The sequence below is a fragment of the Podarcis bocagei genome (genome assembly GCF_964188305.1).
Source record: "Podarcis bocagei genome assembly, chromosome: 13".
NCBI classification, from domain to species: domain Eukaryota; kingdom Metazoa; phylum Chordata; class Lepidosauria; order Squamata; family Lacertidae; genus Podarcis; species Podarcis bocagei.
The window spans coordinates 41,367,636-41,479,623 of NC_138138.1; the positions used below are offsets into that span (position 1 = coordinate 41,367,636).

Below are 111,988 nucleotides of genomic sequence, written 5' to 3' on the forward strand. Positions count from 1 at the left end.
CTGATGCAGCTTAGCATTTGCATGAAACTGCTGGAAGAGTTTTATTTAGAAATTTCTCGTATGGTTTCATGGAGCCAATACCTGGGGTGGGGAGCTCCCTCACTGGAGGTCATAGGAGCCAACTCCTAGTGGCCAAGGACCCTTTGCCCCCCCCCTATAAAATATGTTATTCCCCCCCCAAAGTTGACAGTCATTGACATTCAAAAGGTTTGTGTGTACCACATATTGTGATCGATTATGTGGGGTGGGGTTCAACTGGGCCACCCAATATATATATATATATATATATATATATATATATATATATATATAGTGTGTGTGTGTGTGTGTTTGTAATTTATATTTCTAAATATTCATTTAGGTAAAGGTAAAGGTACCCCTGCCCGTACGGGCCAGTCTTGACAGACTCTAGGGTTGTGCACCCATCTCACTCAAGAGGCTGGGGGCCAGCGCTGTCCGCAGACACTTCCGGGTCACATGGCCAGCGTGACAAAGCCACATCTGGCGAGCCAACGCAGCACACGGAAACGCCGTTTACCTTCCCACCAGTAAGCGATCCCTATTCATCTACTTGCACCCGGGGGTGCTTTTGAACTGCTAGGTTGGCAGGCGCTGGGACCGAGCAACGGGAGCGCACCCCGCCGCAGGGATTCGAACTGCTGACCTTTCGATCGGCAAGCCCTAGGCGCTGAGGCTTTTACCCACAGCGCCACCCGCGTCCGCAAAAATATTCATTTAGACGACCTTAAATCACTGTTGAATTTATCTTAATGTTACCAGCGTTTTTAAATGAACACAACTTTCACCCATATATTCAGTGAACATTTTCCAGTCTTCTTTTAATGTATATACTTCTTGTTCTCTTATTCTATATGTTAAATCTGCAAGCTGTTCATATTTTTTCAAGTTGGCACCTCTGCTGGAGGTCTTCAGGCAGACTCTTGACAGCCACCTGTTGAAAATGTTGTAGGGCTGGATTTTCTGCATCAGGCCAGATGACCTAGAAAATTTCCTCCAGCCATAGAAGATGCTGATGATACTCCTCTCTCCCCTCCTCACATTATTTCAGGGAGAAGGTGGAGTCCTGCATTCAGGTCTGAGACTTGTCTGCAGACAAGTTGTGGGTGCAGAATCTGGATATTAATTACTGGGATAAGTGGGCTGGTTACCTGTTGCAACCCTTTTGTAAGCAAAATCTGCAGCGTTGGGCTGATGAATCTGGTTAGAATCATAGAATCTTAGACTTGGAAGAGACATCACGGGTAATCTAGTCCAACCTCCTGCAATGTAGGGATCTCACCTGAAGTATCTCCTGACTAAAGATATTAGTTTAGTCACAGGAAACTGAGGTGATGCTCCAGAAACCTGCTAAAGGGCAAGAAACTGCAGGAAGGAAGCAGCTGCAGGGAACAACTCATGGTTTCAGTTGTCTCTCCATAATGCACAGAGCATGGGAAACAAACAAGATGAACTGGAGCTTTTTATCCAGGATGGCAAATACGAAGACCTGGTAGGCATTACTGAAACCAGGTGGGATGAGACTTATGACTGGACTGTAGGAATTGACCAATCAGGAAGGGAGGAGGGGTAGCAATATATATGAAGGATGTGTACATTTTTGAAAAAAAATCCATGACTTGGAGCATGAAAAGCAGATTGAGGGTTATGGGTAAAAATTGTAGGAGAAAGAAACAGCAGTGACCTTACCAGACTGAAGACTTGGGTGATGTCTTACTAGAGCAGATAACCAAACATTCAAAAAGGAGAGAAATAGTAATCATGGTGACTTCTGCTTGTTTCTTTCACACAGAGAAGCTTCAAGAACCCTCTTGAATTAAGTAGACTAGGAAAGATCTCTACACATCATATCAATACACTCTGCACTAAGAAATGCAGACTGATAGTGTGTGCATCGCCTCATGTGATCGATAATGCAGGGCTGGGCTTGCCCGCCCCCACCCCCCCAAAAAAATTGTTTTTCAAGTTGGCACTCCTGACCCCCACCCACCAGGTTTAATATCTTGGCTGCCAAGCTGCAAGTAAATGAAAGTTTCTGTGGCAGGATTATGCCTCATGCAGTTAAAAATAAAAGCACTCACTGCCTAAGTTGGTTCTATTCCAGTGCGCTCGATTGCCACGCTGTGTGTCTCTGTGTGTGTTTGTGTGGAAAATGTTCCGGTGGGCTCTTTGGTTTTTTGTGCCAGTCTCCTCAGCTGAAGCCCTTACAAGGTGGGGCATGACATGGTGGCTGACATGCGGGGTGGGTATTCTGCATTTCTTGGAGGGGAGCGCTGTGTCCTCCTCAAAAGAAACTAGCATCCGAGAGCGCAGCACAAGTGCCAGAAGGCACGCATTTCAAGCCCACGCCCAGGAAGAATCCTGGGAACCACAGTTTACCTCTGAGAGATCTACAAGTCCCAGCACCCTGAACAAAATCACAGGTTCCTTTTCTTTGGGTGGGGTGCGTTAGATTTCCAAAGGACGAGCAGGTTTTTCTCGCGCGCTCCCACATTTTCCTGCTCTGCCTCCTCGCCGCTCCTCCCGGCTTCAGATCCTGCGCAAAGGGAGACCAAGAGCGGATTCTCTCCCCCCCCCCCCCGTCTTGCAGCCAAAGCGCCCCTGTAAATCTTGCGAGGGCTGCCTTCGGAGGTCTTCCCCCAAGAACCGCTCAGCCAAGTTCTTCCAACGCAGGGCTGAAGTTCTGCTGGAAAGACGCCCCTTCCGCCCTCCCCGCCCTCCAGTCTCCTGCTGCTGCCGGAGGAAAAGATCTCCATGAGTTTTCTCGCCAAAGGGAAAAGAAGGCGACGCGCAAGGCAAGAGACGGGGCTCTCGGAGCGGGTTTCCTGCTGCTCACCGGCCAGGCCTCTCTCTTTCCCGGCGAGTTGGCCCGGGTATCGCGCCCACCTGCCTCTCTGTCTCGGCACAGTCTCCAGATCTTCTGAGTTTTTCTCTGGCCGAGGCTTTGGCTGGGCTGTGGCTGGCGGAGAATGAGCGCAATGGGGACTAAGTTCTTCTTTTCCACAAATCTGTCGCGTGGCCTCATTTTCTTACATCCTGAGAACCCGAATCTGCAATCCGCCAGTTCCCTCCTTCTAGACATCTTTTTGGAGTTGAAGGAGAGTGAGGCAGAGTGGGAGAAATTCAAGCGCGAACTGCTCAGATTCCCGGTCAAGGAGGGCGTCAGAAGAATCTCCGAGGAGTTGCTCAAGGAAGCCATGCCTTTGCAGCTCGTAGACCTGCTGTTCAGCTACTACGGTGAGGCTTATGCTGTGGAGGTGACGGCCCTGGTGCTGCATGCAATGGACTACAATCCGCCGGTGGACGATCCCTCGGGTATCACTTGGCTAAGTAAGGGACTTGGAGCGGGGCGGGGGCTCGATCCGACTGATGGTGCTGACGCCTCGCGGGTTCTGTCAGTACCGAGAGCTCAGCTCCTTCCCATGGTTGCCTTCGTCCTTGGGTGGGGAAACCTTTCAAGCAGGAGAGTCGCATATCCTCCTGGGCAACATTCCAAAGAATCACAGGATCTAAGAGTTGGAAGGGACCCCAAGGGACATCTGCAATTTAGGGATTTCAGCTAAAGCATCCATTACAGATGGCCAACCTCTTCTTAAAAACCTCCAAGCAGTGGCGTAGCGTGGGTTGTCAGCACCCAGGGCAAGGCAAGTAATTTGCGCCCCCTAACCCGTGGATTTTAGCACTCGAGTGCGAGCGTCCCCCCCAAATGTTGCGCCCAGTGCGGCCAGCCCCCCTGCACCCCCCACGCTACACCGCTGCCTCCAAGGAAGGAGAGTCTACCACCTCTTGTGGGAGTCTGTTCCACTGCTGAACAGCTCTTACTGTCAGAAGCTTTTTCCAAATGTTTAGCTGGAATCTCCTTTCTTGGAACTTGAATCCATTGCCTGGAGTCCTACCCTCCAGAGCAGGAGAAAAGACCCAAATTCCAGGAGTGGGGGGAGGTGGAGGTCCAGGGTGAAAGTGAGTGGAATGATGGATGTAAATCTTCCCTGTGTAAAGTGAGGTGGCGTCTTCCCACACCCCTCTGCCCTCCATCTAAACCAGGGCTGGCCCAGGACATGTTAGCACCTGAGGCAAAACACTACACGGCATCCGCTCCCCACCAGGGAAGAAGGAACATCAGAAACAGGGTGGGAAATAATTGTAGAAGCCGCTAAAGTGTTAAGAAGAGGCCTGTAAGTTAAGGGAGTCTTCAAACCCTCCTGGATCAGTTTCTCTCTTCCGGGCCAGGCTGAGCTCCTTCAATCACCTGATAGGCTAGAAGGATGGGAAGCTGCCTTAGGGCACATTCGGCCACTGGGACCATCTAGTTCGTTCCAGGGATTTAGGCAGGAATCTTTCCAAGCCCTTTCAAGATCCTCCAGCGATTAAACCTGGGATCCTTTGCATGCATGTGATCTACTACAAATCCACAGCCCTTCCCTGCTTAGTCCAGTCTGAAAGTGCTCCAATAGGAAGAGAAGGATGTAGGAATGCTGGATTTTTCTGTTCAATACTTCTACTAACATCAATAATCACCACAGTGCAGTTTACACAATTATGCCTGCTGGCCACACTGAATACATTGAAGGAGTCAGATCTGAAGAAGTTCAAGAAGGATCTCAGCATGTTCCCCGTCAAGGAAGGCTATGTCAGTATCCCCAGGGAGCTGTTGGTTGAAGCAAATGTTTGGGAGCTCACAGAACTGCTTCTTGCATACTGTGATGAGGATTATGCTGTGGAAGTGGCCTCAGAGGTGCTGAAAGCCTTTGACTGTGAGCCGGTGCCAGAATGTCGCTCTTGTTTCACCAGGAAAGGTAAGGAACTTGGAAGGGAGAACCTTGGCTGAGTCTGATGGGACTGGGTGGAGAGGAGGCTTCTTGAGCAGGGGTGTGTGTGTGTGTGTGTGTGTGTGTGTGTGTGTGTGTGTGTGTAACCTATGTGCCAATCTGTGTATGTCTTCTTGACATTGTGGGAATGTTAAGGAAGGTTGGAGATGATATATTGTTTCGATATTATCCCCCCTCACTCACGCTAGTGATAAATAGCAGAGCACATTCCCTTTGCAACTTATTGGAAGCAAGTTGATGATTCATTAGAACCTCTGGTGATAAACCTTCAAGGAAGGAGAGTCTATAACGTCCCAAGTGAGTCAGTTGCACTGCTAAACAGCTCTTACTGTCAGAAAGTTCTTCCTGGTATTTAGTCAGAATCTCCTTTCTTGTAACTTGAAGCCATTGGTTCGTGTCCTACCCTCAAGAGCAGGAGAAAACAAGCATGCTCCCTCCTCCATGTGACAGCCCATAAGATATTTGAAGATGGCTGTCATATCTCCTCTCAGTCTCCTCTTTTCCAGGCTAAACATACACATGTCCTTCAAGCATTCCTCATAAAGCTTTGTTTCCAGACCTTTGATCATCTTGGTTGCCCCCCTCTGCACACGTTACACCTTGTCAACATCCTTCTTATGTTGTGGTGCCCAGAACAGGACACAGTATTCCAGACATAGTTTGACCAAGGCAAAATAAAGTCATACTATTATTTCCCTTGTTCTGGACAATATAGTTCTGTTGATTCAGCCTAGAATAGCATTAGCTTTTTTAGGCTGCTGTATCATACTGTTGAGTCATGTCAAGCTTGTAGTCCACTAAGACCCCTAGATCCTTTTCAAATATGCTACGGGTTGTCAGGTCGATAGGCTCTCCCACACAAGACAAGCTCTCTGATTATTTTCTCCCCCCCCTCCCATTTTTTTATTGTTTTTCCACATTTATGACAAAAAAGACATTACAAAACACACAACAAAGAAAAACACTGTACAATACAGTAAGCTAAACACACACAAAAAATATTTCTTCAGATATTTAATTCTCATAACATTATAACTGACTTCCTCGCATCCCCTCTAACTGAATTTCATTATATCACCTGTATGACAGTTCTCCAAATTCATATTTCTAATAATATTGACTCCTAACATTTACTAACCTCTTCTCCTTTATTAACTTTCTAATCCTTAATATTTACTAACACATATTCTTATTCTACCCCAAGCCTATTTGTTGCTTCCAAGAATTTTCTAGTTATCTTATATTACAATATTTAGCTAAATATTCTTTAAATTTCTTCCAATCCTCTTGTGTCTCCTCTTCTTTCTGGTCGCAGATTCTTCCAGTCAATAAATCCAACATCTTCATCTGCCAATCTTCTATTATTGGTATTTTTTGCAATTTCCAATTTTTGGCTAATAAAAGTCTTGCCACTGCAGTGGCATAAACAAAGTCTAACATCTTTTTTTGGCAATTCCAGTCCTATTATACCAAGTAGAAAGGCTTCTGGTTTCTTAATAAATGTATTTTTCAACATTTTTTCCAACTCATTATAAATCTTTCCCCAGAAGTCTTTCACCTTAGGACACGTCCACCACATATGGTAAAAAGTACCTTCTTTTTCTTTACATTTCCAACAAAGACTATCATTTGTATGGTAGATCTTTGCTAATTTTACTGGGGTTAAGTACCATCTATACATCATTTTCATAATGTTTTATTTTAATACAGTACATGCAGTAAACCTAACCCCTTTCTTCCATAGCTTTTCCTAATCATCCAACATTATATTGTGTCCAACATCTCTTGCCCAATCAATCATCACAGATTTAACTTGTTCATCCTTTGTATGCCATTCCAACAGTAAATTATACATTTTAGAGAGATTTTTAACATTGGTATCTAACAATTCCGTTTCCAGTTTGGATTTTTCTGTCGCAAAACCATTTTTCTTATCAAGTTTATACAATTCATTGATAACCATCCATCCAATTTATCTTTAATTTGGTCAAATGGTCTCCATTTAAATCCTTCATTATCTTCCAACAATAAATCTGTGTATTTCAACCATTTACTCTCCATATTTTACTTTTTGTGTGCCTTTGCTTCCATTGGTGAAATCTACCTGGGTGTTCTCCTTTCTAAGAGATCTTTATACCTTATCCAAACATGATATAATGATTTTCTAATTACATGATTTTTTTAAACCTTTATGAGCCGATATCTTATCATACCATAAATATGCATGCCATCCAAATACATTGTCAAATCCTTCCAAATCTAATACATCAGCATTGTCTAACTGAATCCAATCCTTGATCCAGCAGAAAGTCGCAGCTTCAAAGTATATCTTCAAATCTAGCAGGGAAAATCCCCCTCTCGCTTTTGAATCTGTTAGTATTTTATATTTAATTCTGGGTTTTTTTCCCTTGCCAGGGAAAAAACTTACTGACTCCTTCCCAGTCAAGGAGGAGTCAGTACATTCTGGAAAAAATTTTGTTATTATTATTTAACAGTTCTTTTTCTAATTTTGAGGGCTCGTTATTAAATCCATTTTTAAAACCTTGTTTAAATGTCTCAAAGAGCTGGTGGTATTCCAGCCATCCCGATAATTGATCTTTTATTTCTTCGTACTTTTTCCATTCACGAGGTCATTCTAGACACAGCCAAATTTTTACATTAGAACCTTGTCTTTCTAAATAATCATTCAAGCACTTCCATTCCTTCTTGACTGTATTCATTGGCTTTAGTCTTATTATATCCAACCATTTGGCCAGTTCCAAATATTCACATAATTTACATAACCATTCCTCTTTGGTCAGTACCTGGTTACCCTTCCAGTACTTAGCCACCAGGATTCTCACCACAGATGTCGCATACAGGAAGAATTTAGTATTTTCTCTAGAAATATTACTATTTAATACAGTGGTACCTCGGGTTACATACGCTTCAGGTTACAGACGCTTCAGGTTACAGACTCCGCTAACCCAGAAATAGTACCTCAGGTTAAGAACTTTGCTTCAGGATGAGAACAGAAGTCGTGCTCCGGCAGCGCAGCGGCAGCAGGAGGCCCCATTAGCTAAAGTGTTGCTTCAGGTTAAGAACAGTTTCAGGTTAAGAACGGACCCCCGGAACGAATTAAGTACTTAACCTGAGGTACCATTGTATACCCAAAAGTTACGTTTCTGGTCTTTTGCCATGTGAAGTTCTTAGTAACTTTTTTATTTCTTCATGGATCATGTCCCAGAACTTTCTGATCTCTGGTAATATTCTAGCCAATTTAGCCCTAGTTGCTTGAGTTCTCCAAACCTTTTCAGTTTGGGGCAATAATTTATCTCATCCACCAAGTCTCTGTAAGTTGGCCAGTTATTCTTATGAATGTCAGTTGACTCTATAGGTGATATCCACCAAGGGGTTTTTGTTATAACTTTGGATTTATTCCTCTCCCAAACCTCGAATAAGGCCTTCCTCATTAGGTGGTTCGTGAAGCCTTTATGTGCTTTTATGCCACCCAAAAACCTTGTCCCAGCCCTCTAAATCCAAGACTTCGGTATTCCTAAGCAACATCCAGTCTTTCAACCAAGTCCAGCATGCGGCCTCAAAGTACATTCTGAGGTCCAGGACCGCGAACCCTCCTCTTTCTCTGGGTTCCGTCAACAATTTAAATTTCATTCTTGCTTTTTTGCCCTGCCAAATGAAATTGGCCAGGTCCCTCTGCCAATCTTTAAAACATTTTGTCCCAATAATTATTGGAATTGTCTGAAAGAGAAAGAGGATTTTGGGAAGTATTGTCATTTTAATCACTGATATTCTGCCCCATAATGACAGCTTCAATTTACTCCAATTTTCTAAATTTCCTTTAATTTCCTTCCAATTTTTTATGTAATTGTCTTTAAATAAATTAGTGTTCTTATTTGTAATCCAGACCCCCAGATAGTTTACTGTATTTGTGGTCTTTAGACCCGTTATTCTTTCTAGGTCCTCTTGTTCCATCTCTTCCATATTTTTTGTTAATAATCTAGATTTATTTTTATTCAGTTTAAATCCCGAGACCTCGCCAAATTCATTCATTTTCACTAGTGCTTTTTGTATGCCTTCAATTGGGTTTTCAGAACAGTGGTACCTCTGGTTGCGAACGGGATGTCATTTTGCACTTGTGTGCATGCACGAGTGGCAAAACCCGGAAGTAACCCTTTACGGTACTTCTGGGTCACTGTGGGATGTAACCTGAAAGAATGTAACATGAAGCGGATGTAACATGAGGTATGACTATAGTAATAATCACATTATCAGCAAATGCCTTCACCTTGTAATATCGGCTACCTAAATTGATGTCCCTTATTTCCTGGTCTTTCCTTATTGCTATTAAGAGAGTCTCCAACATTGTGATAAATAAGAGTGGGGACAAGGGAGAACTTTGTCTAGTCCCTCTTTCTATATTAAATTCTTCAGTGATTTCATTATAATTATTTTGGCTTTCTGGTTGTCATAAATTGCCTTAATTCCATTCATGATGTTGTTTCCTATTCTCAAGCTCTCAAAAGTTTTAATTAAGAAGTTCCACGATATGCTGTCGAAAGCCTTCTTCCAGTAGCATTGCTACCTTTTTGCTTGGTTTCATTTATGTATATTCCAGTAAGTCATTAATTATCCTTGTATTATTTCTTATTTGCCTCCCCAGTAAAAAGCTGGCTTGATCATTTCCTATTACCCTGTTGAAGGAATTTTTTAGCCTGTTAGCCAGGATACCTGTAAATATTTTATAATCCATGTTTAGTAGTGAAATTGGTCTATAATTCTTAATAAGTTTTCTTAGATGCCTCCCACTTTTCTTTCTTGTTGGTATTGTCTGCCTTTATGTCTTCACTATGTCACCCATGACATTAACAACCAAAATAGTGTTGGAAAGAAGTATGCATTCCACATTAAGCTTTAGACCACCCAAAATGATACCTCCACATCACTGGCAGACTGACCTGTATGAGACGGAAGTGAATCCTTTCTATACCAATCCTGTCTTTCGTGCAATACAATGCCAAATCTGTGTGTCAATGCCAAATAATGTTTAAAAATATGTAGAAAGGGGAAAGGACTCAGTAAAGCTCTTGACATGCACTCACTTTCTCAATATCTAGCAGCAGAGCGACTTTGCAAAATGCATGTTTCAAGGCACCGGCCAGCTGAATTCTTGTCGTCAAAAATTAATCAAGCTCTGGAGGAACTGGTTCCATCAGAAAAAGCCACCAAAGGGTAATTTCTGTACTTATATAATTGACGGAAGCCACCATTTTAGCTACAATTATACCAATGTTTCCCCCTCTCAGCTAACCCTTCCAATCCAAAACAAACGTAAAATCCATTAATCTTAAAACAGTACAAGCTTTCCTGCTTAAAACAAAAATGCTTTAGCACTAATTTAATAATTGTGTGTGTGCCCCTGCTTTGGAAAAAATACTTTGAAAATTGCTATTTTGGACCTTTCCCACTTTCTGTGTCAACCATTGGGCAGGAAAACCAAAGTGCATATTTTCCACTGATGCTGGCAGGTTGCCAGATGCTTTAAAGGCTTAGCAGCTGGGGAGTGGAGGCAGGGCTCCACAGGCCTTGGAAGGCCCCAGGGAGTGCATCCGAGGGCTACCTGTGGTCCACTGGCTGCAGGTATCCTGCCTGTGTCATAGAATACTAGACCTGGAGGGAACTCGGTGGGCCATCTATTCTAGTCCAACTGCTGCTTGAAGCAGGAAAGCAAGAGCTACAGCCTCGCCAGCAAATGACTCTTGGTATCTGAAAGACCTTTTAAACCCTCCAGCCCTGTATGCCACATTAAGTTGGTCTGAGGGCAGGGAACTTTCCAGTTGCTTGGGGGACAAAGTGGTCCTCAGTGAATGGCTCACAGTCAGGATAGCTTGGCTGGGATTATCATCTCACTCCCGGCCCGTGGAGGGACGAGTTGGGAGGGCATGGTAAGGATTGGAATTTGTTTTGGGGAAAAGAACCCCTAGGGGGCAGGGAACCCAAAGATTGGGGGAAGGTTGAAGGAAAGGACCACAGCAAGGAGTGGTATGGTTCACATAAACTTGAGGCAACCCTGAGGTGGGAGGCTAGAGGGCAACCCATAAGCCAATTTCAAACACTACAAAAGCAACTTCATCATAATATGACAAATTAGCATAGTTTCATCATAACATGTTGATAATATGAATTTAGGTGGGCCAACAGTTTGATTCCGTGTGAGAGACAGTGGCGCCAACTTAAACAAAATATGGGTGGGGGGAGGCCTGCCTACTTCCCCTGCCCCCGCCCCCTTGCTGCACTAAGTCTGGTGTCAGGCCAGTGTGCACCCAGGCAGCTGCATTGAGTGTAGGCAGTCGGTGTTGGTGTTTGCAGCACGGCCAGGGTGCTTGCTCTGCCTCCCTCTGTCCCTACGTCAGCTGCCTCCTCTCAGCCAGGCATCCGCCTTGCCCAGGCCTGTCATCACCCACTGGCCAGGCATGCTCATCTTTGCTCAGGCTGCCACCATGGTAGGTTGGGTGGGGGCTGTCCCCACTGCAGGAGGATGCCACACAGAGGGAGGGAGTGAGCAATGGATGGAGGGATGGGAAGCCAGGTAGGAGACAGACACACACAAACCACACACTCACATCCACCCCACCCCCCCGCCACTGCTGTGTCCCACTTTGCTCCTCCTGGAAGAAAGCCAGAAAGAGAGAGTGATGCCTGGCTGGGGGTAGACAGCAAACCAAGGGAGGGAGATGGGAAGGCAGGTGGGTGGGCAGTGGTGGGGAGAAAATATTGAGGGGTTGTGTCCCCAGAAGAAAATTATTAGGGGGTTGGCCTAAGGACCCTGGTTGGCATTTATGGTAAGGGAGCAGTCTGCATCCTAACTACGTTCTAATTCTCCTCTCCCCGCCTTCTGTCACCGAAATAAAATAAATGTTTCTTCCACAGGTCATTGGAAATATCCACAATCTCTAGTAATGAGATGATCTGCAAGGGAAGAAAACAATTAATGGAAATTCTTGAACCCGATATTGAACATTTTGTAGATGTGCTATACTATTTCTATGTCATCACTCTGAAAGAATACAGAGACATTTGCGAAATGTTGAAAATTTTAAAAAGTGAAAAATTGCTGAGTATAATCCAGGAAAGGGGGGAGCAAGCTTGTTGCAGGTTCCTGGAATGTGTAGAAATGGCACATCCAGGTACCGTTCTGATTCTGCTATCTGCAATGCATGGTGAGTTTGATTTCGAGTTCTTAAACTTCAAGGGCAGTTCAACTAACTTCCTCCTTGCAACAGTCATCAGGCAAATAATTGTCTTCCTTTTACAGATTTGGATCAAACTCCACTCAAGGCAGCTGGCCCAATAGAGCCAGAGGTGCTTTGGGACTCAGAAAGGGGCAATGAAGCATACAGGTGAGTGATCTCTCCATCAGACATTTAAAAACCTTTTCCATTCAGGGAACGGTTTTTACATTTAATTGTTCCACAGAGCACATCTGGTTTCTGTGGGTCTCACAGTCATCAGATATGGTGGTGCTCCCTAAAACATACACAGAGTACATCTACAGCAGGGGTGTCAAACTCAAATTCATCGGGGGCCGCATCAGCAGTTTGGTCACCCTCAAAGGGCCGGTTGTATCTGTAGGACTATGTGTCCACTCTTTATTATCATAAATTATTGTCACTGCATTCAATTATTACTGTTTTTTGTCATGTAAGTAATAACTAGCTCTGAAAGCAGAAACATAGTCAGAATAATGGCAAGTAGATATTCAAATGTACAGGCTGGCTATTGCGGATATTGCGAATTCCCACAGGTTCCTCTCCTTCTCCCTGGGAGCAAAACTCCAGAAACAATAAGTGAACTAGGCAAGAATTTGCTTCCTCTTCTTGCCCCCCACCCCCACCCCCCAAACCAGTCGCCTCAAGATCTCTCCTCCTCACTCTGCCTAACAGTAGGGCCGGCCCCAAACGCATCCTCGCCAGGCCCCTTTCTGCTCTTGTTTTTATTGCCAGGCTTCTGCACCTCGGGGCTTCCGAGGGAAGCAGCAGACACACAGCCTGCCCTTCTCCCTGCCTGCTGCGGAACAGCTCGGCCTCTCGGACCAAAGCAGGAACACGGAAGCCGCCTAAGCCGCGAGCAGCATCTGCTGCAATCCCTGGCAGGCGCTCCGAAGCCAATGCGCTGGCTGCTGCAGCTGCCCGCTGTTTCCTTGGAGGGAGATGGAGCGCGCGCCCAGCGACCCCTTTCCTCCTCCTCCTCCTCGCCACCTGCCAGCTAGGCTGGCGGCTGGGAGGGAGCGGGGGAGGGGCCGGGGCGGGTGTGGGGAGGGGAGGGGGCAGGGCTGCCTGCTGCAGTCACTCTGCTGCCACATGCCCCAGTCCCAGGAGGGAGAGGGGAAAAGAAGGCGCTGCTCCGGCAGAGGGATACAGCACGCCGTATAAAAAGCGCGCCGCGCAGCCTCACACCTACAGCATTTTTGGCGAAGCCTAACCAGAGCCCAGCTTCTTCTCACCCTGCCGCTCCCGTGCATTTGCTAGCTTCGGCGGCTGCACCAGGGACTCGGTCAGGCCCGCATCCCGGAGCTCAGCTGGCGAGCTTGTGTGGCTGATCTTTGCGTTGGAGGAGGGGGGCGGGCGGGCTGCGGCGCAGCTGGATCACCGACCCTCTTTGGGCACAGCTGGCCCGGATTGGTGGTCTCTCTCGCCTGCCTTCCCCCACCCCATTCACGGCTGCCTGCGCTGCGGGGTCTGCTTGGATGTCCTAAGAGGGGGGTGGGGGTGGCGAGGGAGCCCTGACTTGCACTTTCGCTCCCGCCCCTTGATCCTTCTTGCCCAACCCAAATCTTCACCCTCCAACTCAGCCACCCACGTGCCCTCTTCCCAGCTCCGGGGCTCGTTGCAGTTCTTGCTTCCTCTCCGCAGCAAAAGGAAGGGAGGGGAATAAAAACCCGGGGCTGCGGCCGGTTCCAGGCTTTCAGAGAAGCCGCTTGCCCGGAACTGGAATATAAGTAGATATTCAAATGTACAAGGGCCACATGACGAGGTCTGGCGGGCCGGATTTGGCCCGCGGGCCTTGTGTTTGACACCCGTGATCTACAGTATGTTCTGCACGTTGCAATGAACAGTTGGCCATGGTGGGCAAATTCTCTCTGAAGGAAGCTTACCCACCAATCCTGATCTCTTCACTGAGGAACTCCTGGGTCCCTCAAATACAGCTGGAAAATCATTACCTTGGAGCATTGCTGTTGCTTATTATTTCCAGGAGAGTGAAAAATATGGAACTCTGCATTTTTTCTTAAAAATATTTGATTGATATGATTTAAGTTATACCCCATATTTCTTCCAAGGAGTTCAAGGTGGCATGCATGGTTTCCCTCCCAATCACTTTAAAGCAGTGTCCTTTTTGGTCTGGTGTTTAGAGCTAAATGGGTACATGGGTTACAGAACTCTTGCCGTGGTTACCGAGTATGAGAAATTTCCCTGATGATCTCATATCATCAACACAAGGGTAAACAGAAGATGAGTAGTTACTTTCACCAGCTTGCTTTGCTCTGCATGAAGGCACCATTTTAAAAACACCTTCTCTGTATAAGAAAAACCACCTTTTTTTACTTTTTGGGTGGCCTCATAGCAGTTGCGCTTCAGTTGAGTGATGCTTGACCAGGAGATGTCGTTCTGTCAATATTTTACCTCCATAACTCAGTGTGCGAAGCATCTCCTGCAAAAATATCAATTAGACCAGGTGTGGAAGTTCTGCCAATTCATGTTTGACGTGCAGCGTAAATTAATAATGCAGAATCTTCTTCAGTAAAAGAATAAAAGTTTTACTGATTTAAAATAAATATCCTGCCATTCACTCCCTTTAAGGAGTCTCAAAGCGGCTAACATTCTCCTTTCCCTTCCTTCCCCACAACAAACACTCTGTGAGGTGAGTGAGACTGAGAGATTTCAAAGTGTGACTAGCCCAAGGTCAGCCAGAGAAGCGGGGACACGAACCCGGTTCACCAGATTACGAGTCCATCGCTCTTACCACAACACCACACTGGCTCTCACAGCATAGTGAACAGAAGATTAAGTTAGCTTTAGAGCATACACAGAGTTAGAGTCACACAGAGTCTTCAGTGTGCACATGCTTCACAAAGCTCAGACAGTTACTGCAGACAGAGACACCAGCGACACTGGGTCTGCCTGCACACAGATACAATATTTATACAGAGAATGACTCATCCTCAGGATTCAGTGATTCAGCATGCTAAATGATTCTGCAGCTTTTCAGCATTTCACAACATTTCTAGACTCCTTTACTGCTTCTGCTCTCAAATACAATGTTCAACCTGATTCCACTTTCATCTTTCCCTTTGTGCCATTCAGAGTGCACTCCACTGAGGCTGGCTCCTTCCTTTGTGGTAATACGGATCTCATATGTGAAGTGAAAGAAGCTGTGACCATAACATACCACTTTGATTCATGGCCTAAGCACCTGGAAGAACAGTCCACTGAGGAGTTGCATGTCGCTGGCCCTCTGCTCAGCATTAAAGTAAATGTAGTAGAAGCTGTGGCAGCAATTCATGTCCCTCACTTCTTGTGTCTTGAAGGTATGGCAGGGGGAAAGTTCCCAGCATTATAACCATAATAGGAGGGATCCTAAACAAGAATAACTTCCATTGACGTTTCCAGAATGCTATGGGGCCTGCGGTGTGGATTCTAGAAGTCAGTAGTATTGGCTTACTGGTCTTTTGTAATTTTTCAAAATGTTCCAACTGTGCTGTTTTATTATTTTCTTTGATTTGCATTCTGTTGTAAGCTGCCATGTCAGCATATTGTCCTGTGGCACAACATTATAAGCCTCTTAAAAGACAATAGGAAAATAAATGTTTGCGTGAAATTATAAGGTAAAGGACCCTTGACAATTAAGTCCAGTCGCAGACAACTCTGAGGTTGCAGCGCTCATCTCACTTTACTGGCTGAGGGAGCCGGCATTTGTCCACAGACAGTTTTTCTGGGTCATGTGGCCAGCATGACTAAGCCGCTTCAGGCGAACCAGAGCAGCGCACAGAAACGCTGTTTACCGTCCTGCCGGAGCAGTACCTATTTATCTACTTGCACTTGACGTGTTTCGAACTGCTAGGTTGGCAGGAGCTGAAATGGGGGGGGGTTAAGTTTCACTTTCCCACTGCTAACATGCTTATCTTTTCAGGTGACGACAGTTCCCATGTCTACATTGCACATTTTGTTGAAGGGGAGATGAGGCTGGAGAAACCAGACAGAGTGGAGCCTCACCATGCTGTGTTGGAGAACCCCAAGTTTTCTTCCCTTGGAGTCGTTTTCAAAAAGTGGTTTAAGCAAAAGATCAACACTGTTGTACTGCTCTATCAGAGACTTCGACTGGAAACACCAACATTTCACCTGTACCTTCTGCCCAATGACCCTTCTATAGTAAAGGTAACTTGGAATCTCCAAATTTGATTGGTGTTGCAGATTACCTGGATCTTTTGCTAGATCACTCTAACCATGAGAGAATACCTATGCAAAATTATTCATTAGGGTGCATGAACTGTAACTGAAAAACATTCTTCCTGATTTGCAGTGTTGGCACATGGGAGATAAAGCACATTATCTTATTCTCAATCTGAACTTTTCTTAAAATTGCCTTCTTGTGCTTCATTCAGATATTGAGGTTTTATGGCTTCTGTGGTTTCCTGCATGGTCTCATCAAGAGAAGATGCAGGTGGACGCAGGATTGCTGGTACCTCTCTGCCAACTAGCTCAGGCTTAGTTCAGGCTGCCCAGTTCAAGAGCTCTGGCTTGAGTTCCCCATGTGTAATTTCTGGTGCCATAGTGGTTTAATCTTCTTCATACTGCAGATGTGGAATCTGAGTATCTGCCGGTGCTCTTGGACTACAGCATCCATCATCCCTGACCCAAGCTGGTTAGGGTTGATTTGAGTCCAACAACATCTGGAGGGCATCAGGTTCCCCATTCCTGCCTTAGCTGGTGTTACGGTGCCAAGAAGGTCGTAGGGATCCAGTCTTCAAGAAGTTTGGTTCCCTCTTTGCATATCTAAAAAGTGAATTTATTTGCCATTCCCAGGCGGTCGAAAAGCGTGAAGTAAATTCAAAGAGAATAGAGAAACCCCCTGTGACCCTGAAACCGCTGATGATTGGTTCTCAGGTATCTTTGAAGGCTTCAGAGGATGTCACAGTTTATCCTAAGGTGAGACAAATATGACGAAAGGTTTTACAGGGGGAGAGTCAAACTGTGAAGTCTGAGAATGGGAGAAATTCAACCAGAATCCCTCTTCACCCTTTAATTTGACTCCCTCGGAATGGTGGGCTGGGCTAAGCCAGATTCACACTTACAGAGGTTTCATTCTTTCCCACAGGAACTGAAGTTTCAATACCTGGATGCAGAGAAACTGCAGCAGTACGTAGAACTGTCTGCTGAGCAAATGCAAGACAAGTTCAACTTCTACCTGATGAAGAAGGGCACCACTGAAATTGTTTGGGAGGCGCATTTAAAAAAAAGTGAGTTTTGATCAAGGGATCATAGCAGGATCAAGGAGGCAGGATAGAAAAGGACCACTGGTGGCATTCCCTCTTTGACTGCCTCTTATTCTTTTTCAGAAGAGTTAATTTCAGAGGAGCTGGATTCTCCTATTCCACACCCAGCACAAGGTCAGCAGGTTGTAATTTCCCTTGTATTTGTATCCCACTTTCCTCCCAATAGGAGCAGAGAGGGCTGAGGATACAGTAGCAGATGAACTACAGGAAGATAAAAAGTAACATTTGTGACTTTATTCAACAACAGCCCTCCTGGATAAGGTGGTCTGGGCTAATCATTTGGTTTGGTGCCAGATGAAAATCTTTCAAGTCAGCTAGGTTTTTTTACAGACGTTTTCCACCCAGATTCAACTAATTCAGCATGGCAGCACAAGGCACCACCAGGGCAATGGGACTTTGTCCTCTCCTCGCTCTGTGAGCCTCAATCTTCCCTGGAGGGTCATAAAACTCTGCAGAACAGAGTTCAGAGGGAGGAGTCGGGAAATTGTCCCATCTGGCAAGCAGAACTGCCTTTGCTGGCGTTGAATTCCTCCCTTGAAGTTTTACAGTGTGAGCTTCTCCATTTTGAACTGAGTATCATTTCTTAACATATCCAAGAGAAACTTGGATGTGATTTGGAAGTCTTGGGCTCATCTCCCACCATGCTCATTTTATTCGTTGTCCCTGCTTGCTTTGTATGTATTCCCTCCCTCTTCACCTTCCCAGGTGCTTGTGGCTGCACACCAAGCAATGCATCATTCAGCAGAACTAACCCTGGACATAATGTGGAAGGCAGGTAAGGCTTAACCCTTTCTCCCCCACTCCATTTCACCAAAAAAAGACCCATCCTGCCATTAGGCACAATGAAGCAGCTGCCTCAGGTGGGCAACAGGTATTGGAGGATGGGAAGCAATGGAGAGGCTCTGAAAGTCGTTACTCAGAATTCAGATAAATTATTGGGGAAATTGCATGTATGATGAACACTTCTGAAGACAGATCTGTGTGTTCCTGTAAAGAGAGAGAGAGAGAGATTCCACCAAATGTGGGGAAATGCCCCAATTTCTTTATGGCTGGAGCTTTTATCTACCGCTGCAGATTCACCTAACCCCTAAACCTGTACTCTGCTCTTTACCAATGCCTTGAACTGCATCCCACTAGCTATGGTAATTTTGATGTGGTACAAAGCCAGCCAGACACTGTTTTAATGGAATAAATGTAACATTATATTCTTGATTTATTCTAATCTATAAAGGTATGATGGGATGAATACTCTGCTTCAGTTTGTTACTGTTTTTAAAGGCATACTTACATTTGCTTTAATAAATGTAGCTTACCATCCTTTATCACAGTATTTAAAGCAGGAGTCGCCAACCTTTTTAGACGGGTGGTCCATTTTGAATCTTGAGAGCGTGTCTGTTTTTTCCTGCCTCTGGGGGGTGACAATGCAGAGGGATGGAGAAGACCATCACAGACAGCCTGGTGTCCACCCTGGAGAACTTGCGAGAGAACGAACTCAAGAAGTTCAAGCTCAAGCTCCATGAGTTTCCTGTTAAGAAGGGCTATGACAACATCCCCCGAGGGACACTGGAGGAGGCAGATGTGGTGGACCTGAGCCTGCTTCTGCTGAATTTCTATACAAGGGATTATGCCGCGCAGGTGACAGCTGAGGTGCTCAGAACCATCAACTGCAGGGATGAGGCAGAGAGGCTCCTCAGGCATTGCAGGAAGTGGTAAGAAAAGAGGAATGTTGGCAGCCCACCCCCAACATAGACAGCAATTTAGATCATGCCTACTTGGGGGCTAAGGAGCCGGAAGGAGGAAAGTGATACATCAGGGATAGCCAAACTATGGGAGATGGATGGAGGATTAAATCTGTAGATTTCGATCTAAACCTCCTCTTCTAAGTGTGTGGGAGAAATGCAAATGAAATCTAGCTGTGAAGCCTTTTTTGCAAGCACCTATGAGTTTTGCAGTTTACTAAAGCTTAGGAATTAAGCAAACCCACTATTCTATCCCTTTCAATTGCAGTCTGCTTACCTTCCTCCTCTTCACCTCCATTGCAGAGAATGAACCACACATTTTAGTAAGATAATTGGAAAAGGCTTTCCTTACATTTCCATGCAAGCAGCATATACAGAAAAAGTAGTAAAGCATGCAGAAAAATACTTCTAAGTTACAAAAAATTGCAGTAGTCTTAGCAAACATGGCTGAAAGTAGGAGCCTCAACCACACAGGTCTGCTCAGCTTGAAGGCATGGTGGAAAGAGAGAGTCTTGTCACAGGCAGAAGGAAATATAAAGAATTGTCTACTTTTTTACAGAGTTCCTGCCCACAGGAGCCAAAGGAAGTGACCACACACAGAGAGTCCTCTCTAGGAAGTTCAAGAACTCCGTGTATACTAGCCCTGCAATGTCTAGCAGAACATGTGTTCTTATGGCTGCAACCCCCACACAAATTAGTGCTCTTCAGCTGTCAATTTTTTAAAAATTGAATGTGTATACCACTTAGTTGTAAAAAATCCCTTCACAGTTTCTTAAGAATACCAAATAAACATTAAAATTTCTGATAAAAGTTGGAAATTAAAAATGATTTTAAAAAATCAAAATATGAATAATATCAGTAGTTAAAAATATAACTTTATAAAAGTAAAGTGCATATTAAAACACTTGTCACCTTAGGCTCTCTGAGCAGGCCTGTCTCAACAAAGAAGTTGTTTCACGTTCTGAGGATATTTTTCCAGAGGCCAGAGGGATCCTGGTAGTGGATGCTTCAATGACTGGCAACATGGACAGCTGTGAGCTGGGCACACAGACTGCTGGGTGAATTGCTTTCCTGGCTTCCTCACATTCAGAGTGTGCTCCACAAAGGCTCACTGCTTCCTTTGCAGCGATACTGATCTCCTATGTGAGATGAGAGGATCAGTGACCATAACATACCACTTTGATTCATGGCCTAAGCACCTGCACAAATGGAAGACAATTCCTTGTTGCTGGTCCAAGCAGTTCCATACACTATCCTCACTTCCTGTGTCGCTCATCGCCCAGTGGTTTTCAACCCTTTTGAGTCCACAGCTTCCTTGACCAACCACACATTCTTCCTTGACCAACCACACTTACACTGGGGATCTGCTACAAGGCACATGTACTGGGGAATCTCTCCATTCCGTCCCACCCCTATTTTTGGCACACATGTAAGTGGGAGTGCATGTGTTGACGGGAAGCCAAGAAACGCCACTGCTCTGCAGGGCTGAGCTGATGGACTCCACATGGCAGCCCAGCTTCCCTTTGGTTGGGCATGGAGAGGGCAAAACAAGATTACAATCAGAAGCAGATTTTTTTTTGTTACCATAGAGAAGGTTGCAAGTTAATGAAAGGACGGCTCCCCTGAATGTTCCTCAAGTCACCCCAGGGTGCCATGACACACCATCTGAAAATACCCACAACAGCAGGAATTCTAAGTTGAATTGAATATAATGTGGTGGAACACAGAAAGAGAAATAGGGGTGCTTGGTTTCTAAACCCAGGCTTGTATTTCCCCCTTTGTAGCATGTCTGTCCCTCTGAAATCACCCTGACTGATTATAGCATGGTGATTCCTCAGCATCAATAGATCTTGAGTATGAACCTCCAAAGTGTTTCTGCAAACATCTTCCCAGGGCACAAGGACTCTATATTTCTATGATTCACACCTGCTGCTTTCTCATACCTGGCCCTGCCCTACATTGTAGGAAGATGTGAAGCTGTATTTTTGAACTTTAGTTTTATGCCAACCAACCCAGTTAATAACGTTTGCTGGTAGCATGAAGAATTCAGGCAGGTTATTATAAACAAAGGCTCGGTCTCAGCAAGAGTAAACACTGAAGCATTGCATGTTATGGAGGCATAATCTGCACTGTAGCAAAGTGATCTCTTCTTTGTAGGCAGCAAGGATGAGAAACATTGGCCATGGATGAATCCGTATATAAGCATTGGGCTTGTGGGCTCCTGCAGAGATCCATCTGGTCTCTGATGCAGCTTAGCATTTGCATGAAACTGCTGGAACAGTTTTATTTGGAAATTTCTCATATGGTTTCATGGAGCCAAATCCTGGGGTGGGGAGCTCCCTCAGTGGAGGTCATTGGAGCCAAGTCCTAGTGGCCAAGGACCCTTTGCCCCCCCCCATAAAATAGTTGAGGACCCCCCCCCAAAGTTGACAGACAATGTCATTCAAATGGTGTGTGTATACCACATACTGTGATCGATTATGTGGGGTGGGGTTTATCTGCCCCCCCATATTTTTTTCAAGTTGGCACCCCTGCTGGTGGTCTTCAGGAAAACTCTTGACAACGACCTGCTGAACATGCTGTAGGGCTGGATTTTCTGCATCAGGCCAGATGGCCTAGAAAATTCCCTCCAGCTCTATAGGATGCTGATGATACTCCTCTCTTCCCTCCTCACATTATTTCAGGGAGGGTGTGGAGGTCCTATATTCTTGTCTGAGACTTTTCTGCAGACAAGTTGTAGGTGAAGAATCTGGATATTAATTACTGGGATAAGTGGGCTGGTTACCTGCTGCAACCCTTGTGTAAGCAAAATCTGCAGTGTTAGGCTGGTGAATCTCATTAGAATCATAGAATCATAGAATCTTAGACTTGGAAGAGACATCAAGGGTAATCTAGTCCAACCTCCTGCAATGCAGGAATCTCAGCTGAAGTATCTCCTGACTAAAGATATTAGTTTAGTCACAGGAAACGAAGGTGATGCTCCAGAAACCTGCTAAAGGGCAAGAAACTGCAGGAAGGAAGCAGCAGCAGGGAACAACTCATGGTTTCAGTTGTCTCTCCATAATGCACAGAGCATGGGAAACAAACAAGATGAACCGGAGCCTTTTATCCAGGATGGCAAATACGACTTGATAGGCATTACTGAATTCTGGTGGGCTGAGACACATGACTGGACTGTAGGAACTGAGGCGTATAAGCTGTTCAAAAGGAATAGACCAATCAGGAAGGGAGGCGAAGTAGCATTATATAAAAAGGATGTGTACACTTCAGAAAAATCCATGACCTGGAGCATGAAAAGCAGATTGAGAGTTCATGGGTAAAAATTGTAGGAGAGAGAGACAACAGTGATCTTACTGTGGATGTCTGCTATAGACCGCCAAGCCAGACTTGAAGACTTGGATGATGCCTTATTAGAGCAGATTACCAAACATTCCAAAAGGAGAGAAATAGTTATCATGGGGGACTTCAGCTTCCCCGATATCCATGCAGACTCAAACTCTGCCAAGAGTGTAAGGTCTGACAAATTCCTCCATTGCATCACTGACAAATTCATTTCCCAGAAGGTGGAAGAACCAACAAGGGGATCATCTGTCTTGGAGCAGGTCCTTACCAATAGGGAGGAACTGACTGATGAAGTCAAAGTGCTCAGAAACTTGAGGGGAAGTGATCATGTTCTCCTAGGTTTCAGGATACAGAGTCAGACATGCACTCCGGACCAATTTTGAAAAGCTGAAGGATCTAATGGGTTTCATCCCGTGGTCAGAAATATTCAATGAGAAGGAAGTCCAAGAAGGATGGGAGTTTCTAAAGGGAGAAATATTTAAGGCCCAAATGCAGACAATACCAACAAGAAAGAAAAGTGGGAGGCATCTAAGGAAATCGGTATGGCTGCATAAGGGGCTTACAGGTGAGCTGAGAGTTAAGAAGGGCATGTATAAGAAAGGCGAAATCTCAAAGAAAGAATATACACGAGTAGCCAACAGTTGCAGGTGGAAAGTCAGGCTGGCTAAAGCTCAGAATGAGCTCGGACTTGCAAGATGTTAAAAATAATTTTAAAAAAGTTTTCTTTGGCTATGTCCGAAGTAGAGATGGGAAGACCTGGGGGGAAAACAGGAAAAATGGGGGGAAACTAAGTTGTTTTCCGTTTTTTCCAAACGGCTTTGGGGGGGGGGGGACAGAAAAAGACTGTGTGTTTTTTCAATTTTTCCAGGTTTTTTCCAGGCCTTCCCATTTCTAGTCTGAAGTAAGAGGAAGAACAAGCAAGTGGTAGATCTTCTGCATGGGGAACATGGAAAAATACTATTGGATGACAGAGAAAAGACAAAACTACTCAACACCTACTTTGCCTATGTCTTCATCCAGAAGTAAAGGTATGTCCAACCTGGTGATAACAGGTTTTTTAAGAAGCAGTCTCACCCTTTGGAGTGCTTTTGGACCTAACAGAGCTCCTAGGTAGCCAGGGCTGCTCTTGCCTCATTTAAGCTGCTGCAATAGCTCTGATTCTGGAGGAAGCTGATCTTGTCATGGTTATACATTAGAAGTGAGGAGAAGCAGTGGCAGCATTCAGAGCTCCCTTGAACCCCCAGCATAGGAGCCAACTCCTAGGGGCTATGAGGTCTTCGGCTGCCCAATAAAATATTTTAGGGAGCTTTCCCCACCCCACCACCTACCCTAGTTGATGGGCATGAACCTTCTGCTTGTTTCTTTCACACAGAGAAGCTTCCAGAACCCTCTTGAATTAAGTAGAATAGGGAAGATCTCTACACATCGTATCAATACTTTCCGCATTAAGAAATGCAAACTGACAGCATGTGCATTGCGTCATGTGATTGATTATGCAGGGCTGGGCTTGACTGCCCCCCTAATGTGTTTTTCAAATTGGCACCCCTGGACCGCCACCACCCCCGATTTAATATTTGACTGTCACGCAGTAAGTAAATGAAAGTTTCTGTGGCAGGATTATGCCTCATGCAATTAAAAAATAAAAGCGCTCACTGTCTGACTTTGTTCTACTGTATTCCATTGCGCTCGATTGCCATGCTGTGTGCGTGTCTGGAAAATGGTCATGATTACAGCGGGGGTGTTATTCTGTATTTCTTGGAGGGCAGTGCTATGACCTCCTCAAAACAAGAGCAGATTCTCTTCACCCCTGCAAATCTTGCGAGGGCTGCCTTCGGAGATCTTCCGCCGAGCACCTCTCAGTTCTTCCAACGCAGGGCGGGGCTGGGGAGCCCGAAAGGTGAGCTGCTGGAAAGACGTCCCTGTCGCCCTCCCCGCCCTCGAGTCTCCTGTTCCTGCCAGAGGGAAGAATCTCCAAGAGTTTCCTTGCCAAAGGGAGCAGAAAGCGACGCGCAGGGCAAGAGACGGGGCTCTCGGAGCGGGCTTCCTGCTGTCCACCGGCCACGCCTTTCTCCTCCAGGGCATCAGCCACGGCGAGTTCGCACGGGGATCGGGCCCACCTGCCTCTCTGCCTTGACAGAGTCTCCAGACCTTTGAGGTTTTTCTCTGGCCGAGGCTTTTGCTGGGCTGGGGCTGGTGAGGAAGGAGCGCAATGGCGAAGAAGTTAGTCTTTCCCACAAATCCGTCGAGTCGCTTCATTCTCTTAAATACTGAGATCCAGGAGAGTCAATCCGCCGCTCTCCTTCTTCTGGGCACCTTGGTGAAATTCCGGGAAGGGGACAGGGAGAAATTCAAGGGCGAACTGCTCAGATTCCCGGTCAAGGAGGGCGTCAGAAGAATCCCCAAAAGGTTGCTGAAAGAAGCCGATGCTTGGCAGCTCAGTGACCTGCTGATGGACTACTACGGTGAGGCTTATGCTGTGGAGGTGACGGCCCTGGTGCTGCAGGCAATGGACTACAATCCGCCGGTGGACGATCCCTCGGGTATCACCTGGCAAAGTAAGGGACTGGGAGCGGGGCGGGGGCTCGATCCGACTGATGGTGCTGACGCCTCGCGGGTTCTGTCAGTACCGAGAGCTCAGCTCCTTCCCATGGTTGCCTTCGTCCTTGGGTGGGGAAACCTTTCGAGCAGAAGAGTCGCGTATCCTCCTGGGCAACATTCCAAAGAATCATAGAATCTAAGAGTTGGAAGGGAACCCAATGGACATCTAGTCCAACCCCTTGAAATTTAGGGATTTCAGCTAAAGCATCCATGGCAGATAGAGCCGAAGGGGCAGGGCCAGGGTGAAATGAGCAGAATGATGAATGTAAATCTTCCCTGTGTAAAGTGAGGTGGCGTCTTCCCACACCCCTCTGCCCTCCATCTAAACCAAAATGAAGCCTTATTGACACCAGGGCTGGCCCAGGACATGTTAGCACCTGAGGCAAAATATTACACGGCATCCGCTCCCTACCAGGGAAGAAGGAACATCAGAAACAAGGTGGGAAATAAATGTAGATGCCTGCAAATAGTTAAAAAGAGGCCTATAAGTTAAGATAGTCTTCAAACCCTCTTGGATCAGTTTCTCTCCTCTGGGCCAGGCTGAGCTCCTTGAATCACCCGAGAGGCTAGAAGGATGGGAAGCTGCCTTAGAGCACATTGGGCCAGTGGGTCCATCTAGTTAGTTCCAGGGATTTAGGCAGGAATCTTTCCAAGCCCTATCTGGAGGCTCCAGGGATTAAACCTGGGATCCTTTGCATGCATGTGATCACCTACAAATCCACAGCCCTTCCCTACTTAGTCCAGTCTGAAATTGCTACCTATTCAATGTGCTCCAACAGGAAGAGAAGGGTGATGTAGGAATGCTGGATTTTTCTGTTCAATACAGCTACTAACAGCAATAATCACCACAGTACAGATTACACAATTATGCCTGCTGGCCACACTGAATACCTTGAAGGAGTCAGATCTGAAGAAGTTCAAGAACAAACTCAGCATGTTCCCCGTCAAGGAAGGCTATGTCAGTATCCCCAGGGAGCTGCTGGTTGAAGCAAATGTTTGGGAGCTCACAGAACTGCTTATTACATACTATGGTGAGGATTATGCTGTGGAAGTGGCTTCAGAGGTGCTGAAAGCCTTCGACCATGAGCCCCTGCCAGAATGTCCCCCAAGTTTCACCAGGAAAGGTAAGGAACTTGGAAGGGAGAACGTTGACTGAGTCTGATGGGACTGGGTGGAGAGGAGGCTTCTCGAACAGGGCTGTGTGTGTGTGTGTGTGTGTGTGTGTGTGTGTGCGTGAAACCTATGTGCCAATCTGAGTATGCCTTCTTGACATTGTGGGAATGTTAAGATAGGCAGGAGATGATATATCGTTTTGATATTATCCCTCCTCACTCACACTAGTGATAAACAGCAGAGCACATTCCCTTTGCAACTTATTGGAAGCAAGTTGATGATTTGTTAGAACCTCCGCTGATAAACCTCCAAGGAAGGAGAGTCCATAACATCTCAAAGGAGTCATCTGAAGAAGTGTGCATGCACAAGAAAGCTCATACCAATAACTACGGTAACTTAGTTGGTCTCTAAGGTGCTACTGGAAAGATTTTGTTGTTGTTTTGATCAAGGGAGTCAGTTGCACTGTTGAACAGCTCTTACTGTCAGAAAGTTCTTCCTGATATTTAGTCATAATCTCATTTCTTGTAACTTGAAGCCATTGGTTCATGTCCTACCCTCAAGAGCAGGAGAAAACAAACATGCTCCCTCCGTTTACAGCCCGTAAAATATTTGAAGATGGCTGTCATATCTCCTATCAGTTTCCTCTTTTCCAGGCTAAACACACCCAGCTACTTTAAGCACTCCTCATAAGGCTTGATTTCCAGACCCTTGTTCATCTTGGTTGCCCCCCTCTGTACACGGTCCAGCTTGTCAACATCCCTCTTAAGTTGCGGTGCTCAGAACTGGACACAGTATTCCAGATGTGGTTTGACCAAGGCAAAATAAAGTCATACTATTATTTCCCTTGATCTGGACAATATACTTCTGTTGATGCAGCCGAGAATAGCATTAGCCACTTTTTGCTGCTGTATCACACTGCTGACTCATGTCAAACTTGTAGTCCACTAAGACCCCTAGATCCTTTTCACATGCACTACTAGGAGCAAGGTGTTCTCCATCTTATATTTGTGCATCTGGTTCTTTCTGCCTATGTGCAGAACCTTACATTTGTCCCTATTGAAACTTATGTTATTAGCTTGGGCCCAGTTCTTCATTCTGTTAAGGTCATATTGAATCCTGATTCTGTCCTCTGCAGCATTAGCTACCCTTCCCAGTGTGGTGTCATCTGCAAGTTTGATTAGCATTGCTTCAGTTCCTTCATAAAAGTCATCTATAAAGACGTTAAACAACAACAGGCCCAGGACAGAATCCTGCAGCACACCACTTGTCACCCCCCACCCCCAGATGATTTATGAGCATTAATGAGCACTGTTTGGGTTCGGTCAGTCAACCAGCTACAAATCCACCTAACAGTTACCTTGTTCAATCCACACTATACCAGCTTTGTCAAAAGAATATCAGGGGAGAATTTGTCAAAAAGCCTTCCTGAAATCACGATACACAACGCCCACAGCATTCTGCTGATCCACAAAGCTTGTAACTCCATTAAAAAAAAGAAATGAGATTAGTTTGACATGACATGTTTTGGATAAAACCATGCCGGGTTTTAGTAATCACAGCATCCTTTTCTAAGTGCTCACAGACCGACTGTTGAATTATCTGTTCCAGGACCTTTCCTGGTATCAATATCAAGCTCACTGGTGGTAGTTACTTAGGTCTTCTTTCTTCCCCTTTCTGAAAATGGGGATAACATTCATCTGCTTCTAGTCTGCAGGGACCTCACCTGTTCTCCAAGAATTCTCAAAGATTATAGTCAGAGGCTCTGAGATTACATCTGTAAACTCTTATAGTACACTTGGGTGTAGCTCATCAGGCCTGGAGATCTGAATTGATTTAAAGTACAGTGGTGCCTCGCAAGACGAAATTAATTCGTTCTGCAAGTCTCTTCGTCTTGCGAGTTTTTCGTCTTGCGATGCACGGTTTCCCATAGGAATGCATTGAAAATCAATTAATGCGTTCCTATGGAAACTGCCTTCAGACCAGGTCCGGGGACAGTCTGTCCCCCGACCTCTTCTGAAGGCTGGGGGGGGGGGACAAGGGCTTTTCTTCCCACCCCCAGCATTTTAAAAAACCCCGGGACAGCGGAGGACTTCTCCGCTGTCCGGGGCGATCTTAAAATGCTGGCGGGCGGCATTTTAAAATCGCCCCAGGACAGCGGAGGACTTCTCCGCTGTCCGGGGCGATTTAAAAGCCCCTGGGAAGGCAGGCAGGGGGGACAAAGACTTTCGCCCCCCGCCAGCCTTCAGAAGAGGTCCAGGACTGTCTTGCGAAGCAAGCCCATAGGGAAATTCATTTTGCGAAGCGCCTCCAAAACGGAAAACCCTTTCGTCTAGCGGGTTTTCCGTCTTGCGAGGCGTTTTTCTTGCGGGGTACCACTGTAGCTAGGTGTTCCCCGACCACCTCTTTTCCTATCTTGGGCTGCAGCTCCCTCCTTACAAAATTGATAATGTTATTATTGCAAGTTGAGTATTGCTTTTCTTTTGGCAGAAGACAGAGGCAAAGGAAGTGTTGAGCAGTTACACCTTCTTTCTGTCACCCAACAGCATTTCTCTGTCTTCTCCACGCAGAGACCTAACACTTGCTTGTTCTTCCTCTTGCTTCAAACATAGCCTGAGAAACCTTTTAAAATTATTTTTAATCTCTCTTGCAAGCTTGAGCTCACTCTGAGCTTTAGCAGCCTGGCCTTCACCATACAACTGTAGGTTACTTGCAGTGCTTTTTTTCTGGGCGGGATGCGGGGGTACACATATGACTAAACATTTTGTGAATCTAAGTTTGGTTTCATTGAGGGGCAGTATTTCAATATGAGTACGAAAATTAGAGCACCCCTTAACACTTTTTTTAAAAGAAAAAAAGCACTGGCTACTTGTATATACCCTTTGTCAGGGAACTGACATCAGAGCAGAGGGGAGAGGCGAGGCTCCCAGATTCTGCAGGAGAGGGAACGAGTAAGGGAAGAGAGAGAACGTCATCTGGGGAAGGAAGTCCAGGTGACACCAGGAAGAAGGGAGAGGGAGAGAGCATCTCGGAGGTGAGGCTCCGAGACTCTTCCAGTGAAGTCAGTGAGGAGGGTGGAGGACCACCACTCGGCACGCCCACTCTGCGCAGAAGGCTTCCGCGCAGAGAGGCGAGGCGGAGGTTGTCCGTTAAGGAATTCTTATGCTGGAGGAAATTTAGGAGACGCCCACTCACGGATTCTGCTAGCGACTGAGCAGCAGCACCCAAGCTGCTCAGTCAGGGAAAGACACAACCACCCCTAAGCAGTTTGGAACAGCTGGAGGTTTACACACAAGCAACCCCAATTCCCCTGTCACCCTTCCTTTGTGGTTTCCCCTTTCTTACATTTCTTATACAGTGGTACCTCTGGTTACATACTTAATTCGTTCTGGAGGTCCGTACTTAACCTGAAACTGTTCTTAACCTGAAGCACCACTTTAGCTAATGGGGCCTCCCGCTGCTGCTGTGCCACTGGAGCACGATTTCTGTTCTTATCCTGAAGCAAAGTACTTAACCCGAGGTACTATTTCTGGGTTAGCGGAGTCTGTAACCTGAAGCGTCTGTAATCTGAAACATATGTAACCCGAGGTACCACTGTACATGCCCTTCTTTACTCTCAGCTCATCTGTAAGCTCCTTATGCAGCCACACTGGTTTCCTTAAATGCCCCCCACTTTACTTTCTTTTTGGGATTGTCTGCTCCACCTTTGTGCCTTCAGTAGGTTACACATGACATTAACCACCAAAATAATGTTGGAAAGAATGAGCAAGTAGTGTGTATGCATCCCACATTAAGCTCTAGGTCACCCAAAATAATACCTCCACATCACTGGAAGACTGACTGGTATGAGATGGAAGTGAATCCTTCTATACCAGGCATATCCAAAGTCCGTTTCGGGGGCCTAATCCGGTCCATCGGTTGGTTTAATCTGGCCCCTCCTGTGGCAGTTAACAACTTTGGTCGGCCTTTTGGTCGGCCCTCACAGCCCTTCACTTCATCAAATCTGGCCCTCTTTGAAAAAAGTTTGGACACCACTGTAATCTATACCAGTGCTGTCTTTCAGGCAATACAATGCCTAATATGTGTGTCAATGCCAAATAATAGTGAAAAATAAGGGGAAAGGAATTGTGGGTGTTATATGATTTCTCTCTGCTCGCATATGTCTCTTGGTGCAGGGAGAATTTCAGCCAGACAGTCCTTTCCCAGAAAGGTATACCTGCTGCTGGCAAACATGATGGTTTTGCTTTGGGAAGCAAAAAACTCATTCCACTATGAACTATGGTTCCCATGAGTTTGCAGTTGCTCCTAGGAGGCCTTTTCATGGCCATCTCGTTCCTGATAAGAACTCCCATGCCATGATAAATGCTAACCCAGGTGAAACTGGGAAGAGACAGTTCAGCTTCATCTTGACTTCTTCTCCAATTCTAATAGGCCAAGGGTTTGACTCAGTAACACTTCTGATGTGCACTCACTTTCTCAATATCTAGCAGCAGAGCGACTTTGCGAAATGCATGTTTCAAGGCACCGGCCAGCTGAATTCTTGTCGTCAATAATTAATCAAGCTCTGGAGGAACTGGTTCCATCAGAAAAAGCCACCAAAGGGTAATTTCTGTACTTATATAATTGATGGAAGCCACCATTTTAGCTACAATTAGACCAATGTTTTCCCCTCTCAGCTAACCTTTTCAATCCAAAGCAAATGTAAAATCCATTAATCTTAAAATAATACAAGCTTTCCTGCTTAAAACAAAAATGCTTTAGCACTAATTTAATAAATGTGTGTGTGCCCCTGCTTTGGAAAAAAAATACTTTGAAAATTGCTATTTTGGATCTTTCCCACTTTCTGCGTCAACCATTGGGCAGGAAAACCAAAGTGCATATTTTCCACTGATGTTGGCAGGTTGCCAGATGCTTTAAAGGCTTAGCAGCTGGGGGATGGAGGCAGGGCTCCTATCTGACAACTATCTGACTTTCAGACGATATTTAAAGGCAGCCTTGTTTAGGGAAGTTTTAAATGTTTGAACTTTTATTGTGTTTTTAATATTCTGTTGGGAGTTGCCCAGAGTGGTGGGGATGCCTGGCCAGAACGGTGGGGTATAAGTAATAAATTATTATTATTATTATTATTATTATTATTATTATTATTATGCATATTTTCCCCTGGTGCTGGCAGGTTGCCAGATACTTTAAAGGCCTACAACCATAGGGGTGTGGAACCAGCAGAGTACAGGGAGCAGTGAAGCAAAAAAGTCCAGCTCTGTAAGATAGTCACTATGTGAACAGTTTCTCAGCCTACACACACACACACACACACACACACACACACACACACACACACACCAGTCAATATAAATGTAATAATGTTGACATAATAAAGATAGAACTGAATGGGGCTGCTGGAAGGATATTCAAGTTCCTGTATTACATAGAACAGGGGATGACAGGACCATCTCTTTAGCCCTGAGGGCTGCATGTGGGAGTAAGTGGTGGGTTGGGGGCTTCACACTCAATCAGACGCATAAGCTTCACAATGCTCTTTCCATCCCACACACGTGCAACTTTCCCCTCCACTCACTTTCTCTCATCTCTCAGAAACCACACACTTTCAGCTCCCTCTCAACTTACTGTCACGCCTGATGACGGCACCATCACACAGCTTAGTAGCTGGGAAACGGAGGCAGGGCTCCACAGGCCTTGGAAGGCTCCAGGGAGTGTTTCTGAGGACTGCCTGTGGTCCACTAGCTGCAGGAATCCTATCTGTGTCATAGAATACAGAGGTACCTCAGTTTATGAACAGTCCTGTTTAGGAACTATTTGGTTTACGAACTCCGCAAAACTGGAAGTAGTGTTGTGGTTTGCGAACTTTACCTCCATCTAAGAATGGTAGCCGAACGGTGGAAGGGCACTGGTGGCGGGAGGCCTCATTAGGGAAAGCATGCCTCAGTTTAAGAACAGAGTCGTTATAAGAAAGTACTTCAGGAATGGATTAAGTTCATAGACCGAGGTACCACTGTACAAGACCTGGAGGGAACTCAGTGGGCCATCTGTTCTAGTACACCTGCTGTTGAAGCAGGAAAGCAAGAGCTACAGCCTCCCCAGCAAATGACTCTTGGTATCTGAAAGACCTTTTAAACCCTCCAGCCCTGTATGCCACATTAAACTGGTCTGAGGGCAGGGAACTTTCCAGTTGCTTGGGGGACAAAGTGGTCGTCAGTGAATGGCTCACAGTCAGGATAGCTTGGCTGGGATTATCATCTCACTCCCGCCCCGTGGAGGGATGAGTTGGGAGGGCACGGTAAGGATTGGAATTTGTTTCGGGGAAACGAGCCCCTAAGGGGCAGGGAACCCAAAGATTGGGGGAAGGTTGAAGAAAAGGACCACAGCAAAGTGTGATATGGTTCACATAAACTTGAGGCAACCCTGAGGTGGGAGGCTAGAGGGCAACCCATAAGCCAACTACAAAAGCAATTTCATAGTAATATGACAAATTAGCATAGTTTCATCATAACATGATGATAATATGAATTTAGGTGGGGTAGGCCAGTCAAGTCAGGTGTCAGGTGTGCACCCAGGCAGGTGCATTGAGTGTAGGCAGTCAGTGTTGGTGTTGGCAACATGGCCAGGGTTCTTCGTCTGCCTTCATCTCTCCCTCAGTCAGCTGCCTCCTCTCAGCCTGGCACCCGGCCTTGCCCATGCCTGTCATCACCCACTGGCCAGGCATGCTCACTGGGTTGAGTGGGGGGTTGTCCCCACCACAGGAGGGTGCCACACACAGAGGGAGCGAGGGAGCAATGGATGGAGGGGTGGGCAGCCAGGTGGGGGATGGACACACACAAACCGCACCCTCACATGCACCTCCTGCCACTGCTGTGTCCCACTTTGCTCCTCCTGGAGGAAAGCCAGAAACAGAGAGTGATGCCTGGCTGGGGGTAGACAGCAAACCAAGGGAGGGAGATGGGAAGGCAGGTGGGTGGGCAGTGGTGGGGAGAAAATATTGAGGGGTTGTGTCCCCAGAAGAAAATTATTGGCGGGTTGGCCTAAGGACCCTGGTTGGCATTTATGGTAAGGGAGCAGTCTGCATCCTAACTACGTTCTAATTCTCCTCTCCCCACCTTCTGTTGCCTAAATAAAATAAATGTTTTTGCCACAGGTCATTGGAAATATCCACAATCTCTAGTAATGAGATGATCTGCAAGGGAAGAAAACAATTAATGGAAATTCTTGAATCGGATATTGAACTTTTTTATGACGTGCTATTCTCTTGCTTTGTTATCACACTGAAAGAATACAGAAACTTTTTCAAAATGTTGAAAAATTTAAAGTGGAAAAGTAAAGAATTGCTGAGTATAATCCAAGAAAGAGGGGAGCAAGCTTGTTGCAGGTTCCTTGAATGTGTGGAAATGGTACGTCCAGGTTCAGTTCTGATTCTGCTCTCTGCAATGCATGGTGAGTTTGACTTTGAGTTCTTAAACTTCAAGGACAGTTCAACTAACTTCCTCCTTGCAACAGTCGTGTCAGGCAAATAATTGTCTTCCTTTTACAGCTTTGGATCAAACTCCACTCAAGGCAGCTGGCCCAATAGAGCCACAGCGGGAAGGAAGCATAAAGATAGAGAACCCGGCAGGTCCTGGGGAAAGTGTGCCATGTGGCCGGTGTCCCAGTGAGGTAAGAGGCTGACCTGTCTTGATGTGCATTTCCCGCCCACAGGAATAAGGTACACATTGATATTTTTAACATGAAGCCACTGAATTTAAATTTCTAGTTCCCTAAGGATAGCATTTGTCCCATCTTAGGTAATTATTTACATATTTGCTAGTGGCTGGTAGCAGGAAATAAGGCTGTATCTAGCCAGGTGGCTCCTGTGGGAATGTTGTGGGTAGCAGGAGATCATATATTGAATTAATATTATCCTTCCTAACTCACACTAGTGCATTTATTCACACAGCAGAGTCAATTCCCCTCTTTACACAGCAGGAAGCTAGTTGCAGATTTGTTAGAATGTCTTAAGTTCTATCTAATAAGATCCATCTAATAAGATCGTTGCACTTCCGCACAATTGTAATGCTGTGATTCCAGTTTAGTGTGGAATCCTCTTGAGTCACATCTGGTTTAGAAGGGCCCATTTGATGTGGTCATCCATCTGTTAAACTCCCATATTTTTCAGTGCTTTAAACATTTTTTATTAACACACATTCATCTTGTGTTAGGCATCTTTAGATGTCAGTGTGTGAACACCTGTCTCCAGAAGATAATTCTCTGAGTGCATCTTGACTCCTGGTTACATGCATAGATTGGTTCTAAATTCCAGGATACTGCTTCTGTGTTATCCCTACTTAGTTGGGTGATGAATATTATTGAATGTGTGTCAGTATAATGAGATCTTAAAATCAGAACGAAAAATGTTGCATTAAACATACATTTTTTAATAATGCTATTCTCAGCAGTTAAATAACACACTGTACTTCAGGAATCAGTCTAGGTTAGTCTACTGTGGCCAAAATGAATACAGAGCACAGCAGGTGAAGAAGAAGCCATAGCAGTGTACAGTGGTACCTTGGGTTAAGTACTTAATTCGTTCCAGAGGTCCGTACTTAACCTGAAACTGTTCTTAACCTGAAGCACCACTTTAGCATATGGGGCCTCCTGCTGTCGCTGCACCGCCACTGCACGATTTCTGTTCTCATCCTGAAGCAAAGTTCTTAACCTGAAGCACTATTTCTGGGTTAACGGAGTCTGTAACCTGAAGCGTATGTAACCTGAAGCGTATGTAACCCGAGGTACCACTGTATAGTTGTGGCTTTGGCCTCAAGCAGTGCTCCTTGGTGTGGTCACAGGAGTGTTAGAAACAGACAAGAATGCCGTCTTTTCAGATGGGATCCACTTTCTGGCATCCACATAAATGATTATAGTTTCATTATAGGGTCTTCCAGAAAAGATAAAGCCAGAGGTGGTTTGGGACTCAGAAAGGGGCAACAAAGCATACAGGTGAGTGATCTCTCCATCAGACATTTTAAAACCTTTTCCCTTCAGGGAATGGTTTCTACATTTAATTGTTCTACAGAGCACATCTAGTTTCTGTGGGTCTCACAGTCATCACATATGATGGCGCTCTCTAAAACATACATCTATGTTTTGCACATTGCAGTGAACGGTTGGTCATGGTGGGCAAATTCTCTCTGAAGGAAGCTTATGAACCAATCTTGATCTCTTTATTGAGGAACTCCTGGGTTCCCTCAAATACAGCTGGAAAATCATTACCTTGGAGCATTGCTGTTGCCTATTATTTCCAGAAGGGTGAAAAAATATAGAACTCTGCATTTTTTCTTTAAAATATTTTATTGATATGATTTAAGTTATACCCCATATTTCTTCCAAGGAGTTCGTGGTGGCATGCATGGTTTCTCTCCCAATTACTTTAAAGCAGTGTGCTTTTTGGTCTGGTGTTTAGAGCAAATTGGGTACATGGGTTACAGAACTTTTGCCATGGTTTCTGAGTATGAGAAATTTCCTTGATGTTCTAGTATCATCAACACAAGGGTAAACAGAACATTAGTAGTTTCATTAGTACATTAGTAGAACATTAGTACTTTCACCAGCTTGCTTTGCTCTGCATGAAGACACCATTTTAAAAACACCTTCTCAGTATAAGAAAAACCACCTTTTTTATTTATTGGGCGACCTCACAGCAGTTGTGTTTTAGTTGAGTAATGCTTGACCAGGAGATATCCTTCCATCCATTTTTTACCTCCATAACTCAGCGTGTGAAGCATCTCCTGCAAAAATATCAGTTTAGACCAGCAGGGGAAGTTGTCCCAGTTCATGTTGAACCTGATTCCATTTTCATCTTTCCCTTTGTGCCATTCAGAGTGCGCTCGACAGAGGCTGGCTCCTTCCTTTGCGGTAATACGGATCTCATATGTGACGTGAAAGAAGCTGTGACCGTAACATACCACTTTGATTCATGGCCTAAGCACCTGGAAGAACAGACCACTGAGGAGTGGCAGGCCGCTGGCCCTCTGCTCAACATTAAAGTGGATGCAGTAGAAGCTGTGGCCGCCATTCACGTCCCTCACTTCTTGTGTCTTGAAGGTATGGCAGGGGAAAGTTACCAGCATTATAACCATAATAGGAGGGATCCTAAACAGGAATAACTTCCATTGACGTTTCCAGAATGCTATGGGGCCTGCGGTGTGGAGTCTAGAAGTCAGTAGTGCTGGCTTACCAGTCTTTTGTAATTTTTTTCAATTTTCAGTGTTCCAACTATGCTATTTTATTGCTTTCTATTATTTTCATTCTGTTGTAAGCTGCCATGCAAGCATATTGTCCTGTGAAGCAATGTTATAAGCCTCTTAAATGACAATGAGAAAATAAATGCTTGCGTGAAATAGAGAGGGTTAAGTGATTATGGTTTTTGCCACTTTCCCACTGCTAACATGCTTGTCTTTTCAGGTGACGACAGTTCCCATGTCTACATTGCACATTTTGTTGAAGGGGAGATGAGGCTGGAGAAGCCAGACAGAGTGGAGCCTCACCATGCTGTGTTGGAAAACCCCAAGTTCTCTTCCCTTGGGGTCATTTTCAAAAAGTGGTTTAAGCAAAAGATCAACACTGTCGTACTGCTCTATCAGAGACTTCGACTGGAAACACCAACATTTCACCTGTACCTCCTGCCAAATGACCCTTCTATAGTAAAGGTAACTTGGAATCTCCAACTTTGATTGGTGTTGCAGATTACCTGGATCTTTTGCTTGATCACTCTAACCCTGACAGAATAGCTATGCAAAATTATACATTAGGGTGCATGAACTGTACTTACCTTTGTTGGACTTGATCTGTTTTACCAAACTTCTAGCCAACATCAACATGCTGCTAGAGAGAAGATTCACAGTTGCCCTCCACCGGGTGACTTAGCTTTTTAAATAATATTTTTTATTAAATTTCCATTTTAACAATCCAATAAAAACCACAACAAAACAATCTAAATTATAATATAATCAAAAGAGCCAATTATTCAATGCCAAATTATTTATCTTTTGGATGACTTCCCATACTCTGAAGTTCAGGGAGTAATGATCTAATGTCGTACTGCATTCAGGGGCATAGTGACGGGGGGTGCAATAGGAATGCTTCGCTCCGGGTGTCACCACTAAGGTGGGTGACAGATCCCGGGCGGCACTCACCATGGAGCCTGCAGCGCACCTGACTCATGCATCTCTCCTGAGAGAGACACAGCTGCTTGGGCGTGCACAGACTCCGCTGCCAAAAAGGTCCACCTGCTGCCTCCCCATCAGCTGTAGGGCGACTGAGGGGGAGGAGGCTGGCAGGCTCCTGAGAGCCCGCAGTGGCTGGCCTCACCCCCCAGTCCACCCTGGGCACCCAGTCGGCTTGCTCCACCGCTGACTGCATTTCATAATTAGCCCAAATAAAACATTTCCAATGTTGATCCTTCGTTTATTTTCTCCCCTAGTTCAGAGCATGCCTGTTAATTAAGTCCAGATTTCATCTTAAAAACAGGTGTCCTCTGCTCATGGCGACAGCTTTTTATTTGTTTGTTTGTTTGTTTGTTTTGTTAAGCAAAAAAGACTTTAAAATACATACAGTATCAACTTACATTACAAACCTTCCATAAATTATAAAGATTGAAAAGAGTACAAAGAAAGAAAGAAAGAAAGAAAGAAAGAAAGAAAGAAAGAATAATAAAAGAGATAAAAGTATGAGTGAAGAGAAGAACGTACTTACATCTGAAGTATGCATCACCAAAAGAAACCTCCGACTGAACCCATTGTACTATTTTAAAGGTAAAGGTAAAGGGACCCCTGACCATTAGGTCCAGTCATGACCGGATCATGTGGCCAGCATGACTAAGCCGCTTCTTGTGAACCAGAGCAGCGCACGGAAACGCCGTTTACCTTCCCACCGGAGCGGTACCTATTTATCTACTTGCACTTTGATGTGCTTTCAAACTGCTAGGTTGGCAGGAGCAGGGACTGAGCAACGGGAGCTCACCCCGTCACGGGGATTTGAACCGCTGACCTTCTGAAAGGCAAGTCCTAGGCTCTCTGGTTTAACCCACAACGCCACCCACGTCCTTATTGTACTATTTTACATTTAAGCTATTATTTACACAGTTTCCTGAAATTGTTACTCATCATCTTAATTCTAACGTTTTCTAACAGTTACTTTATGTTACATGGCTCATTCAATATCTGCCAGGAAGCTTTTGTTATCACAGTACCCTTTGAGATATTCCTTAATTACAATCCATTCCTTATTAACATCTTGTGTTGAGTTTCCTCTCACTGTTCCCGTTCTCCTTGCTAATTGTAAGTACTCTATCAATTTGGCTTGCCACTCAATCTTTGAAGGGATGATTTCGCTTTTCCAATTTCTTGCTATTAGAATCCTTGCTGCAGTTGTAGTGTGCAGACCATGCATTCAGAACATGAATAGTGGTCTGAATTTCTTAATTTCTGCTGTCATGATACCTATTAAAAATGCCTCAGGTCTTTTAGGGAATGGGATCTTAGACATTTTCTTTAACTCATTGTATATGATGTCCCAAAATTATTTGATCTTTTCACATTCCCACCACATATGCATATATGTTCCAATTCCTTTCTTACCTCTCCAACATATTTCTGACCTGTTCTTATACATTTTGGCTAATTTTGCTGATGTCAAGTGCCATCTAAATAACATTTTCATGACATTTTCTCTTAAGTTCATACATACCGTAAATATGATATCCACTTTCCACAGTTTTTCCCACTGATTCATGTTTATTTGTTGTTGTTGTTTAGTCGTTTAGTCGTGTCCAACTCTTCGTGACCCCATGGACCAGAGCACGCCAGGCCGTCCTGTCTTCCACTGCCTCCCACAGTTTGGTCAAACTCATGCTGGTAGCTTCGAGAACACTGTCCAACCATCTCGTCCTCTGTCGTCCCCTTCTCCTTGTGCCCTCCATCTTTCCCAACACCAGGATCTTTTCCAGGGAGTCTTCTCTTCTCATGAGGTGGCCAAAGTATTGGAGCCTCAGCTTCATGATCTGTCCTTCCAGTGACCACTCAGGGCTGATTTCCTTAAGAATCGAGAGGTTTGATCTTCTTGCAGTCCATGCAGTCCTCCAACACCATAATTCAAAAGCACCAATTCTTCAGCAATCAGCCTTCTTCATGGTCCAGCTCTCACTTCCATACATCACTACTGGGAAAACCATAGCTTTAACTATACGGACCTTTGTTGGCAAGGTGATGTCTCTGCTTTTTAAGATGCTGTCTAGGTTTGCCATCGCCTTTCTCCCAAGGAGCAGGCGTCTTTTAATTTCGTGACTGCTGTCACCATCTGCAGTGAACATGGAGCCCAAGAAAGTAAAATCTCTCACTGCCTCCATTTCTTCCCCTTCTATTTGCCAGGAGGTGATGGGACCTTTGGCCATGATCTTCATTTTTTTGATGTTGAGCTTCAGACCATATTTTGCACTCTCCTCTTTCGCCCTCATTAAAAGGTTCTTTAGTTCCTCTTCACTTTCTGCCATCAAGGTTGTGTCATCTGCATTTCTGAGGTTGTTGATATTTCTTCCGGCAATCTTAATTCCGGTTTGGGATTCATCCAGCCCAGCCTTTCGCATGATGAATTCTGCATATAAATTAAATAAGCAAGGAGACAATATACAGCCTTGTCATACTCCTTTCCCAATTTTGAACCAATCAGTTGTTCCATACCGAGTTCTAACTGTAGCTTCTTGTCCCACATAGAGATTTCTCAGGAGACAGATGAGGTGATCAGGCACTCCCATTTCTTTAAGAACTTGCTGTGGTCGACACAGTCAAAGGCTTTTGCATAGTTAATGAAGCAGAAGTAGATGTCTAAGAAGAAGAAGAAGAAGAGTTTGGATTTGATATCCCGCCTTTCACTCCCCTTCAGGAGTCTCAAAGCGGCTAACAATCTCCTTTCCCTTCCTCCCCCACAACAAACACTCTGTGAGGTGAGTGGGGCTGAGAGACTTCAAAGAAGTGTGACTGGTCCAAGGTCACCCAGCAGCTGCATGTGGAGGAGCGGAGACGCGAACCCGGTTCCCCAGATTACGTGACTAACGCTCTTAACCACTACACCACACTGGTGTAGAAGTAGATTTATGTATATATTGGATCTTGGGCCCAACATATCATAGGTCCTTTCACTTCCTCTTTGGAGAAGATTATACATTTTCGTAATATATTTACTCTTACAGTGGAGAAGCTCTTTTTGGAATTTAGATGCTTCATTTGCAAATCCTTTTCTTTTATCTATATTAAATCTTTCGTTCAACTGAAAGTATTGTAACCAATCTGGTAAATATAGTCTAATTTTTTCAAATTCTTTCAGCATTAATTTGTTGTTATTCTCTTCCAGAATCATTCTATACGTTGCCCAGTCTCCTTGCATATTCTTTTTTTTTAACAGCCATGGCTTCCAATGGGGAGGTCCACCAGGGGGTCTTGGGTTCCAGAAGATATTTGTATTTATCTATATCTTATATAGTGATTTTCTTACTATATGATTCAAAAAAAAACCTGTGGACCTTCACCTTATCATATATCATATACGCGTGCCATCCAAAGCGATTGTCATAGCCCTCTAAATCAAGTAGATCCGTGTCTTTCAAGACTTTACAATCTTGGATCCACACTAACCCGGCTGCCGCGTGATACAATTTCAAATTGGGCAAAGAGAATCCTCCTTTCTCCTTTTGGTCTATTAGAATTTGGTGTTTAATTCTTGGTTTGTTGCAGTTTCAAATAAATCTTGCTATATCCTTTTCCCAATTTTAAAAGCAGTTCATACCCCTCCAAATTGGGATAGTTTGAAACAGGAACATCAATTTTGTCAAAATAATCATTTTAATTACAGAAATTTTGCCCCAAAAGGAGAGATGGAGCCTACTCCAAATTTCCAGGTCCCTCTTAATTTCCTTCCATAATTTAACATAATTATCTTGATATAGATTAATACATTTATTTAACAGCCAAATTCCCAAATATTTTACTTTTTTCTTGATTTCTAAGCTGGTAATTTCCTGTAATTCCAGTTTTTCCTCTAACCACATATTTTAAACTAATAAGTTGGTTTTCTTTTTATTAATTTTGAATCCTGCCAATTGTCAATATTCATTAATTATCTCTATTGCCAATGGGATACATTCTTTGGGGTTTTCAGTTGTCACTATCACATCATTCTCATATGCTCTTATTTTGTATGTTTTTTCTCCAATCTTGATACCTTTTATTCTTTCTTCCTTTTTCAGTCCATTCAGCAAGGTTTCCAGCACTAATATAAATAAAAGGGGGGAAAGGGGGCACCCTTGTATCGTACCTTTCATGATTTCTATGCTATCGGTGATGTTGCCATTAATTATTAGTTTTGCTCTTTGTGTAGAGTAAATGAATTCTATACTTCTTTCAAACCTTTCCCCGCAGCCCAATAATTTTATCTGTTTTTTCATAAAGCTCCATGAGATATTGTCAAATGCCTTTTTGGCATCTAAGAACATCATGGCTGCTTGTTTTTCATTTTTAAACCCCAGATATTCTCCAGATATTAATAATATTCCTGGTATTATGTTGAATCTGGTGTTCTGGAAGAAAACCTACCTGATTTGGATGAATTATATCTTTTAATACATTTTTAAATCTATCTGCTAATATACCTGTGTAGATTTTTTAGTCGCAGTTCAACAAATATATAGGTCTATGGTTGGAGGTTATCTCTAAGTCACTTCCTTGTTTCGGTAATAGAATCATGTATGGATCATTCCAAGAATTCCTTTATTAAAAATATCATTGACTACTTCTTTCAGGGATGTTATCAATATCTCTTTGAGTTTTTTATATAGATCTACCGGTATTCAGTCTGGGCCAGGCGACTTCCCTGATTTGGCGTTTTTAATTACATTTGGAATTTCTGTTATAGTAATGGGTGCATTTAAAATTTCCCTTTTAGCTTCTGTTATTCCTGGAATTTCATGACATCTTATGTATTGTTCTATATCTTCTATTCTTTCTTTCCCTTTTTCATATAACTTTCTATAATATTCCACAAATTCTTGTCTAATTTTTTGGGACAGCTTTGGAGAGTTGCCGAAACATGTGGTGCATTTCAATCAGTGCCCCCTGCCCCCCCCCGTATTCCTTCAGGATGGGTGGCAGGTATCGGATGATCTGCAGGTGGAACAGCCCTCCCAACCCTGGGGGGGGGGAGAGGATAATTACTCCCATATTATCCTCATTAGCAACATGGAAAGGCTCCACTGGCATGGATGCAGCTGTTCATCATGGCAGCCAGACAGGAAGTCCTATCTTTGTTGGACTTGATCTGTCTTACCAAACCTCTAGCCAACGTCAACATGCCAGTAGAGAGATTAACAAGTTGCCCTCTGCTGAGTTACTTAGTTGCTCACCAACACTGTTGTTTTAAAGTGAAGTTTGGAATATTGAAATACACCCTTTTCCTTTGTTAGCCAGCCTGCTTGCTAGAGGCGAAATGTCCTGTCTGGTTGTCAAATAAATGTTGTCACTGACTTGTGAAAACAAAATTCTAAGCACATTCTCTTGGAAGCCTTCAGTAAGGCTTCCTTCAGAGTAAACATATTTAGCAATGTGCAACTACAGCTTTGTTCATTAAGGATTCAGCTTGGTAGTTAACAAGTTGTCTATAAGAACTCTTGAGGAAAAACATTCTTCCTGATTTGCAATGTTAACACATGGGAGATAAAGCACATTATCATATTACGTTCTCCATCTTTTCCTAAAATTATCTTCTTATGTTTCATTCAAATCTTGACGTTTTATGGCTTCTGTGGTTTCCTGCATAGTCTCATCAAGAGAAGATGCAGGTGGACCTAGGATTGTTGGTATCTCTCAGCCCTTCATAGTCCAGGCTGCCCAGTCCAAGAGCCTTGGCTTCAGTTCCCCATGAGGCCACGAAATCTCCGCTCTACATTTTAGTTTCTAGTGCCATAGTGGTTTAATTTTCTTTATATTGCAGATGGAGAATCTGTGTCTCTGCAGATGTTCTTGGACTATGAAACCCATCATCCTTGGCCCATGCTTGTTGGGAGGATATGAGTCCAACAACATCTGGAGGGCATCAGGTTCCCCATTCCTGCATTTCCTGGTGCTACAATGCCAAAAATGTTGTAGGCTTCTAGTCTTTCAAAGTTCCTTTTCTGCGTATGTCAAAAGTGACTTTCTTTACCCTTCCCAGGCGGTCGATAAGCGTGAAGTAAATTCAAAGAGAATAGAGAAACCCCCTGTGACCCTGAAACCTCTGATGATTGGCTCTCAGGTCTCTTTGAAGACATCAGATGCTGTCACAGTCTATCCTAAGGTGAGACAATTTTTTTTTAAAGGTTTTACTAGGGGAGAATCAAACTGTGAAGCCTGAGAATGGGATAAATTCAACCAGGATCCTTCTTCGCCCTTTAATCTGACTCCATCAGAATGGTGGGCTGGGCTAAACCAGATTCACACTTACAGAGGTTTCATTCTTTCCCACAGGAACTGAAGCTTCAATATCTGGATGCAGAGAAACTGCAGCAGTACGTAGAACTGTCTGCTGAACAAATGCAAGAGAAGTTCAACTTCTACCTGATGAAGAAGGGCACCACTGAAATTGTTTGGGAGGCACATCTGAAACGAAGTGAGTTTTGTTCAAGGTTCAGGGCAGGATGGAAAATGACCACTAGTCACATTCCCTCTTTGACTGTCTCTTTCTTATTCTCTTTCAGGAGAGTTAATTTCAGGGGAGATGGATTCTCCTATTCTATATCCAGCACAAGGTCAGCAGGTTTTAATTTCCCTTGCATTTGTATCCCACTTTCCTCCCAGTAGGAGCACAGAGAGCTCATGATACAGTAGCCGAACTGGTTTTACTGACATTGAACTTCTTACTTTAAGTTTTACAGTGTGAGCTTATCAGTTTTAAACTGTCAGTTCTTAAGATATAAAATGTTACTTGCTTTTTTTGATTTGTTATGAAGTAATACTGCAAGCATACTACATAAATCTGTAGGACAATGTTCCATTGGCTCATCTTCTTCCAAGCCAGTGGCGTAGCGTGGGGGGTGCAGGGGGGGCCGGCTGCACCAGGCGCAACATCTGGGGGTTAGGGTTAGGGGGCACAAATCCACGGGTTGGGGGGTGCAAATCCATGGGTTGGGGGCGCAAATTACTTGCCTTGCCCCGGGTGCTGACAACCCACGCTACGCCACTGTTCCAAGCACAGAGACCTTGTGGGTAAAGTTTTCATGGCTTTTGGATAGTGAGTGAAATGGTCTCTATCTCCCTGTGGGAGAAAGCTGGGTTCAGTAATTCCAAGTAAATTCCAAGTCTCATCTAGTCCACTTCAATGTAGGAGCTATCAATTCCTGGGCATTAAAGCAATAAAAGATAAAGCGCAATATAATACAATGTGAAATAGTAATGAATTAATTATCTGACAATGTGCTGTTGTTTCATGATACCCCAAATTATGATGCCACCTCACTCTCCCTAATGGTAGGGCTGGCCCCAGCCCTGGCTCCCTTGCAACTGCTCTCACTTACTGTATTTCAGTTTTATACTTCCTCAACAGTTATGGCTTTGCCCAAAGAATTCTGTGAACTGTAGGCATAAACTACTAGGAATGCTCTGTTAGCAATTTCTCTCCTCATGAAACTACAATTCCCAGGGCGTGGGGGAGGAGGAAATGAGTTAGGCAACAAGTTTTAAGCCTGCAGTGTGAACGTGTAGCAAGATTTCCATTCTTTTTCGCTTTCCTGGCAGGGCCGCAGCTTCTAAACTCTTCCAAAGTGCACTTCATCGAACGGCACAGGGAGGCGCTAATCCAACGGACCACCTCAGTGGAACCAGTGCTGGATAGTTTGCATCGCTCCATCCTCAGTGAGGAGCAATACCAAAAAATCACTGCCAAGGAAACTAACCAAGAGAAGATGCGAGAGCTCTACAAGCTTGTGCCAAGCTGGGACCTCCAGTGCAAGAATAAACTGTATGAGGCACTGAAGGCCAAAAACCCACATCTTGTGAAAGACCTGGAAGGGCAATGCAGCCGCAAGGGTGTGGGATGTAAAACACAGAGCAGTCAAGTACAACTTTCCTAGAGTGAGCATGTTTACACATGAGGAGGAATATTTTTCCAGCCAGCAGGTAAACTTCCTGTTTCCTCCTGGGCTAGAAGAAACTTTCTCAACATGTGACCAGAGGTGGACGTGACCTTACTTGTGCAAGTAACAAAAGTGCAGAGCAGGACAGCCATCTCTCTCTTCTCCATTTTGCTTTTGTCAAAAAAAGCATCAGTATGAGATGCTTCCAGCCAAGAGAGGACACAGGAACTATTCCCTTATGGAATAGTCTCCAGGTATATTACTCTTGTAACTTAAGTCTGCCTTCTAGGATCCTTCTGTGAACAGGATGTAAGTGAGTAAACTCTTTTTATATGCTTTTATAGAAGACTGTGTTGTGTCTATTCTTTTGATAAGGGAATAAGGGGGAAATACCAGGACAGTTACTTTAAAGGCTTATACAGGCCTAGCGCACCTATTAGCTGTGTTAGTTTTAAAAGGGGACTGTTACACTGCTAAATGATGAAACTTGTTAACACAAGTTGGGAAGGATATAATTAAACAATATATCCTCCCCTGCCTCCCTAAACGTTCCTACAAAGGGAAGGCAGAAAGCAAGACCCTTTCAGGGCACCAAAAATCCACCTCCTTATTGCTAGGGGACTCCTGCAGACAGAGCCGTACCATGTCTTCTCCCAAGCACTCACTACACATACCCTCTAACATTCCTTTGATAAAAATCAGGACGTGATTGGAGGAGGCTGCTCTCTATCAAATTTGGCACCTCCCATCTGTCAAGTATGAAGCCCAACCCCTTTGCTCCCTTAGGTGGTTGCCCAGATACCATTCCCATCCCCACCTCCCTATGAAGTTTTGCTGTAGACTGAGAGGCACTCTCGCATGGTGCTCTAGCTCCCCCACTCGCTATTTATCTTCCCTATTCTCCCCCCTTGTCAGGGCCTTTAGCTTTGTTGGCGCTGGTGTCATTGGGAGTGGACAGTGGTGGCTGGGGGTGTGCAATGCTCTGCCATATCCTCATTCTCCTCAGGGGCTCTGTTCACCTTCTGCATGGGCACTGTGAGCCCCCACCCCAGCCACCCAGTCCATCTAGGATGGGGCGCAAAACCTGACCCACCTTGGGTGCCAGCAACCCACGTTACACCACTGGATGCTGCCTTTTCCTTTTAATGAGCAAGGAGTCAGGCTTTATTTCTGATCTCCAGTGTTGGCTCTTCAGTCTTAAGACTGGAAAACTAAGTCCCCTTCTGAGAGGCTTTAGGGCCATCTCCGGCCACACCCCTCCCCCTCCTTCCACTCCAATCTCAGATGTGGAAACTGGCAGCAGACCTCCCTCTCACTTCTATGTCTCTTTTCCCTGGTGACTTGTGGGTGGCAGAGCAGAGCAAAGATGAGGACTCTCCATGACTGCTGGCCGTCCAGGCTGGAGAACTTGCCCAAGAACAAACTCGGGAAGTTCAAGCTCGAACTCCACCAAGAACATCCCCTGAAGGTGTTTGAAGAAAGCAGCAGAGACTGTGGAGCTCAGCCATCTCATGCTGAATTACTACACAGAATAAAGATTGATTCCCTTTGAGTGTCTCCATTCCACTAGGTTTCTGTTTTGCCTCTTAAATTTATTATTGTTTCTGTTTACAACAAGTGTGCCTCCCCATCTTGAATCAAAGGCTTCTTCCTTCCTCTACTGTGCAGTATTTGCAAAAGTCCTTTTTTGCTTTTGCTACAAAGATTGGGAATATTTTACAGTCAAAAAGTAAACCCTTGACAATGGGCTTCAGATGGGTTGAGAGAGAATTAAGTTTCCTGGGTGTGATACCCCTTCCCTCCTGATTCAGGTTTGGTTAAAGAAACTCACTCAGTATCAAGAGCAAAGCCCCTCTTTGCAGAGATGCCTATGGATGGATTGCAATGGACCTTCACCATCTGAATTTATGTTCCACTGGGAAATGCTTGTACAGGAAATATCAGCTGGTTCTCTATACTGTGTTAGACCCCAGGGTATGAAGCCAGAAAAAGGCTACCGGTAGATGTTGTTCTCAGTTTCCTGAGTGGACAAGGCTACAGCATCATTAGAGTTTCCCTTCTTAATTCCTACATTTGTATTGAAAAACTAAACTAAACTGAGACTGCAAAAGCTTCCAGTAGGTGGAATCCCCAGAGTAAAGCTTCCCCTGAAGACCCTAAACACTTGTCAGTAAAAACGGTCTCAATGCCATAACTGCAAACAGAATTAAGGGCAGAAGCACATCTGAAGGTAAAACACAAATACACCCAGTAGTAAAAAGATAATCATTTGAGGCCCTCCTCTGTGTGCCTCCTCCATGAGAGGTCTGGAGGGTGGCAAGATGAGAAAGGGGCCTTCTCTGCAGTGGCTCCCCATTTGCAGAATGCTCTTGTACCTTCATTATACCCCTTTAGGCACCAGGCAAAAACGTTCCTCTTTAACCAGACCTTTGGCTGATTAATATCCTACAACCTTTTAAATGTGTTTCTGGAAGGCAGGGTTATTGTTTAGTTTTAACTATTTGTTTTGTGTTTTTATTCTGTATTTTTATGCTGTGAACCACCCTGAGATCTTGGGATAAAGGGCAGTAAGTAAGTAAGTAAGATTGTCTATTGCCACCTTAGAAATGGAGACATCCACTTTTTATTACAGTATTTCACAAGTTGGGGTGTGGAGTGTTTTGTTTTTGTTTGTTTTTTTGTGACACACATAAAGATATGTACAACGATGTCCCAGCTGTGTACCTTTCCTACAAAAGAATCAAAATGATGGAGCTTAGAAATATGGTGTGCTTGGTCCAGGGTGCAGGTCAGTCCCATAGGGATGGTAGATGGGGGAAGACCACGGCAGAGCTTGCACAGTACCTGTTGGTCAATGCGGTCACACATACGCTATTTTCCTATTGGTGAGGGCGAGGATCGCGTCACCCCAAAGCCCCTGAAATGACGTGAGTCCATACCTCTTGGGGGCTACAGCCGCGTCGGCTGCTCGCGCTTTCTCACAACCCCCTCCCAGCTGCAGATCCCGTGCAAAAGAAGAACGAAAGAGAAAGCAACTCCTCTCTGCTCCGGAATAGCAGGACGTTTCTTAGGGCAATCCCACATGCCCCTGCCCGTGGACGTCTTTCGTAGGCTTCGGGGTTGTGGCACTGAGCCCCTTCTCACGCTCACGCCTTCACGGCGTTCGTCGCTGCCCTCACACCGCCACCACTTCCACGCCCCCGCTTACCCGTGACAGTCTAGGAGGAAGGAGCTTTTGAGAGACTTTCACTGCTAGTGAGAAGAGGGGGAGAGGAAGCTGCAAGAAGGGCGAGGCGGGACGAAGAAGAGCCACGACCACTTTCACTCCCCGGGGCTCCGGGAGCCGCTTCCTTCCTTTGTTCGGGCTGCTGAGCAAACGAGCGAGCGAGGCTGGGGTGGCTGCAGAATGATCGGGTGGTTGCTGGCCTGGTTGCTGGCCTGGTTGCTGGCCGGGTTGCTGGCCGGGTTGCTGCGGCAGCTTCTGAAGGCACTCCTTCTGAAGGCACTGAAAGGCACTGGTAAAAGGCCATTAAGGCGGCTGCAGATCTCGGCCGCCCCGCTCTTCTACGGACCCCAGCAGCCTTGGGAGGGCTTCTTAATCCCCCGCAGCCTGCGCTGGATCCTGTCGTGTTTGTGGGAGGAGGATCTGCAGAAGTTCAAGCGCAAACTCCGCGAGTTCCCCGTCCTGGAGGGCGGCGTCCGCATCCCCGAGGAGGCGCTGGAGGAGGACGATGCCTCGCGCCTCGCAGACCTGCTGCTCAGCTGCTATGGCGAGGAGGAGGCCGTCGAGGTGGCGGCCAACGCCCTGCGGGCCATCCGCTGCGAGGACGAGGGGGACAGGCTCCTCTTAATCACCAGGCCAAGTAAGGATTTCTGGAGGGGGGAACCTGGGTGGATCCTTGCTGCCCCACCCTGAACTGCAGTCAGGCACAAGGGGAACGATAGCAAATTGTTGTTGTTGTTTAGTCGTTTAGTCGTGTCCAACTCTTCGTGACCCCCTGGACCAGAGCACGCCAGGCACCTCTGTCCTCCACTGCCTCCCGCAGTTTGGTCAAACTCATGCTGGTAGCTTCGAGAACACTGTCCAACCATCTCATCCTCTGTTGTCCCCTTCTCCTTGTGCCCTCCATCTTTCCCAACATCAGGGTCTTTTCTAGGGACTCTTCTCTTCTCATGAGGTGGCCAAAGTATTGAAGCCTCAGCTTCAGGATCTGTCCTTCCAGTGAGCACTCAGGGCTGATTTCCTTCAGAATGGAGAGGTTTGATCTTCTGGCAGTCCATGGGACTCTCAAGAGTCTCCTCCAGCACCATAATTCAAAAGCATCAATTCTTCGGCGATCAGCCTTCTTTATGGTCCAGCTCTCACTTCCATACATCACTACTGGGAAAACCATGGCTTTAACTATACGGACCTTTGTTGGCAAGGTGACGTCTCTACTTCTCAAGATGCTGTCTAGGCCTGTCATTGCCCTTCTCCCAAGAAGCAGACGTCTTTTAATTTCGTGGCTGCTCCAGTATCCTTGCCAAGAAAACTCCATGGACAAAGACAACAGGCAAACAATTTACTTTTACTGAAATTGATGTTAATTTTCCCTTTGGTCATACAGTCATCATACTGCTTAGGATTCCTCAAATGACCTTTTACTCTCTGCCTACTTTTTCTGTCCCTTAAGAACAAATGTGTTGAGGGGTGTGTTTGTGTGTGCATATGGATTGTGTGTGTGCCAAACTGAGTCTTTGACCCAGGTTAAAGAAAGCCTATTTTCACCCCTGACTGCAATCAGAGAGAAGGGAAATAACAAATACCTATTTGAAATACTTTTAAGTGCAATGGTTACTTTATACACAGAGCATTGGAGTGAGAACAACAATTTGCTACATTTCAACACTCTCATTGCTATCTCTTAAGAAACTGAAAATCCTTTCAGTGCCCTTGTGATGTAGAGAACACCAAAGAAATTGTCCTTTGGGAATTGGAATTGGGGTTGAGGTGATCCTTTGCAGACGGGTGTCTTCTTTCCACCCCACCCGCATGCTTGAGCCCTGCACATACAATACTTCAAATCAGGCCTGTGAGCCCAGGAAGCTTGCAGGTTTTCCCAACTTTGTTTTGACTGTCTGATCAGTTGTTCTTTCTAGATCAGTACTGCTGACATTGATTAGCAGCAATTCTCCAATGTTTCCAGCAGGAGTCTTTCCCTGCCCTCCCTAGGGACACCAGGGATTGAACCTGGAACTTTTTGCATGCAGAGCTGGCCCGCACACAGGGTGGCAGAAGTCAAAGAGGCAGTATCCTGTGTGGGAATGTTCTGGGGTGCAGGAGAGGATATATTGACTAATTATATCCTTATCCAACTTGTGCTAACAAGTTCCCAAAATATCAGCAGAGTTTATATACATTCCCCTTTAAGCACGCAAGGGTAACGTGTGCACAGGTTCGCTAGAACCTCTATAATAATTACTCTGGTAACTTCCCCTTTGTTCCCTCTTAAAATACAAGACACGACACAGTCTTTATAAAAGTATAAAAGAGTTTACTCACGTTCTGTTCACAACATGATCCCAGAAGGCAGACAGGCTTAAAAGTTACATATACTTAGAATCTATCTTGTTGCAAGATAGGCCTTATCTCCTCTCTTGGCTGAGGGCCAAGAGGGCATCTTTACATGCTTCCTCATCGAAGGAAAATGGCAGAGAGAGAGAGAGATGGCTGCCTGCCCTGTGCTTTTGTCATTACCTGCACAGGTGAGGCCACACCCACCTCTGGTCACATGTGGAGGAAGTCCGTCCCCAGGGACATCCCTCCCCATGTACACTCTAGGAATGTTGTCATTGACTGCTCCTGTGTTTACATCCCACATACCCCTTCTCAGGCAATACAACATACACAAAACATAAACAACTTTATTCAACCACCCAGAGTCCCAGCTTGACACGTAGATTCTGGAAACTCTCTATTGGTAGGGGTTTCGTCAGGATGTCAGCAGTCATCTCTTGGGTGCTGCAGTAGGATAGCTCCACAAGTCCATCCTGGATCATCTGGCGTATGTAGTGGTATTTAACCCCAATGTGTTTTGTTCTGGCCAGGAACTTCTCACTCTGTGTCAGCTTAGACAACTTTGATTGTCCTCTAGCAAGCTGACAGGCCCTTTTCTCACCAATCCAAAGTCCTTTATGAGTTGATCAATCCAGGCGATCTCTCTGCAGGCTTCTGTTGCTGCAATGTATTCTGATTCTGTGGAAGATAATGCTACACAGCTCTGTTTATAACTGCCCCATGCAACAGGTCCATCCCCAAACATGAAAACATGACCACTTGTTGATTTATAATCAGCATTATCCCCAGCCCAATCAGCATCTGTATACCCAACCAACTTAGGGTCTTTGACGGCTGGTAACCTTAATTTACAATTCATGGTACCCTTCAAATATTGCACCACCCTCTTTACACCTGCCCAATCATGCTCAGTGGGAGAATTCACTTTTCTGCGAAGAATCCCCACAGCATTAGCTAAGTCAGGTCTACATGTGGTAACTAAATACAAAAGTTTACCAATCGCCGACCTGTAGTCATTGTTGTCTGGCAACTGCTTCGAACCCTGCTGATTCTTCAGGAAGTCAGTAGCCATCGGTGTAGCAACTGGATGTGCATCTTGCATCTGCATGTGCTCAATTAGCTCATGGATCTTCTGTCTTTGGCTGAGAAGAAATGAGCCGTCCTCTTCTCTTTCCACCTGGATCCCGAGGTAATACTGGACATCTCCTAGCTCCTTGACCTCCACGTCCTTGCTAAGGTGTTTTACTATCTGTGTATAGTCTTTCTCACTTGCTGTGGCAATAATCAGGTCATCAACAAATGCTAGGATATATGAGAATTGTCCATTATTTGACTTACTGTACAAGCACTTGTCAGCGTCGCCTTGCTTGTACCCAAGTTGCGTCAGCATTTTATGCAACTTCTGGTTCCAGGCTCTGGCAGCCTGTTTGAGTCCCTAAAGTCCTTTCTGCAGCTTGCACACTAGATGTGCTTCATGTGGTTTTACAAAACCTTTGGGCTGCTTCATGTAAATTTCCTCTGAAATCTGCCCATGTAGAAAAGTGGTAGCAATGTCAATGTGTTTCACCCTCATTTTCTTGGAGGCTGCAATGCTTAAAAGCATTCTTATGCTGCTGTACCTCACAGTTGGTGCGAAAACTTCATCATAGTCTTCACCAAAACGCTGTGAAAATCCCTGTGCCACAAGTCTAGCTTTGTAGCGCTGCACTTCTCCTTCTGACCCCTTCTTAACCTTGAAAACCCATTTACTGCCAATGGCCTTCTTACTGGGAGGCAGGTCAGTGAGTGTCCAGGTCTTGTTCTGATGCAGTGCATCCATCTCCTCCTGCGCAGCCTTCCTCCAGAGACTGGCTTCTGCAGCTGGCATCTCCTGTATCTCTTCCCAAGTGGAAGGTTCCTGTGGAAACGCCGACCCTGCAAGATAGGACAACCGTACTGGTGGGACACCTCTGTTGGTTATGGATGAGCGTCTGACCTCTGGTTCTGCGACCGCATCAGCTTCCTCATCCTCCTCCAACGCAGGCATGTCCCCATCTGAGTCCTTATCTTCGTCTCTGGTGCCGCCAGGGTTCTGGTCCTCTGTGTCTTCTGGTGCGTTGCCTGTAGGGGGCGCTGTAACACTCGAAGGCAGATAATTACTTTGTGGGGTCCCAAAAGGGAAATATACAAACTCTTGAGTCCTTTCTGACTCATCGGAAGAATCCACAACAGTGTTCTTAGTGTCTACTTTTCCATATTCATCAAAATAAACCGCATGGTATGCATTCGTCTTACCAGTTTGTAAGTCCATAATTCTGTATCCTTTGCCTCCAGAAGCATATCCCACAAGGATACCTGCTTTTGCCCTGGAGTCAAGCTTGTGTCTGTGTTCCTTGGGCACGTGGAAGTAACACGGACTTCCAAACACACGTATGTGCGACAGATTGGGAGCTTTCCCATGCCAAAGTTCAAATGGTGTGCGCTCTGCACCTTTAGTTGGCAGTCTATTCTGCAAATAGACCGACGTGTACACTCCTTCGGCCCACAGCTTGTGTGGCAAACGTGCATCCTTTAGCATGCACCTTGTCATGTCCATAATGGACCTAAACTTTCTCTCAGCTATGGCATTCTGCTGTGGTGTGTAAGGAATTGTGGTTACGTGTGCAATTCCTTCTCTGGCCAGGAGAGCCTGCATTTCATTTGAGCAGTACTCACCTCCATTGTCGCTCATTAACACAGCTGGAGCTCTCTGGAATTTGTTCTTGACCATGGCAATGTATTCCTGGAGCTTCTCCACTGTCTCACTCTTCTCTTTGAGGAAATATACAACACAAAATCTTGAAAAGTCATCCAGAAATATTAAAATATATCTATTCTTTCCCAGTGAGGGAACATTCATGGGTCCACATATGTCAGTGTGCACTATGTCAAGCACTTTGTTGCTTCTTTGTTCTGCACAACGTGGAAATGAAGGTTTTACAGCCTTCTCAGTAATACAGCTTATGCACTTTGTTGGAGCTTTGTTGCTCTGCTTTACCTGCAAACCTCTTACAAGATTTCTTTTCTGTAGATCCAGAATGAGGCTGGGGTCTCTGTGTCCTAGCCTTCTGTGCCATAAGTCCAGACCTGCTTCATCCTTCTGGCTGGAATGTGCCACTTTTGCAGACTGGTTCTCTGAAAGATCAAGCTCATATACACCATTTATTAGCTTTGCTTGAGCAAACACTTTGCCATTTCTAGTCACTTTACATTCTCCATTTCCAAATGTGACCTGGAAACCTTTCTTGTCCAAAGTGGACACGCTGATTAGATTGCAACTCAGCTCTGGAACGTACAAAACTCTAGAGATTGTGTTCTCAATGCATTCATTGTTTATATTGCATTTCAGGCTCATGGAACCTGCACCTTTTGCTTTAACAATGTTGCCATCTGCAATCTCAATTTCAGATCCTTCTTCATCATTTATCTCATTGATCTCATTAAAATAGTCCTTTTTATATGAAAAATGCAAACTGGCACCTGAATCTAAAATCCATTTATTACGTTTATGTGAGGGTTTGATTAGCTGCTTGTGCGTGAAAACGTGCTCCCTCAGAGTTTGTGCGCCCCCACAAACCTCCGTGTGTGACAGAGCTCCTCAGACATGTCTGCTCTAGTCACTAGTAGAGTCCGACAGTGGCTGTCTGCGGAAGCGTTTCCAGCAAAGAAGTTCCTTAACGGAAACGCGTCTCCTGGACTCACGGCGTGACAGTTTCCTGCGAGGTATGGGTCTCCCTATGGGAGACTCCGATACCTCCCCACTGTTCTCGCTGGAAGCCTCCCTGAGCCCTCCCTCCTGCTCGCATTCCCTCAGAGACTCACTCCTCCCCCTGCTGGTCCCTGCTTCAGCAGTTGAGTCTCTTTCATCCTGCCTGAGTCCCTCCACCACCTGATGCTCTGATGGCAGTTCCCTGACATCCACCTCCCCTCCAGGGCCCCCCTCACCCCCTCCCAATTCCTCCCCCCTGGGAGGTGAAGGGCTAAAACCCCGAAACGAATCTTCCTCATCTTCTGACGTCTCGAACAATTCTCTCCATCGATCGTCGTCCTGGCCAGCTGAATCCTCCTCCTCTTCAGAATCTGGGAACCCCTCCAACTCCTCTTCCTCGTCGGTGGTGGCAAAGTATTCCCTTCGGAACCTCGCTACAGGCTGAGGTTTACGTGGGAACCTCTGATGAAAAGTCTCTATTAAAACCTCGTCATTGACATCCTCTGCCCTAACCCAGGTGTTTTCCGACTCCGGTTCCCCTTCCCACATTACCAAATACTCTACTTGATCTCCCTTCCACCTGGAATCGAGGATCTCCGCTACATGGTAGCTGTGTTCCTTCTCCTCCATTGCTGGTCCCCTAGTGACCCTCCCCTCACTGTCTCCTCTATACGGTGACAGCAACGACCTGTGAAAAACTGGGTGCAGCTTCATGTGGTTCGGTAACCGGAGCCTGAAAGCCACTGGATTGACCTGCTGTATGACTTCAAACGGACCCAGCTTTTTGGGTCTTAATTTCTTACAACCTCCTTTGAATGGCAACCCTTGGGTTGACAGCCACACCTGGTCCCCCACCCTGATGCTTTCACCTTCCCTTCTGTTTTTGTCTGCTTGCCTCTTATATTCCTCCTTAGCCCTGTTTAAGTTGAGTTGGAGCTGGCGATGGATCGCTTCCATTTCTTCCACGAACTGTTCTGCAGCTGGAACGCTCCAGTTCTCCCCCTCCCCCCCTGGGAAGGCTCTGGGATGGCACCCGTGATTAGCCAAAAAGGGGCTCATCCCCGTGGAAACGTTCTCTGCATTGTTGTAGGCAAATTCTGCCAACGCCAGCTTCTCCACCCAATCATTCTCTCTGTCATTAACATAACACCTCAAATATTGTTGGAGAACCCCATTTGCTCTTTCCGCCTGCCCGTTGGTTTCAGGATGACGGGCCGTCGAGAAATTAACCTCTACATGCAGTAAGCTCATGAGCTTCCTCCAGAACCTGGAAGTAAATTGTTTCCCTCGGTCTGAAACCACCCTCAAGGGGGCGCCATGCAACCTAAACACATTCTCTACAAACAATTTGGCGGTTTCTTCTGCTGTAACCGCATGTGAGCAGGCTATGAAGTGGGCCATTTTAGTTAACAGGTCTACTACAACCATGATGGCTGTTTTCCCTCTAGACCTTGGCAGATCAGTCATGAAATCTATTGCCACTGCTTCCCACGGTCTCTCAGGTGTGGGCAGTGGTTCTAATAAACCAGCCGGCGCCTGCCTCTCCCCCTTGGCTCTTTGGCATTGTTCACACCCTCTCACATACTCCCGCACATCTTCCCTGACCTTGGGCCACCAAAATTCCCTGGTAACCAGCCACATGGTTTTGTGTTGCCCAAAGTGCCCTGCTGTGGGGCTATCGTGCAGCTGCTTGAGTACTTTCTCCCTCAATTCCCCTTCAGGTATATATAACGCTCCCTTATAATACAATGCCCCATTTCTCTCCTCAAAACCACCGGGTTTGTCTTCCTCCCCTCTGAGATCCCTGAGTTTCCCCTGGGCGTATGCATCCTGCACCGTACCCTCTACCAATTCCCTTTGCCCCACCAAAGTCGCCCCACACACCCAGCGGTCCTCTGGAATGATATGGGTTTCTTCGGGTGCTCCCTCCCCCTCCAAATATTCAGGTTTGCGTGAGAGAGCGTCCGCCCTAACATTCTCTGGGCCTGGCACATAACAAATCTCAAAGTTAAATTTGGAGAACTCTTGGGCCCATCTCAACTGCCTTTGGTTGAGCACTCGCGCCGTTCTCCAGTACTCTAGATTTTTATGGTCCGTGCACACTTGCACTTTATGTTGTGCACCAACTAGCAGATGCCTCCATCTCCGGAACGCCTCATGAATAGCAAGCAGTTCTCGGTCGTACACCGTGTAGTTCCTCTCGGATTTGTTCAGCTTCCGCGAGAAGAAGGCACACGGACGCCACTCCGACTCCTCCTTCCCCGGCTGCAGAAGAAGCACCGCCCCTATGGCTCTGTCAGATGCGTCTGTTTCAACCCTTAGCTTCTTTCGTAAATCCACATGCAGAAGTTGTTCTTCAGAGGCGAAGGCCCTTTTCAGTTCCTCAAACGCTCGCTCCGCCTCCGCCGTCCATACAAACTTCTTCTTACTGCTGAGACAGTCAGTGATGGGCGCCGTCAGATGGGCGAAGTTGCGGATGAACTTACGATAAAAGTTTCCAAACCCTAGGAACCTCTGCACATCCTTCTTGGTTTTGGGTGTTTTCCATTCCAGCACTGCCTGTACCTTGCCGGGATCCATGGCCAATCCCTTGTCTGACAGGCGGTACCCCAGGAATTCCACCTCCTTGGTATGGAACCGACACTTCTCCAGTTTGACCCACAGCCTGTTGGCTTGCAGTCTGCTCAACACTTCTCTGACGTCTCTCACATGTTGCTCCTCATTCTCAGAATACACCAACACATCATCTAGAAAGGCAACGCAATTCTTGTAGAGCAAAGGACCCAGCACGTGGTTCATAAAAGATTGAAAACACGCGGAGCCTGCTTGTAATCCAAATGGCATAACGAGGTATTCAAACGCCCCCAAAGGGGTAAACATGGTGGTTTTCCATTCATCCCCTTTCCTTATGCGTATCAGGTTGTACGCCCCCCTTAGATCCAGCTTTGTGAAAATCTTTCCCTTCCTCACCATGGTCAAAATATCATCAATTCTGGGCATAGGGAACGCCACCGGTTCAGTCACTGCATTCAGCCGCCTAAAATCACATACAAGTCTCGGCTTGTCCGCATTTTTTTTGTCCACAAAGAACACTGGGCTCCCCCCTGCTGCTTTGGACTCTCTGATGAAGCCTCTCTTCAGGTTCTTGTCAATGAACCCTCGCAACTCCTGCATTTCCCTGTCTGACATGGCATACAACTTGCCCACGGGAAGCTGTGCTCCAGGGAGTAAATTGATCTGACAATCAAAGGGTCTATGAGGTGGTAGTTGGTCAGCTTCCTTCTCGCTGAACACGTCGCTGAGATCTGCATACTGTGGTGGTACCTTCACCTTCCCCATTACTTCAGTCCCTGCTAGGGTGGCTTGGGCCCCTACTGAACCCTTCTCCCCTTTGCAGTGTTCTAGGCAATGTGCTGAACCAAAGGACACCACTCTTTGATGCCAGCCAACCAGCGGATCATGTAGAGCTAGCCAGCTCATTCCCAAAATAATGGGAGCGCCTCCCAGGGTGGCCACATTAAACGCTATCAGTTCTGTGTGCCTTGCCACCCTCATTATCATTGGGACAGTCTGCAAGCGGACTCCTCCTCCCAACAACTCCCTGCCATCAATCGTGGTCACCTGCAGGGGGTTGCTTAAAGGGATGGTCTGTATCTGGTGTTCAGCAGCAAACTCCTTGCTCATAAAATTGCAGGAGCTGCCTGAGTCCAATAGCGCCTTTATTTTTAGGGGGTGCCCATTCTGCAGCTCTAGCGACACTTCAATCACTAGAGCAGGTCGAGGAGCTTCTGGCACGGGCACTTTCACTGCTCTTTGGCCTGGCTGCAGTGCCCCAATTGTGGCAACCAGGCGTTGGCTTTTACCTGCTCCGCTCCCCCTTCTTCTCCCCCCTCAACAGCTCCCACCATCCCTTGCCATTCCTTCCTCTGGGGGCAGACTCTGGCAAAGTGGCCTGGCTGTTGGCAGAGATAGCATTTCCGGGGGCCCTTTCCCTCCTTCTTAGCTCCCTCGCTGGTTTTTGAAAATGCGCGCGCGCGCGCTGTTCCGATTTCCATCGGCTCTGCCGGCGGGAAAGCTGGCTCAGGAATGTCTGGAATGCGGAACTCCTTCCAACGTTCCCCTCTCCCTTCCCGCCTCTCCAAGGCTCTTGCCTCCTGCCGCGCTCCTATGGTCAGCGCAGATTTGGTCAGCTGATCCATAGACTCCGCCCTGGGGCTCCGTGCCAGCTCGTCTTTCACCCCCGAAGAAAGACCTTCTTCAAATAGCATTTGAACGGGTGCCGCCGATAAATCCCAACTCAGTCTGTGAATCAGCATGGTAAACTCAGTCCAATATTCACGGACAGATCGACTCCCCTGCTTACAAGCCATTAGCTGTCTGCGCACCACCCCTTCCTCAATATCGCTGGAAAACATGATATCCATTGCACGAAAGAACTTCATTGTGTCCTTTAGTATGTCATTGTGCGTTGCCATTAGGGGTCGAACCCAGTCTCTAGCCCCTTTCTCAAGATGCCCAATTACAAAAGCAACTCGCGATTCCTCATCAGGGAACTCATCGAACTGCACATTAAGGGCATATTGCATCTCTGTCCTAAAAGCATGGTAGTCCTTGGGGTCCCCCCCAAATTTCTGCACCAATCCTGGTACCTTTCTGGGGAATTGAGTGGCTCTCCCCTTCTTGTCTGCATCCTGAGCCCTTCTCTCCTCCAGCCTCGCCGTCTGCAGGGCCAGTTGAACCTCCAACGCTCGGTATCTATCTTCCAAGCTTGGACCAGCTCCAGCCCCTGCTCCTCCGGTTCCGGTTGGTTCGCTCATGATGCCTTCTCTTGCACAGGCAGCGTACAAAGACTGTCGGACTGCTGTGAGGGTTTGATTAGCTGCTTGTGCGTGAAAACGTGCTCCCTCAGAGTTTGTGCGCCCCCACAAACCTCCGTGTGTGACGGAGCTCCTCAGACATGTCTGCTCTAGTCACTAGTAGAGTCCGACAGTGGCTGTCTGCGGAAGCGTTTCCAGCAAAGAAGTTCCTTAACGGAAACGCGTCTCCTGGACTCACGGCGTGACAGTTTCCTGCGAGGTATGGGTCTCCCTATGGGAGACTCCGATACCTCCCCACTGTTCTCGCTGGAAGCCTCCCTGAGCCCTCCCTCCTGCTCGCATTCCCTCAGAGACTCACTCCTCCCCCTGCTGGTCCCTGCTTCAGCAGTTGAGTCTCTTTCATCCTGCCTGAGTCCCTCCACCACCTGATGCTCTGATGGCAGTTCCCTGACAGTTTATTTTCACGATTCTGGACAGCTAAATTCCTTTCTTGCAGTAACCATGTGCATTCACATTTCCCCTTCTTTTCCCCTTTTGGCTGAAAGGGGTGGGGTTTCCTGGCTTTAGGAGCTCTGCAGTTCTTTGCAATGTGTCCTTCTTTGTTACAATTGAAGCAAATCGCTTTCTTAGGCATCTCTTTGGACTTTGTACATTGCCTAGATGCATAACTGCTGTCCTTGCTTCTAGCATTCCTCACTGGAGATTCAGCTCTATCTCTGCATTCTTCTTTTAAATAACCAATCAAGTCTTTAAAAGTCAGACCTTGTCTATGAGCCATCAAACTTACAAATGCGCCAAAGCGTGGTCCAAGTGATGATAACAAAAATGCTATCTTTGTATCCTCATCAAAAGCTTTGGGAGTCAGATCAATTCTTTGAATAATCTCAGTAAACTTGTTGATGTGCTCTGTGAATTCCTCTTTTGAATTCATCCTCAATCTGGTTAATTTACACACCAAGTTTCTGAAGCTGTTTATGCTAGATTCTCCATACACGCGCTCAATATCTCTTAAGATTTGAGATGCATCATCTGTACTATTTATTAATGATAGCTGCTCATCACGAAGTCCACTCAAAATTATGTGTCTAGCTTCGCTGTTCATGTGTTTCCAAGCATTTATCTTGCTATAGCTTCCTCTGACGATCCCGTAGGTTGAGGGTTTAAAGCTTCCAAAATATGTTTATAATCTAAACATGCTATCAAGCGCTGCTTCCAGTGCATGAAATTGTACTCATTCAGCACAGGCATTCCTAGCCTTGCATCACTATCAAAAGCTGCTCTAGCCATCTTAAAATCCAAAATTTGAAAATTCTTCAAAATTTCAAAATTTCTCAAAATTTTAAAATCAAAATCTCAAAAATCTCAAAATGCAAAACAATTCTTCACTGCCTTGGGTCACTGTGAACTCTGAGGGAAGGGGGGTTGCTTAATCCCCACTGCACAATGGAACAATGGACCATGTGCTTACCAGGAAGTTAACTCAGAAAAATACTACTCAACTCAAAATCACAATCCAATGCAATCCTTCAAAAATACGCAGAAATATGCAATACTGGGCCCATAACCCTTTGTGGGAATGTTCTGGGGTGCAGGAGAGGATATATTGACTAATTATATCCTTATCCAACTTGTGCTAACAAGTTCCCAAAATATCAGCAGAGTTTATATACATTCCCCTTTAAGCACGCAAGGGTAACGTGTGCACAGGTTCGCTAGAACCTCTATAATAATTACTCTGGTAACTTCCCCTTTGTTCCCTCTTAAAATACAAGACACGACACAGTCTTTATAAAAGTATAAAAGAGTTTACTCACGTTCTGTTCACAACATGATCCCAGAAGGCAGACAGGCTTAAAAGTTACATATACTTAGAATCTATCTTGTTGCAAGATAGGCCTTATCTCCTCTCTTGGCTGAGGGCCAAGAGGGCATCTTTACATGCTTCCTCATCGAAGGAAAATGGCAGAGAGAGAGAGAGATGGCTGCCTGCCCTGTGCTTTTGTCATTACCTGCACAGGTGAGGCCACACCCACCTCTGGTCACATGTGGAGGAAGTCCGTCCCCAGGAAGTTTACCTGCTTGCTGGACAGACATCCCTCCCCATGTACACTCTAGGAATGTTGTCATTGACTGCTCCTGTGTTTACATCCCACATCCTGCCTGCTCCACCACTTTCTCCCCCACCACTGGAATGCAACACCCTGCCTAGTTTTGGCAAGAGGGTGGTGGTCAAGGCCTTGAAGAACACCCCTGCCCTTCTCACCAAGTTAAGTGGTTCCAGAGTGGAGAAGACAAATGGAACTGTATTGTGGAATTCACCCCTCTTGCCAAGTTTCAGTGAGAAAGGGGCATTGTGGTGGTGGGGAAAGTGGTGGAGCAGGTGGCACTCAGTGGCGCAGAGGAGGGGAGGCAGAAAGTGGCACATTTCTGTTTAGCCTCAGTTGACAAAGTGGGACGAGCTATCCCTGAAAACTGAGACAAGCCCTATCATTGAGCAATGGCCCTTTTCCAGTTAGGCCAGCCTGAAGTGCTGCATGCTGAACTTCTGCCAAACAACTGGTTCTAGAAAGGGGAAGGAGAATAAGATTTTGGAACGCAGAAATCAAGCAAATAATCAAGCCATCAATTCTAGCCCGTGGGGGGCCACCTTATCTAAATTATATACAATTGTGCTTTGGTTCATGAATGGAATCCATTCTGGAAGTCTGTTTGACTTCCGAAAACATTCAAAAACCAGGGTGTGGCTTCTGATTGGCTGCAGGGGCTTCTGGAAGCCATGGAAGCCACATTGGATGTTCAGGTTCCAAACAACATTCGCAAACTGGAACACTCACTTCTGGGTTTGCAGCGTTCAGGAGCCAAAACATTTGAGTCACAAGGCATTTGATAACCAAGGTACGACTGTAATTCTGAATTTGAATGATTGGTATTAATAATTGTAATATAAGTTGGTATTATTATAATGAGACTATTATCGGATTGTAATTGAAAACTAGAAAAATTGTTATCAAAAAGAAGAAGAAAGAAGAGAAGGGGAAGGGGAAGGGGAAGGGGATTGCCACACCTTATGCTAGCAAATGTAAATGTGTTGGGTTTTTCTGTTCAATACTGCTAGTAACAGAAAGTGCACAGCGCCCACATGTCCATCTGCTGAAAACACTGGCAAAGTTGAAGGAGTCAGACTGGAAGAAGTTCAAGTCCAAGCTCCAGAAATTTCCCATCAAGGAGGGATTTGTCAAAATCCAGAAGGAGTTACTTGAGTGTGCAAATACTTGGGACTTGAGTGAGTTGCTGCTGATCTACTATGGTGAGGATTACGCCTTGGAGGTGACGGCTGAGGTGCTGAGAGCCATTGGCTGTGAATCCCAGGCAGACAGGCTCCTCACCAGCTGGCAAGGTAAGTAATTTGATAGAGGGAACACTGGTCGTGTCTGATAATATCATTATACAAGTAGGACTAAATGAAAGAGAGGTTTCTTTTCCTGGGTCAAGGATAAAAACTTTATAGTAATTTGTGTCTTGGCATCTTATTAGGGTAGAAAAACATTGCAAAAATGGCTAGTGTTATTTGTTTTCTCCAGGTCATTCGTTAAGGAAATAAACACTTTATCAGCAATAAATGTATTAGCACCAATTAAATATATAAAAAGAGAAATGACCACTTTGGACCTTTCCCTTCCCTTGCTCGCAGATGACAGTGCCATGCCCCCTGGTGTGGACAGAATGCAGAGGGATGTAGGAAAGAAAAGGTAAGTCCATTGAAATTTTGCTTGCAACTTACAGTGGAAGGGCAATGACTGGTTGTTGTGTGTATCAGAAGGCAGAATTAGACCTTTGCTTGGAGGGAGCTGCATCCAGGAACCAGGATGAGCAAATGTGTGCTAAAGGGGATGGATAGTGCTAAGAGATTCAGTGAGAAGTAATAGCTTCCTAGTAAAGGAAGGTTGCTAGGTGATGTTAGTGCACTAGTAAAGAGGCACAGCAAACAGTTGAGTAGCCCGCTTAAACCTGATGGATAGGGGAAAGGGAGAGTCATCCCTGAAGAAAGGTTTGTGTGCGAGGCCAGAGGGAAACCTGCCAGCCAGTTCTTTAACTAAGGTCTGGCAACAAGGGCACTTGCCCTGAATATTGCCTAGAGAAGGGGGCTCAGTGGACCACAAAGACTGTGTGTGCTTGGTGAAATGGTGGCAAATTGTTAGGCATGTTTTTCAGGTAGAAATGAAAGCTAGATCCCAGCTTGCTCAGGGAGCCAGTGAGGGCAGCAGAACAGGGGTGGGGAAGCTCAGGCCCAGTCTGGATCCTAACTAGGTTCTAATTATTCCAACTTGTCCTCCTGCTCCCAATTCCTAAAATAAATAAATAAATAAATGTTTCTGCCACAGGACATTGGGAAGTGGCCTAGTCTCTGGTGATGAGATGATCTGCAAGGGAAGAAGAAAATTAATTGGAATTCTCAAAGAGGACCTAGAATTCATTTTACATGTATTACACTCTCGCTTCATTATCACACGGAAAGAATATGTGGACTTCCTGGAAACAGAGGAAGACTGCAAGCAGAAAAGTAAAAAATTGCTGAGCACTATCCAGAAAAGAGGGGAGCAAGCTTGCTGCTGGTTCCTGGAGTGTGTAGAAATGACATTTCCAGGTTCTATTCAGAGTCTGTTATTTGAAGTACACGGTGAGATAGAGTTGTTCCAAAACTTCAAGGACAACACAGTTACCAGCTTACTGCTTCCTTCTTGCATGTCATATTAAGCAGAGAAATAACTTTCTTTTATAGGTTCAGTCCAGGTTTCTGGACACTCAGTGCTACGGTCAAAACCCCCTCTATTTGCAGAGGAAGGAAAAAGCACCAAGGTGGAGAATCCAGCAGGTTGTGCGGAAAGCAGCATGTGTAGCTGGTGCCCCAGTGTGGTAAGAGGCTGGACCGCCACTAATTTGCATTGCCCACCCACATTGGTACTTCTAAAGCAAAGGTTATGCATCCGAATTTCACTATGGAAAGGAAATTGTCCCTCTTTAGGTATTTATGTACACCAATTAGTGATCTTGCTATTCGCTACTAGTGGCTGTTATGTGGGCAGCATAGCTGCTTCTAGGCAGGTGACTCCTGATGCTCATAAGTCATTGTGCTTCTGCAGAATTGCAAGCAGAACTGCAGTGGCTTCTCCTGTGGTTGTAGAGACAGATGTGGAACACACACACACACGGCTGCTTAGTTAGCCTAATGAGAACATCAGCTCTTTGTGAATTTGTGGGTTTGGCTTCAAGCAGTGCTCCTTGGTGTGGCTGCAGGAGTGTTGGACAAGAATGTTCTGTTTTCAGGTGGGATAATGGGTCTGGCAGCCATATGAATGATTACTGTGTTGTTATAGGAACTTCCAGAAAAAATCAGACCAGAGGTGTTTTGGGACTCAGAAAAGGGCCATGAAAAGTACAGGTGAGTGGTGTTTTTAAACTTTCTCCCTTAAGGGAATGGTTTCTACAGTGAGTTGCCATTTGGGATTCAGAGACCATGGAACACATTTGGTTGATCTCATAGTCATCATACATGGTGGTGTTTCCTAAAATTACCCTAGAGACACACACATTGCAGTGAAAGATCTGTCATGATGGGTAAGTTCTATCTGAAATCTTCAATGAGGAGCTCCTAGGTTTCCCGGAACACAGTGGGGAAAATATTACTTTGGAACATTGTTGTTGCACATATCCAGTTGTTTATAATCCTCCACTTTGAAGATATGGGTAGCATCATAGACTATAACCATAGAATTGTAGAGTTGGAAGGGACCATGGGAGTTATCATGTCCATCTAGTTTTTTGCTCACAGGGCAGCCTCACAGCAAACCTGCTTCTCCATGGCATAATGCTGAGTGTGTAGAATGATGCTTGCCCAGGAGGTTTCCTTCCCTAAAAGTTTCAACTTCTAATTCAGCATATGAAGCATCTCTTGCAAAAATATAAATTAGAACGGTAGAAATTCTCTTCATCCATGTTCAACCTACTTCCCCTTTTGTCTTTCCCTTTGTGGAATTCAGAGTGCGCTCGACAGAGGCTGGCTCCTTCTGTTGCGGAGATACTGATCTCATATGTGAGGTGAGAGAAGCTGCAACCATAACATACCACTTTGATTCGTGGCCAGAGCTCCTGGAAAAACAGAACACTGAAGAGTGGCATGTTGCTGGCCCTCTGCTCAATATTCAAGTGGATCCAGGGGAGGCTGTGGCAGCCGTTCACTTCCCTCATTTTCTGTGTCTTGAAGGTATGCTAGGAAACAAAGGCTTCCAATAGTACGACCAAAATAGGTAGAATCCTTAGCAAGAATAATGGATCAGGAATGCTGTGGGGCCATCAGTGTTGGTTCTATGGATCAATAGTGCTCACTTACCTGTCTTTTGTACTTTGTTTCAATTTTGCAATTTTAACTCTGCTATTTATTTCCTGTGGTTTTTATATTTTCTTTGTGAGCTGCCTTGAGAGGACATTGCCTGTAAGGAAACAAAAAAAAAACCTAACTGATGATGATATTGCAATGATGACAACAACACAATAAATACTTGCATTAACAGGGAGTGTGAAACGATGAGTTCACCCTTTCCCACTTGTAACAGGTTTGTTTATTATTCCTTTGTGCTCCTTTTCAGGTGAAGACAGTTCCCAAGTCCATATCGCACACTTTGTTGAAGAAGGGATGGTACTGGAGAGGCCAGACAGAGTGGGAGCATATCATGTTGTGTTGGAAAATCCCACCTTCTCTCCCCGTGGAGTGGTTTACAAAAAGTCATGGTTTAAGCGAAAGATTAAGGTCCACACTGTGGCACTGCTCTACCAAATGCTTCGACTCAAGGCACCAACATTTCATCTATACCTCCTACCCAATGATTCTTCTCTAATAAAGGTAGCTGGGGATGTCCAATTCTTGTATTCCAGATTGCCTGGATTATTTTCTTGACCAGTAGCTAAGCAAAATATTGCATCAGGAATTCTCATGGAATGTGAAATGTACCTCCCTTTGTTGGGCTGGATCAAATTTACCATACTTTTAGCCAACGTCAACATGACAGTAGAGAGGAAATGAGCAGCTGTCCTCCAGTGAGCTACTTTGCTTCCCACCAACCGTGATGTTTTAAAGGGACTCCTACAATATAAAAAAATGTCCTTTTCATATCTTGGGCTGCCCTCCTTCCCGCCTGGCTTGGTAGTGATGAGCTTTCTCAAACAGCTCTTGAGCAAAACTATCCCTCCTGTTTTGAGCTGTTGGCACATGGGAGATAAAGCTGTATTGGCTTCTCGGTTTTAGCTGCTTCTTAAAATGTTTTGTTTGCATTTTGGAGTATGATGCCTTCTTTGGGTTCCTGCATTGAGAAGAGTGACCCAGGATTGCTGGTCCCTTTCTGCTGCTTCATGGTTCAGACTGGCCAGTCCAGGAGCTTTGACCTGAGTCCCCCATATGAGCATGAAATCTTCTCTCCATATTTTAGTTTCTCGTGCCAAATGGTTTATTTTTCTTGATATTGTTGTTGGACAACCTGTAGCCCTTCAGATGCTGTTGGGCTACCACATCCACTAGCCCGGAGGCATGCAGGTTGTGGCCACTAGGAGTTCAACAAAACTGGGAGGACTGAAGATTCCCCACACCTGCTGTATTGTTAAGTATAATTGTTTAATTGCACATTTAAATGGAAAATAACTCTGTATGTGTAGTACTAAAAGCGTGATGTGGTATGGAAACTTCTACCGAGCTGCAGAGTGCCTAACAGTTAATGATTAGTGAGAATGTATCTCTACCACCGTCACGAGGTGTTTAACTTAGATCACGAGGTATTCCGTTACAGGTCTCCATTTTGGTTGTGTGAATTAGCTCTTTGTCTGAAGTACCAAAGAGAAAGGATGTATGATTTTCTCTCTAGAATGCAGCCTCAGGCTAGTGGAGGCTGGAATGGGAGAGGTAAAGCTTTGATTTAAGCTCTGAATGAAGATGTTTATATTTCTAAGATATTTTTACCTGTGCTGGGATCAGCACATGATGTTATTATGCAACTATAATGTAACATTATTGTTGAATGTTTATTTTAGATCAAGTTCTGATAGTAAAGATTTTGAAACATATTTTTGGAGAGGGCAATTTTTATTTCGTCCTATCACTTCCAAATGCACAATATTAATAGCCTCAATATTTATGTGCTGTGAGAATGCCAAAGGAGAGGTAGAGATCCAGCTTTTAGCAGTTTGGTGCCCTCTTTTTATGTCTCAAAAGTAACATTGTTTGCCCTTCACAGGCGGTTGATGAACATGAAGTAAATTGTCCTTCACACAGAATAGAGAAACCCCCTTGGACCCTGAAACCCCTGACGATTGGCTCTCGCTTCTTTGTGGAGACGAATGATGTCACTGTCTGTCCTGAGGTGAGAAACAAAGAAGAAAGGTTTTGCCGGGGGAGAACCCAGAATGGGAGAAACTATACCAGGATCTTTCTCTACCCTTTAATTTGACTCCCTTAGAACTGGGTGGTATACTAAGCCCTATTCACATCTACAGAGGTTTCATTCTTCCCCACAGGAACTGGAGTTTCAATACCTGGATGCAGAGAAGCTGCAGCAGTACCTAGAACTGTCTGCTGAGCAAATACAAGACAAGTTCAGCTTCTGTCTGATAGAGAAGCACACAAATAAGCTTGTTTGGAAGGCTCATGTGAAACAAGGTGAGGGTTTTTTTTCAGTGGAGGACCACAAGTCTGATTGTGGCTTGGGAGGCAGGATGAAAAAGGACCACTAGTCATATTCCCTGTCTGACTGTCTCTTTCCTGTTCTCTTTCAGAGGAGTTAAATTCAGATGAGATGAATTCAACACAAGGTCAGCAGGTTTTAATGATTTATTTCCTTTTGCTTAACCTGTATCCCTCTCTTCCTCCCAATGGGAGCACAAAAGTGGCTGGTGATATGGTACTATCTACATGGTACAGCAACGAAACATTCTGAAATAGAGATGAGTTAACTTGGCTTTATGGACTTTTTTTGGTGTCACGTGAAGATAACGATAAGAATAAACAGCTTCCAACAAATTAAAACATCAAACACAGTAAAACATCACACATTAAAAACTTCCCTATACATTATCAGATCTCTGGAGATCATGACAGATTAGGGGTCATCATGTGGGGTGGTCACCCACAGTAGGCTTCTAGTAGTGTACCATACATTTAAAGTCCGCTTTGTATCACCTCAAGAGTCATAGGGAATCCTATGAACTCGATCATTAAGGATCTCCTTGCAACTCCCAGCACCCATAAGAACAGGATTTTTCTGACTACAGTGGTGCCTCGCAAGACGAAATTAATTCGTTCCGCAAGTTTTTTCTTTTTGCGAGTTTTTCGTCTTGCGAAGCACGGTTTCCCATAGGAATGCATTGAAAATCAATCAATGCGTTCCTATGGAGACCGTCCAGGGACAGAGGGGAAGCGCCACGCGCCTTCCCCTCTGTCCCCGGACCTGTTTTAAAGCAAGGGGTGGCGGGGAGAAGATTGCTTCTCCCCGTTGCCTGCCCCGCAATCTCCGGGGACAGAGGAGAAGGCGCGCGCGCCTTCCCCTCTGTCCCCGGACCTGTTTAAAGCAAGGGAAGGGGGAGCGGGGAGAATCGCTTCTCCCCGTTGCCGCCCCTTGGTTCAAAAGGGGTTCAGGGAGAGAGGGGAAGGCGCGCGCGCCTTCCCCTCTGTCCCCGGAGATTGCGGGGCTGGCAACGGGGAGAAGCTCTCCTCTCCCTGCCGCCCCTTGCTTCAAAAGAGGTCCGGGGACAGTGGGGAAGACGCGCTGCGCTTCCCCGCTATCCCCGGAGCTTGCGGGGCAAGCTTCGTTTTGCGAAGCAAGCCCATAGGGAAATGCGTCTTGCGAAGCGGCTAAGAAAACGAAAAACTCCTTCGTCTAGCAAGTTTTTCGTCTTCCGAGGCGTTCGTCTTGCGGGGTACCACTGTAGACTGCTCACTGCAATGCCTGCCAAGCTTCCTCTGCAAATTCTTCACATTGAAAGAGCTTCTGCATTCCTGACTTTCTTCCCCAGCCATTGTTTACTTGCTGGTTTTCAGCTCCCTTCTGGGATTATAGGTGCCAATTTGGGCCCCAGGTTATGGGTGCCCAATGGCACCCGCGACGTAACATGACATTGTGACATCACATCACATAACATTAACATAAACTGGAAGACCTGGTAGGGCCTCAGGCGTGATCTCAGAGGCCTCACGGGGCCTTGGAGATCATGTACAAGGCCTAGTGAGACCTTTGACAAGACTGCCAGTTTGTACCAGAAGTCATGTTGGAGTCCACGCTGTGGGTGCAGAGCACCCACAAATTTTTGTGGGGGGGCTTGACCCCCAGGGCTCCCTATAGTTGGTGCCTATGCTTGGGATCATGACTGGGGAAGAGTGAAGAGCTATTTAGATGATATTTGGAAGTCCTGGGTTCATCTCTCACCATGATCATTCATCTTCTCAAAGGTACCTGCTTGCATTGTACGTATCCTCACTCTCTCTTCTTTCCAGCCTCTCGTGGTGGCACACTCACCAATGCACCACCCAGAAGAACTGACTCAGGGCATGGAGTGGAAAGCAGGTAGGGCCTGATCCTTTCTCTCACACTCCATTTCCAGTACTACCATTAGAATAATGAGGCAGTTGTGTCTGGAAAGTAGCAGATATTGGGCGGGGGTGGGGAGGTACGTTACAGTTTCTTTAAGACTTATTTACATTTGCCTTAATGAAGTTACAATATCTTTAAATAATAGTTACAGAGAGTCACCTAAGGCGGGCTGAAAAAGCTTAGTGCAAATTACTCTTAGTTCCATCTTCTCAGTCAATTTCATCTTGATGCACTGTAGACTTCAGCTGGTTTGCTTTGAGCCAGTGTTTGATCTCTCTCATGAGAGCCACCAGAGCCCATGTGAGATTCTCCCAGAGCCCCGTAAGCAAGGTGGAGAGCTTAAAAACTTCTTTGTGCAGGATCTTCCTGGTACAGAAGCGCTTTTTTGCTTTCTGCATTGTGTTTAACTGATGAAAATAGGGATGCCCTATTTAATCATCATCATCATCATATCCTGCCCATCTGACTGGGTTTCCCCAGCCACTCTGGGTGGCTTCCAGCATATATAAAAACATAATAAAACATGAAACATTAAGAAACTTCCCTATACAAGACTAGCCTTCAGATGTCTTCTAAAGGTTGGTTAGTAACTTATCTCCTTGATTTTGGGGGGGGGGGTGTCACATACATATAAGCGAAATCTGTGTAAGTTGGGAGTTAACTGTACATTCTCACACAGACACAGATGTGCATGGTGCCTCTCTTCCGCACTCCCTTGCACTCCCTGCAGTAGTGTGGAGAGGGGTAGACATGTTGCCTTGTACTCTGCATGGAAGTTCCACCCATGCCAGCGCTGTTGCTTTGCAATCTTCAAAGAATAGGCAGGAGAGTTGCTCTTTAAGGTGTTTTGCTGCTCAGCAATCGAAGATGGCTCTCCAAGCTTTAGAACCCCCTCCAGCTACAGTTCTTCCCGCTCCCTCTGTGCTGATCTAAGTTTTGGAAGTTATAGCAGCACCTCCAAATAATCAGGAGTCCTTCCTGGGTCCCTTTGCTGAACTTCTTTTGTTTTATGCCTGCTTTTCCCTGCCTCTGGGCGGCAACAATGCAGAGCGACGGTGAGGAGCATCAGAGACTCCCTGATATCTACTCTGGAGAACTTGGGTGAGGACGAACTCAAGAAATTCAAGCTCAAGCTCCATGAGTTCCCTGTCAGTGAGGGCCACGACAACATTCCTCTGGGGCGGCTGAAGAAGGCAGATGCCATGGACCTGAGTCAACTCCTCCTGAGTTTCTACATGGAGGATTATGCCGTGCAGGTGACAGCTGATGTCCTCAGAGCTATCAACTGCAGGGATGAGGCAAAGAAGTTCCTCAGCCTCACTGGGTGAGAAAGGAGGAGTCCCAGCTTGTGGAATTCGTTGTGAGGTATGGCAAATGGATTGTCACCTACCCCAGCCCCACACCACCCTGTGAGTGGAGGGAGATTAGGAATGTCACTTGATACTAAACCAAGCAAAAAATGCCTCTGGTTTTTTAAAGATTGAACTCCTAAATATCTTTTTAAGCTCTTCATGTATCATAATCCAGAATTGTTTCACCACTTTGCACCCCCACCACATATAATACATCGTCCCCACCTCTGTTTTGCATCTCCAACAGAGATTTGATTGTTTTTTATACATTTTTTATAGTTTCACTGGGGTGAGGTACCAGCAGTAAAACATCTTCATTATATTTTCCTTAATCAAATAGCACACTGTAAAATTTATATCGGTTTTCCATAATCTTTCCCATCTGTCTAAATGAATTGTCTGGCCCAGCTCTTGTGACCATTTTATCATTGGTTCTTTTATTACCTCATCTTTCACTTCCCATTCAAGGAGCAAGCTGTATACAGTGGTGCCTCGCAAGACGAAAAGAATCCGTTCTGTGATTCTCTTCGTCTAGCGGATTTTTCGTCTTGCGAAGCAAGCCCATTGACGGATTAGCGGATTAGTGCTATTAGCGGCTTTTAGCGGCTTATCTGCTGATCGGATCAGCTGATAAGTGGCTTAGCGGCTTAGAAAAAGGGGGGGAAGGGAAAAAGCAAGCCCATAGGAAATTCGTTTTGCGAAGCACCTCCAAAACGGAAAACTCTTTCGTCTAGCGAGTTTTCCGTCTTGCGAGGCATTCGTCTTGCGGGGCACCACTGTAATTTCGATATTTTCCTCTTTGGTTGCGGAAGTTCACTTTGTAATTTTGATGTTTAGACTTTAGGAAATGGAAATCGAATATTCAGCCACTTATTATTGAGGGGAAGTGCGTGGAACAGGTCTCTGTGTTTCGATTTCTGGGAATGGAGTTGAGAGACGACCTAACCTGGGGAGAGAACAGCAAAGACCTGGTGAAGAGAGCACAGCAGAGGTTATATTTTCTGAGAATCCTCCGGAAAAACAATCTCTCAAAGGACCTGTTGATGGCATTTTACCATTGCACTGTGGAGAGCGTACTAACTTATGGTCTGTGTGTGTGGTTTGGGAGCTGCACAGCCAGGGAAAAAAACAATGCTATCCAGGGTTGTAAAGACTGCAGAGAGAATTATTGGGTGCACTCTTCCCACCTTAGATCAAATCTATGCTGCCAGGTGCCATAAGAAAGCAGCAGAGATAGCACAGGATAGTACGCACCCCAGAAATGATCTCTTTCAGCTTCTGCCTTCTGGAAAAAGGTATAGGGTTATAAAGGCCAGGACTAGCCGCCTGAGAAACAGTTTCTACACTAATGCAATTCTGGTTCTAAACGCAGCATAAGGGGTCTCTGTAGTATAGTGTATTTTAAAATGGGGTTTTAGAGTTTTTAGGGGTTTTTGAATGTTTTATGTAGTTTTTTATGTAGTTTTATGTTGTTTTTTATGTAGTTTTTTATGTAGTTTTGTGGTAGTTTTATGTAGTTTTATGTAGTTTTTCAATTTCATTGTTCTGCAAGGGACAATGACAATAAAGATATCGTTATTGTTATCATTTTTTGTTCAAATCCTATTTTTTTTATCTTGGTTGAAGATAAGCAATACCTGGTTATATTGTAGCCAGCTGTTACAACAGTTCTTAACCTCTCCATAGGGTCTTATTTTTATCTCACCGTGCTCTTTTATTAGTAACTGTTGATATGTTGGCCAGCCCTTTTCCATATTTACTCTTTTCACTGCCAGTACTTCTAGTGGGGATAACCACCATGGTATTTTAGGTTCTAACAACCATCGGTAATTTGCCCACACTTTATATAGAGACTTCCTGACTATGTGGTTCAGGACTTCCCTGTTTACTGCCCCTTTATCATAAATTAAATAGACATGCCATCCAAAGTGGTTGTTCCATCCTTCCAAGTCTAGAATCTCTGTTTTGTCTAGCACAACCCAGTCTTTTATCCATCCTAAGCATGCAGCCTGGTAGTAAATTCTCCAATCCGGAAGTCCAAATCCACCCCTCTCTCTGGTGTCTGTTAACAGTTTATATTTTATACGTGGTTTTTTTCCTTGCCATAAAAATCGGGAGGAGAGGAGTTGAACTTTAGTTTTATGCCTACCAATCCAGATAATAAAGTTTGCTGATGCATGAGAGTTTCAGGCATGTTACTGTAAACAAGATTAAACATTATAATCAGTATAATGCACTGAAGGGCGGTGATCTCTTCCTTGTTGAAGAGGTGGAGAGCAAAGTGGAGAAAGGTTTGGCATGAATTCATACATACATGACCTTTGGGCTTGTGGGTTCCTGCAGAAAATCAGCTGGTCGCTTATGCAGCTTGGCATTTGCATGAAACTGCAGAAAGAGTTTCTCAAGTGATTTATCCTATGGTTTCTTTTCTTTTTAATTTTTATTGGAATTTTATTTACAACCTAACATAAACCTCCCACTTCCCAATACAGAAATCCACCCTCATTAAACGTGAACATAACATACAATGAGCATAACATACAACAATACAAACAACCAAATAAAATACTTCCTTTATCCTGTATCTGGCCTCTTTATTTACTTCTTATAAGCTGTTTGTTTATGACTAATTATTAAGATTTTTCTAATTGTAACGTAAATATCCACAAATTGCTAAAAACTGGAAAAAAGAAACTGCCAACAAAAAAGGACTGGCAAGACAAACTGTTAGAGTATATTGAACTGGCTAGATTAACAGAGGCAATTAGAGATCACACTAGACAAGAGTTTCAAAAAGCATGGGGGGAAATGCAGAGAATACTTCACAAAACAGTGCCCTAAAATACATACCTGGACTTGTTTCGATTAATGTCCGCAGGAGACTTTGTGAATTTATCCTATGGTTTCATGGAGCCAGTTCCTGGGGTGAGGAGCTCCCTCACTGGAGGTCTTCAGGCAGAGTCTTGACAGCCACCTGCTGAACATGCTGTGGGGCTGGATTTTGTGCCTCAGGCCACATGGCCTACAAAACTCCCTCCAGCTCTATAGGATGCTGAGGATACTCCTCCTCCCCTCCTCACATCATTTCAGGGAGGATGTAGAGGTCTTGAATTCTTGTCTGAAACCTGCCAGGGGACAGGATGTGGGTGCAGAAATGGAATATTAATCGCTGGAATAACTGAGCCAATTACTTATTGTAACACAGAAGGTGCAGCCGCGTGGCTGTTGAATCTGCTTAGAGAGAATATTTTACCTGTTGCAATCACATGCTTGTATGTTAAAAAATAATAATAATACTTGTTGCGTCACAAAACTTACCGGGGGACTCGGTTAAGGAGTTCCTCCAGCCCTTTGTGGGTCGGGAATTAGTAATAACATTCCCCAAAGGAGAAAGAAACCTCGCACTGGAGAGCACAACAAAAGCGCTAGAAGCTGCCGACACGCATCTCAAGCCCACCCCCAAGAAGAATCCTGGGAACCATGGTTTACCTCTCAGACGCGTCCCAGCACCCTAACAAAATACAGTATTGCTTTTTTTTTGGGGGGGTGCTTTAAATTCGCGAAGGACGAGTAGTTTCTTCTCGCACACTCGGCGTTTTCCTGTCCCACCGTCCGGCCGCTCATCCCTGCTTCAGATCCTGCGCAAAGAGAGCGCGCGAGCGAATTCTCTTCCCTTCGGAGAATTGCGCTTCGGTGTCTTTTCTCTGGGCCAAGTTCTTCCAGCGCAGGGCTGGGCAGCAGGTGAGCTCGAATGGTGAAGCGAAACCCCGCCCTCGAGTCTCCTGCAGCTGCCGGAGGGAAGGATCTTTCAGGCGAGTTTCTTCGCCAAAGGGAACAGAAAGAGACCAGGAGAGGAGAGAGAGCCGGCGGCGCTCGGAGCGGGTTTCCCGCTGCTGCCCTCGCGCCAAGCCTTTCTCCCCCGGGGAGTCAGGCGCCGCGAGTTGGCACCCACTTCCCTTGGCAGAGTCTCCAGATCTGGGTCTTTGGGTGGCCGTGGTTTCTGCTGCGCTGGGGCTGGCGGGGAAGGAGCGCGATGTCGAAGAAGATCGTCCTCAATCTCCCGGCTCTCTCCTTCACAGCTCCCCCCAGAAAGGGGGACGACGAGGGCAGCATTTTCCCCGCGACGCGGCTACCCAAAGCGGGTCCCTCGCTCTTTCTGGAGCCGCAGCCTTGGGCGATTCACTGCGCCGCGCTCCTCCTTCTAGGCACCTTGCTGGACTTGCGGGATGAGGACTGGAGGAAATTCAAGGGCGAACTGCTCAGATTCCCGGTCAAGGGGGGCGTCGGAAGAATCCCCAAAAGGTTGCTGAGGGAAGCCGATGCTCGGCAGCTCCGGGATCTATTAATCCACTACTACGGTGAGGCTTATGCCGTGGAGGTGACGGCGCTGGTGCTGCAGGCGATGGACTACAAGCCCCCGGTGGGCTCTCTCTTTGTGTTCATCAGGCTAAGTAAGGATCTCCGGAGAGGGGTGGATCCATCCGGCTGGTGGTGGTGACACCTCGGGGTTCTGTTTGTACTGACAGCACAGCTCCTTCCCATGGCTGTAGTCGCCCAGGGGTGGGGCAACTTTTCCAGCAAAGGCCCATGTTAGGCAGGGCCAGCAGTGAAAGGGAGCAGAATGACGGGTGTCAATGTTACCTGCGGAAAGTGGGCTAATATTTTCACACATCCCTCTGCCCTCCATCTAGACCAGAAAGAAGCTTTGTCGGAGCTAGGGCTGCCCCAAGAGAGTTTAGCGCCTGAGGCGAAACAGAAAAAATGGCTCCCCACCAGGGAAGAAGGAACATCAGGAACAAGGTGGGGAATAACGATCTGCATTGGGATCTGCTGCTCCTGTGGATCATGCCTCACGAGTGCGCCAGCCCTGATCGGAGCTCAAGGCCCCATTCCAGGAAGGCAGAGACACCCCAGGAGGGTTTCCAGGCGGGGTCAGTGAGGGGTGTGGCCTGGGGAGCATTCCAAGGGCTTGAAGGAGAGGCCTGGAGGAGCCCATTTGGCCACAGGGCTTGAGACTCCCTGCTCCTAGATTAGCCTAGCCCCAAAGTGCAGCAATAAATAACAAAAAATATCAAGCTGAGATATTTTTAGTACATGCACTGTTTTCTATAGAAAGCTTTTGGCTGATGGCAGTAATTCTCAGTAGCTTTCAACAATAGGATTGCCAATGCTTAAAGGTAAAGGTAAAGGGACCCCTGACCATTAGGTCCAGTCGTGACCAACTCTGGGGTTGTGGCGCTCATCTCACTTTATTGGCCAAGGGAGCCGGTGTACAGCTTCCGGGTCATGTGGCCAGCATGACTAAGCTGCTTCTGGTGAACCGCCGTTTACCTTCCCACCGGAGCGGTACCTATTTATCTACTTGCACTTTGACGTGCTTTCGAACTGCTAGGTTGGAAGGAGCTGGGACTGTGCAATGGGAGCTCACCCCGTCGTGAGGATTCGAACCACTGACCTTCTGATCGGCAAGTCCTAGGTTCTGTGGTTTAACCCACAGCGCCACCTGTGTCCCTTGCCAATGCTTAATAAATTGCAAATACTGTACGGTATCTTCATCTTAGGATGCAGAGAACAGCAAAGAAACAGTTTACATGAATTTCTTGTGGTCCTTTGGATTTGGGGTTCAGATTTTTCCTTGTGGAATGCAGTCTTCTTTCCTTCATGTTTGAAGCCTGCAAATAGCTAAGAAGAGGCATGTAAATTAATAGAGTCTTCAGGCCTTCCTAACCCCCTTGAAGTTTTTTCTGTCTTCTGAGTCAGGCTGAATTGCTGGAATCATTGGAAATCATAGAAAGATGGAAAGCTGCCTTAGGGCACATTGGACCAGTTGGTCCAGCTCATTCCAAGGTTTTAGGCAGGAATATTTCCCAGCCCTATCTGGAGATTCCAGGGATTCAACCTGGGATCCTTTGTATGCATGTGATCTACCACTGATCCACGGCCCTTTCCCACTTAGTGCTACCTATTCAAGGTTTTCCAACAGGAAGAGAAGGAGAAGGGGAATGTAGGAACGCTGGTTTTTTTCTGTTCAATACTGCTACTAACACCAATAATTCCAACAGTAAGGATTACACATTTATGCCTGCTGGTCACCCTGAAAACCTTGAAGGAGTCAGATCTGAAGAAGTTCAAGGATAAACTCAGTGTGTTCCCCTTCAAGGAAGGCTATGTCAGTATCCCCAAGGGGTTGCTGGAGGAAGCAAATCTTTGGGAGCTCACAGAATTGCTGCTTACATACTGTGCTGAGGATTATTCTGTGGAGGTGGTGTCAGAGGTGCTGAAGGCCATTGAATGTGAGCCCTTGCCAGAATGGCTTTTTCGTCTCATCGGGAAAGGTAAGGAACTTGGAAGGGAGAACATTGGCTGAGTCTGATGGTCTTCTTCTAGGAGTGGGGCAGGGTGTAAAGGAAGCTTCTTGGAAGGGCTTTGGGTGTGTTTCAAATCTGTGCAGCATTCTGAATATGTATTCTGGACAAAATCGGAGGGAAGACTCTGAAATCAGTATCTCTTCAAGTTTCACAATGATTTTATAAAATCAATGCCATCACTTCAGAACAATATTATCCCTTCCCCTCTGCTTACATATGCCTCCTGGCCCTGAAGGTTCTGGCAGAACTTCAGCTAAGCCATGGGCTTGATTAACTAAAACTGTTTGTTTGTACTCATTTTCTCAATATATCTAACAGGAGAGCAACCCGCCGAAACACACGTTTCAAGGCATCGGACAGCTGTAGTATTGTCTTCAAAAATTATTCAAGGTCTGGAGGAGTTGCTTTCATCAGAAAGAGCCACCAAAGGGTAATTTCTACACTTTACTTAAGTGACTGAAGCCACCATTTTAGCAATGTGTTTTCCCCTCTCAGTTAACACTACACCAAGCTGCACTCTCAATGCAAAACAAATGCAAAACGCTTCAATTTTAAACATTATATGACAAGAATGTTACTTGCCCCAAAATGGAAAGAAGTCCAAGCAAAAGAAGAATGGATACAAAAACTTATAGAATATGCAGAAATGGAGAAACTTACCGGAAGAGTAACAAACCAAGATAACAAACTTTTTTATATAAAATAATGGAAATGGTTTATTGAATATTTACAGATAAATTGTAAACAGATAAAAATACTGGCAGGATTATTCTAATAACCTGCAGCTACATAAGAGTATATATATAAAGAAGATAAATACATGAGCAAGTTAAGTTAATCTGAATATGCAGAAAATATTGAAAATAAATTTAAGGAACGGCAGAAAGAAGGGGAAGGAAGTAAAGTTTTTAAATGTCAAAATGATTGTAAAATCAGTGAGATGTATATATCTGAAAAGTATATAGGAGGCCCCATTAGCTAAAGTGGTGCTTCAGGTTAAGAACAGTTTCAGGTTAAGAATGGACCTCCGGAACGAATTAAGTACTTAACCCGAAGTACCACTGTAAACATTGTAAGTAATTTAGCAAGCTCTTCTGCTTAAAACAAATAAATGCTTTAGCACCAATTTAATAATTGTGTGCGTGCTTTTTAAAGGAAAAGGCTGCTTGGAAGAAAGAATATTTTTTTAAATCACCATGTTGAGCCTTTCCGTTTCCTGCCCACAGATGACTTTCTAAGTCAACCATTGGGCAGTAAAACCAAAGTGCATATTTTCTGCTGAAGCTGTCAGGCTGCCAGATACTTTTCAGGCCGTCCTCACTCCACAACCATAAAGGTGCAGAGCCGCTGGAATATAGTGAGCTGTGAAACAGGGAAGTCTGGGTTAGATTTTGCCTCTACAACAAAGCCACTGTGTGGACTGTTTCTCAGCCTCCCCCATCCTGCTCATATAAAGATAATAATGCTAAGATAAGAACTAAAGATAAGAACTGACTGGGGTTACTGGGAGGATATTCGAGGGAGTCTATTTCATAGACTCCCATCAGATGTCAAGGAAGGAAGTAAACAGCTATCTGACTTTTAGAAGAAATCTGAAGGCAGCCCTGTTTAGGGAAGTTTTTAATGTTTGATGTTTTATCATGTTTTTAATATTCTCTTGGGAGCTGCCCAGAGTGGCTGGGAAAACCCAGCCAGATGGACAGGGTATAAATTTGTTGTTGTTGTTGTTGTTGTTGTTGTTGTTGTTGTTGTTGTTGTTGTTGTTGTTGTTGTTGTTGTTGTTGTTGTTGTTCTAGAATAGGGGACAGCAGGGCAATCTTTTTATCCCTGAGGGTTGTGTGTGCAGGTGAGTAGTGTGTTGGGGGCTGCACACTTGCTCAGATATGTGCACAGACACACCCACCTTCACAATTCTCATTCCCACTCTCTCTTGCACACACCACTTTCCCCTCCACTCATTTCACACGTACGCTTTTAGCTCCCTCTTCACCTGCTGGCACACCTGATTATGATGGTGAAATTGCACAGCTTAAGGCTAAGAAAAGAAGACAAGGTTCCCCAAGTCTTGGTGGGCCCCAAGGTGTGCAGCTGAGAGCTACCGATGGCCCACTGGCTGCAAGTTGGCCACCTAACCAGGTTCCAGTTCTTCCCCTGCTTCTGTTTCTGCCACAGGTCGTTGAAAAGATACGCATTCTTTAGTGATGAGATGATCTGCAAGGGAAGAGAACAGTTGATTGAAATTCTTGAAGAGGACCTAGACTTCGTTTTGCACACCCTACACTCTTGCTCTGTCATCACACTACAAGAATACAAGGATGTTTTCAAAATGGAGAAAGATTCTAAAGAGAAAATCAAAAAATTGCTAAGTATAATCCTGGAAAGGGGAGAACAAGCTTGTTGTCGGTTCCTGGAATGTTTAGAAATGGTACGTCCAGCTTCTGTTCTGATCCTACTATTTGCAGTACTGGGTGGATTTGACTTCATGTCATTCTTATTCCTCAAGGTCATTTTTTTGCACCTTTCTTCATTTTCACAACAGTCATATTGGTTTAAAAATAAAGTCCAGGTTTCTGACCAGTCAGTGCTGCAGTCTGAATCCCTCCTATTCAGAAAGGAAACGAGGAACCAGAAAATGGAGCATTCTGAAGATCCTGGAGAAAGCGTCATGTGCATCCAGTGTCCCAGCGAGGTAAGGGTTGTACTGGCTGCATCAAAACAGGGGGCTCCATGTGCTAATAAACCATGGCAAGTGGGCAATGGGCACTTATGACACTGTGTATCCAGTTTAGTTTGGAATCTTCTTGCCTCACTCATATTTTGTGGGGGGTCCAGCTATTTGTTACATTGCAATCCTCCTGTTTCCCGGAGCTTAAATCTTTCTTCATTTGCATGCATTGTGGTACAGAACTTTCCAATACTGCCATGTCCACAGGTGTCTCCAGAAATAATTCTCTGGGTGAAAGGAGAGTGGGAGAATCTGGTATGGATGGACAGCAAGTGCCAACCCACAGTGTCCCCTTCTTCCCCCTCATCAGTACTTAGGGAGGAAATGTTAATGGATGTTTGGGTTGCAGCCATGCTATAATCACCATAATGAGATATTTTGGAAGATTATATCTTCTTTTAAAGTTGTTGTTTTTTTTAATGGATCAGCAGTTCACACAGTATTTCAGAATTCAGCACAGGTCCAATTACTATAGTAAAAATGAATACAGAATGCAGCAGGTATTAAGAGCTTTTAGCAGTGTGGAGCTGTGGGGTGGAGCTCAAGAAGGGATCCTTGATGTGGTCATAGTGGGTGTTCCTATTTTCAGATAGGAGGAGGAATATGGTATCAGTTCGGACCCTTTATTCTTTGTTATAGGAGCTTCCAGGAAAGATAAGACCAGAGAAAGTTTGGGATTCACAAAGGAGCCATGAAACTTACAGGCGAGTAGTACTTCCTACCATCAGAGAATGGTAGTACTTCCTACCATCAGATAATGTTTTCTGCATTGCATATGGATATGGTGATGCTCCCACATTGCGGTGCTCTCTAAGGCATACTCTGCTTGCCCCTGTGGGTGCACATCGCTGTGGAAGATGAGCATAGGCGCCGACTCCATGGGGCTTGAGGGGGCCCGAGCCCCCTCAAAAATTCGTTTGGGGGGGCTCAGCCCCCCCAATAATCTTGGGCGGCGGTGGGCGCGTCCGCGGCTTTTATAGGGCGCCCGGCGCGCACCAGCTCGATAACGGGCACCGGCGCGGCGGGGGGCGCCGGGCCGGGGGAGGAGGGCGGCCGGCCTGTCTCCTTGGCAATCCCATTGAACAGCGCCGGCTCCCCCGGGAGGGCCATCCCCCCGCGCCGCCGATCGCCAACACCGCCGACGCTGTGGCTGCCCGAGCCCGAGCCCGAGCCCGAGCCCGACCCGGAGCCCGAGCCCGAGCCCGAGCCTGAGCCCGACCCGGAGCCCGAGCCTGAGCCCGAGCCCAAGCCCGTCAGTCAGTCAGTCAGGAAGGAAGGAGAAATGGGGAGGGAGACGAGGGAGGAAAATTGCGCGCAGGGTGAAGAAAGGAGAAGGGCGAACGAGACGAGCTGCCAACCCAAAAAAGGGCTGGAAGACTGGGAGGATGCAGGATCGGGAAAGAAAGCGACGCCTTCCCCGCCCGCGACGTCGCCCGCTTGTCATTGGCAGCGCAGCGGGAGCCCAGAGGGGCTGGGCACCGGCGCAGGGCCGCTCCGCAGCCGCGGAGGACAGCTGCGCGGCTAGCAAGGTGTGCCGCATAGAGCGCGGCCCTTGTGTGGCCCGGTGGCCAGGCAAGCTTGGGCGGGGACCCCCATGCAAATCTAAGACGGGAGAAGAGGGCAGAGCAAAGGGGGTCCCTTCCCCAACCTCCGGCTCTGAGACTTCCCTGAGCCCCAGAAAAGCGAAAGGATTTTCTCTTCTTCTTTTTTTATAAATATTTTATTAAGGTTTCAAATACAAAGTTAGAAACATACACTGAAGAAAAAAGTAAAAGAAAAAGAAAAAAAGAAAAAGAAGAAAAGAAAACCAACCATTCAACACATTTTTTATATAACTAACTGGACTTCCTCGCATCTCCCTTACCCTGCATTCTTTATAATAAAGATATCAGCAAATTATTACCTTGTTTCGTACCTTATTTTGTACTATTCAAATACTATACCTCTAAATTTAACATACTTTTCATCAGTTACTTATATCTTAAATTAAACATAGTATTACCTTAGATTTTGACCTTTTCTTACTTAAAATATAATTTCCTGTTTCCCAAATCTAATTGCTGAAGCTATAGTTTCCGAATCGTGTAAATTTTTAACATTCATACAACTTATATTGTTTTTGTAAATAGTCCTTAAATTTTTTCCAGTCCTCTTCCGTTGTTTCTTCTCCCAAATCTCGGATTCTGCCAGTCATTTCAGCCAGTTCCATGTAGTCCATCAATTGCGTCTGCCACTCTTCCAGTGTGGGCAAATCTTGTGTCTTCCAATATTTTGCGATAAGTATTCTTGCTGCTGTAGTTGCATACATAAAGAAAGTTCTATCCTTCTTTAACACTTTCTGGCCAACAATGCCCAAGAGGAAGGCCTCTGGTTTCTTGGGAAAGGTATACTTAAATACCTTTTTTAACTCATTATAGATCATTTCCCAGAAGGCCTTCACTTTTGGACAAGTCCACCAGAGGTGAAAGAATGTCCCTTCAGCCTCCTTACATTTCCAACATTTATTATCAGACAGGTGATATATTTTTGCAAGCTTGACTGGGGTCATGTACCACCTATAAATCATTTTCATAATATTTTCCTTCAAGGCATTACATGCCGTGAATTTCATTCCGGTGGTCCATAACCTTTCCCAGTCCTCAAACATGATGTTATACCCAATATCCTGAGCCCATTTTATCATGGCTGATTTGACTGTCTCATCCTGAGTGATTTTCTCTTCAACCTGCCCTCCATCCTCTTGCAGAAAACTCTTTGCCTGCCCTGCCCGTATCTCGTTTTTGCTTTTTAATTCCACACACGCATCCTTCGGACTTCGTGGCAATCGGGCGCACGGGTGCGTTTCCTAAGAGAGTGAGGACCCCCGCCTCCTCCCCACCTGCTCCCTCGCCAGCCAGCCAGCCAGCCGCGCGCCCTAGCCGGAGAGCCCCGGCCGTCCCCGTCGCGCAATCGGCTGGATCTCCCTTCAGCAGGCCGTGCTCACAACTCGGCCCAGGGACCCCCCAGCAGCGGATCTCCGGCCCAGCTGAAGAATCCGGCAACAAGCCCCCTCCTCCCCAATCGCTCCGCCGAAATACGCTCCAAAACCCCCCAGATAGACCGCCGGCCGCCAAGTCTAGTGGCGCCCTGAGCGAGGGTCTCTCCCCAACACCGCCACCTCGAACTGCGTTCTCCCGGCTACCCGAGCGAACCAGCGGCAGGACCCCGGTATGGGCCCCCCCAATATTTTTTATAAGTCGGCGCCCCTGAAGATGAGTAGTGGACATAAAGCATGTACCCCCTAACATAAATCCTGGCTACGCCCATGCCACAGCACAGTATCAGATGAAGAGCCAAAAGTTAAGTACCAAAATTCCAGTCAATGCTGGACTGAAATACTGCTAATGATCATTGTTATCAAGAGAGCACATTTGACATGACCCCCAAATTGCTTATAAGAGTATCAGCCAGAACAGTAGAGGAAGATGCATCAATCTCTTTCAACCCCTTTTGTCTTTCTTGCCTTCAGATTTTGCTTCACTGAAGCTGGCTCCTTCCTTTGCTGTTGTACTGACCTTATATTTAAGGTAAGGGGAGCTGTGACCATCACATACCACTTTGATTCATGGCCTCAACACCTGCATGAATGGCAAATGATAGAGCTGGCTGTTGCTGGTCCTTTGCTCAACATCCGAGCGGATCCAGAAGAAGCTGTGGCAGAAGTCCACTTCCCTCACTTCTTGTGTCTTACAGGTATGGTAGGAAGAAAAGCTTCCAGGAATAGAGTGGTAATATTCATTCCTGTTTAAGATTCTTCCTTTTGTCTATCATGTACGGTACATTCCTTAATGGCTGAATAATGCTCTGGGCTGGTTCACTGGATCACAATGCTTTATCTGCCTTTTGTAGCTTCTTTTGATTTTGCAAGAATTCTCTTTTTGCAAGAATTCTGCTTTTTTCTTTGACTTACTATATTTTGTACTGTATGACTTACTGTATACTGTATTTTGGACTGTAACTTGCTTTGGGAGGACATTGCTCTGCAATGTGGGCTTTTAAAAACACCTCTAGATTATAATAACAAAAGAAACACTTAAGAACATAGAATGGGTCTCCTGGATCAGGCCAATGGCTTGACTTGCATTAAACAGGAAGGGAGAAGGGGTGAGTTTTCCCACCCAAACTCAAGTCTACAGTATAGTGAACTGTTTGCCCATGTTTCCCTTGTGTTTCTTTTCAGGGAAAGACAGTTCCCATGTCTACATAGCACATTTTGTTGAAGGAAAGATGAGACTGAAGAAGCCAGATCGCGTGCAGCCGTATCATGCTGTATTGAAAGCCCCCCTGTTCTATACCTGTGGGGTCATCTTCAAAAAGGCATTGTTTAAGCAAAAGATAATGGTCCACGCCATGGCACTGCTCTATCAGGAGCTGGAAATCTCAGTCCCAAAATTCCACCTGTACCTCCTACCCAATGACTCTTCCCTAAGAAAGGTAACTAAGAATCTCCAACTCTGATTTGTGTTCCGGGCAGGCTAGATTATTAGTCTGATTTTGATTATGAAAACAATGATACTATTGAATGTCTGTTCTGTTGGAAGTGCTGAGATGCAACTCAGTATGTGCTGAAGGCTGGTGTAGCTGCATGGGTGAAAGTAGTTAGAGAGAGGACTCTCTAAGTTTTCCTAGACTGTCCTTTAGCCTTTGCTGACCTTCCTTCAGGCTAGAGTGAAATTCTTTGGGTTGCTGACCTCTACTTCCTTCTTCTCCATGCCATCCTTGGGAGAGGAGACATCTCTTTTGGATCTCTCTCTATCCGAGATCCAGGAGTAAGCAAAGAGACCCTGTGTTCCATAGATTTGGTGTCTTCCTTTCATGTCTCCAAAGTGACCATGTTTGCCGTTCCCAGAATGTCTATAAATTTGAGGAAATGTGGCCTTCAAGGAGACTGCCAAAACCCTCTGGAGCACTCAAGCCTTTGAAGATTGGCTCTCGCGTCTTCATCCAAAATTTAGATGGCGTCACAGTCTGCCCTGAGGTAGGAGACCAGAGATGATTACAGGGGTTGTCTGGAGGGAACCAAGGCTGTGAGGTTTAACAATGGGAGGAAGCAAACCAAGATCCCTTCAGTCTTTTGTTTACCCCCTTTTGAATGGTGGGGAGGTGGGGGAATTACATTGGAAGTGTTGGGATGCATCTCAGCTTGCACTTGAGGCAGATATGTCTGCATGGGGAAAGGGAGGCAGAGGAGTACAGAGACTTCCCGGTTTCCTAGATTGTCCTGTCTGACCTAACCTGTGCTGACGTCCTCTCAGGTGCTACACTGATATGTCATTTACTACTTCCTTTTTCTTCATCCTCATCTTGGTAAAGGAGACATTTTTGGTGTCTCTCCTGCTGAGATGCAAAAACAACCATGGCTGTTTGCATCTCCTAAACCCAGAGTCTGAGTGTGATTATGCCCAGAGTAAAGTCTGCTAGTTCAGTTCAGCTTCTTCTCAGCATTTGGAGATAAAATGTCCATCAGTTAAGTCACATTCACACCTACAGAGCTTTTTCACAGGAACTGGAGCTTCAATACATGGAGGAGCAGTTCCTCGAAATCAGTGCTGAATTCATGCAAGGCAAGCTCAACTTCAACCTGATAGAGAGGAGCACGAATGAACTGGTCTGGGAAGCCCATGTGAGGCAAGGTGAGCTTTGGCTGAGGGAGGACCACAAGGTTGGGCCATAGCTCAGGAGGCAGGCTGGAAAGGACATCCCATCTGACTGCCTCTTTCCTGGTCTCTTTCAGAGGAGCTGAAGTTTTCAGGCCCACATCCAGAACAAGGTCAGTAGGAGAGATGAGATGGCTCTACCACGAGGTTGACCCAGGCTGAGCTTTTGGGGTTGGAACAGACTTTGGAAGTCACCAAGGCCAACCTGCTGCTCAATGTGCTCTCAACAACACTGAAGAAATACTTTTTTTTTTAAAGGATTAAGAGGATGTTTCTAAGATCATAGTGGGTAGTAGTGATCACCTGGTTTCTGTTCAGTGTCTTAATCAGGTTAGATAGGGGGTATTTTCTTGTTTGCCTCAGGTAGAAAAATGTATTGGGCCAACCCTGAGACAGAAACATGGCATTAGCCACAATCCACACCAGAGGCGAATTTTGGGCAGTGAGACTGGTTTCTAGAGAGTACTGCAGGGCTTTGCAACTATAACATAGTGAATTGAGTAGTGTGGAAAGAGAGAGGTGAGGAAATTTTGGCCTTACACAAGGCGCTACTCTTCACATCCTATGGGTTCTTAAGAAATACTGTATTTTTATGTGTTCACCCTGCAAACCAACTTCCAAAAGTCATAGCAGGCAAATAATTGTCATTCTTTTACAGCACCACACTCAGAATCCCCCTTATATGAAGGGGAACAAAGAAGCATGAAGATGGAGAACCCAGTAGGTTCTGGGGAGATTATCACAAGCAACTGGTGTCTCAGTGAGGTAAAGGGTGGGCATTCTTCTCATTTGCATTGACCACCCATGATAATGAAGCCTATATTGGCACTTCTAACAGAAAGGTTCTGAATTTGAATTTCTTGTGCACTGTAAAAAGCCCTTGTCCCTCTTTAGGTATTTTTGTACATTAATTAATCATCTTGCTAGTCGGCACTAATTGCTGGTATTGAGCCACAAGGCTGTTTCCAAACAGGTTGCTCCTAGTGCTTAAAAAAATAATAAAAAACAAAGCATTGCATTTCTGCGCAATTGTAATTATGTGATTCCAATTTCATGTGGAATCTTCTTGCCTTGCTGTGCTTACATTTAGTTGGGAATAATCTTGCTTTGCTCATATTTACAGAGGGAAGGAAGCATGAAGATGGAGAACTCAGCAGGTTCTGGGGAAAGTGTGCCGTGTGGCCGGTGTCCCAGTGAGGTAAGAGGCTGACCTCTATTGGTGTGCATTTCTCGCCCACAGGAATAAGGTACACAAAGATATTTTTAACATGAAGCCACTGAATTTAAATTTCTAGTCCCCTAAGGTTAGCAACTATCCCATCTTAGGTAATTATTTACATATTTGTTATTCAAAGCTAGAGTCTGGTAGCAGGAAATAAGGCTGCATCTAAACAGCTGTTTCCTTGTGTTAATAACTCATGGTGAGAGTCATTGCAATGCACACTTAGCACACTGTGTTTCCATTTAGTTGGGAATCATCTTGCCTCGCTCTTATCTTACAGGCAGTCCAGTTGATGTCACATTTCAAATCATCCCATATTTTCCAGTGCTTAAACACTTTCCATCTAAAAAGATCATTGCACTACTGCAGAACTCGAATGCTGTGATTCCGGTTTAGTGTGGAATCTTCCTGTGTCACATCTGTTTTAGAAGGGTGTGGTCTCAAGGGTCTTAGGAACAGACAATAATGCCCCGTTTCCAGATGGGATGTGGATTCTGGCATCTACATGAATGATTATGGTTTCATTATAGGATCTTCCAGAAAAAATAAAACCAGAGGTGGTTTGGGACTCAGAAAGGGGCCATGAAGCTTACAGGTGTGTGATCTCTCTCTCTCGCTATCACTCTATCTCTATCTCTATCATCTCTATCTCTCTCAGACCTTTTGAAACATTCTCCCCTCAGGGAGTGGTTTCTACTTTGAATTGTCCAACAGAGCACATCTGGTTTCTGTGGGTCTCACAGTCACCACATATGGTGGTTCTTGGTAAAACTTATGCAGAGTACATCTGTGATCTGCATATTGCAGTGAACGGTCAGTTGTGGTGGACAAATTCTCTCTGAAGGAAGCTTAACCACCATTCCTGATGTCTTCACTGAGGAATTCCTTGGTTCCATGGAGCAGAGCTGGGGAAAAACATTACATTGAAGCACTGCTGTTGCTAACTTCCAGTTGTATATATCCCACCCCCTTTTCAGGTTGGGGTAGCATCAAAAGAAGGATGCAGAGTTTGAGAAAGGTGAAAAATCTGGAGTCTGGATTTTTGGAGGAATTGTTGTTTCTCTTCCTTAAAAATATTCCACCTTTCTCCTAAGGAGTTCAAGTTGGCATGCATGGTTTTCCCCTCTCCATTTTCCCCTCACAACTCTGTGAGGTACTTTAGGCTAAGAGGCCGTGACTGCCCCAAGATAACCCAATGAGTTTCTTGAAGCAAGGGAGTCATTTCAGCTCCTCTTGTCCCCTGTCCCTTCCTTGGCATTATTGCCATTGCCCCAAAATCAATTTATCTTGTTCTTCTCTACTAGTTTTTGTGGGATGTAATCCACCAGAGCAGTCAAGTACAACATTGCCTGTTTTGCTAGAGTGGACATGCAGGGGAATGTTGGGTCCAGCCAGCTGAACTTCCTGTTGCACTTGGCTGGAGCATCCTTCCTCTTGCATGTGACTAGCAGGTGGTTGTGACCTTACCAGACCTGATAAGAGGCCAAGTCATGCACCCGTCCTCTCTCTTTCACCTTTCACCTTCGACCTGCTTCCAGCTTGGACTGCACTGCTGGCTCTCAGCCAGCATTGGGTTATTCCCCGATATGGGGTAAATGCACATTGTACGTACATACTTATAACTTTAAGCCTTAAGCCTGCCTTCAGGATTCACACCGTGTTCTCTTTGAATGTAAGTAAACGACTTTTTAGCACTTATGAATAAGACTGCAGTGTCTTTATTCTTTTAGGAGGGATTAAAGGGGTCTTTAATCAGCCAGCCTAGCAGGTCAAAGTGCAAGTGGATAAATAGGTACCGCTCTGGCGGGAAGGTAAATGGCATTTCCGTGCGCCGCTCTGGTTTTGCTAAAAGCGGTTTAGTCATGCTGGCCACATGACCCAGAAAAACTGTCTGCGGACAAATGCCGGCTCTCTCGGCCAGTAAAGCAAGATGAACACCGCAACCCCAGAGTCGTCTTTGACTGGACTTAACTGTCAGGGGTCCTTTACCTTTACCTAAAGGGGCCTTACCAGGAATAATAGAATACATCTCAATCTGGACAAGCCAGATTGAATTGCCTATAGTCTTAAGAGACTCACACGAGTCTGCAACCAGTTTCTGCTGCGTAAGAAGGGGAATGCACTTTGCTAAATAAAGAAACTTGCTTGCGCAAGTTAGGATATTAATAATCAATATACCCTCTCTTGCCACCCTCAACATTCCCACAGTTTGGTTCAACAACCCAAATGTAGCTATTCAAAGGCAAATTTAGGGGAGCACGGCCAGTTCAGCTGCACTGGGTGTGGAGCCTGAGGGTCTCTGCAGGAGATGCCACAACTATTATTCAGAATTTTGGCATTGCTCAGGGAGCTGCTGAAATTTGAGATCCCAAGGTAAACCGAGTGGGGTCCCCTTTTCCTTTTCATCTTTCTCTTTGTGCCATTCAGAGTGCGCTCGACTGAGGCTGGCTCCTTCCATTGCGATGATACTGGTCTCATATGTGAAGTGAAAGAAGCTGTGACCTTAACATACTACTTTGATTCATGGCTGAAGCTCCTGGAAGAACAGAACACTGAGGAGTTGCAAGTTGCTGGCCCTCTGCTCAACTTTAAGGTGGATGCAGCAGAGGCTGTGGCATCCATTTGCATCCCTCACTTCTTGTGCCTTGAAGGTATGTCAGGGGAGAAGTTTCCAGCATTATAACCATAATAGGAGGAGTCCTAAATGTCCATTGATGTTTCCAGAATGCTATGGGTGGGTTCTAGAGGTCAGGAGTGCTGGCATACCAGACTTTTGTGATTTGTTTCAATTTTTCAAAATGTTCCAACTGTGCTGTTTTATTATTTTCTGTGATTTGCATTCTGTTTTAAGCTGCCATGCAAGCACATTGTCCTGTGAAATGATGTTATAAACCTCTTAAATGACAATGAGAAAATGAATACTTGCATGAAATAGGGAGGGTTAAGTGATGATATTTTTGTCACTTTCCCACTGCTAACATGTTTGTCTTTTCAGGTGAAGATAGTTCCCATGTCTACATTGCACATTTTGTTGAAGGGGAGATGAGGCTGGAGAAGCCAGACAGAGTGGAGCCTCACCATGCTGTGTTGGAGAACCCCAAGTTCTCTTCCCTTGGAGTCGTTTTCAAAAAGTGGTTTAAGCAAAAGATCAACACTGTTGTACTGCTCTATCATAGGCTTCATCTGGAAACGCCAACATTTCACCTGTACCTTCTGCCCAATGACCCTTCGATAATAAAGGTAACCAGGAATTTCCATCTCTGGTATTCCCGATTGCCTGGATCATTTGCTTGATCATATTAACCCCGACTATGCACAATTGTTGGACTTGATCTCTTCTACCCAACATCAACATGCCAGTAGAGAGAAGATTAGCAAGTTGCCCAATGCTGGATTACTTAGCTTCCCACCAGCACTGTTGGTTTAAAGTGATTTTTCCAATATTGAAATATGCCCTTTTCATTTGTTACACAGCCTGTCTGGTTCTCTAAACAAACAGGTTGTCACTGACTTGTGAAATCCTAAGCACATTCTCCTGGAAGCCTTCATTGAAATCAGTAACACTTCCTTCAGAGTAAACGTATTTAGCAATGAACAAATACTGCTTCGTTCATTAAGGAATCAGCTTGGTAGTTACGAGCTTTCTCAGATAACTCCTGAGGAAAAACATTCTTCCTGATTTGCAGTGTTGACACATGGGAGATAAAGCACACTATCATATTGCCTTCTCAATTTAAACTTTTCCTTAAAATGTCTTCTTATGCTTCATTCAAATAATGAAGTTTCATGGCTTCTGTGGTTTCCTGCATGGTCTCATCAAGAGAAGATGCAGGTGGACCCAGGATTCATGGTACCTCTTGGCCACTTCATCGTTCAGGCTGCCCAGTCCAAGAGCCTTGGCTTCCTTCAGTTCCTCATGAGGCCAGGAAATCTCCGCTCCACATTTTAGTTTCTATTGCCATAGTGGTTTAATTTTCTTTATATTGCATATGGAGAATCTATGTCTCTGCAGATGTGCTTGAACTATGAAACCCATCATCCTTGGCCCATGCTTGTTGGGGAGGATATGAGTCCAACAACATCTGTAGGACACCAGATTCCCCATTCTTGCATCGCCTGGTGCTACAATGCCAAGAATGTTGTAGGCATCTAGTCTTCCAAAAATTTTGGTCCCTCTCTGCGTATGTCAAAAGTGACTCTCTTTACCATTCCCAGGCGGTCGATAAGCGTGAAGTAAATTCAAAGAGAATAGAGAAACCCCCTGTGACCCTGAAACCTCTGATGATTGGCTCTCAGGTCTCTCTTAGTACTCCAGAGGATGTCACAGTGAATCCTGAGGTGAGACATGAAGATGATGGTGGTTTTTTGATGGGGCAGAACCAAGACTGTGAAGTCTGAGAATGGGAGAAATTCAACGAGGATCCTTCTTCACCCTTTAATTTGACTCCCTTGGAATGGTGGGCTGGGCTAAGCCAGATTCACACTTACAGAGGTTTCATTCTTTCCCACAGGAACTGCATCTTCAATACCTGGATGCAGAGAAACTGCAGCAGTACGTAGAACTGTCTGCTGAACAAATGCAAGAGAAGTTCAACTTCTACCTGATGAAGAAGGGCACGACTGAAGTTGTTTGGAAGGCCCATTTAAAAAAAAGTGAGTTTTGAACAAGGGATGATCGTGAGGTTGAGTCATATTTTGGGAGGCAGGATGGAAAAGGACCACGGGTCACACTCCCTCTTTGACTGACTTTTTCTTCTTGATTTTCAGATGAGTTAACTTCAGGGCAGATGGCTTCTCCTATTATACACCCAGCACAAGGTCAGCAGGTTTTAATTGTTTCTTTCATCGTACTTGTATCTTATCTTCCTCCCAATAGGAAGTGCTGGTGACACAGTAGAACATACACTGCACAAAAATGAAAAATAACTTTTGTACAGTGGTACCTTGGTTCTCAAATGCCAAAAACCCGGAAGTAAGTGTTCTGGTTTTCGAACAATTTTCAGAAACCGAACATCTAATGGGGCTGTCGGCTATTGTTTCTGGGGTGCCTGTACCAATCAGAAGCTGCGCCTAGGTTTTCAAACATTTTGGAAGTTAAACGGACTTTCGGAATGGATTAAGTTTGGCACTTTTGTTTCTGCTATTTATTTTGCATTTTGGTTTTTGAGGCTTTTCCGGTTAATTTGTTTTTGTGACTGTGTGGAACCCAATTCAGCTACTGATTGATTGATTGATTGATTGATTGATTGATTGATTGTGTGACTGCAGAAATGGATAAAAGCCCCCCATCCAAACAATGGCTATCATCAGTGCAGGTAAGATTTTTTTTTTTTAATCATCTACAATACTGTCTTACTTTTTTAATAGTACAGTACATTGATTATTAGGGACGTGGGTGGCACTGTGGGTTAAACCACAGAGCCTAGGACTTGCCAATCAGAAGGTCAGCAGTTCGAATCCCCGCGATGGGGTGAGCTCCCATTGCCCGATCCCTGCTCCTGCCAACCTAGCAGTTCGAAAGCACATCAAAGTGCAAGTAGATAATTAGGTACCGCTCCGGCAGGAAGGTAAACGGTGTTTCCGTGCGCTGCTCTGGTGCGCCAGAAGTGGCCTAGTCATGCTGGCCACATGACCCGGAAGCTGTGCGCCAGCTCCCTTGGCCAATAAAGCGAGATGAGCGCCGCAACCCCAGAGTCGGTCACGACTGGACCTAATGGTCAGGGGTCCCTTTACCTTACCTTACCTTACCTTACCTTACACTGATTACTGCTTTCATTTTATGGACCAATGATCTCGTTAGATAGTAAAATTCATGTTAAATTGCTGTTTTAGGGGTTGTTTTTAAAAGTCTGGAATGGATTAATCCATTTTGCATTACTTTCTATGGGAAAGTGCACCTTTTGTTTTGGAATGCTTTGGTTTTGGAACCGACTTCCGTAACGGATTGAGTTTGAGAACCAAGGTACCACTGTAACTTTATTCAACAGCCTTCTTAGACAAGGTTGTCTGGGCTTATTGTTTTGTTTGGTGCCAGATGAAGATCTTTCAACTCACCTAGGTTTTTAAGAAATTTTTTTACCCAGATGCAACTAACCTGACATGGCATCAGAAGGGCTCCCACTAATGCAATGGGACTTTCTCCTCAATATCCACCTTGTCACTCTCCCTCAAGTCCTCTCTGGAGGGTCACAATAATCCGCAGAACACAGTTCAGAGGGAAACTAAGAGAATTGTTCCATCCGGCAAGCAGAACAGCTTTTGCTGACATTGATCTCCTCACTCTAAGTTTTACAGTGTGAACTTCTCAATTTTAAAGTGAGTGGCAGTTCTTAAAATATGAACTGTTACTTGCTCTTATTGTCATTTGTTATGAAGTGATACTGTAAGCATAATTCATAAATCTGTGAGACAACGTTCCATAACTTTGTCTTCTTCCAAGGACAGAGGCCTTGTGGATAAGGTTTTCATGGCATCATCATCATAAATTTTATTTATATCCAGCCCTCCCCGTCCAGGACTGGGCTCAGGGTGGCTGACATCAAAGTATATAATACATTAAAACATAAAGTCAAACAATTGATTAAAATACAGCTTAAAAACAAGTTAAGATCAGAATGATGGCAACCCACGAATTATAACTATAGGGGTTGGGAACATTAAGTGCTCACCAGGCCCAGTTATTTGTACTGGTCTTATATGACCCGGCTGGAGGAGTGAGAGAGGTCACTTACATGCAGGGTCTTGTAAAAAGAGGGGGGTCAGACTAGGCCCAGACCAAAGGCCTGGAGGAACAACTCCATCTTGCAGGCCCTGCAGAAAGATGTCAAGTGCCGCAAGGCCCTGGTCTCTTGCGACATAGCATTCCACCAGGCTGGGGCCAGGGCTGAGAAGGCCAGTCTAACCTCCTTGAGGCCCGGGACCTCCAAGGTGTTATGGCTTGTGGACCATAAGGTCCTCCGCGAGGCATACCAGGAGAGGAGGTCCCATAAGTATGAGGGTCCTAGGCCATATGGGGATAGTGGAATTTGGATAGTGAGGAAAATTGCCCCTGTGGAAGAAAGCTGGGTTCAGTACTGATAACAACAATAATAGACGCATAGAATTTGTAGAGTTTGGAGGGGTTCCAAGTGTCATTCAGTCCCACCCTCTATCAATTCCTGGGCTTTAAAGTAAGAAAAGATAAAGCTAAATATAATACTATGTGAAATAGTAATGAATTAATTGCCTGACAATTTGCTGTCGTTTATGATACCCCAAATTATGATGCCACCTCACTCTCCCTAATGGTAGGGCTGGCCCCAGCCTTGGCTCCCTTCCAACAGCTCTCACTTATTTCAGTTTTATACTTCTTCAACAGTTATGGCTTTGCCCAATGAATTCTGGGAATTTTAGGCAGGTGAGCTACTGGCAATGCTCTGTTCACAATCCCTCCCCTCATGGAACTACAATTCCCAGGGCATGGGGGAAGAGGTAATGAGTTGGGGAACCAGTCTTAAGCCTGCAGTGTGAACCTGTAGCAAGATTTCCATTCTTTCTCTCTTTCCTGGCAGGGCCGCAGTTTCCAAACTCTTCCAACGTGCACTTCATTGAGCGGCACAGGGAGGTGCTAATCCAACGGACCATCCCAGTGGAACCGGTGCTGGATAGTTTGCATGCCTTCGTCCTCAGTGAGGAGCAATACCAAAAAATCATTGCCCAGGAAACTAACCCAGACAAGATGCGAGAGCTCTACAAGCTTGTGCCAAGCTGGGACCTCCAGTGCAAGAATAAGCTGTATGAGGCACTGAAGGCCAAAAATCCACATCTCGTGAAAGACCTGGAAGGGCAATGAGGCCCCAAGGGAAGGCAGAAGACAAGACCCTTTTCAAGGCACCAGAAATCCACCTCCTTATTGCTAGGGGACTCCTGCAGACAAAGCCATACCATGTATTTTCCCAAGAACTTACATGCATACCCTCCAATATTCCCATGATAAGAACTGGAGTGTAATTGGAGGAGGCTGTTCTCTACTCTGTCAAGTATGTCACCCCTTTGCTCCCTTAGGCAGTTGCCCAGATACCATTCTCATCCCCACCTCTCTATGATGTTCTGCTGTAGATTGAGAGGCACTCTCACATGGAGCTGTAACACCCCCGCTCCCTATGATCAGCTTCATTTCCCTCCCCCACTCTCATTAGGGCCTTCAGCTTTGTTGGTGCTGGTGTCATTAGGAGTGGACACTGGTGAGTGGGGTTGTGCGACACTCCACTGTCACCTCATTCTCCTTCGAACTACTGTGTGAGGAAGAGAGAGTGAGACTGAATGCCTCCACAGCTGAGCTACGGTTGGGTCTCGTGGGCTTCCATTGCTCCAAGGAGGAGGAGGACAACGACAACAACAACAACTTCACACCACAACCGCAGCCCTCACTGGCCACCATCCATCAGCACAAAGTTGAGTTGCGGAGCCTCTTGCAGCTGCTGCCCAACCCTTCTCAAGGCTTCATTATCCTCCTCCTTGTACATTTTACTTCAGACGATGGAGCCGTGACCTCAGAGGCGGCATGGCTCTAGGACTGCCATAGTGGCTCGGGTGCCTGCAGGCTCCGTGCTGCCCAAAACAGCACCATGGGGCTTGCATCTGCCCGCTGGAGGTGGTGGGTGGACCCCATGGAGGTTCCACACAGTGTGCCCCAGCTCACCCCACCCTATGGACAGCTTGCCCTGCCCCCATGGGTGACTCACCCTGCCCCCAGGTGCAGGGTGTGTGCACCGGCACGGGCACCCAAGTGGCTAGCTACGCCACTGATGAATTGCTTTCCTGGTTCAAAGGGTGCAGGTGTTGCTGTGTTGAAAATACTAAACTATCACTTGCAAATAAATTAGTTTTGTGACTTATTTTTGCAGCTGGACTTTCCTGTTTCTGTAATGAATTTCGTATTAAATTAGCTGACAGTCAAATAGAAAATGCATCATACCGCTGTCTAGTGCCAATGAAGTACCGCTATATTAAACCCATTTATTCTAATGGGTTGTGCAAGCCGAGTGGCCTTTCCTCATCAGGAACAAATCACACCCATGCTAAAAGGTCTGTGGAGTCCACCTATTAGCTACTGAGCCTACGCTAAGGTCTTGCTACTTACATGCAAAGCTCTAAACAACTGCAGACCAGGTTACCTAAAAGCTGTCTTTTCCTTCACGGCATGGTCAGGGCATTAAGATTAGCAAATGGTTTGTTTGGCCTGTCCCTAACCCTTAGAACACCCCTTTGAACACCCTAACCCAGGGGTAGGCAACCTAAGGCCCAATCCCCTTCTCAATCCAGCCCACGGTCCTTTTATTTAAAATGCATCTCTGGGTTATGTGGAGTTTGGAACTGACAGGGTTAAAACTCCGTGGTGTCCTGTATCTGGGAGGAGCTTGATGCAGGGAAGTGGGTCAGAGTCTGTGTGTGTTCAGAGAATTGCTTTCGATTCTGACTGAGACTGAGACGCAGCACAGCAGAGAGGCTGTGTGTGTGCTTTTGGAGAGCACAAGAGAAAGATGCTGGAATGTTCTGATGGATTTATTGCTCTGTAAATAAACGCTTCTAGAGATAAGAACTGATCTGTCTTTGGACTTGATTTATCCCTCATCTCACATGGATGCAGGACCGCTGCTACTCTGCTATTCCTGCCCGGGTCAGCTTCCAGCTTCAAAGCAGTGCTGTGCAGGGGAAGCGCTGACTGGACGGCAGGATTAATTTCCCCATAGGGGCATAGAAATTCATTCATTTTTATTTTTATTTTCAAAATATAGTCCGGCCCCCACATGGTCTGAAAGACGGTGGACCGGCCCACGGCTGGAAAAGGTTGCTGACCCCTGGGTTAGAGCACTGGAAAAACTCAGCTTTGGCTGAGTCATGATGGCCAATTTACACGGACAATCCTGATCCAGACCAGCCAAGACAGGAACCAGCCAGCTGAGACAGAGATCCTGCTACATAACTGTTATAAGTTTGGGGGGGGGGCGGTAGGTTGTATACCTCAACCTCCTTCTAATTCCTAGATCCAGAAGAGATACAATTCCTGGAATAGCCAAGCATGTGTAGATTTCAATACCCATAAAATCAGCTGCAGCGCAAGATGGGGCAGTGGCACCCAGTATTGGAGAAACTCAGAGCTAACCAAAACATCCCAGGAAAATCTTGAGCAGGTTTTGGAGTCCTTCCTTCCTGGGGGCCCTTGCACACTCACTTAAACTCAGGGCTGAGCAGGAGCACTGGAAAGGAGAGAGCAACAAGAATATTTATGATTATGATTAGTTATTACATTTCCTAGTCTCTATACAAAAAAGTCTCAAAGCAACTTAGCAATATAAAATACAGCTGGATAAAATCAGTTAAAATTAAACCACAAGACATCCAAAAAATACAGAGAAATTTTTCCAACTTATAGTGCTTTTTGGGTTCTATTCCAATGTTTCTTTAGCCATTCCACTGTCAAACAGCTCTTACTGTCCAAAAGGTCTTCCTGGTGTATTGTCGGAATTTTCTTGTAACTTGAAGCCATTGGTTTGAGTCCTTCCCTCTAGAACAGAACCCAGGCTTGTTCCCTCTTCCATGTGACAGCCCTCTAGATATTTGAAGACAGCTATCTCCTCTCAGTCTCCTCTTTTCTAGGGTAAACAGACCCAGCTCCTTCAACCCTTCCTCTTAAGGCTTGGTTTCCAGGCCCTTGATCATCTTGCTTGCTTTCCACTATCCACGTTTCCACAGATATATTCTGCTTTTTTTGTTTGCCTGCTTGCTTTACCTGCAGTGAGTCTTATGACAACCTTTGATATTCAAAACTGGGGCAAAGCCTCCACCTCAGATTTCCTTTTAATATCATAAATCAGTGCTTTTTTTCTGGGGAGGCCGCAGGGGCACGCATACCCCTAAACATGTTGTGAATCTTTGTACTTTTGTCCATTTACTGTATTTAATTTTCCCCAATTTGAACAATAAAATTATGGTTTTCTTGAGTTAAAATGAGAGTACCCCTAAACATTTTTTTAGAAAAAAGCACTGCCACAAATTCTCTGTCGGCGTTGCCACAAATCCGCTGCCAGCGAAAAAATCCAGAGGCATAGCAGTCAAGCATAGCTGGAGGTGAGAGCTGGACCATAAAGAAGGCTGGTCGCCAAAGAATTGATGCTTTTGAATTATGGTGCTGGAGGAGACTCTGGAGAGTCCCATGGACTGCAAGAAGATCAAACCTCTCCATTCTGAAGGAAATCAGCCCTGAGTGCTCACTGGAAGGACAGATCCTGAAGCTGAGGCTCCAATACTTTGGCCACCTCATGAGAAGAGAAGACTCCCTGGAAAAGACCCTGATGTTGGGAAAGATGAAGGGCACAAGGAGAAGGGGACGACAGAGGACGAGATGGTTGGACAGTGTTCTCGAAGCTACAAACATGAGTTTGACCAAACTGCGGGAGGCAGTGGAAGACAGGAGTGCCTGGCGTGCTCTGGTCCATGGGGTCACGAAGAGTTGGACCCGACTAAACAATAGCTGTCAACTTTTCTCTTCTCTTGCGAGGAATCCTATTCTGAATAACGGAATTTCCCTTTAAAAAAGGGAAACGTTGACAGCTACGGATAGGAAGGCGACCTCGGAGGAGCCCGCCCCCCGGGGGTTTTCTGACACTCCTCCTTCTGACTAGGAGGAAGCAAGAGCGGGACAAGACTGATAGGTAGCAGCAGAGCGGGTTGAGCTCCTGCTTGGGAAAATCAGATGCAGGAAGACGCCCCTTCGAACGTGCTCGCGGCAATCGCGGGCTCCGTCCCCGCCGTCGAGTCCGCTGGTGTCGAAAGCGGGGTTCCTTCTCTACGGACGCGACACGCCACGCGACCGAGAATGCGGGCGGGCGGCCCACAGACAGAGGACAGAAATCGGCGCAGAGCTTCTCTGCCCGAGGGAAGAGGAAGTAGCAGCCCGGTAAGGAGAGAGGAGTCGGTCAGGGCCGTTGGAAGATCTCTCAGCGCAGGCGGTGGAATGCTGTGGACGCCGCGGCACCAGATCCTCCCCGTCTATAGCCCTTTGCGCCGTTCCGTGAGCGCCCCAGAGACTTTGGGGGGGCAGGGCGCAATGGGGGGGAGAGGCGTGTTGCAGAGAAAAAAACACATCTTCTCGGAGGATGCCCTGGACCTTGAAGGATACTACTCTGGCACTTATGACTCTGAAAGGCCAAGAGCCCAACTGAGGCAAATACACTTGTTCGGTGCTCTGGGCTTTGAAGGATACAACCCTTACGTCACCAATGATGCCTACAAACCTGCTGAATCTATGGTGACTTTGTGAGAGAAAACCACTTCATTTCAGGCATCCAGGTGGGGAACCTCAATACCCTCTGCTTGGAGAAGTCTCTGGCCCCTGAGGTTCATCCTGGGAGCTCTTCTGAAGAGGATTCTGGGCTGTCACTTCTGCTGTCAGGTCACCATTTGAGCTATAATAGAGCCATCGATGGTCTCCTGCCGTGCACCCTGGAGAGTTTAGATGAGTCCGAGCTAAAAAAGTTCAAGGGCGAACTCTGCCATTTCTACATTCTGATGGGCGATCTCCCTGTCACCCAGGACTGGCTGCAGGAACGTGGTGCTTGGACTCTCTGCCATCTCCTGCTCAGACACTATGATGTGGATGGTGCCATAGAGGTGGCAGCCAAAGTGCTGAAGGCCATCGACTGCCAGCCGCAGGCGGACACGCTTCTCCGTGGAAGGGCAAGTAAGGACCTCGGAAAGGGGAACATTTGTTTGAGCCTGATTATCTCCTCATGAAGAAATGTTGGCTGGAGGAAGAGAGGTTTCTTTAGCTGGGTCGTGTTTGTCATAAACTTATTATTTACATTCTCAGTGTGTCTTAACCAATTGGAGGGAGGACTCAGAAATCGCAGGTCTCTCTTCCTATATTTATATTATTTTATTGCATAAAATTTATACCTCAGTTGGTTGTAAAAAAACCAACAACCCTCAAGCAGTTTTAAATGCCCCTCTTTGCCCTTCCTCCACCTCACATTATTTCTTCGCATCGTTTCAACATGGACATTAAATGGCAAGAATAACATTATTTATCATCTTTGCATTGTAGCTTTTTCATGCTTTATTCACTTCCCCTTCTTTGCAATTATTTTGAAAAATGACACTACAAATACACATGGGTGCACACAACCAGTGATCTCAAACAGACACAGTTTTCTCCTGTGACCAAGAGCAGATGTCTTTTACTAGTTAGAAGTAGTTTCATCAGGGTTTCTACTTGTAATCAGGCCTGACTTTCAGTATAGAATAAATAGGAATTTATAGTATGAGATAAATAATAAAAATTTACAGCAAAATTGCAGTGGGTTCCATCCCTCTTCAGATCATCTCTTGTTTCCATTTCCCACTTTGATTTATCCATGTCAGGATGCCTGTGTTATCAAAGTTGTGTGTGTGTGTGTGTGTGTGTGTGTGAGAGAGAGAGAGAGAGAGAGAGAGAGAGAGAGAGAGAGAGAGAGAGAAGAGAAGAGATTGGGTTAACAACCGAATTAGTACCACCTCTACTTTTTGCATTCCATTTCCTGACGACCCAAAGTTTTACAGTCCCAATCTGTGGGTGCAAGTACATCCCACTGAACTCAGTAGGCCTTTCCCCTATTCCTCATACAAGCAGAACAAGGTGAAATTCACTTCACATTTGTCTAATCTTCAAGGTTTGCTTCTTCATTTTCACAGCAGCCATGTGCAAAAATAAATCACTTGTTTTTACAGGCATTCCTGAGTTCTCGGTGCAAGTATCAGAATCCGCTCTATTTGCAGAGAAAGGGCCGTGCCGAAAGACAAGTCCTGCAAATTCCAGGAAAAGTGCATTTTGCTACCAGTGTCCTAGAGAGGTAAAGGACTGGACTCATCCTGATTTGTATTAGCCCCTTTTAACACCTAACTTGTGAATTTGAATTTCAAGCTTAGGTAAGTTTGTGGGTTTGCTATTCAATACAAATTACAGTGGTACCTCAGGTTAAGTACTAAATTCGTTCAGGAGGTTCGTTCTTAACCTGAAACTGTTCTTAACCTGAAGCACTACTTTAGCTAATGGGGTCTCCTGCTGCCGCTGCGCCGCCGGAGCACGATTTCTGTTCTCATCCTGAAGCAAAGTGCTTAACCTGAGGTACTATTTCTGGGTTAGCGGAGTCTATAACCTGAAGCGTATGTAACCCGAGGTACCACTGTACTTGGAATGGACAGGTGTCTCCAACCCAAATAATTGTGTGTGTGTTTTTTGTTGTGAGCTGCAAATGGCCAACTGTACGCACTCCTATTGTGATTGCTGTATATAGCGTGGAAATGTTCTGTGTGGGATTTAAACTATGATGTTATCAGTTTGCAATAATCCCATGTTTCAATAGAATTCTTCAGATTTCAACCTGTCCCCAGGGTCTGAAGGAGCAGGAGGCAATTCTTTGACTAAAGAGGAGGGTGTATACCTGCATGCAAATGCATTGATATGGCTACAAAATGTTGGTTCACTACTTCCTTGCACACCCACCCATCCTTATCTTTCCTTACCTAGAGAGTGCAGGTAATTTAATATTTTTGGGTTACATCTGCCTTTGGTAAGTACACCGAGATCTTTGGAAAGAATGGCAAATATTCTGTAAACATTTTTGGGTAAAAGTCTAGATTAAAAAGAAAAGAAAAGACAATGCCTGTAATCACCATGCTATAGCTCATTGCCAAAACAAACACAAAAGGCAGATGCTGTGACATAGTGTTTAGTGTTTCTATAGGGGCTCCAGCAGTGCTCCTTGGTGTAGGAACTAGGGCACTGCAAGAAGATAAGAATGCCTATATTTTCAGATAGGATGGGCAGTATGGCATAAATATTAATCATTACTGCTTTGCCACAGGATCTTCCAGAGAAAATCATACCAGGTGTGGTTTGGGATTCACAAAGGAACCATGAAATCTACAGGTGAGATCTTTTTACAATCTCTACATTCAAATAATGTTTTCAACATTGAATTGTCTGCTGACAATTCTGGGAAAGGTACTACAGAACACATTCAACTAATGTGGGTCTCACGGAGGCATACCCAAAATCACCCCAGAAAAATACAATGTATATGTGTGTGTGGCGGCATCTCAGAGAGATCAAACACAGATGTTTCGCACCCTTCTCGTACTGCAGCACAAAGGCAACGTGATTCGCAGGGGGGTGGGGTTGCTGATACAGCTCCTTGCAAGGGCACAAAAGACCCTAGGTACATCTCTGGGGTCTCATGGTCTTCATATAACCAGCTTACATCTGTGACAGCATGTTGTGATTGTGCGGTGGGTGAATTCTGTTACAGAAAAGCTTACCTGCCATGGTAATGGAAGGGAGACTGGAGCCCTCCCCATGCTCACTGGATTTGGCTGGTTTAGAGAATTACTAAGAGTCACTCACACAACCTTTTGTTAGTTCCAGCATTTAAAAGCATTTTTTTCCAGTACCGAAAGAAGCCTTACTTACTTCCTGGGGAGTCTTGTAGCCCAAATACTTCTCTATGACAAAATGCTGTGTGTGTGTGGCAAGATGTTTGCTTGGGAGATTCTCTTTACTAAAAGCTTCATCCCTATACTTGGCCACTGTGTAGCAAAGAGCTTTCAAAGGGAGCCCATATTTTTCTTATCCTTACCCTTCTAATCAACTCTCCTCATCCCCATACAGCTTCCAATATGTTATTTGCATAGGTCTGCCACCCACACAGCTGTGGAAATGTTCAGGGATGCAGGAGAGGATATATTGTTTGATTGTAGCCTTTCCAACTTGTGTAAACAAGTTCACAATTTAGCAGGGTAACATTCCCCTTTTTAAACTCACAGCAGATGTGTTTGCTCAGGCTCGCTAAAGCCTCTATAATAACTGTTCTGGTATTTTCCCCTTATTCCCTCATAAAAGATAAGACACGACACAGTCTTATTTAAAAGTATAAAAAGTTTACTCACATTTTGTTCACAGTCGGATCCCAGAAGGCAGACTTAGCTTAGAAAAGTAACATACACCTGGAAACTATCCCATAAACATACAGTCCCTTTGTCCTCTCTTGGCTGGAGGCCAAAAGAGCATCTTTGGCTAAGCAGATGTTGCTTCTTCGACAAAAGTAGTCACAGAGAGAGAGATGGCTGTCCTACCCTGTGCTTTTGTCGTTACCTGCACAGGTGAGGCCACGCCCACCTCTAGTCACATACATAGGAAGTCTGTCCCAGCCCAGAAGGAAACAGGAAGTTTATCTGCTGGCTGGACAATCATTCCTCTCCATGTGTAAACATGTTCACTCTAGGAATGTTGTACTTAACTGCTCTTGTGTTTCACATCCCACAACAGCTGCATCAGATGCAGATGAGCCAAGAGCAAAGAAGCAGAACATGCAGGTGGTATTGACCTTTACTACATTGTCATTAGAATGAGAAGAACATGCAGGCCGTACATATTAATAGTTGTGAGATGAGCTACAGATACATCTAATACAGTCATGTCCAACAGGTAGATCCTGATCTACCGGTAGATCACTGGACGTCTGTGGTAGATCACCAGCTCCCCCCAAAAAACCCTTAACAACTTTGGCTCCTCTAAAAAAAAGCTCAACATTTTCCCCCTGCACCCCCCCCCCAAAATGGGGCTTTCCTCCTCCCTGAAAAAAGCTCAGCTACTTTGGCCTGAACCCCCAAAAAGTGGGTAGATCACTGCCAGTTTTTAACTCTGTGAGTAGATCACAGTCTCTTGGGAGCTGGCCACCCCTGATCTAATAGAATAGCAGGGGAAACTGCACTGATCACTGTTCCAGTGGCGTAGCGTGGGGGGTGCAGGGGGGGCCGGCCGCACCGGGCGCAACATCTGGGGGTTAGGGTTAGGGGGTGCAAATCCACGAGTTAGGGGGCGCAAATCCACAGGTTAGGGGGCGCAAATTACTTGCCTTGCCCCGGGTGCTGACCACCCACGCTACGCCACTGCACTGTTCCTTTCATCTTTCTCTTTGTTGCATTCAGGTTGTGCTCCCTTGAGGCTGGCTCCTTTCAGTGCTACTACACTGATCTCATATTTGAGGTGGGAGCGGGTGTCACCATAACATACCACTTTGATTCATGGCACAAGCACCTGAATGGAAGGGATGCACAGAGGTTGTCTGTCGCTGGTCCTTTGCTCAACATCCAAGCGGATCCACTCGAGGCTGTGGCAGCCGTTCACTTCCCTCACTTCCTGTGCCTTGCAGGTACGGTAGGGGGGTGGGGAACCTTCCAATGGTATAACTGTAACTGGAGGAATGAATACTAAACAAGAATACGATATAACATATGTGGGATGTAATCCACTGGGAGCAGTCAAGTACAGCATTACCTGTTTTGACTCAGAGATGGCGGGTAAACAGGAAGGAGCTGTTACCAGGAGGGCTGGTGCAGAAAAGAGAAGGGCTAGTGTGCAGGAGGAGATATCTAGCTTTAAAGAAGAATGGGAACATTTTACAAATTACTTAACAACAAAATGAACTGGACTCCTTGGCAGGTTTTGAATAAACATACACAAATTTATTATTGCTAACATAATAGACAGATAAATTAAGGATCTTTACAAGTTTATATTATGCAGAGAATAATATGTGTTGAAAAATCAGAGAGAGGAGCTGAGGGAAGTCTTGGGGGGAGGGAGGGAGGGTTTTTCTTGGGGAGGGGGAGGGGGAAGGGGAAAATGGGGAAAATGAAGATGATATGTTTTTGATAATTTGTTAAGATGAAATTCTTAATAAAAATTATTTTTTTGAAAAATGTTTAGATAACCTCCAGAGCCACTGCCCTAAGCAAGCTACCTATTACTGACCCATATTCCATTTGTGTTCCTTCTTTTTACAGATGGGGACAGCTCCCAAGTCTACATTGGACATTTTGCGGAAGAGGGGATGAGTCTAGAAAAGCCAAGCAGAGTGGGGTCACGTCATGCTGTGTTGAGAAACCCCAAGTTCTCTTCCCGTGGAGTAGTTTTCAAAAAGCCTTGGTTTAAACGGAAGATGAAGGTCCACTGCATCACACTGCTCTATCAAGTGCTTGAAGTTCCAGCTCAAAAATTCCACCTATACCTCCTCCCAAACGACTCTTCTCTAAGAAAGGTAATTGGGAATCTTTCACTCTGATAAGTGGCACGAGACTTGCAATATAATTAGATGCAATAACTGTGGGCAAACTCATTCATCAAGGTGTGCTTGGATTGATTGATTGATTGATATTGATTGATTGATTGATTGATTGATTGATTGATTGATTGATTGATTGAAGTTCTAGCAAACATGAACCCACATTAGCAGCTGCCCCCAACCAGCATTAGTATTCAAATATCTAGTATAAAAATAAACCCCTTTCCTTTGCTGGGCAGAAGCCAAATGACTGTCTTCTTCTCTAGACACAGTGTTGTCATCAAATTGTGTAAAGAAAATACCTTTATGCCAGGTTATGCAGCATGTTGACTTGGAAGTCTTCCCTGAGGTGAGGCTTGGAATTGGCTTAGCAGCTTGGCATCTCCCTTGCATGTCTCAAAAATCACTCTGTTTGTGCTTCCCAGACAGTCCATGAGAAAGAAGAGAAATGCCCTTCGTGGAGATTGGATAAACCCTCTGTCATCCTCAAGCCTCTGAGGATTGGCTCTCGCTTCTTTGTGCAGAAGTTAGATGATGTCGAAATCTGCCCCAAGGTAAGACGCAAAAATGATGGAAAGTGTTACCTGGAGGGAGTCTGTGTGGTATGAGAAGGGGACAGCTATACCAGGATCCCTTCAACCTCTTATTTACTCCCCTTAAAATTGGTAGACCATGGGCTAAGCCATAATCACACAGCTTTCCCTCTTTCCCACAGGAACTGGAGCTTCAATATTTGCATGCAGACATGGAGCAGCAGTACCTTGAACTCTATGCTGAACACAGGCAAGATAAGTTCCACTTCAACCTGATAGAGAAGAAAAGGGATGAACTCATCTGGGAGGCCTTTGTGAGACAAGGTGAGCTTTGCTCAAGGGAAGAACGCAAGATTAGACCATAGCTTGAAAAGGCCACATGCACTCTCTGACTGCATCTTCCCTGTTCTCTTTCAGAAGAGCTGAAATCTTCTAACCCAACAGAAGGTCAGTAGGAATGCAGTAATAACCTACCCAGGGTTGCACATCTGGAATGGTGCATATTCACTATGGGAAATTTTAGAGTGAGATTTGGAAGTCATCCTTGAAGTCTCTGCTTGCTTCATGCATCTACTCATTCTCTCTCTCTCTCTCTCTCTCTCTCTCTCTCTCTCTCTCTTTTCCAGCTGCTAGTGGCTACATAGAGACTACTGCACTGTTCCTCAGCAGTGCCTCTGGAACATGCCATGAGTTATTTCTCACATTCTCAGCCATTTTCTATCCCTATAAATGTCTGGGAGGCAGGACAGCTTGAAGACAAACTAGGCCTTCTACTTTGATCACCTCTCTCTAGAGCTCACTGTCTTGAAACATCCTCTGAAGCCATTTTTTTAAAAGAGCATTGTCTTTTATTTTTGTCTGACAGAGGCAAGCCCACCTCATCCAATGTCAGTCTCATCAAAACAACATTTCATTGAGCAACACCGGGAAGAGCTGATCCAGCGGACCAGCAACGTTGAAGCGGTGCTGGATATGCTCCTTGGCACCATTCTGAATAATGAGCAGTATGAAATGATCTCTTCAAAGGGAACCAACCAAGAGAAAATGAGGGCGCTCTACATGCTGGCGCCAAGTTGGAACCGCTATTGCAAGGATCTGCTTTACAAAGTACTGAAGAACAGAAATCCATATCTTTTTGATGAACTGGAAGGGAAATGAGACCACAATGAAGTCAAAGAGAGACAACAGGAACTCCAACTGCATGTACTATGTGACTTCAGTTCTTCCTTAATCAATAAAGAAGGGACCGTATGAGGTCACTTCCTTAATGCTTTGGGGGGGGGATTTCCAACAAAGGAAATAATATTATGCATTTGCCCCTGCATGAGCTCTCTTTTGTTTATCTTACTGGTTCATTCTTAGCAATGAGGACAAAGAAGGGGAGGTCAGCTGACCACAAATAAACAGGTGCAATTGCCTAATTCCTAGCTTGCAGTGAGCTGCATTAGGGTTTTTTTTATTCTGCTAAAAGGGCTTCACTGCCTGTTTCTCAAACACGTGTGGGACAGGAGGTTTAAATTTTAATTTACAAAATTAATCCTCAATCCATTGCCATCAAAATCAGCAATTGCTGCTGGCCGAGCCTTGTCCTTTTCCAGTTTGTCCATCACCAGAGAAGAGTGGGGGGAAGAAACTTGCTTATTGCAAGCACCAGCAGCATGAGGGAGATGTCTCTCCCTAAGCAGGTGTCTTAAAAATAAGGGGACTGCTTGCTTTGGCTGCACCAGTAGGGAACAGGCACGTCCACTGCCAAATCGAGCAGCATTTAAACACACACACCCCAGTCATCAGCAGTGAGCTATCAGAAAACGTACAAGGATTTTAGGCTGACAGGTTTTTCAACCTAAATCAGATAAGTTCTGGTTTTAGATTGATAGAAAAAGTGTCACAGTTATTTCTGAAAACCAGAGTTATGGGAGCACAACAGAATGGCAGGAAATTGCCCAATCTCACAGTTGTTTCATTCATTCTCTCATATATATATATATATATATATATATATATATATATATATATATATATTTGCTTTCGTAGATTTTCACGGGTACAGGAATGTAGGTTTTGGTGTCTTCGGGTGTCTTCCCGTGTAAGAGTTGGGGTGTCTAGGCGACGTTTCGACGAGGTCTCACTCGTCATCTTCAGGCTGGTGCTTTCGGCTTCTTGTTACTGGAACAGAGCAGGATCTCAGTGTTTGAGTTCCTATAAATACTGTTGAGGGGGTGTGGTGCAGAGAGGAAGTTCCCAGGTTATTGTGTCTTTTCTTATTTTGTTCCTTAATTACTTGGGGGATATCTTGAGTGATATCTTGAGTGATATTCTGAGTACCACTTAGGTGGGTCATTAAGTGTGGATTAGTTGCTATAGCTTTCGTGTCTTGACCTTTTGAGCTTGTGAAGAGATTTTTCTGAGAAGATGGCTGTACTGCACTTAGTTGTGCTCTGGCTTGGCTTCGTGTATAGGGGCGAGCTGTGGTTTTGTGCCCTGTGCCCCCTGCAATCCCTACACAGATCTGGCTGGCACAGGGCACAAAACCACAGCTCGCCCCTATACACGAAGCCAAGCCAGAGCACAACTAAGTGCAGTACAGCCATCTTCTCAGAAAAATCTCTTCACAAGCTCAAAAGGTCAAGACACGAAAGCTATAGCAACTAATCCACACTTAATGACCCACCTAAGTGGTACTCAGAATATCACTCAAGATATCACTCAAGATATCCCCCAAGTAATTAAGGAACAAAAGAAGAAAAGACACAATAACCTGGGAACTTCCTCTCTGCACCACACCCCCTCAACAGTATTTATAGGAACTCAAACACTGAGATCCTGCTCTGTTCCAGTAACAAGAAGCCGAAAGCACCAGCCTGAAGATGACGAGTGAGACCTCGTCGAAACGTCGCCTAGACACCCCAACTCTTACACGGGAAGACACCCGAAGACACCAAAACCTACATATATATATATATATATATATATATATATATATATATATATATATATCAAGCCTGATCCTCTGTCACTTAACTGTGTCCCCTCAGCTTTTCTTTCAGCTTCTTCCCACCCTAACTTTTCTCTCAACAGTCCAGCAAAAACGAAGCACTGCAAAACCAGCAAGCACTAAGCATAGGTTTGTGCAAGGCAGAAAAGAAGTCCTCAAAGAGCTTCACAGGCTGAAGAGATCTCCTTCTGCAGTGTAGCGAAGAAGTGGGGAGAAAGAATTGCAACAGGGGCTGCTCCAGGCTGGACTCTGGGCCTCAGGCTGAGCTCCCTGCCTCCCTCACACTAACTAGAGGGACTGGAAATGGCAACAAAATGAGACACTCCTTCCTGCTTACCTCTGCAGTGTGGGATGTAATCCATTGGAGCAGTCAAATACAACAATTCTTGTTTCCCTAGAGTGGACACAGGAAATGTTACTCCAGCCAAGGTAGAATTTCTTGTTACACCTGGTCTGGAGCTTTCTCCCCCTGCATGTGACCAAGTAGATGAGCATGACCCTTGCAGACCTAACAAAAGGCCCAGTCATGCAACCATCTCTTCTCTCCTGTTTTGGCCACTGCTCGTGGTGCATTTGATACTGTCTGCTGGCTCTCTGCCAGCAGCACATAGGCCCATCCTTACAAGGATGTAAGCCACACTAGTCCTGAGAGGCATGTATTGGCTTCCAGTATGTTTCCGAGCACAATTCAAAGTGTTGATGCTGACCTTTAAAGCCCCAAATGGCCTCGGTCCTGTATAACTGAAGGAATGTCTCCACCTCCATTGTTCAGCCCAGACACTGAGATCCAGCGCCGAGGGCCTTCTGGCAGTTCCCTCACTGCGAGAAGTGAGGTTACAGGGTACCAGGCAGAGGGCCTTCTCAGTAGTGGCACCTGCCCTGTGGAACACCCTCCCATCAGATGTCAAGTAAATAAGCAACTATTCTAGTTTTAAAAGACATCTGAAGGCAGCCCTGTTTAGGGAACTTTTAATTTTGCATGCTGTATTGTGTTTTTAATATTCAATTGGGAGCTGCCCAAATTGGCTGGGGAAACCCAGCCAGATGGGCAGGGTATAAATAATAAATTATTATTATTATTATTTCTGGGATCATACTTTGAACTGAATGTGAGTAAATGTTTCATTACTTATAATGAAGACTCTTGCGTCTTTTTTCTTTTAGGAGGGAATCAAAGGGGTCTTACCAGGAATATACCATATTTTTTGCTCCATAAGACGCATCTGACCATAAGACGCACCTAGTTTTTAGAAGAGGAAAACAGGGGGAGGGGGATATTCTGAATGAAATGTTGTACTCAACTATTTAATAAACTACCAGTATAATATCAGAGCGAGACAGAGAGGGACAGGAGCTCTATGTTTCTTTAGCATGCGCGCTCAAGGAGCAACGAGCGGGGAAGCAGCACACCCCCGGACGGACCTGACACAGGAATCCCAGCAGCCTCCTCTCGTGTAAACGGCTCCTCTCCCTCTTTGCTGCTTTAAAGTGAGCCCGTCCCTCCCTCCCTACTCCACAGCTCGCTTTAAAGCAGCAAAGCAGGACAGGAGCCACTTACACCTAGCTTCCTGCTGTGTATAGAAGGGAATGAACTCTGCTGTATGACTCACTAGCTTGAGTTAGGAAGGATAATATTTAATCAGTATATCCTCTCCTACTATCCACAATTCCCACATGCAGCCTCTCCTGTTTTGTGCTTTTTTACAGGGCTCAGCTGGTGCTGACTTTGAATGGGTGTGATGGTGAAGATCATCCACAGCCATCTTTTGGATATCTTGAAGGACTTGGGGAGGAGGAACTCAAGAAGTCCAAGGGCAAATTCATTCATTCCTTTAGTGAACAGGTTTAGGTATTTGTGCTCGTTTAGTTTTTATACTTCAGGGTCTACAGAACTCCCTGCCACAATAAATTTAATCAAACCTTATTTTGCTGCTATCCATTCCCCTAGAAGGCCTTCAAAGTATGAATGGCACAGGCCTGAGTTTGACGCTGGAGACGGAATGATATAGTAACTAGGATGGCTAATTAAAGGTATATTTTGTACATTAATGGAATACTGATATTAACTTGGGGTCTTACATGAGTTTGTTGACAGTTTTGAAGGACTCTGTTGTCTCGATGAGAGATGTGAAGGAGAAGACCTGTGGTCTTGCAAACAATTTCCCAGAGAAGAAGTTACTCTGCATTTCGCCCATTAATCCTGGCGCTTACCTGCTGCACACCTGAGGCTGCCTGGTTTCCTAACTGTGGTTAGATCAGGAGAAACCTGTGGGCTTGTGTCAGGGGCTCAGGAACAGAGGTACAGGGGAGAGAGGAAATGGAGAGCGAAGGGGAAGAATCTGAGGGCAGCGTAGGGGAGTATGACAGTGGCCCGAGAGATTCCATGAGCTTCTCCAGCGAATCAGAAGATTCCCAGAAGGAGGCGCCGATGGTCAAGGCAAGGGGGGTCCCAGGAGGGACACACCAGAAACAAGGGGCCAGCGGGGACTCCCAAAGCAGCAGCGGGAGATCAGGACCAGCTTCCCCACCAGAGCGTAGTGGGGGGGAAGAGTCCCAGGTGTCAGGGCCAGCGTCTCCTCCAGCAAGGAAAGAAGATGAGTCAGGGCTGACCACGCCTCTATCGGAGAGTGGGGGAACGGAGGGGAGGTCAGGTCCAGCTAGCCTCCCCGAAGGGGGAAGCAGTGACAGGAGCAGTGTAACGGTCAGGAGGAAGGTTGCCGGCTGGGCGCGCGCGCCAAGTTCGAATGTACAGGCGCGTGGGACAGCAGAAAACCCGGATTGGGAACCAGGTCCTAAAGCCCGCCGGAGGCAGGGGGAAGACTCAGGGGACTCCGCGTCAGAAGAGTCTAGGAAGGGCGAGACCCCAGCTGACAGGCGGAGCCAGAGGAGGAAAGAGCAAAGGAAGAG

The 111,988-nt window shown here is 45.5% G+C and overlaps 5 protein-coding genes and 2 long non-coding RNA genes across 24 annotated transcripts; 5 read left to right on the plus strand and 2 right to left on the minus strand.

Annotated features, from left to right (window-relative positions):
• Positions 1-2,810: 2,810 nt before the first annotated feature.
• On the plus strand, positions 2,811-20,709 carry LOC308570846 (uncharacterized protein). 4 transcript variants are annotated; one of them, XM_081165852.1, is made up of 13 exons: positions 2,811-3,348; positions 4,542-4,814; positions 9,962-10,076; positions 11,775-12,064; positions 12,160-12,244; positions 15,206-15,429; positions 16,032-16,276; positions 16,925-17,047; positions 17,217-17,358; positions 17,458-17,508; positions 18,100-18,169; positions 18,822-19,103; positions 19,693-20,709. In XM_081165852.1, coding segments are annotated over exons 1-13 (2,262 nt in total). In that variant the 5' UTR covers positions 2,811-2,987; the 3' UTR covers positions 19,694-20,709. The 4 variants fall into 4 exon arrangements, with proteins under 4 accessions (XP_081021978.1, XP_081021979.1, XP_081021981.1 ...); XM_081165853.1 differs by having other exon boundaries at positions 9,965-10,076; XM_081165855.1 differs by lacking the exon at positions 4,542-4,814 and having other exon boundaries at positions 2,811-3,255.
• A 2,693-nt stretch (positions 20,710-23,402) lies between these two features.
• Positions 23,403-98,415, plus strand: LOC308570834 (uncharacterized protein; the record flags this gene model as incomplete). 9 transcript variants are annotated; one of them, XM_081165814.1, is made up of 22 exons in its annotated part: positions 23,403-23,503; positions 24,242-25,030; positions 25,925-26,197; positions 30,671-30,785; positions 79,943-80,195; positions 80,310-80,459; positions 81,135-81,199; positions 84,004-84,227; positions 84,715-84,968; positions 85,384-85,512; positions 86,038-86,167; positions 86,269-86,304; positions 86,850-86,956; positions 87,315-87,389; positions 87,944-88,008; positions 89,841-90,064; positions 90,409-90,653; positions 91,629-91,751; positions 91,925-92,066; positions 92,181-92,231; positions 94,964-96,759; positions 97,145-98,413. In XM_081165814.1, 20 exons carry the CDS (start codon positions 24,685-24,687, stop codon positions 95,242-95,244), a joined length of 3,288 nt encoding a protein of 1,095 aa, XP_081021940.1. In that variant the 3' UTR covers positions 95,245-96,759; positions 97,145-98,413. The 9 variants fall into 9 exon arrangements, with proteins under 9 accessions (XP_081021940.1, XP_081021939.1, XP_081021938.1 ...); XM_081165813.1 differs by having other exon boundaries at positions 23,407-23,503; positions 24,237-25,030; XM_081165810.1 differs by lacking the exons at positions 23,403-23,503; positions 24,242-25,030; positions 25,925-26,197; positions 30,671-30,785 and adding exons at positions 75,154-75,853; positions 77,465-77,737; positions 78,089-78,200 and having other exon boundaries at positions 94,964-95,431; positions 95,591-96,759; positions 97,145-98,415.
• Positions 33,231-45,640, plus strand: LOC308570866 (NACHT, LRR and PYD domains-containing protein 1-like). Its single transcript, XM_081165904.1, has 9 exons — positions 33,231-33,629; positions 33,727-33,848; positions 35,104-35,168; positions 36,049-36,272; positions 36,633-36,877; positions 43,425-43,547; positions 43,718-43,859; positions 43,948-43,998; positions 44,984-45,640. Exons 1-9 carry the CDS (start codon positions 33,368-33,370, stop codon positions 45,316-45,318), a joined length of 1,569 nt encoding a protein of 522 aa, XP_081022030.1. The 5' UTR covers positions 33,231-33,367; the 3' UTR covers positions 45,319-45,640.
• On the plus strand, positions 48,449-71,840 carry LOC308570844 (uncharacterized protein). Its single transcript, XM_081165848.1, has 13 exons — positions 48,449-49,184; positions 62,538-62,819; positions 63,114-63,171; positions 63,805-64,100; positions 64,203-64,336; positions 64,798-64,862; positions 65,461-65,684; positions 66,067-66,320; positions 67,702-67,827; positions 67,982-68,123; positions 68,240-68,275; positions 69,954-70,023; positions 71,099-71,840. Exons 1-13 carry the CDS (start codon positions 48,728-48,730, stop codon positions 71,376-71,378), a joined length of 2,424 nt encoding a protein of 807 aa, XP_081021974.1. The 5' UTR covers positions 48,449-48,727; the 3' UTR covers positions 71,379-71,840.
• On the minus strand, positions 67,532-74,999 carry LOC308570919. 3 transcript variants are annotated; one of them, XR_014001221.1, is made up of 6 exons: positions 74,892-74,999; positions 74,253-74,527; positions 72,177-72,370; positions 71,847-71,877; positions 69,913-70,091; positions 67,532-67,822 (listed from the first exon to the last, which is right to left on the minus strand). It is a non-coding gene; the product is annotated as an uncharacterized lncRNA (long non-coding RNA). The 3 variants fall into 3 exon arrangements; XR_014001222.1 differs by having other exon boundaries at positions 69,886-70,091; XR_014001220.1 differs by lacking the exon at positions 69,913-70,091.
• LOC308570932 lies at positions 68,280-69,878 on the minus strand. Its single transcript, XR_014001241.1, has 2 exons — positions 69,384-69,878; positions 68,280-68,724 (listed from the first exon to the last, which is right to left on the minus strand). It is a non-coding gene; the product is annotated as an uncharacterized lncRNA (long non-coding RNA).
• A 289-nt stretch (positions 98,416-98,704) lies between the features above and the next one.
• Positions 98,705-111,005, plus strand: LOC308570868 (NACHT, LRR and PYD domains-containing protein 1a-like). Of its 5 annotated transcripts, XM_081165907.1 has the most exons (10): positions 98,706-100,134; positions 101,160-101,281; positions 102,296-102,360; positions 104,418-104,641; positions 105,276-105,529; positions 105,979-106,107; positions 106,269-106,410; positions 106,504-106,533; positions 106,952-107,289; positions 110,789-111,005. In XM_081165907.1, the coding sequence occupies exons 1-9, from the start codon at positions 99,963-99,965 to the stop codon at positions 107,242-107,244; spliced, it is 1,431 nt and encodes a 476-aa protein (XP_081022033.1). In that variant the 5' UTR covers positions 98,706-99,962; the 3' UTR covers positions 107,245-107,289; positions 110,789-111,005. The 5 variants fall into 5 exon arrangements, with proteins under 5 accessions (XP_081022036.1, XP_081022033.1, XP_081022034.1 ...); XM_081165910.1 differs by lacking the exon at positions 106,952-107,289 and having other exon boundaries at positions 98,705-100,134; XM_081165908.1 differs by lacking the exon at positions 110,789-111,005 and having other exon boundaries at positions 106,507-106,533; positions 106,952-107,513.
• Positions 111,006-111,988: the final 983 nt, after the last annotated feature.

Bases quoted from the DNA above. Each gene is read 5' to 3' on its own strand.
- LOC308570868 (XM_081165907.1), top strand. From the start codon at position 99,963: ATGGGCGATCTCCCTGTCACCCAGGACTGGCTGCAGGAACGTGGTGCT. The intron at 101,282-102,295 runs GTAAAGGACTGG...GCTTTGCCACAG, and splicing joins GCTACCAGTGTCCTAGAGAG to GATCTTCCAGAGAAAATCAT. The intron at 106,411-106,503 runs GTGAGCTTTGCT...GTTCTCTTTCAG, and splicing joins GGAGGCCTTTGTGAGACAAG to AAGAGCTGAAATCTTCTAAC.
- LOC308570844 (XM_081165848.1), top strand. From the start codon at position 48,728: ATGATCGGGTGGTTGCTGGCCTGGTTGCTGGCCTGGTTGCTGGCCGGG. The intron at 64,863-65,460 runs GTGAGTGGTGTT...TGTGGAATTCAG, and splicing joins AAGGGCCATGAAAAGTACAG to AGTGCGCTCGACAGAGGCTG. The intron at 70,024-71,098 runs GTAGGGCCTGAT...GCAACAATGCAG, and splicing joins GGGCATGGAGTGGAAAGCAG to AGCGACGGTGAGGAGCATCA.
- LOC308570866 (XM_081165904.1), top strand. From the start codon at position 33,368: ATGATCTGCAAGGGAAGAAAACAATTAATGGAAATTCTTGAATCGGAT. The intron at 36,273-36,632 runs GTATGGCAGGGG...TTGTCTTTTCAG, and splicing joins TCACTTCTTGTGTCTTGAAG to GTGACGACAGTTCCCATGTC. The intron at 43,548-43,717 runs GTGAGACAATTT...TCTTTCCCACAG, and splicing joins CTGTCACAGTCTATCCTAAG to GAACTGAAGCTTCAATATCT.
- LOC308570846 (XM_081165852.1), top strand. From the start codon at position 2,988: ATGAGCGCAATGGGGACTAAGTTCTTCTTTTCCACAAATCTGTCGCGT. The intron at 12,065-12,159 runs GTGAGTTTGATT...TTCCTTTTACAG, and splicing joins TCTGCTATCTGCAATGCATG to ATTTGGATCAAACTCCACTC. The intron at 12,245-15,205 runs GTGAGTGATCTC...TGTGCCATTCAG, and splicing joins AGGGGCAATGAAGCATACAG to AGTGCACTCCACTGAGGCTG.